Genomic DNA, 144,179 nt, shown 5'->3' on the forward strand with positions numbered 1-144,179 from the left:
TGGATACTAGTTCTTGCCCTACCAGAAGCTGCAGACATGACTAATTAGAGCCAGTGAGATAAGAATAAACTGTCCCAGAAAGAAAAGAACAGAGAACCTAAAGGTCAAGGCCTAAACACTTGGCTCACACATATTTGCCAATACCTGTGTTAAGTCAGGCTGCTTGGTGCAGGCTAGTAATTCAATTGCTTCTAATCCCCAGTCCAGTACAATGGGGCCTATTTACTTTTTCCCAGGTGCTTTTAGCACCCTGACCAATGGGTTGTCCCAGGAGCCCTTAATCAATGTTTGTAGATGAACTGTCCCTAAAGATGCATTTAATAAAGTCCTGAAAGCAGAGGTTTTGTGGTAGAGAGCATTCATTTGCCAGGGCTAGGACCTAATGAAGTTCACATGATATTGAATATACTTAATTAACCACCAAGTACTTGTTGGACAGAACTAGCTGTACAGGCCTCAGAAAGCCAGATAATAAAGAAGAATACAGCCTCCAAGTTGCTTGTTCCTTCCTGGTCATGAGATGTATAGGTAAGAATTAAAGCAAAAACACACTTCGGAAAGAATCAAATGGGAAGGGGTGGTGGGAAACCTGAGATCCAACTGACATGTTAATAGAAAGCGGCAGTGGGGCTCCCTTCCTCTCCCCACTCAGCTACTCCTAAGTATATTGGAAGGTATCTTTGGAGGACTGCTGGGAGGTAGTTTGGGGAAATCAGGCCCCAGAGGGAAGGTCACCTTGGCTCAGAAATTTTCCGTAAGGTTCCAATAGGGCAAATTCCAGCCTGGTTCCCTGCCGGAGGTGGAGAGTTATAGCACTTCAAATAAAGGGTGAGGCCCAGGAGATCCACAGGGAAATTATTTGCCCTGCCCTATGCTGCAACACAGGACCATCACTCTTCAAACATGCATAAGATCTTCCAGCTAACCCAGGGAGTGTGGTGAGTCTAGAGGGACCTGGAAGAAGGGAGGGGAAACCTTGTAGGCCATAGGAGGTAAGAGCTATAGGGGAGAGTAAAGCCAAAAAACCCCCCAAGAAACAAAAAACAAAGAAACCCTCTCCATCCTGGATGTGGATGAAGTCATGTGCTATTTTTCAGTGGAAGACTACACTGCTGCCTCCGTAGCACTTCGACTATGGGGCCAGCTGTTTTTTTCTGGTGGTGGAGATGAATTGCCTTATTCAATCTCCTGTTTCTTCCCTATGTTCCTTAATGATATTTTAAGGGTTATTTAGGCAGTGTCTAGTGGATAGAAATAACTAGTGCCCTCCAACACCTCTGCCTGTCCTTCTGCCATAGCCAAGAGCAGTTTCTGCTCTAACTGCCCTTCCCTGGCTCTATTCTCAGCCATGGAATCCACACTTCAGTCTGGGGGTGGGAGTGTGGAGCAGGCTGCCTTTCCAAAATATGAATTGCTTTGGGTAAGTTACTACTTCTCTCTAGGACTCAGGTTCCTCATCTTTAAATTAGGCATGTATGAATGAACTTTTTTAGACTGTAAAACACTAAAGTGTTATAATTGACAGACTTGCTCAAATATCTGCAATCTACCTGGGAGAGTCTTTTAAAGATGGGATATTTGCCCCCCTCCCACCTCTAAAGTTAAAGTCTCAAGTCATTGTCCAAACTAAGATCAGAGACTCTTAAATTGAATAGAGGAATATAGGAGGGAGGACAAGTAGGATGGATACTCCTACTGGCTCCAACCTTCATACCTTCTTTCTTACCCCCAGTGGCAAAAGGAGGTAAGATAGACAGATAGAAAGAGTTTTGTCTGACCTTGCAGCTCTTCTCACTTTTTGATCTCTTGAGAGACAGTGCTGAATGGAAAGTCTCTTACCTTTCCACTGGGGTCAGATCTGGCAGAGAATATACATCCAGGCTGGCTACAGGGTGGGAGTAGGGGAGCTGATGGGAGGGGGAGAGAATAGGTTTGGTATTGTAGGCAAGGATATTACCTCATTCACATTCAGGCATAAGGGCCTTATTTGTCCCTCCACCCCTTTTGCTTCCAAAAAGAGTTGTTTTCTGGAACAGATATGCCAGAAAAGCTACTACTTTAAAACACTGTCTTCTAGAAAATGAAGATTTCAAGATATTGGAGAGGACCCTAGCCTTGATAATTACCCCATACATTACTGAGTGCAGTCACCTTCCATTTCTGAGCCTCAGCTTTATCATCTGCAACCTGGGGATGGTAATCCTTGCCCTGCCCACCTCAGGGTGTGTATAAAGATCCAAAGAGATGATTGCTGTGAATGCACACTGCAAACTGTAAAGTGCAGCACATATACGTAGTAAATTCCAGCATTCCCACCCTAAGATACAGTCTTGGTTTTCACAAATTAAGTCACATCCAACATTCTGGAGTATATATGTTGCTCCCAAACAAAGGAGATAGTTGCTCTACTCATCTGGGCAAGTTTTCTTTCAAAATCTGACCCACAGTGAGGGAGTGGGTATCAGCCCTAGTAGCCCATTATGGACATAAGGGAGACTTAAAAACAATCCATGGTGCCCACATCTGAGCCTTGATGTTCTCATCTGCCCTGTGGCATCAGCCATGGAGAGAGAAGTTCCACTTTATTCTGAGAAGCATGTGAAACTGTTGGTGAGGGCTCAGCAATTGATTGGTTTTTCTCTAAACCAAGAAAGCACCAATAGTCCCTGAGCAGCCCTAGGGCAGGCTTCATTGAAAACCTAAGCTCCTAAGTGTCCCCCCCCTAGATCTCAGGGATTTCATGGCCACCCCAAAGATGAAAGCTCTGAGCTCTGAGTTTGGCCCTGGGGATCTAGAGGCTCAGCCTTGGGCTTAAGAAGACAAGGCACCAGGAAGGGACAAAAGAGGCAAGAAAAGAAGAGAAATAAGATAAAAGGAACTTTAGGAAGTATCATTTTAAAAGTCAAAAAGACACTGAGTTGGATCCCCACTAAAAAAGGTAAGAAACCTATAAGTGGAGAGGAAGACCCCAGGGGGCAAAGGGGTTAGCTCCGTGATTGTCACAGCCACAGAAGTCTAAGAGATGTGTGGGGAATCAAGGTTTCAGGCCTCTCCTAAGATGTGTGTAGGTGTGTGTGTGTGTGTGTGTACTGGGGAGGGGGTCAGTGCGGAGGAGAGAAAGGGGGAAGAGTTTGATTTTGTCCCTAAAGTGCTAGGTAGATGTATCAATAGGGTACTGAGAGGCTCCTCCTTCAGGTTCACCTGACCAAAGATGCAGGCAGTAAAACTCTACCCCATTCATTGCCATCCCCTCCCCTCCTCTCTATAATCAAGCTGAGCTAGGAACATGTCTGGTAGTCCCATGACTGGGGAATCTGGCTCTCCAGGCTATCTAGGATAGGAAAGCAAAAAATGCTGCTGGTCAGTCTTGGGAAAATGATGAAGAATCAATTCTTTGGTGGGATGGGATAGGATGTGCCCCGTCTGTAGAGTACAGGCTGTTGTGGATACCACATCCCATGCCCCTGCTGCTGTTGTGGTATAGGAACAAGGCAGGAGAGTCCAGGGAGAACAACTGGGCTGCCAGGAGCCCAAGAGACCTAGGGAGGGAGCAGAGCAAGTTAGAAACCTATGGGGCAATCTCACTAGCTCCTTTCTCTTCCCATGCCTCAAAAAAAAAAATGGTTTAGGCCAGTGGTTAGGGTACAATAGCAGAAAAACATCACTTGTGTGGGGTGGACATGATGACAGTTCTACCCTACTCTGTGTTGGTGAGACAATTCCTCATGAAACGGGGTTCAGTTTTAAGCCCCCCATACTTTAAAGGAACCCAAAGTGGTACTTTCCAGAGAGGAGATGCTATCTTTAGACTTCTTCAGGGCTATCACAAGACACAGGAAGCAGATGAGGTCTGTGTGGCCCAAGGAGCAGAGCAGGACCCAAGGGTGGTTATTATAAGAAGACAGAAAGTTTTTCTTTACACTGAGCTCAAATCCACCAGTCATAGCTGCAATACATGTTGGGCAGTAGTGAGCTCTCTGATACTGTAAGTATGTGAGCAAGGATGACATAAACACTTCGTGGGGATATTATAAAAGGGACTCAAGCATGGATTGGAGGAGTTGGAAGGGAGGTTGGCCTAGATGACCTTGAAGGTATCTAGGCTGACCGGTTTAATAGGAGTCTTGGCTTTCGTCTACATATTATTTATATTTTCTTAGGTAAGATATAGGGAGGGGGAGTCATTGGGGGACCTGGACAATATCATAGCTGGAGAAATATGGAAATGGGGGTGAAAGTAATTGGTTAGTTGAAAAATAGGAATCCACCCCCATGCTTCATACTGCCCCTTGTTACTTACTTGGAGCTCCAAAACCTGGGCTCTAACCCAGTTCTGCCACTGACATGCTCTGTGACTTTAAGCAAATCACTTTCCCTCTCTGCATCTCAGTTCCTGCCTCTATAAAGTGAAGCTAACAAACCCTGACCTGCTTACCACAAAGGTATGTTATGAAGACCAGACGAGTGTAGTGTATATGTAAGGATGTATTGGGTTGGCCAAAAAGTTCATTTGGGTTTTTCCATAAGACATTATGGAAAAACCCGAACAAACTTCTTGGCCAACCCAATATAAATTGCGACTGGGGGCAAGGGAGGGAAAGACAAACTAATATGATTTAAACACCTCTAATGCATTAGACACTGTAAAAGGCACTTGCACATGCATTTCTCATTCAACTCTCACAATATAAGGTGAATAGTATTTTCTACTTTTCACAGATTAAGGACCTGAGACTCAGAGAGGTGAAGGGATTTACACAAGCTTCACACAGATATTTATTAAGGAATGGAGGTAGATTTGAAATATAAGGCTTCTAGGTGCCAAGGTTTGTATATTTTCCCACTGTACCTTGGTGCTTGAATACATGATGGGAGATAACTGAATATAACTATTAGACAGTGGGGCCCTGAGAGAGATTGCAAAAGGCCAGGACAGAAAAACTGGTGTCATGTCAACCTGGCCAGTTCCTTGACAACTGTAGGCTCAGATATATGATGTATGACTGACTGGCTCAAAAGATTAACATTATCACAGTTGTCCCTCCATCCACCAATGTTCCTAGCTTGCTGTTCCTCTGACACTAGCCCTACTGAACAACAGTACTCCAATGGATAATTCCTTTTGGGGGTGGTCCCCAATTTCTGGTCTTTCTACCCTACCTTTCCAGCTCACCTCAGTAGAGTTAAAGGCTGGGTACTTCAAAGGGTACAGTGAGCTCCAGTCTGTCTCCAGAGCTTTCAGCTGTGTTCCCCCTCAAGGTCTCAGCTCCAGTATAGGAAGCAGAGCTGGAAAACTTTCGCAGGTCCAGCTCTGTGCATTCGATGGGAGTGTGGACCCAGTGGAAGTGACTCTCTGAGGCACAGGAGGCCAAGGTAAAAGACTCCTGTGTGGGGAAGCCACGAGTCGAGCTGCAGTCGTCATCCAGGATGGGGTTAAGTGCCTGGGTCTCAAAGATGCTTTCACTCAGTGGGGACTCAGGACTGGTCTCCTGGCCAGGTGGCATGGGGAAGAGAGATTCCTCCTCCGCCGCCTCGTCAGCCTCATACTGCAGCGAACCTCCTGAAACTTGAAGCAGAAAGCCACTGGGTCACCCAAAGGTAGGGGCTCCTCTCAGCGGGGCACCTGGTCCTGAGCACAAAATCAGGAAAGATCTGGGAACTAGTGCTCCCCCTCCCATCCCTGGGGACCAGAGCACCTAGCACCAGGCTGAGGTGACACAGCTGAGAAACATATTTACATTGAGGTATCAGATTGAGGCTACCTGGTGGTGGATCAGGGAAAATTGTCAGTTTATCCAGAGAAAGAGAAACCTTTGTGGGAAGCAGGATTTTAACAACCCCCACACCAGACATGATCTTTATTCCCTGATGTTATGCTTGTGTATATGTTGTGTTATATGGCAAAAGGCACTTTGCAGGTGGAATTAAGATTATGGACCTTAAAATGGTAGGTTATCCCGGATTACCCAGGTGGGCCCAATGTAATCACATGTGTCCTTAAAAGGGGAAGAGGGAGGCAGAAGAGTCAGAGAGAGTATCAGATATGTGAAAGGAAAAGGACTTGACCACCACTGCTAGTTTTGAAAATGGAAATGGGTCATAAGTCAAAGAGTGGGTGGTGTCTAGAAACTGGGAATGGTCCTCAGCAGACAGTCAGCAAGGAAATGGAACCTCAACCTTATAACTGCAAGGAACTGAATTCTTCCACCTTTCTGAATGATCAAGGAAATGGATTCACCTCTTGAGCTTCCAGAAAGGAATGCAGCCTTGGCAACACCTTGATTTCAGCCTAGTGAGACTCTGAGTCGAGATCCAGCCAAGCTTACAAAGCTTCTGATCTATGGCAATGGTGAGATAATAAATGGGTGTTGTTTTAAGCCATTAAATTTGTCGTTATTTGTTCTGGCAGTGATAGAAAATTAAAACACCTTTCATGCATAAGTCTGATTCAGCATCAGGTTACAAACTGAGAACCTATGGGATGTGTGTTGGTTTTGCCCTGGCATTGTGGTTGTGGTAGTTTTTAATTATAACTCAATGCCATAACTTAAAACTATTTCATATAAAAATCCAGAGTTTTGGCTTCTCTTGAAAATTCAGAAGATCTTGAAACATTGAATATTCCTACATGGTAACAAACAGCTGAAGCTGAGTAGTAGATTCCTCTTTAGACAGGGGATGAACTATTCATTTTGCCACAGTCTCTACTCCTCTCTAATGAACCTTATATTGGATCCAATTCACATATTAATCTCCCTTATACAACCCTAGTATGCATGTAAGTTAGTGACTCCTGATAAACACCTCCTGATAAATGAGAAAATGTCTAATCTTATTTCCTCTGTGGAGACCCTGAGGGAGCTGCCTGCCCTCGTATCCCCAGAAAAGGGTACTGCATTATTATCTTGAGGACAGAGGAGGAGCAGAGAAGCGTTACCCATTTCTCTTCTCCTGAGGCAGGAGGAGGGAGACAGGCAGCTCTCAGATGTTGCCTCATCTTCTTCTTTCCGGGCCCTGGGGCCCAAATGCTTCATTGCCCATGTTTCATGCCCATGCCCAGGGACTGGGCAACAGCTCTTATCTGAGAAACTGGCCTCCAAAGTCAGAGACAGGATGATCCACCCTGAGCCACAATGTTCCAGGAGACACCAGAGAGTAGAGGAGAGAGAATTAGAGTTTGAGAAGGGTCATAAAGGGATAACAGTGTTGCCCTTGTGCCCTGCATCCCCTGAAATTCTAGATTCATCTCCACTTCAGTGAGAGGTAGAGCCAAACATATCTTCTAGGCTTTTTGAAGATCATCTGGCAGACCCTAGATCCAAAGTGACCAAGGTAGGCCTATATAAGCAGGATATTTCCACACAAACAGAGAGGTTGCAAAAAGTTCTGTTGCTTTGGGCCCAGTATCCCGTGGGCTGAGGAGGAGTCCTTAGCACCTGTGTATCTAGTAGAATGTATCCTCCTCTTTCCTTACTAAATCAACTCCACTTACTAGCCTGGGTTCCTATTTTGGTGTTTCTGCCTAGCTCTCAGCTCCCTTGATGGCACTGAAGCTGCACTGAACCTCAGTACTCTTGACTAAAGATCTAAACCCTTCTCTGGTCTTGGCCAGCCACCATCCCACCTCCCCTATATCTGCCCTCAGTGACCTGGAATTCCTGTCTCACATTCTTGGCTAATGGCTGCACTTGTGCTGAAAATAGATCATGATGTTACTCCTGATTTTAAATATGACCTTCCATCTAAAATTTCATATGGCCATCTCCTATGGGCTGGGCCAGACCTCTGGTTATAATTATTATCTGAGGAAAAATGTCTAAGTTTGCCAATTCCTCTGGACATTGGGCTCTCAGTTACCCACATTTGGTATATTACTATACCGATAACCATTGCCTGAGACCTCACCCACTTTTATTATAGTCATGTCTCATTCCAGCCAGCCTTCCTCCTTTCCTGACATGCTCCAGAATCTATACCTATTAGTAGATATAACTAATTGGAAAAGAACTTAGAAATCAACTCCATCTCTCATTTTAAAGATTAAGGAGAAAGAGGCCCAAAGAAGCTAGATGACTTGTCTAAAGTTACACAGTGATTTAGAGTTAGATTGGACTAAGACTTCAGGTGCCTTTCCCAAGGGTTTTCCCATAATGTTGTAGCCCTTTATGAATCACCACTCCTTAATGAACCAGGTCCTATAAACTCACAGGGTCAGCCTCAATCATCTCTGAAGTCCTGTGCATTCTATTGCCACCCCCAGATATTTCAGCACTGTAGGGAAGGTCCATTAACTCTCAACCCCAGGAAATTCCTCTCTTCTGCTAGTTAGAAACTTGTTCCTGATTCATGTAATACGTGAAGCAGCTACCCTTACCACGCTGGCAATTTCTGTTGAAGAACTGCTTGCAGTAGAGGAAGAAGAGCCCCAGGAAGGCCAGGGTAAACACCATGAGCAGACTGCTCACCAGTGCAACAAGTGTGACCTCCTGAGGGGATACTGTGGGTACATCTGCCTTCACTAAGCTCAACTGGAAGGCACCTGTGAGACAAGAAAGTGGGGGAGGTCAGTCACTGTAGGTAGTCAATAGTCACCCTGACACTGGGCCTGGACTTCCTCAGGCCAGCACCCTCTCCCCAGGGCCTCCCTCAACTAGGGCTGCTAAACTGGTTCTACTTCTTTGTAGAACAGGGAAAAGTATAAAGAACAAAGTGGAGGAACTAGCATATACTGCTGGTATGGTATAAATTAGTATAGTTATTTGAAGATGCACATATCCTGTGGTCTTTCCGTGTCACATTCAGTTATATAACCTTGGCAAATAGAAACAAACTAAAATGTTCATCAGTAGGGCACAGGATAAATAAATCATGATATAATTCTATGATGTAATATTATTATATAGCATTTAAAATAAAAGACCTGTATGGATCAATATAAATAATCCAGAGAGGAAAAGCAAATTGGAGAAAGAGAGTATATAACTTGATATCATTTATATAAAACATTATAAAATATAAAAAATAGAATATAGAATATATTGCTTATGAATATATATATATATATATCAAAAAAGAATACAAGTAACAAAACATGGGTGGAGAGTATGGCAGAGTCATAGTGCTCACCAGTTATCCACATGCTTCTCTGCATTTCCCATACACCCTTGTAGTAAGGCCATAAGAGTACTTCTGGCCAATGGACTGTGAGTGGAAGTAATGTGTGTCACTTGCAGACTGAAGTAGTTAAAAGCCAGTATGTCTCCTCTATCTCATACCCTGTCCCATCAACCTGGAAGCCACATGGTTTGATGGTATAGTTACAAGGCAGAGTAAGATCTTTGCATATGAAAAATAAACTTTTATTGCATGAAATCACTGAGATTTGGGGGTTTGTTACTGTAGCATAGCCTACCAACAAGATACACACAATTTCATGATAGTGGTTGCCTTTGGGGAGGTAAGGAGAGAATGGAACTCAGAAAGGATCAAAACACAAATTCCACTAAACCTGTGGAATCTTCATTTAAAAAACAAATCTGAAGCAAATATGCAAAATTTTAAGATTTATTAATTATTGATGCTCTGTAACTGAGCATTTTTATTTTTATATTTTTCTGCATTTAAAATATTTCTACATATTTGAAATACTTAATGTTTTAAAAAGATATCAATAAATTAAAAAAATAAGTGAGTAGACATATAGTTGGTAGATAGACAAAAATGATAGACAGATAAATGGATAGTGATATGGGCACAGACTAGATCCTAGTACTTCATTCAGCCTTTTACTAGTCCTAAGCATTAGGGACTCCTATAAACTTCAAATAAATAATCCACAAGTGTACAAATGTTATATCTACAAAATGCTTTCTAACCTTATTTCACTAGAACTAGGCAGCATCCCATAAGGTATGAAGAACAATGATTTTCATGACTTACATTTTTTTTCAGATGAGGGAAATGAGGTTCAATGAGATTCAATGATTTATAGAAGGTTACACAGACAATATATTGCAAAACTATTACTAAAATCTAACCAATTCCCTTGCCAATCTACCCTATAGGAAGTAGTATGAGGAGGTAGAGGAAGTCTTTACTATGCTGTCTTGCTGTCACCCAATGGATTGGGGAAGAAAGGGGAGAAGAGAACTGGATACACACACTGAACCTCAGAGGTGGGGGTCTGCTTCGTGCACGGGATACACTCTTGATCCTGCAGGCCTCCAATACGTGTCTTTTGGTAGAACCTGTAGTCAGAGCAATAAGAAATGGCAAGGTGATCAAACAAGCAATGTACTTGGATTGGTCCTTCTTGAACCATAGGCAGCTTCTAAGAGTCTTGTCCTCCAGGAAGCCATCACTCACTCAGACCCCTCGTGAGTTCTCTGCCTCTATGTCTGATTCTGACTCAGAGTCCCAGACGCTCCACCTCTTCCCCCATTCACCAAACCCTATAACCAAAAGGGGAACTAGTCTCACAAGAGAAGGAAATACTGCTTTGACACCAACTGCTTCCTAATCTCTTTTAGGTCTACAGTGAGATTTACCTTGAAACTTGGCCCTGAGCTAAGCATGCCAGCATGATAAACCAGCTGTTTAGTACTCATCTGTAATTGACTGTGTGCTAAGTACTTTATAGGGGGATCTTGAAAAAATACTGCATCTTCCTCATGGGAGCTTAAACTCATCGTGATATGGACAGTTAGAATACTTCAACTAGGCCCTGAGAGGTAAGGATGAGGGAGACCTCCAAGGGCTAGAGAATGCCCAGAAGAGCTTGGCCTTATATAGCAGGCTCACCTGGGCAGACAGTCCCCACAGACGGCATTAGAGGTAGCTGTACAGTTCTCCTTCTGGATACGATTGATGACAGCACAGGTGATGCAAGTCTGACATCTATGGTGGCCCCAGCTGCTTTTGTATCTGCGGGGAGGGCAGGCTGTGCAGTATGCATCTCCACCTTCTCCATAACCACAATCCTTCAGTAAAATGGGAGTCACTAACATTACTCTACAGAAACTTGGAGAGAGGATTAGCTATGGGACAAGTGGACATTGTATGGAGTAGCATTTTACAAACTGCAAGTTGCAACCCATTACTGAGTCATGACATCAATTTACAGTCAGCATAGGTTAGGTTATGCTATTGTAAAAAAGTAAACTCCAAACCTCAGTGTCTTAAAAGAACAAAAATTTATTTCTCACTCACACTATTTTGCTTACCAGAGATTTCCTGGGGGCTCTGTTTTACATTATACTTACTGGGTTACCCAGAGTGACGGAGGCTTCATCTTTGTGCTACCATGATTGGAGCATCAGAGAAAAGAGAATATTGTGATCTGTGCACTGGCTCTTAAAATCTTCCCCCAGAAATAACTCATTTCATTTTGCTCACGTCCTTCACCACACACATCACCTGATCATTAGTAACTACAAAAGTAAAAGAAAGTATAATTCTATAATGTGCCAGAGCTGGGGAGCTGGAAATATTTGACAATGAATGCTAATCACTACCTATCTTAGTATTGTTTTGTAGAACTTTTACAGATGAAATATGTAAGTATGTGTTGGGTTGTGATGAAAAATTTATTTCTTACATTTTACTGAACTATAGTTGACTCACAACATTATATTAGTTTCAGGAGTACAACACAGTGATTCAATATTTTTATAGATTACACATCATACAAAGTTATTATACTATTGACTGTAATCCCTGTGATGTACATTACATCTCTGTGATGTTTTCATTTTATAACTGGTAGTTTGTACCTCTTAATTCCCTTCACCTATTGGGCTGTCCAAAAAGTTCGTTCGGGTTTTTCTGCAGGATTTTAGGAAAAACCTGAACGAACGTTTTGGCCAATCCAATATTTTGCCCCTACCCCTACCCTCCTCACCTCTGCCAACCACTAGTTTGTTCTCTGTATCTGTGAGCCTGTTTCTGTTTGGTTATATTTGTTTGTTTTTCAGATTCCACATATAAGTGAAAACATACAGTATTTTTTTTTTCCCTGTCTGATTTCACCTATTACTCCACCCCTCTCCTCTCTGGTAACTACTAGTTTGGTCTCTACATCTGTGATTGTCTCTGTTTTGTTACATTTATTTGTTTGTTTTGTATTTTTAGATTCCACATATAAGTGAAGACATACTGTATTTGTCTTTCTCTCTGACTTATTTCACTTAGCATAATACCATCTAGATCCATCCACGTTGTTGTAAATGACAAGATTTCATTATTGTTTATGGCTGAGTAATATTTCATTGTGTATATATATATATATATATACATATATATATGTGTGTGTATATATATATATATATACCACATCTTCTTTATCCATTCATCTGTTGATGGACACTTAGGTTGCTTCTACATCTTGGCTATTATAAATAATGCTTCAATGAACACTGGGATGCATATATCTTTTTGAATTAGTGTTTTCATTTTCTTCAGATAAATACCCAAGAGTGGAATTGCTGGATCAAATGGTAGTTATATTTTTAATTTTTTTAGGAACCTTTATATTGTTTTCCATAATGGTTGTACCAATTTATATTCCTACCAACAGTGCATGAGGGTTCCCTTTTCTCCACATCCTCTCCAACATTTGTTATTTCTTGTCTTTTTGATGATAGCCATTCTGACAGGTGTGAGGTGATACCTCATTGTGATTTTGATTTGCATTTCCCTGATGATTAGTGATGTTGAACATCTTTTCATGTGTCTGTTGGCCATCTATATGTCTTCTTTGGAAAAATGTCTATTCTGGTCCTCTGCCCATTTTTAATTGGGTTGTTTGTGTTTTTTTGATGTTGACTGTTATGAGTTATTTGTATATTTTGGATATTAACCCCTTAGTGGACATTTCATTTGCAAATATATTCTCCTATTCAGTAAGTTGCTTTTTTGTTTTGTCGATGTGCTTTGCTGTGCAAGTTACAGACAATATCACAGAAATACAAATAATCATGAGAATACTATGAACAATTATATGCCAACAAATTGGACAACCTAGAAAAAATGGATACATTTCTAGAAATATACAATCTTTTAAGATTGAATCTTACTCTTGGAAATGCTCAAACATGTTTGAATGAAGATGGTATAGAGGAAAGATGAGTGATCCAGCTGGATATTGTCTCAGGTCTGGTATTGACTCAGTGTGATCTGGCTAGCCCCTCTCCATTTCCAAGCATCAGAGTCCCAAACATCTGAGGATATTAAAATAAATGGTCTCTAAATATTCTTCCAGCTCTGGAATTCTAACCTAGGAACAAGGCTCCTGCCTGTTATATCATAGCTCTTTGTCAAAGACACAACTCTACTTAACAAGGGATATTAGTTATTTGTTTGTTGTGGAAGAAGTTGGCTGGTTGTTCACTAAACTCATTGACCTTTCTTCCTGGGAATACCACTTGTCAACATTTTCTAACCCCACACAAGTCTGTAGGGCCATGTGCCTAATTTCTAGCCAATGGAATATGGATAAAATGATGTATGCGTCTCTCAGGCCTAGCTCAACAAAATACTGTCTTTTTTCTTTATACTTATTTTATAATTAAAATATCCTTAATTTTCTTTATGCTTTGATCTTCTGGCACACAGGGACACCCAGAGAGATGTTGGAATCAATATATTAAAATCAACAGAGGACATCAGGGATATGGAGGAGGCAGCAGCTCTGAGCTTTCATTCCCTCACAGAAGTGTAGCAACACAAACAGAGACTGTCAGAATCAATGTTGTCAGAACTCTGGGAAACAGTCAAACATTTACAACAATGAAGCAAATGCTGAACCAAGAAAAAAGCATGTTGAAAATTATAGGAAAGCTTTGTGCCATTTTTACTTGCCCTTACTGCACCCCTCTCCCCAGCAACAGTCCTAAAGTGAAGGCAGTCTTAAATTAGCAGCAGCCTGTGTACCTAGTGTGAAACCCTCACCCCTAGTTCCAGAGTAAGCTAAGCAAAACGTATTCAAAAATTATTGTGTATGTCTATTTTAACCTGTTACCTGAAGGACAGATACAAGGTGCTCATCTCTGTTTCACTCAATTCAGAATGCAGGCTGGAAAATGGGTGGGCATTTGTTAAAAAATTTTGCAAAGCAAACTAATAAACCAGAGGTGCCTGGGACAAGAAATTATGGGTGGAGACATATAATAGACTGCTTAAGTCTGGAGCAAAAGCTGGAGAAGATTCTTTGGGAAATTAGGACATTCAAAAGCACCAATATATATGGGGGCAGTTTAGAAAGGCCCATGTATGTCCAGGGCAAGACACATGACTAGAAAAATATGGAGAAGACCCAAAGTTTACACACCGACTGATACATAGGCTAAGTGCCAGTTTGGCTAAGTGTTGAAGTAGTGCTTCAGCACAGAGCCAATGTTGAAAGACTGGGAGAGATATGTGGGTTTTTTGGTTGCTACTGCTGTTGTTTACTTTTAACTGCTGGCACTCAAGGAAATTCCTGTCAAAATATTAGCTGAACAAGATCCATACAGACTTCAGTGATCACATATGACAAAGAATACAGTCTTTGCACAAATAGTTTGGTTAAAACACCTAAACAAATGGACTACTACAGCCATCATCAAATAAAGTAACAACAACAGAAAACAGCTAAATATGGGGAAGGGGGAGAATCTGATTTCCAGTTACCACATTATAATTAAAACAGTTTTCAACAACAACAACAACAAAAACACAAGGCATAAAAAGAAACAGGAATGTATGGCCCACTTAAAGTAACAAATAAAATTGACAAACTGTTCCTGAGGAAGTCCAGACATCAGACTTACTAGACAAAGACTAAAAAGTACTGTCTTAAATATGTTCAAAGAAAAACATAGACAAAGAACTAAAGAATATAAAGAATATAAGAAAATAAATGTATGGAAAAAATGGGAATATCAAAAAAGAAAAATTGTAAAAAGGAACCAAACAGAAATACTAGAATTGAAAAGTAAAATAACTGAAATTAAAAATTCACTAGAAGAGTTCAACAGCAGATCTGAACAGGTAGAAGAACAAATGATGAAACTTGAAACATGACAGTTGAAATTATTAAGGCTGAGGAGCAGAAACTTAAAAAGAATGAAGTAAGTAAACAAAACCTAAGAGACACCATTAAGTGGACCAATATACACATTATGGGAGTCCCAGAAGTAAGAGAGAGAGAAAGATAAAGAAGCAGAAAGAATATTTGAATAAATAATGGCTGAAATTTCTCAAAATTGACAAAAGACATGAATAACACATCCACGATGCTCAACAAACTTTGAGTTGGAAAAACTCAAAAAGACCCATATGAGACATAAACAAGATGTGGATAACCAAAGACAAAAAGAAAATCTTGAAGCAGAAGGAGAGAAACAATCTGTCAAGTACAAGCGATCCTCAATAAGATTCAAAGTTGATTTCTCTTCAGAACCTGGAAGCTGGAAGGCAATAAGATAACATATTTAAGTGTCAAAAGGAATAAACTATTAACCAAGAATTTTATACCCAGCAAAAAATCCTTCAAAAATGAGGGAGAGATTAAAATATTCCTAGATAAATAAAAGAAGCTAAAGGAGTTTGATACTACTAGACTTGTACTTCAATAAATGCTAAAGGGAGTTCTTCAGGTTAAAATGAAAGGACCCTAGATAGTAACTCAAAGCCATAAAAAGAAGTCAATATCTCTGGTAAAGGTAAATACATGGGCAAATACAGAAGGCAGCATTATTGAATATTTGGTTTGGAACTCTGTCTTTTATTTCCTATATTATTTAAAAGAAAAAATAATAAAATAGTAACAACAATAATAATAAATCTATGTTATTGAACTTACAATGATTAAGATAAAAACAAAAGTGACAAAAATAACATAAAGAAAGGTGATATCAAACTGTGTAAGTGTAGAGTTTTTGTATGTTATTGAAATTAACTTGGTATTAATTCAAAATATATTGTTAAAATTTAGTATGTAATATATAAAATAGATAATTGATAAGGACTTACTGTATAGCACAGGGAACTCTACTCAGTACTCTGTAATGCCCTATGTGGGAAAAGAATCTAAAAAAGAGTGGATATATGTATATGTATAACTGATTCATCTTGATGTACACCTGAAACTAACACAACATTGTAAATCAACTATACTCCAATAAATTATTTTTAAAATAAATAAAATTTAGTATGTTAAAGGGAATCCACATGGTAATCACAAAGAAAATATATTTTAAAAAACCCACACACAAAAGAAATGATAAGGGAATTAAAACTTTTCACTGCAAAAAAATCAACTAGCACAAAAATGGCAATGAGGAAGAAAATGATAAACAAAAATGGCATAAGAAATACATAAAACAAATAATTAAATGTCAGAAGTACTCTCTTATCAGTACTAATCTTTATGTATATGGATTAAACTCTCCAAAGGTACAGATTGATGGATTGGATAAAAAGAACATAATCCACTTATATACTATATGAAGAGATTAATTTAGATCCAAAGACACAAATGGGTTGAAAGTAAAAGAAAGGAAACATATTCCATGCAAACAGTACTGAGAAGAGAATTGGGATGTCTATACTGATATCAGACAAAATAGACTTTAAGTTAAAACTTTTACAAGAGAAAGGGAAGGACATTATATATTTATAAATGGTCAATACATCAAGAAGATATAACAACTTTGAACATACATACACCAAATAACAAATCCCCCCAAATCTATGCAGCATTGACAAAATTTAAGTGAGTAATAGTGGTTCTACAAAAATAGTTGGAGACTTGAATACCAACTTCAATAACAGATTGGGTATCGAGACAGAATATCAATAACAATGTAGAGGGCTTTAACAACACTACAAAACAACTAGACATAACTGACATTTATAGAACACTACACCTAACAAAAGAAGAATATACATTCTTCTCCATTGCACATGAAACATTCTGTAAGTTAGACCACATATGTTAGGTTATGAAACAAGTTTCAATGAATTTTAAAAGACTGAAATCATACAAAGTGTCTTTTCTGATCACAAGACAATGATGATATAAATCAATAACAGAAAGAAAATTGGAAAATACACAAACATGTGGAATTAAATACCACATTCTTAAAAAACTACTGGGTCAAAGAAAAAATCTTAAGTGAAACTGTAAATTACTTAAAGCTGAATGAAAATAAAAACACCACATACCAAAATGTATGAGATACAGCAAGGCAGTAGTAGTCTGAGGAAAATTTATACCTGTAAATGCCTATATTAAAAAAGAAAAGAGATTTCAAATAAATAATCTAAATTTATACCACGAGAAACTAGAAAAAAATAACAAAGTAAGCCCAAAGCTAGCTGAAGGAAGTAAATAATAGATTAGAGTGGAGATAAACAGAGTAGAAAAACAATAGAATCAATGAAAAGTAGATTCTTTGAAAAGATGAACAAAATTGGCAATTCTTCAGCTATACTGACAAAGAAAAAAGAGAGAAGATGAAGATGACTAAAATCAGAAATGAAAGTGTGGGATTCCTGACAGAATGGCAGAGTAGGAGAACCTGAGCCCACCTCTTCTCACAAAAACACCAAAATCACGACTACCTGCTGAACAACCATTGACAAAAAAGGACTGGAAACTACCAAAAAACATATTTTACATACAAAGACAAAGAAGAAGTCACAATGAGATGATAGGATCCTGTACCTGCCAGGTGGGCAACCAACAAACTTTAAAATAATTATATTGCAGAGGTTCTCCCACAGGAGTGAGAGTTCTGAGCCCCACATCAGGCTCCTTAGTCTGCTGGTCTGGTATCAGGAGGAGGAGCCCCCAGAGCATTTGTCTTTGAAGGCCAGTGGGGCTTGATGGCAGGAACTCCACAAGACTTGGGTAAATTGAAGGAATATTCTTAGAGGACATACACAAGGTTCGTACAAACTGGGACCTAGGGGGAAAAGCAGTGACTTCATAGCAGACTGGGTCAGACCTACCTGCTGGTCCTGGAGGGAGGGTCTCCTGGGGAGGGGGGCGGCTGTGGCTCACTTCAGGGACAAGGACACTGGCGGCAGAGGTACTAGGGAGTACTCATTGGTTTGAGCTGTCTGAGGCTGCCATTTTGACACCAAGACTTGGTCCCACACAATAGCCCTTAGGCTCCAGTGCTAGGATGCCTAAGGCCAAACAACAAACAGGATGGGAACACAGCACCAACCATCAGAAGACAGACTGCTTAAAGTTTTCCTGAGAACACAGCCGCCTTTAAACATACCCCTTGACACAGCCCTGTCAACCAGAGGGACATGACCCAGCTCTACCCACCAGTGGGCAGGCACCAGTCCCTCTCACAAGGAAGCCTGCACAAGCCTCTTAGACCAGCCTCACCCAACAGGGGGCAGACACCAGAAACAAGAGGAACTACAATCCTGCAGCCTGTGGGATCACAAACACCAAAAGTTAGGCAAAATGAGATAGCAGAGGAATATGTTCCAGATGAAGAAACAAGATAAAACCCCAGAACAACTAAGTGAAGTGGAGATAGGCAATCTACCCAATAAAGAGTTCAGAGTAATGACTGTAAAGATGATCCAAGAAGGTATGAAAAGAATGGATGCACAGAGAGAGAAATTACAAGAAGTTTTTAACAAAAAATTAGAAAATACAAAGAATAACCAAACAGAGTTGAAGAATAAAATAGCGAAAATGAAAAATACACTAGAAGGAACCAATAGCAGAATAAATGAGGCAGAAGAATGGATAAGTGAGCTGAAGAAAGAATGGTGGAAATTACTGCTGAAGAACAGAATAAAGAAAAAAGAATGAAAAGAAGTGAGGACAATCTCAGAGACCTCTGAGACACACCAACATTCACATTATAGGGGTCCCAGAAAGAGAAGAGAGAGATAAAAGGCATGAGAAAATATTTGAAGACATAATAACTGAAAAATTCCCTAACAGGGGAAAGGAAACAATCACCCAAGTCCAGGAATCACAGAGAGTCTCATACATGATAAACCCAAGGAGGAACACACTGAAACACACAATAATAAAATTGACAAAAATCACAGACAAAGAGAAAATATTAAAAGCAACAAAGGAGAAGCAAAAAATAACATACAAGTAAATCCAGATAAGGTTATCAGTTGATTTTTCACCAGAAACTCTGCAGGCCAGAAAGGAGTAGCACTATACTGTATATTTAAAGTGATGAAAGGGTAAAACCTACAACCAAGAATACTCTACACACCAAGGCTCTCATTCAGATTTGAGGGAGAAATCAAAAACTTTACAGACAAGCGAAGGCTAAGAGAATTCAACACCACCAAACGAGCTTTACAACGAATGCTGAAGGAGCTTCTATAGGCAGAAAATAAAAGGCCACAATTAGAAACAAGAAAATTATGAAATGGGAAAGCTCAATGGTAAATGTAAACATACAGCAAAGGTAGTAAATCATCCACACACAAACATATTGTCAAAACCAGCAATGATGAGAAGAGGAGAATACAAATGTAGGATATTGGAAATGCATTTGAAATTAATAGACCAGCAACTTACAACAATCTGGTATATATATAGGGTGCATGCCAACACTTCATGGGAACCACAAAATAAAAATCTGCAATAGATATACAAAAAAAGAGAAAAAGGAATCCAAAGGGAACTCTAAAGATACACATCAAATACCTAGAGGACAGAACAAAAGTGGAAGGAAAGAAAAAAGACCTAAAAAACAAATCCAAAAAATTAACAAAATAGCATTAATACATAAATATCAGTGAGTATGTTAAATGTAAAAGGATTAAATGCTACAAGCAAAAGACATAGACTGGCTGAATGGATTCAAAAACAAGACCTATATATATGCTGTCTACAAGAGACCCAGTTCAAATCTAGGGACACATACAGAAAGTGAGGGGATAGAAAAAGGTATTCCATGCCAATGGAAATCAAAAGAAAGTTGGAGTAGCAATACTTACATTAGAAAAAATATATTAAAAAATAAAGACTGTTACAAGAGACAAAGAAGGACACTACATAATGATCAAGGTATCAATCCATTTCTAATTCTATTGATTTGAGTCTTCTCCATTTTTTTCTTGATGAGTCTGGCTAATGGTTTATCAATTTTGTTTATCTTCTCAAAGAACCAGCTTTTAGTTTTATTGATCATTGCTGTTGTTTCCTTCATTTCTTTTTCATTTATTTCTGATCTGATCTTTATGATTTCTTTCCTTCTGCTAACTTTGGGTTTTTTTTGTTCTTCTTTCTCTAATTGCTTTAGGTGTAAGGTTAGGTGGTTTATTTGAGATGTTTCTTGTTTCTTGAGGTAGGATTATATTGCTATAAACTTCCCACTTAGAACTGCTGGAGAGGGTGTGGACAAAAGGGAACCCTCTTGCACTGTTGGTGGGAATGTAAATTGATACAGCCACTATGGAGAACAGTATGGAGGTTCCTTAAAAAACTAAAAATAGAACTACCATATGACCCAGCAATCTCATTACTGGGCATATACCCTGAGAAAACCATAATTCAAAAAGAGTCATGTACCACAATGTTCACTGCAGCTCTATTTACAATAGCCAGGACATGGAAGCAACCTAAGTGTCCATTGACAGATGAATGGATAAAGAAGATGTGGCACATATATACAATGGAATATTACTCAGCCATAAAAAGAAACGAAATGGAGTTATTTGTAGTGAGGTGGATGGACCTAGGGTCTGTCATACAGAGAGAAGTAAGTCAGAAAGAGAAAAACAAATACCGTATGCTAACACATATATATGGAATCTAAAAAAAAAAAAAATGTTATGATGATGCAAGAGGGAAGAGATATGGGAACATATTGTATGTGTATAACTGATTCACTTTGTTATAAAGCAGAGGCTAACACACCATTGTAAGGCAATTATACTTCAATAAAGATGTTTAAAAAAATAATAAATAAATAAAAAAAAAGGTTATGATGAACCTCAGGGAAGGACAGGAATAAAGATGCAGATGTAGAGAATGGACTTGAGGACACAGGGAGGGGGAAGGGTAAGTTGGGACGAAGTGAGAGAGTGACATGGACTTATATATACTACCAAATGTAAAATAGATAGCTAGTGGGAAGCAGCCGCATAGCACAGGGAGATCAGCACGGTGCTTTGTGACCACCTAGATGGGTGGGATAGGGAAGGTGGGAGGAAGATGCAAGAGGGAGGAGATATGGTGATACATGTATATGTATAGCTGATTCACTATGTTATAAAGCAGAAACTAACACACCATTGTAAAGCAATTATACTCCAATAAAGATGTTAAAAATAAAATAAAATTATTAAAAAAAGGTATCAATCCAAGAAGAAGATATAACAATTGTAAATATATATGCACCCAACATTGGAGCACCCGTATATATAAAGTGTATGCTAACAGCCATTAAAGGAGAAATAGTAACACAATAATAGTAGGGGACTTTAACACCCCAATTACATCAATGAGCATCCAGACAGAAAATCAATAAGGAAACACAGGCTTTAAACGACACATTAGACTAGATGGACTTAACTGATATTTATAGGGCATTCCAACAAAAAGTAGCAGAACACACATTCTTTTCAAGTGCACATGGAATATTTTCCAGGATAGATAGCACGCTGGGCCATAAAGGAAGCCTCAATATAAATTTCAGAAAACTGAAATCATATCAAGCATATTTTCCAACCACAATGCTGTGAAATTAGAAATCAACTACAAGAAAAAAAATTAAAAAAAAAAAAGGAGGCTAAACAACATAGTACTAAACAATGTTTCACTGAAGAAATCAACAAGCAAAACATAAAGTACCTAGAGTCAAATGAAAATGATAACATGACGATCCAAAAATTATGGGATGCAGCATATGCAGTGCTAAGAGGGAAGTTTACAGCAATGCAATCGTACCTCAGGAAACAATTAAAATCACAAATAAACAACCTAAACTTACACCTAAAGCAACTAGAGAAAGAAGAACAAACAAACCCCAAAGATAGCAGAAGGACAGAAATAATGATCAGAGCAGTAATAAATGCAAAAGACTAAAAAAAAATAGAAAAAGGTCAATGAAGATAAAAGCTGGTTCTTTGAAAGATAAGCAAAATTGATAAACCTTTAACCAGACACATCAAGATAAAAAGGGAGAGGGCCCAAGTCAATGAAATTAGAAATGAAAAAGAAGTTAAAACTGATGCCACAGAAATACAAAAGATCATAAGAGGCTACTATAAGCAACTATATGCAAAAAAATGGACAACCAAGAAGAAATGGACAAATTCTTAGAAAGGTACAATCTCCCAAGACTGAACCAGGAAGAAAAACAAAATATGGACAAATCAATCATGAGTACTGAAATTGAAAGTGTGATCAAAGAAACACCCAGCAAACAAAAGTCCAGGACCAGATGACTTCACAGGTGAATTCTATCAAACATTTAGAGAAGAGTTAACAACTATCCTTCTAACACCTATCCTTCTGAAACTCTTCCAAAAAATTGCAGAGGCAGGAACACTTCAGAATTCATTCTATGAGGTCACCATCACCCTGATACCAAAACCAGACAAAGATATCACAAAAAAAGAAAATTACAGGCCAATGTCCCTGATGAATATAGAGACAAAAATCCTCAACAAAATACTAGCAACCAAATCAAAGAATGTATTAAAAAAATCATACATACATGATCAAGTGGGATTTATCCCAGGGATGTAAGGAGTTTTCAATATCCACAAATCAATCAGTGTGATACATCACATTAACAAATTGAGGAATAAAACCCTATGATCATCTCAATAGATGCAGAAAAAGCTTTTGATAAAATTCAACATGTACTTATGATAAAAGCTCTCCAGAAGGTGGGCATAGAGGGAACCTAGCTTGACATAATGAAGGCCATATATGACAATCCCACAGCTAACATCATACTCAACAGTGAAAAGCTGAAATAATTTTCTCTAAGATCAGGAACAAGACTAGGATGTCCACTCTCAATACTTTTACTCAACATAGTTTTGGAAATCCTAGCTATGGAAATCAGAGAAGAAAAAGAAATAAAAGGAATCCAAAATGGAAAAGAAGAAGTAAAACTGTCAATGTCTGAAGATGACATGACACTATACATAGAAAGTCCTAAAGATGCCACCAGAAAACTATTACAGGTCACCAATGAATTTGGTAAAGTTACAGGATACAAAATTAATATGCAGAAATTTGTTGCATCCCTATATGCTAACAAAGAAAGATCAGAAAGAGAAATAAAGGAAACGATAACATTTACCATTGCATCAAAAAGAATAAAATACCTAACAATAAATCTACCTAAGGAGACAAAAGACCTGTTCTTTGAAAATTATAAGACGGTGATGAAAGAAATCAAAGATGACACAAACAAATGGAAAGATATACCATGTTCTTGGATTGGAAGAATAAATACTGTCAAAATGACTATACTACCCAAGGTGATCTACAGATTCAATGCAATCCCTATCAAATTGCCAATGGCATTTTTTTTTCAGATCTAGAACCAAAATCTTAAAATTTGTATGGAAACACAAAAGTCCCTGAATAGTCAAAGCAATCTTGAGAAAGAAAAACGGAGCTGGAGGAGTCAAGTTCTCTGACTTCAGACTATGCTATAAAGCTACAGTAATCAAAAACATATGGTACTGGCACAAAGACAGACTTATAGATTAATGGAACAGGATAGAAAGCTTAGAAATAAACCCATGCACGTGTGGTCAATTAATCTATGACAAATGAGGCAAAAATATACAATGGAGAAAAGACAGTCTCTTCAATAAATGGTGCTGGGAAAACTGGCCTACTACATGTAAAAAAATAGAATTAGAACCTTCTCTTACACCATACACAAAAATAAACTCAAAATGGATTAAGGACCTAAATGTAAGATCAGATACTATAAAACTTAGAGGAAAACATAAGCAGAACACAGTTTGACATAAATTGTAGCAATATCTTTTTAGATCCACATCCTAGAGTAATAAAATAGAAACAAATATAAACAAATGGGACCCAATTAAACGTAAAAGCTTTTGCACAGCAATGGAAACTATAAACAAAAAGAAAAGGCAACCCACAGAATGGGAGAAAATATTTGCAAATGATGCAGTGGACAAGGGATTATCTCCAAAATATACAAATAGCTCAGTATCAAAAAAAAAACAAGCAACCCAATCAAAATAGACATTTCTCCAAAGAAGACATACAGATGGCCATAAAGCACATTAGCTCAATATCACTATTTATTACAGAATTGCAAGTCAAAACTACAATGAGGTATCACCTCACACCAGTCAGAATGTCAAAACTGCAATGAGGTATCACCTCACACCAGTCAGAATGTCAAAACTACAATGAGGTATCACCTCACACCAGTCAGAATGGCCATCATCAAAAAATTTACAAACAATAAATGCTGGAGAGGATGTGGAGAAAAGGGAACCTTCCTACACTATTGGTGGATATGTAAATTGGTACAGAACACTATGGAGAGTAGTATGGAGGTTCTTTAAAAAAACTGAAAATACAGCTAACATATGATCCAGCAATCCCAATACCGGGCATATATCTGGAGAAAACCATACTTTGGAAAGATACTTTCACCCCAGTATTCACTGCAGCACTATTTACAATTGCCAAGACATGGAAGCAGCCTAAATGTCCACTGACAGATGAAAGTATAAAGAAGATATGGTACATATATATAATGAAATATTACTCAGCCATAAAAAGATTGAAATAATGCCATTTGCAGCAACATGGATGGACCTAGAGATTATCATACTAAGTGAAGTAAATCAGACAGAGAAAGACAAATATCATATGATATCATTTATAAGTGGAATCTAAAAAATGATATAAATGAACTTATTCACAAAACAGAAAGAGACTCACAGACTTAGAAAACATACTTATGGTTACCAAAGGGGAATGGTGGGTGGAGGGATAAATTAGGAGGTTGGGATTAACAGATACACACTAGTATTTATAAAATAGATAATCAACAAGGACCTACTGTATAGCACGGGAAACTCTACTCAGTAATCTGTAATAACCTATTTGGGAAAATTATCTAAAAAAAGAATAGATATATGTATATGTATATGTATAACTGAACCACTTTGCTGTACACATGAAACTAACACAACATTGTAAATCAACTATACTCCAATATAAAATAAATATTAATAAAAAAGAAATGAATGTGGGGATATTACTAACAACCTCACAGAAATTAAACAAAATTATAAAAGAATGTTTGAACAATTATATAGCAACAAATTAGATAATCTAGATGAAATGGATAAATTCCTATAAATCCACAAAATACCTAAGCTGAGTCAAGAAGAAATAGACAATATCAACAGACTTATACCAAGTAAAGAGATTGAATCAGTAATCATAAATCTCTCAATGAAGAAAAATCCAGGAACAGATGGCTCCTCTGGTGAATTCTAACAAACCTTAAAATAATTACTCCTAATCTTTTCAAAATTTACCAAAAAAAAAAATTAATTTAATACCTAACTCATGTTATGAGGCCAGCAATAACCTGATTAAAAATACATCACAAGAAAAGAAAATTACACACCAGTATCCCTCATGTATATTCATGTAAAAGTCTTCAACAAAATACGAGCATAATGAATCCTATAGCATATTAAAATGATTTTACACCAAGAGGAGTTTATCATAAGAATGAAAGGATGATTTAACATGAGAAAATCAATGTTAATATAGCTCACTAATAGAATAAAGGGGAAAAAAACACATGCTCATCTCAATTGTCAAAGAAAACTAGGAATAAAAGTGAACTTCTTCGACATGGTAAAAAATATATATGAAAAATCCACAGCTAACATCATACTCAATGGTAAAAGACTGACACCTTTCCCCCTATGATCAGAAACAAAAAAAGCATAGTCACTTTTACCACTGCAATTCAACATCTTACTGGAAATCCTAGCCAGAGCTATTACAGAAGGCAAAGAAATAAAACGGATACAAATTGGAAATAAAGAAGTAAAACTAGGGACTTCCCTGGCAGATCAGTAGTTAGGACTCTGCACTTCCAATACAGCGGGTGCAGGTTTGATCCCTGGTTGGGGAACTAAGATCGTACATGCTGCGAAGCATGGCCAAAAAAATAAATAAGTAAAACTATATTCATAGATAACATATTCCTATGTAGAAAATATCCTAATTACTCCACATGAAAGCTAGTAGAGGAAATAAATTTTTATGGGCTGAATTATCTCCCACCCCTAAATCATATGTTGAAGCCATAACTCTTGGTACCTCAGAAAGTGGCTGTATTTCAGAGATGGGACCTTTACAAAGATAATTAAATTAAAATGGGATAGTTAGGGTGGGTCCTAATCCAATATGACTAGTATCCTTACAAGAAGAAGAGATTAGGACATAGAGAAAGGGGAAGACCAGACACATGCTTATACATGCATAGAGAGACAACCATGTGAACACACAGCAAGAAGGCAGACGTATGCAAGCCAGAGAGGGCCTCAGAAGAAAGAAAAGTCAGTCTACACCTTGATCTCAGTATTCTAACCTCAAGAACTTTTAGAAAGTAAAATTTCACTGCATATATATATATATATATATATATATATATATATATATATATATATATATATATAGTTATAGCTGTAGTTACAGTTATAGCAGCCCTAGCAAAGTAATACATATACAGCAGCCCTAGCAAAGTAATACATATACAAAGTCAGAAAAGTTGCAGGATACAAGGTAAACACACAAAAGTCTGGTGTGTTTCCATATACCAGCAAGAAACAATCCAAAAAGATTAAAAAGCAATTATATTTCATAATACCTAAATGCATAAAATATCTGGAAATAAATTTAACTGAAGAGGGGAGTGTCCAAAATGGTAGAATAGGAAGAATCTGAGCTTATCTTCTGCCATGGGCACATCAATATTACAATTATTTACAGAGCAACTATAGATGAGAAAGGCTGGAAGATTAGAAGAAAAGATCTTCAACAGCTAAAGATAAAGAAGGAACCACAACAAACAGGTAGGAGGGGCTGAAATGGGTATCGTCAAGACCCATACCCCAAAGTGGGTGACCCACAAGCAGGAGGATGATTACAATTGCAGAGGTTCTCCCCAAGGAGCGAGGGGACAGAGCCTCACGTTGGGGTCTCCAGCCTGGGGGTCCTAAACTGGGAACATGTGTCCCCAGAACGTTTGGCTTTGAAGGCCAGCAGGGCTTAATTTCAGGAGAGCCAGAGGGTTGTGAAGAATAAAGACACCACTCTTAAAGGGTGCACACAAAATCTTACACACTCCAGGACCCAGGGCAGAAGCAGTAATTTGATAGGAGCCTGGGTCAGACCCACATGCTGGTCTTGGATAGTCTCCTGGAGAGACCAGAGGCAACTGGAGCTCACCCTGGGGATATAAACACTAGTTGCAGTAATTTTTTGTGAGCTGCTTCTACCATGAAGATGCTGGTGCTGGTAAGTGCCATTTTGGAATCCTTCTTCTAGCTTATTAGTGCAGGGAGCCAGCCCTGCCTGTCAGGCTGTCAGCTCCAGTATTGGGACACCTACAGCCAAGCAACTAGCCACCAGGGAGAGACACAGACCCACTGATGAGCAGGATGGCTGCCTTAAGATCCCTTGAGCCCACAGACAACCTGAAACCCAACTCAGTCCACCAGAGGGCCTAGGACTCTGGCCTGCACACCAGTGCACCAGCATTAGACCTGGGAACCCAAGGGCCTTGCAGCCAGAGATGCTGGAATCTGGCTATGTCCACCACTGGACCGGCATTAGCTCTGAGATCAGCTTCACCCACCAGTTGACAGAACCAGTCCCAGGACCCATTGAGTCCCAGTCCTGCCCACCAGCAATCTGAAACACCAACACTAGGATCCCTAGTGTCCTACAGCCAGAGAACCTGGTGCCCAGCTCCATCACCATTGAGCTGGCACTAGCCCTGAGAACTCCTGCGCCTCAGCCCTGCCCACCAGAAGGCCAACAACAGCTCTGGGATGGCTGGGTCCTGTAGCCAGAGTCCTCAGGACACAGTTCTGTCCACCAGTGGGCCAGCACTAGCCCCAGGACATGAGTTCACCCACCAGTGGGTGGGCAACTGCCCAGAGATACCTTGGACACTTAGCCAGGTGACCCATGATGTAGATCCACTCACCAGTGGGCCAGCACCAGCTTTCGGACATCCCAGATGCAACACCCAGTTATGTCAGGATCTGGCCTGGCCTGGAAGCAGAACAACAATAGATCTTGAACACTGGCCCTGCAGTCCACCCAATGCAGAACCTGACTCCACCCACCAGGGGGCCAGCACTAGCCCTGGGAAAACAGGGGGCTCTGCAGCCAGCTACCTGGTGACCTGGCTCTACCCATCAGTGGCAGGCAGCCTCTTCACAAGGAAGGGTCTAGCCACCAACTGGAATGGGGGTGAGACACACCCACCAGACCACCCACAGTAGTCATCTTGCCACTACAGAAGGACCCACACGACCCACATGGGGGACAACCCTAGCTCTGATAACCAGAAAGGAGTGCAATGCTAGGGTGCATAGGACATTTCCCACAAAAGGTCACTTCTCCAACATAACCAACCTACCAAATACATAGAAATGAAAAGAGAAAATTAGGCAAAATGAATATGTTCCAAATGAAGGAACAAGATAAAACTACAGAAGAACTAAGTGAAGTGGACATAGACAATCTACCCAATAAAGAGTTTGAGGTAATGTTCATAAAGATGCTCAAAGAACTCAGGAGAAGATGGTATAAACAGAGTGAGAAGTTAAAAAGTTTTTAACAGAGAGTTAGAAAATATAAAGAACAACAAAGGAGATGAAAAATGAAACAACCGAAGTGAAAAATACAATAGAAGGGGTGAACAGTAGATTACATGACACAGAAGAACAGATCAGTGACCTGGAAGACAAAGTAGTGGAAATCACTGAAGCTGAACAGAAAAAAGAAAAAAAAAGAATTAAAAAAAAAAAAAAAGGAGACAAGCTTGAGCTCGAGATGGTGGAGTAGAAGGACGTGGGCTCACCCCTTCTTAAAGAAAAAACAAAATCACAACTAAATGCTGAACAACCAATGACAGAAAAACACTGAAACCTATCAAAAAAGATTCCCTACAGCCAAAGACAAAGATGAAGCCAAAATGAGACAGTATGAGGGGTGCAATCGTGATAAGATCAAACCCCATACCTGCCAGGAGGGCAACCCATGGACTGGAGAGCAATTGTACCACAGAGGCCCTCCCAAAGGAGTGAAGGTCATGAGCCCCATGTCAGGCTTCCCAGCCAGGGGTCCAGCATTGGGAGGAGAAGACCCCAGATAATCTGACTTAAAAGCCAGCAGTGTTTGATCACAGGAAATCCATGGGACTGGGGGAAACAGAGACCCACTCTTGGAGGGTGCACACAAGGTTCCATGTGCATCAGAACCCAGGGGAAAAAAGCAGTGACCTCATAAGAAACTGGGCCAGACCTACCTGCTAGCATTAGAGGGTCTCCTGCAGAGGTGGGGGGTGGCTGTGGCTCACTGTGGGGACAAAGGAAATGGCAGCAGCAGTTCTAGGAAGTACTCATTGGTGTGAGCCCTCCCAGAGGCTGCCATTAGTCCCGCCCAACAGCCTGTTGGCTCCAGTCCTGGGACGCCTCAGGCCAAACAACCAACAAGGTGGGAAGACAGCTGCACCCATCAGCATAAGCTGCTTAAAGTTTTCCTGAGCATGGCCCTGCCCACAAGAGGGAGAAAACCCAGCTGCACCCACTAGTGGAGTCCCTCCACTGCCTTATCCATCAGAGAGCAAACAGCAGAAGCAAGAAGAATTACAATCCTGCAGCCTATGGAACAGAAACCACAATCACAGAAAGTTAGGCAAAATGAGATTGCAGACGAACATGTCCCAGATGAAGGAGCTAGATAAAACCCCAGAAGAACCACTAAGTGAAGTGGAGATAGACAACCTGCCAGAAAAACAGTTCAGAATAATGGTAGTGAAGATGAGCAAAGACCTCAGAAAAAGAATGGAGGGAAGGATTGAGAAGATGCAAGAAGTGTTTAAGAAAGACCTAGAAGAACTAAAGAACAAACAAACAGAGATAAACAATACAATAACTGAAATAAAAAATACACTAGAAGGAATCAATTGTAGAGTAACTGAGGCAGAAGAACAGAATGGATAAGTGACCTGGAAGACAGATGGTGGAAATCACTGCCATGGAAAAGAATAAAGAAAGAGGAATGAAAAGAAATGAGGACAGTCTAAGAGACCTCTGGGATGATATTAAACGCACTAACATTCTCATTATACGGGTCCCAGAAGGAAAAGAGAGAGAGAGAGAAAGGACCTGAGAAAATATGGAGAGGTAATAGATAACAGACATCTAGGTCCATGAAGCACAGAAAGTTCCCAAGAAGTTCAATCCAAAGAGGACCACACCAAGTCACTCTGCAATTAAAGTAGCAAAAATTCAATGTACAGAGAGAATATTAAAAGCAGAGATGGAAATCAACAAGTTGTGTACAAGGGAAATCCCACAAGGCTATCAGCTGCCTTTTAAGCAGAAACTGCAGGCCAGAAGGGAGTGGCACAATATATTTAAAATGATGAAAGGAAAAAAACTATAACTAAGAATGTTATACCTGGTAAGGATTTAATTCAAATTTAATAGGGTTACCAAAAGTTTTACAGACAAGCAAAAGCTAAAAGTTCATCCACAGCAAGCCAGCTTTACAAGAAGTGTTAAAGGGTATTCTCTAATTTTAAACAAAAAAGGCCACAACTAGAAATATGAAAATCAGGAACAGAAAAATCTCATTGGTAAAGGCAAATATACTGTAAATGTAGTAGTAAATCAACAACACATAAAGCTACTAGAAAGATTAAAGAGTAAAATCAACTATATTCACAATGAGTAATTAAGAGACACAAACAAAAAGAAGATGTAAAATATGTGAAAAACAGTTGATGCGGGAGGAGGGTAGTAAAAATGCAGTGCTGTTTAAAAACATTTGAAATTAAGAGATCAGTAGCTTAAAATAATCATGTATATATAGCAAATTCTATCTGTTAACCTCATGGTAACCACAAACCAAAATTCTATAATAGAACACAGACAGAAAAAGAGAGAAAGGAATCCAAACATAACACTAAAGATAGTAATCAAATCACAAGGGAAGAGTGCAAAAGAAGAAGAAAGAAAGAAAAAAAGAAATACAAAAAGAACACCAAATCAATTAACAAAATGAAAATAATTACACACTTGTCAGTAGTTACTTCACATTTAAATGGACTAAATGCTCTAATCGAAAGACATAGAGTGGCTGAATGAATACAAAAAGACCCATATATATGCTGCTTTCACAAGACTCACTTCAGATCTAAAGACACAGAGAGACTGAAAGTGAGGGGATGGAAAAAAGTATTCCATGAAAAGGGAAATGAAAAGAAAGCCAGGGTAGAGATACTTATATCACACAGAATAGACTTTAGAACAAAGACTATACCAAAGATGAAGAAGGACATTACAAAATGATTAAGGGATCAATCCAAGAGATATAACAAAAATATATATGAACCTAACATACGAGCCCCTAAATACATAATGGAAATATTAACAGAAGTACAGAGAAAAATTGACAGTAACAAAGTAAGAGTAGGGCACTTTAACACCCAACATACATATATAGACATATCATCCAGACAGAAAATCAATAAGGAAACACTGGCCCTAAACAACACATTACACCAAATGAATGTAATAAATCTATATAGAACATTCCATCCAAAAGCAACAGAGTGCACATCCTTTTCAAGTGCACATGGAACATTCTCCAGGACTGATCACATGCTAGGCTACTAAACAAGCCTTGGTAAATTTAAGAAAATTAAAATCATATCAAGCATCTCTTCCAACCACAACACTATGAGACTAGAAAACAACTACAAGATAAAAACTGCAAAAAACACAAACACGTGGAGGCTAAAAAATATGCTAGTAAACAACAAATGTGTCACTGAAGAAATCAGAGGAAATCAAGAAATACCTGGAGACAAATAAAAACAGAAACACAACGATCCAAAATCTACAGGATGTGGCAAAATCAGTTCTCAGGAGGAAGTTTATAGTGATACAAGCTTACCTCAGGGAACAAGAAAAATCTCAAGTAAGCAACTTAACCTTACACCTAAAGGAACTAGAAAAAGAAGAACAAGCAAAACCCAATGCTGGGACTTCCCTGGTGGCGCAGTGGTTAAGAATCCGCCTGCCAATGCAGGGGACACGGGTTTAAGCCCTGGTCTGGGAAGATCCCACATGCTGAGGAGCAACTAAGTTCGTGCACCACAACTACTGAGCCTTTGCTCTAGAGCCTGTGAGCCACAACTACTGAAGTCCATGTGCCTAGAGCCTGTGCTCCGCAACAAAGAGAAGCCACCACAATGATAAGCTTCTGCACCACAATGAAGAGTAGCCCCTGCTCGCCGCAACTAGAGAAAGCCCGTGCACAGCAACGAAGACCCAATGCAGCCAAAAATATAATTAATTAATTAATTAATTTTAAAAAACCCAGTGTTAGTAGAAGGAAAGAAATCATAAAGATCAGAGCAGAAATAAGTGAAATAGAGACTAAAATATTAGACAAGATCAATGAAACTAAGAAATGGTTGTTTGAAAAGATAAACAAAATTGATAAACCAGACTCATCAAGAAAAAAGGGAAAGGGCCTAAATCAATAAAATCAGAAATGCAGTAGCAGAAGGTACAACCCACACTATAGAAATATAAAGAATCATAAGAGATGACTATGAAAAACTATACCCCAATAAAATGGACAACATAGTAGAAATGGACAAATTCTTAGAAATTTACAATCCCCCAAGACTGAACCAGGAAGAAATAGAAAATATGAGCAGACCAAATACCAGTAATGAAATTTAATCGGTAATAAAAAAAAAAAAACAAAAAAAACCTCAACAAACAAAAGTACAGAACCAGAAGTCTTCACAGGTGAATTCTACCAAACATTTAGAGTTAACACGTATCATCCTTAAACTATAAAAAAAACTGCAGAAGAAGGAACGCTGCCAAACTCACCCTGATACAAAAACTTGACAAAGATATCACACAAAATAAGAAAATAACAGGCTAATATCACTGATTAACGTAGATGCAAAAATCATCAACAAAATATTAATAAGCTGAATCCAATAATACATTCAAAGGATCATACTCCATGATAGAGTGGGATTTATTCCAGGATGCAAGGATTATTCAGTATCCACAAATGAATCACTGTGACACAGCACTGTAACAAACTGAAGAATAAAAATCATATGATCATCTCAATAGATTCAGAAGAACATTTTGACAAATTAAACATCTATTTATGAAAAAAAAATCAACAAGATGGGTAGAGAGGGAACATACCTCAACACAGTTAAGGTGATATATGATAAGCCCACAGCTAATATCATACTCAGTGGTGAAAACTGAAAACTTTTCCTCTAAGATCAGGAACAACACAAGGATGCTCACTCTCACTCCTTTTATTCAACATAGTATTGGAAGTCCTATACACAGCAATCAGAAAAGAAAAAGAAATAAAACTGGAAAAGAAGAAGTAAAACTGTCACTGTATACGAATGACATGATAACATATATATATATCAAAAATCTTAAATATGCCACCAAAAAACTATTAGAGTTCATCAACAAATTCATTAAAGTTGCAGGATACAAAATTAATATACAGAAATATTTGTTGAAAGCTTTGATTTTTCTGTTAAAGGCTTTGGCCTTTCTGTTAGCACTTGTTTGGCACTTTGGACTGACTCTTTGAAATCAGGCTGTCCCTACTGGAACTGTGCTAGCTTTTGCTCTAATTCCTTTTGGAAGCAGTCTGTTCCTATTGGAGCTGTGCTGCTAAGCCTTTGTTCCAGTTCCTTTGGAACTGGGCTGTTTTTCCTATTGGAACTGTGCTGTTTAGGATTTTTTCCCCTTTGCTCTAGAGAAAAAAAATCTCTACGAAATGGGATCCCAGTCATATAATGCGTTGAGTATGACCCTACTTCAGGGATCCTAGCCAGTTTAATGTTTAAAAACTGCAGTTCCTCCCCATGTGCATTTCTAACTAAATGGATCAACTTAATTTAGAACATTGATGGCCATTATGGGGGACTTTTGAACTCCCCAAATATACTTTTCTTAAAACGGAATTGAAAGCCATGGCTCTAAAATTGTCAAAAGTGAATAGCACACCTATTTTAATTGGTAATTTGAAGCTTCCAAAAGTGATCATAGGAATCTAAAATTGCCTCACTGCAAAATAAAAATTTTTAAAATAACTGAGGCAAACAAACTATTGAAGAAAGACAAAATGGCTTCTAAGGCCTCTCTTTCCGCTCCTCCATCTTCCATCCCTGGATGTGCAGCAGCCATCTTATGCTCAAACCCTACCTCTGGTGCCATCTTCCTCCTTCCCTTATGGACTGCCTCCATTTCCTCTATATCCTCTATACCCTCTATTCCTCTTTCTAATTCTCTTGCTGAACTTCCCGTTTTTCTTAAATCTCTCCCTGCTCCTTCCTCCTCTGAACCTATTAGAACCTGCCCCTTTAAAGTTAAGTCTTCTGATCCAAACAAACCCCCCAGGTTTGCTGATGAATTTAACATAGTTATTCAAACTTACTAACCTGGTTTTTCAGATCTGTATCAGTTAGTCCACATGTTTGTTGGTGAGGGTCAAGCCAAACACTGGATAAACTTGCCGGATGGTAAAGTCTTGAAAGAGATTTAGAAAAGTAAACCCCTAACTTTTGGCAAGAGGCTAAAACATTTGCTGGAGAACTCCAGTGAGCAATTACAGTAGCTTTCCCTAAGCCTATTGATTGAAACAAAATTCAGGGTTGCAGACAAAAATCTAGTGAACCTGTTCACGACTATTATAATTTACTTAAGACTATTTTCAAAAGAAATTCTGGGCTTCCTTCAGGTATTAAATATAATTGGGTAGGCTTTAATTGTGTGTTTACTAATGGGCTGAAACAGGATCTTTCTCTTTTAGTTAAAAGGAGCAGGGTGGAATGGGAAACTATGTCTACCTTAGATTAGGTTAATCTGGCTTAAGCTTGCTTGCACCCTAGATGTGTCACTAAATGAAAAACTGCTAAAATTCTTAATTTTCAACTCTGACAAATGAAGGACCCTAAACAAAACAAACAAACAAAAAAACCTCTTAGTTTCAGCTATTACTGCAAAGAGCCAGGACATTGGCAAAAAGATTATCACAAACTTAAGCACTTTAGGTGCCTTCAGCCCTCTAACCAGAATTTCCACTGCCCTCCCATTTCTGAAAAATTGGGGCTCCAAGGATCTACAGGGGCTCCTCCCAATCCTTCCTCTTAATTGGCAGATAAACAACTCTCCACATTGGGAATGAATCTCTTACTGTCCTTATTGACACTGGAGTCACGCTGTCAGTGTTCAACCCCACTGCTATAAAGCAGCTCCTGCCTCGGAATACTAAAATAGTTCAAATAAGGAAGATTTCTAGTGAACCGCAAAAGGTTCCTGTCTCTGAACCCAGTCCATCTTGATTAGGCCCCTTGAGAGATAACCACTGTTTTCTCCTTAGTCCCTCCACCCATATCCATTTATCAGGTGAGACTTCTTAGAAAAGTATCATGCTGGAATTTCTTTCTATCAGAAGGGGGAAATAATTCTAGAATTTGACAGTAGCAATGAAGATAGCCAACCAGATAAATTAAATGACCCTTCAACATCTTTCATTTTCTCTGTCTCTGATGGTACTTGAGCTGGTTCTGGAGACACTGATAATTTGTCCTTATTGAGCCAATTCCAACCCTTCTTATGGGCAAAATATCCAACTGATATTGCCAAAATACACAGTGCACCTCCCATCAAAACTCATATAGATCCCTCAAAACCTCTCCCTAGAATTAATTAATACCCTATAAGTAAAGAAGCACTTCAAGGTATAAAGCCCATAAAAGAAGATTTCAAGGCTCAGGGCCTCATTATACCTTGCACTAGTTTCTGTAATACTCCTATTTTACCTTTGAGAAAACCCAAGGAGGTATGTCCAGGACCTCTGAACAATAAACAACATTATCGCTCAACACCCTGTTGTTCCTACCCCCATACATTACTAACATCCATTCTAACAGAAGGAAAAATTTTCACCATAATTGATCTATGCAGTACATTTTTCAGTATTCCAGTTGATAAGGCTAGCCAATATGTTTCTGCCTTCACCTGGGAAGGATGACAATACATCTGGACAGTAAAGCTCCAGGGTTTCCTTTTTTTTTTCTTTCTTTTTTTGGCCACACCATGTGGCTTGTGGAATCTTATTTCCTGGACCAGTGATTGAACGCATGTCCTCAGCAGTGAAAGCATGGAGTCCTAACCACTGGACAACCAGGGAATTCCCAGTAAGTGCCTCTTAATTTTCACAAATCTTGAAAGCTGATGTGGATGATACAAAGTTTTCTACAGGTTCGAAGTTGTTACAATATATAGATGATTTGCTTCTATGCTCTCCTGCTCAAACCTCTTCACACGAAGACAGCATCCATCTGTTAAAACTATCGGCCTTAAAGGGACCATAAACTCTCCAAAGAAAAATTGCAGTTTGATCAAACTCAGGTTGGATATTTAGGGCACCTGATCTCTGAACAATGACTACATTTGGATCTATGTAGGCTTCATGGAATCCTGATGTTCCCAAAACCTAAAACTAAGTGTCAATTATGAGGTTTTATTGGGTTAGCTGGCTACTGTCAATATTGAATTCCAAAATTTTTTTCTTATCACCCAGCACTTATATGCTTTATTAAAAAAGATAAAACCTGAAAAGGGGCACAGATACCAGGAACAGGGAATGCCTCCCTGCAGTATACAAACTCGGAATGTGCAGAGAGGCTGTGTTTGGATTTGAAGAAGGAGCCTTCAAGATGGCAGAGGAGTAAGACGTGGAGGTCACCTTCCTCCCCACAAATACATAAAAATTACAACTACATGTGGAACAACTCTTACAGAACACCTAATGAAGGCTGGCAGAAGACCTCAGACTTCCCAAAAGCTTTTCTTTTGCCATTTGTACTAGGGTTCTGACTGTCCGTTATTTTTATTTTGTTTTTTCTTTTTAGTATAGTTTCTAGCACTTGTTATCATTGGAGGATTTGTTTTTTTGGTGTGGTTGCTCTCTTCTTTCTTTCTCTTTCTTTTTTATTATTTTTTATTTTTAATAATTATTTTCTATTTTAATAACTTTATTTTATTTTATTTTATTTATTTTCTTTCTTTCTTTCTTTTTTTCTCCCTTTTCTTCTGACCCGTGTGGCTGACAGGATCTTGGTGCTCTGGTAGGGGGTCAGGCCTGAGCCTCTGAGGTGGGAGAGGTGAGTTCAGGACACTGGTCCACCAGAGACCTCCCGGCCCCACATAATATAAAATGGTGAAAGCTCTCCCAGAGATCTCCCTCTCAATGCTAAGACCCAGCTCCACTCAATGAACAGCAAGCTACAGTGCAGGACACCCTATTCCAAACAACTAGCAAGACAGGAACACAAACCCACCCATTAAAAGAGAGGCTGCCTAAAATCATAAAAACCTCACAAACACCCCAAAACACACCACAGGACGTGTTCCTGCCCACCAGAAAGAAAAGATCCAGACTCATCCACCAGAACACAGGCACCACTCCCCTCCACCAGAAAGCCTACAAAACCCACTGAACCAAATTTACCCACTGGGAGTAGACACCAAAAACAATGGGAAGTAATGAACCTGCAGCCTGTGAAACAGAGACCCCAAATGCAGTAGGTTATGCAAAATGAGAAGACAGAGAAATTCACAGCAGATGAAGGAGCAAGGTAAAAACACACTAGACTAAACAAATAAAGAGGAAATAGGCAGTCTACCTGAAAAAGAATTCAGAATAATGGTAGAAAAGATGATCCAAAATCTTGGAAATAGAATGGAGAAAATACAGAAATATTTAACAAGGACAGAGAAGAACTAAAGAGCAAACAAAAAAAGATGAACAACAAAATAAATGAAATTAAAAATTCTCTAGAAGGAATCAATAGCAGAATAACTGGGGTAAAAGAACGGATAAGTGACTTGGAAGATAAAATAGTGGAAATAACTACTGCAGAGCAGAATAAAGAAAAAAGAATGAAAAGAACTGAGGACAAGCTCAGAGACCTTTGTGACAACATTAAATATGCCAATATTCGAATTATAGGGGTCCCAGAAGAAGAAGAGAGAAAAAAAAAAGGGACTGAGAAAATATTTGAGGAGATTATATTTGAAAAATTCCACAATATAGGTAAGTAAATACTCAGTCAAGTCCAGGAAGGGGAGAGAGTCCATACAGGATAAATCCAAGGACAAACACACCAGACACATATTAATCAAACTATCAAAAATTAAATACAAAGAAAAAACATTAATAGCAGCAAGGGAAAAGCAACAATTAACATACAAGGGAATTCCCATAAGGTAAACAGTGAAACTTTCAGCAAAAACTATGCAAGCTAGAAAGGAGTGATAGGACATAACTAAAGTGATGAAAGAGAACAACCTACAGCCAAGATTTCTCAACAGAGCAAGGAAATCATTCAGATTTGAAGGAGAAATTAAAAACTTTAGAAACAAGCAAAAGCTAAGAGAATTCAGCAACACCAAATGAGCCCTACAACAAATGCTAAAGGAACTTCTCTAAGCAGGAAACACAAGACAAGGAAAAGAATTACAATAACAAACACAAAACAATTAAGAAAATGGTAATAGGAACATATATATCGATAACTACCTTAAATATAAATGGATTAAATCCTCCCACCAAAAGACATAGACTGTCTGAATGGATACAAAAACAAGACCTGTACGTATGCTGTCTACAAGAGACCCACTTTAGTCCTAGGGACACATACAGACTGAAAGTGAAGGGATGGAAAAAGATATTCCATGAAAATGGAAATCAAAAGACAGCTGGAGTAGCAATTCTCATATCAGACAAAATAGACTTTAAAATAAAGACCATTACAAGAGGTAAAGAAGGAAACTATATAATGATCAAGGGATAAATCCAAGAAAAAGATATAACAATTGTAAATATTTATGCACCCAACATAGGAGCACCTCAATACATAAGGCAAATGCTAACAGCCATAAAAGGGGAAAATGACAGTAACACAATAATAGTAGGGGATATTAACACCCCAATTTCACCAATGGACAGATCATCCAAAAGGAAAATAAATAAGGAAACACAAGCCTTAAATGATACATTAAACAAAATGGACTTAATTGATATTTATAGGACATTCCAAACAAAAACAGCAGATTACACTTTCTTGTCAAGGGCTCATGGAACATTCTCCAAGACAGATCATATCCTGGGTCACAAAAGAAGCCTTGGTAATTTTAGGAAAATTGAAATCGTATCAAGTATCTTTTCTGACCACAACGCTATGAGCCTAGATATCAATTACAGGAAAAAATATGTAAAAAATACAAATACATGGAGGCTAAACAATACATTACTAAATAACCAAGAGATCACTGAAGAAATCAAAGAGGAAATCAGAAAATACCTAGCAACAAATGACAATGAAAACACGATGATCCAAAACCTATGTGATGCAGCAAAAGCAGTTCTAAGAGGGAAGGTTATACAATACAATCCTACCTCCAGAAACAAGAAACATCTCAAATAAACAACCTAACCATACACATAAAGGAATTAGAGAAAGAAGAACAAAAAAACCCCAAAGTTAACAGAAGGAAAGAAATCATAAAGATCAGAACAGAAATAAATGAAAAAGAAATGAAGGAAAGGATAGCAAAGACCAATAAAACTAAAATCTGGTTCTTTGAGAAGATAAACAAAATTGATAAACCATTAGCCAGACTCATTACAAATAAAAGTGAGAAGACTCAAATCAATAGAAGTAGAAATGAAAAAGGAGAGGTAACAACTGTCATTGCAGAAATACAAAGGATCATGAGAGATTATTACCAGCAACTATACGCCAATAAAATAGACGACCTGGAAAAAATGAACTAATTTTTAAAAAAGCACAACCTTCCAAGACTGAACCAGGAAGAAATAGAAAATATAAACAGACCAATCACAAACACTGAAATTGAAACTGATTAAAAATATTCCAACAAACAAAAGCCCAGCACCAGGTGACTTGACAGGCGAATTCTATCAAACACTTAGAGAAGAGCTAACACCTATAATTCTCAAACTCTTCTAAAATATAGCAGAGGGAGGAACACTCCCACACTCATTCTATGAGGCCACCATCACCCTGATACCAAAACCAGACAAAGATGACCCAAAAAAGAAAACTACAGGCCAATATCACTGATGAACATAGATGCAAAAATCCTCAACTAAATACTAGGAAACAGAATCCAACAACACAGCAAAAGGATAATATACCATGATCAAGTGGGGTTTATCCCAGGAATGCAAGGATTCTGCAATATACCAAATCAATCAATGTGATAAACCATATTAACAAATTGAAGGAGAAAAACCATATGATCATTTCAGTAGATGCAGAAAAAGCTTTCCACAAAATTCAACACCCAATTTTTATAAAAACACTCCAGGAAGTAGGCATAGAGGGAACTTAACTCACCATAATAAAGGCCATATATGACAAACCCACAGCCAACATCGATATCAATGGTGAAAAATTGAAACCATTTCCACTGAGATCAGGAACAACACAAGGTTGTCCACTCTCACCACTATTATTCAACATAGTTTTGGAAGTTTTAGTCACAGCAATCAGAGAAGAAAAAGAAATAAAAGGAATCCAATTCCGAAAAGAAGAAGGAAAACTCAATGTTTGCAGATGACAAGACACTATACATAGAGAATCCGAAAGACGCTACCAGAAAACTACTAGAGATAGTCAGTGAGTTTGGTAGAGTAGCAGGATACAAAATTAATGCACATAAATCTCTTGCATTCATATACACTAAAGTGATGAAAAATTTGGAAGAGAAATTAAGGAAATGCTCCCATTTACCATTGCAACAAAAAAGATTAAAACACGTAGGAATAAACCTACCCAAGGAGACAAAAGACCTGTATGCAGAAAACTATAAGACACTGATGAAAGAAATAAGATGATACAAACAGATGGGGAGACATACCATGTTCTTTGATTGGAAGAATCAACATTGTGAAAATGACTATACTACCCAAAGAAATCTACAGATTCAATGTAATGCCTATCAAACTGCCAATGCCATTTTTCACAGAACTAGAACAAAAAAGTTCACAATTTGTATGGAAACACAAAAGACCTCGAATAGCCAAAGCAAAGTTGAGAAAGGTAAACAGAGCTGGAGAAATCAGGCTCCTGGACTTCAGACTGTACTACAAAGCTACAGTAATCAAGACAGTTTGGTACTGGCAGAAAAACAAAAATGGAACAGGAAAGAAATCCCAGAGGTAAATGCACACACATATGGTCACTTTATCTTTGATAAAAGAGGCAAGAATATTCAATGGAGAAAAGACTGCTTCTTCAATAAGCGGTGCTCAGAAAACTAGACAGCTACATGTAAAAGAACGGAATTAGAACACTCCCTAACACCATACACAAAAATAAACTCAAAATGGATCAAAGACCTAAATGTAAGGACAGACACTATAAAACTCTTAGAGGAAAACACAGGCAGAACACTCTATGACATAAATCACAGCAAGATACTTTTTGACCCACCTCCTAGAGAAATGGAAATAACAAAAATAAATAAATGGGACATAAGGAAACTTAAAAGTTTTTGCACAGCATAGGATACCATAAACAAGACAAAAAGACAACCCTCAGAATGGGAGCATTAGTGGCAAGGGTTTCAGTTTTTCACCATTGAGAACAATGGTGGCTGTGGGTTTGCCATATATGGCCTTTACTATGTTGAGGTAAGTTCCCTCTATGCCTACTTTCTGGAAGGTCTCTATCATACATAGCTGTTGAATTTTGTCAAAAGCTTTTTCTGCATCTATTGAGAGGATAATAGGGTTTTTCTTCTTCAATTTGTTAATATGGTTTATCATATTGACTGATTTGTGTATATTGAAGAATCCTTGCATTCCTGGGATAAACCCCACTTGATCATGGTGTATGATCCATTAATATGCTGTTGGATTCTGTTTGCTAGCATTTTGTTGAGGATTTTTGCATCTATGTTCATCAGTGATATTGGCCTGTAGTTCTCTTTCTTTGTGACATCTCTGTCTGGTTTTGGTATTAGGGTGATGGTGGCCTCACAGAATGAGTTTGGGAGTGTTCCTCCCTCTTCTATATTTTGGAAGAGTTTGAGAAGGATAGTTGTTAGCTCTTCTCTTAATGTTTGATAGAATTCGCCTGTGAAGCCATCTGATACTGGGCTTTTGTTTGTTGGAAGATTTTTAGTCACAGTCTCAATTTCAGTGCTTCTGAATGGTCTGTTTATATTTTCTATTTCTTCCTGGTTCAGTCTCGGAAGGTTGTGCTTTTCTAAGCATTTGTCCATTTCTTCCAGGTTGTCCATTTTATTGGCATAGAGTTGCTTGTAGTAATCTCTCATGATCCTTTGTATTTCTGCAGTGTCAGTTGTTACTTCTCCTTTTTCTTTTCTAATTCTATTGATTTGAGTCTTCTCCCTTTTTTTCTTGATGAGTCTGGGTAAGGGTTTATCAATTTTGTTTATCTTCTCAAAGAACCAGCTTTTAGTTTTATTGATCTTTGCTATCGTTTCCTTCATTTCTTTATCATTTATTTCTGATCTGATATTTATGATTTCTTTCCTTCTGTTAACATTGGGTTTTTTTTGTTCTTCTTTCTCTAATTGTTTTAGGTGTAAAGTCACCTTGTTTATTTGAGATGTTTCTTGTTTCTTGAGGTAGGTTTTTAATGCTGTAAACTTCCCTCTTAGAACTGCTTTTGGTGCATCCTATAGGTTTTGGGTCTTTGTGTTTTCATTGTTATTTGTTTCTAGTTATTTTTTTGATTTCCTCAGTGATCTCTTGGTTATTAAGTAGTGTATTGTTTAGCCTCCACGTGTTTGTATCTTTTACAGTGTTTTTCCTGTAATTGAAATCTAGTCTCATAACGTTGTGGTCAGAAAAGATACTTGATACGATTTCAATTTTCTTAAATTTACCAAGGTTTGATTTGTGAACCACGATATGATCTATCCTGGAGAATGTTCCATGAGCACTTGAGAAGAAAGTGTAATCTCCTGTTTTTGGATGGAATGTCCTATAATCATCAATTAAGTCCATCTTGTTTAATGTATCATTTAAAGCTTGTGTTTCCCTATTTATTTTCATTTTGGATGATCTGTTTATTGGTGAAAGTGGGGACTTAAAGTCCCCTACTATCATTGTGTTACTTTTGATTACCCTTTTTATGGCTGTTAGCATTTGCCTTATGTATTGAAGTGCTCCTATGTTGGGTGCATAAATGTTTACAATTGTTATATCTTCTTCTTGCATTGATCCCTTGATCATTATGCAGTGTCCTTCTTTGTCTCTTGTAATAGTCTTTATTTTAAAACTATTTCGTCTGATATGAGAATTGTTCTTCCACCTGTCTTTTGATTTCCATTTTCATGGAATATCTTTTTCCGTCCTCTCACTTTCAGTCTGTATGTGTCCCTAGGACAAAAGTGGGTCTCTTGTAGACAGCATACGTACAGGTCTTGTTTTTGTATCCATTCAGCCAGTCTAGGTCTTTTGGTTGGAGCATTTAATCCATTTACATTTAAGGTAAGTATCTATATATGTTCTTATTACCATTTTCTTTTTTTTTAACATCTTTATTGAAGTATAATTGCTTTACAATGGTGTGTTAATTTCTGCTTTATAACAAAGTGAATCTTTTGGTTGGAGCATTTAATCCATTTACATTTGGTCTTTTGGTTGGAGCATTTAATCCATTTACATTTAAGGTCTTTTGGTTGGAGCATTTAATCCATTTACATTTAAGGTAAGTATCTATATATGTTCTTATTACCATTTTCTTTTTTTTTAACATCTTTATTGAAGTATAATTGCTTTACAATGGTGTGTTAATTTCTGCTTTATAACAAAGTGAATCATACATACATATACATATACATATGCTATTACCATTTTCTTAATTGTTTTAGGTTTGTTATTGTAAGTCTTTTCCTTGTCTTGTGTTTCCTGTCTAGAGAAGTTTCTTTAGCATTTGATGTAAGGCTGGTTTGGTGATGATGTATTCTCTTAGCTTTGGCTTGTCTGTAAAGCTTTTAATTTCTCCATCGAATCTGAGTGAGATCCTTGCTGGTTAGCGTAATCTTGGTTGTAGGCATTTCCCTTTCATCACTTTAAATATGTCCTGCCACTCCCTTCTGGCTTGCAGAATTTCTGGTGAAAGATCAGCTGTTAACCTTATGGGGATTCCCTTGTATGTTAATTGTTGCTTTTTCCTTGCTGCTTTAAATATTTTTCCTTTATATTTAATTTTTGATAGTTTGATTAATATATGTCTTGGCGTGTTTCTCCTTGGATTTATCCTGTATGGGACTCTCTGCACTTCCTGGACTTGACTATTTCCTTTCCCATATTAGGGAAGGTTTCAACTATAATCTCTTCAAATATTTTCTCAGTCCCGTTTTTTTCCTCTTTTTCTTCTGGGACCCCTATAATTCAAATTTTTGCATGTTTAATGTTGTCCCAGATGCCTCTGAGACTTTCCTCAATTATTTTCATTCTTTTTCCTTTATTCTGCCCTGCAGTAGTTATTTCCACTATTTTATCTTCCAGATCACTTATCTGTTCTTCTGCCTCATTTATTCTTCTATTGATTCCTTCTGGAGAATTTTAAATTTCATTTATTGTGTTATTCTTTATTGTTTGTTTGCTCTTTAGTTCTTCTAGGTCCTTGTTAAATGTTTCTTGTATTTTCTCCATTCTATTTCCAAGATTTTGGATCATCTTTACTATCATTACTCTGAATTCTGTTTCAGGTAGCCTGCTTATTTCCTATTCATTTGTTTGTTCTGGTGGGTTTTTACCTTGCTCCTTCATCTGCTGCATATTTATCTTCTCCTTTTATTTAACTTACTGTGTTTGGGGTCTCCTTTTCGCAGGCTGCGTGTTCGTAGTTCCTGTTGGTCTTGGTGTCTGTCCCCAGTGGCTAATTTTGGTTCAGTGTGTTGTGTAGCCTTTCTGGTGGAGGGGACTGGTGCCTGTGTTCTGGTGGATGAGGCTGGATCTTGTCTTTCTGGTGGGCATGACCACGTCTGGTGGTGTGTTTTGGGGTGTCTGTGCACTGTGATTTTAGGCATCCTCTCTGCTATTGGGTGGTGTTGTGTTCTTGTCTTGCTAGTTGTTTGGCATAGGGTGTCCATCACTGTAGTTTGCTTGTCATCGACTGGAGCTGGATTTTAGCGTTGAGATGGAGGTCTCTGGGAAAGCTTTCGCCATTTGATATTACATGGGGCCAAGAGGTTGCTGGTGGACCAGCATCCTGAACTCAGCTCTCCAACCTCTGAAGCTCAGCCCTGACACCCAGTTGGACCACCAAGACCCTGTCAGCCACACGGCTCAGAAGAAAACGGAGAAGAAAAAAGAAAGAAGGAAAGAAAGAAAAGAAAAGAAACAAAATTATTAAAATTAAAATATTATTAAAAGCAAAAAATAAAAAAAAAACTAATTAAAAAAAAAGAACCAGAGCAACCAAACCAAAAAAGAAATCCACCAGTGATAACAAGCACTAAAGACTCTATGAAAAAAAAAAAACCAAACAAAAAAAAGGAAAGAGAGAACCCTAGGAGAAGTGGCAAAAGTAAAGCTGTACAGACAAAATCATACAAAGAAGCATGCATATACACACTCACCAAAAGAGAAAAGGAAAAAATATATATATATATAAAGATAGAGAGCAAAGAAATCAATAAACAAATCTACAAGTAATAATAATCTCTAAGTATTAAACTAAGATAAACATAAAACCAGAAACAAATTAGATGCAGAATGCAAACCCCCAGTCTACATTTGCCCCCAAAGTCCACCCCCTGAATTTTGGGATGCTTCATTGTCTATTCAGGTATTCCAGAGATACAGGGTACATGAAGTTGATTGTGGAGATTTATTCTGGTGTTCCTGAGGCTGCTGGGAGTAATTTCCCTTTCTCATCTTTGTTTGCACATATCCTGGGTTTCAGCTTTGGATTTCGCCCCACCTCTGTGTGAAGGTCACCTGAGGGTGTTTATTTTCCGCCCAGACAGGACGGGGTTAAAGTAGCAGCTGATTAGGTGGCTCTGGCTCACTTGGGCAGGGTGGAGGGAGGGGTATGGAATGCGGGGCGAGCCTGGGGCAGCAGAGGCCAGTATGATGTTGCAACAGCCTGAGGCACGCCATGTGTTCTCCCAGGGAAGTTGTCCCTGGATCACGGGACCCTGGCATGTAGGGCTGCACAGGCTCCCGAGAATGGAGGTGTGGCTAGTGACCTGTGCTTGCATACAGGCTACTTGGTGGCTCCAACAGCAGCCTTAGCATTTCATGCCCTTCTTTGGTGTTTGTGCTGATAGCCACGACTTACGCCTGTCTCTGGAGCTCTTTTAGGATGTGCTCTGAATCCCCTCTCCTTGCACACCCCAAAACAATGGTCTCTTGCCTCTTAGGCAGGTCCAGACTTTTTCCTGGACTCCCTCCCAGCTAGCTGTGGTGCACTAGCCCCCTTCAGGCTGTGTTCATGCAGCCAACCCCAGTCCGCTCCCTGGGGTCTGAACTCCGAACCCTGTGCCTCAGCTCCCAGCCCCCACCAGCCCCACTGGGTGAGCAGACAAGCCTTTCAGGCTGGTGAGTGCTGGTCAGTTCCAATCCTCTGTGTGGGAATCTCTCCGCTTTGCCCTCTGCACCCCTGTTGCTGTGCTCTCCTCCATGCCTCGATGCTCATCCCCCCTCCACCCCTCGTCTCCACCAGTGAAGGGGCTTCCTTGTGTGTGGAAACTTTTCCTCCTTCACAACTCCCTCCCAGAAGTGCAGGTCCCGTCCCTATTCTTTTGTCTCTGTTTTTCCTTTTTTCTTTGGCCCTACCCAGGTACGTGGGGAGTTTCTTGCCTTTTGGGAAGTCTGAGGACTTCTGCCAGTGTCCAGTAGGTGTTCTGTAGGAGTTTTTCCACATGTAGATGTATTTTTGATGTATTTCTTGGGAGGAAGGTGATCTCCACTTCTTACTCCTCTGCCATCTTGAAGGTCCCCCTCAACACCCATTTATATAAAAACTCCCCAGAAAGTTGGCAAAGAGGGAACCTAATTCAACATAATAAAGGCTATATACAAAAAACCCACAGCAAACATCATTTTCAGTGGTGAAAAACTGTAACATTTCCTCCAGGATCAGGAACAAGACAGGGATGTCCTCTTATGCCACTATTATTCAACATAGTTTGGGAAGTCCTAACCACGGCAATCAGAGAAGAAAGAAGTAAAAGGAATCCAAATTGGAAAAGAAGAATTAAAACTGTCCCTGTTTGCTGATGACATGATACTATGCATTGAAACTCATAAATATGCTACAGGAAAACTACTAGAGCTCATCACTGAATTTGGTAAAGTTGCAGGATACAAAATTAATACACAGAAATCTCTTGCTTTCCTATACACTAACAATAAAAATCAGCAAGAGGAATTAAGGAACAATCTCATTTACCGTCACAGCGAAGATAATAAAATAACTAGGAATAAACATACCTAAGGAGGCAAAAGACCTGTACTCAGAAATCTATAAGATACTGATGAAAGTAATCCAAGACAACACAAACAGATGGAGAGATATACCACGTTCCTGGATTGGAAGAATCAATACTGTGAAAATAACTATACTACACAAAGCAATCTACACATTCAGCACAATTCCTATCAAATAACCAATGGCATTTTTTACTGAATTAGCTCAAAAATTTTACAATTTGTATGGAAACACAAAAGACCCTGAAGAGCCAAATCAATCCTGAGAAGGAAAAATGAAGTTGGAGGAAACAGGTTCCCTGACTTCAGACTATGCTATAAAGCTATGGTCATCAAGACAGTATGGTTCTGGCACAAAAACAAAACTATAGATGAGTGGAGCAGGATAGACAGCCCAGAGTTAAACCCACGCACCTACGGTCACCTAATAGATGACAAAGCAGCAAGAATATACAATGGAGAGAAAAGAGTCTCTTCAAAGAGTGGTGCTGAGAAAACTGAATAGCTACATGTAAAAGAATAAAATTAGAACACTCCCTAACACCATACACAAAAATAAACTCAAAATGGATTAAAGACCTGAATGTAAGGCCACACCCTGTAAAACTCTTAGAGGAAAACATAGGCAGAACACTGCTTGTTGTAAATCACAGCAAGATCTTTTTTGACCTATCACGTAGAGTAATGATAATAAGAAGAAAAACAAATGGGACCTAGTTAAACTTAAAAGTTTTTGCAATGCAAAGGTATCCATAAACAAAATGAAAAGACAACCCTCAGAATGGGACAAAATATATTGGGTTGGCCAAAATGTCAGTTCGGGGATTTCCATAAGATGGTACAGAAAAACACGAATGAACTTTTTTGTCAACCAAATATTTGCAAATGAAAGAATTGACAGTGGATTAATTGCCAAAGTATACAAACAGGTCATGCAGCTCAATATCATAAAAACAAAGAACCCAATCCAAAAATGGGCAGAATGCCTAAAATTACATTTTTCCCAAGGAGACATACAGATGGCCAACAAACACAGGAGAAGCTGCTCAACATCACTAATTATTAGATAAATGTGAATCAAAACTACAATGAAGTATCACCTCACACCGGTCAGAATGTAGATCATCAGAAAATCTATAAACAGTAAATGCTGAAGAGGATGTAAAAAAAGGGGACACTCCTACACTGTTGGTAGGAATATAAATTGGTACAGTCACTATGGAGAACAGTATGGAGGTTCATTAAAAACTAAAAATAGAACTACCATACAACCCAGCAATCCCACTGCTGGGCATATACCCTGAGAAAGCCATAATTCAAAAAGAGTCATGTACCACAATGTTCACTGCAGCACTATTTACAATAGCCAGGACATGGAAGCAACCTAAACATCCATCAACAGAGGAATGGATAAAGAAGATGTGGCACATATATACAATGGGATATTACTCAGCCATAAAAAGGAATGAAATTGGGTCATTTGTAGAGACGTGGATGCATCTAAAGACTGTCATACAGAGTGAAATAAGTCAGAAAGAGAAAAACAAATATCGTATATTAAAGCATATATGTGGAACCTAGAAAATGGTACAGATGAACCGGCTTGCAGAGCAGAAATTGAGACATAGAAGTAGAGAACAAACGTATGGACACCAAGGGGGGAAAGTGGCGGGGGCTGGGGGTTGTGGTGTGATGAATTGGGAGATTGGGATTGACATGTATGCACTGATGTGTATAAAATGGATGACTAATAAGAAATAAATAAATAAACATTTAAAAAAAGAAAAGAAAAAAAAAAAGAAGGAAGTGTAACAATATAGTCCCTGACACATAGTAGGGCCTCAAATAGTAATAATAATTATTTATATTGTAATTCTTTCATATGTCTACTTACTAGTAATAATTACAGCAAATCCTCACACAGCACTTTAGTGAGGTAGTGCTACGGGTTAAATTGTGTCCCTCCCAAAATTCAAAAGTTAAAATTCTAAACCCCAGTAACTAAGAATGTGACTTTATTTGGAAATAGGTCACTGCAGATGTATTAGTTAAGATGAGGTTATATTGGAGTAGGATGGGCCCCTACTCCAATCATAAAAAAAGAAAAAGAGCATTGGAGTAAAAAGACATGAGCCTCACTCCTCCCTTGTTCACTTGCTAGAGAAGAGAATGATGAGAGCTAGCTAACTAGCATTTATTGAGAATAACCATGTGTTAGCCATGCCTCTTTATTTTATTCATCAATTCATTAATTTGGAAAATACTTAATGAGCAACTACTATGTGTCAGGATGCTATTCTGGATGTTGTGACTAAATTGAATCAACCAGACAAATTCCTGCTCTCATGGTCTTATATTCTTGTTTATTCTCCACAAAACTCTGTAAGTTGTGCATTATCATCTATGTTTCACAAATAAGCAGGCTTGAGGCATAATGATGTATCACAACAAGTGACCCATCCTGGGAAACTTCTTCCATAACAGAGACACCAGGCTGCAGTGGGTGCAAGGGGGATTTCAAAACAACACATAACCAGTCCAAGAGACCTCTTTGTCCTGTCGTCTGAGACTTCTCCCTCACCTAGAGATGTGTGGCCATGGTGCATTTCAGTGGTATCCTATCACAGGAAGTGGTCTGGCCTGAGAAATATCCTTTCTCCCACAACTCAGAGACTTCCTTCCCCTAATCTAGATGCACCAGTGACCTGGCCCAATTCCTTACACCCCTTAGGCAGCACCAGCAGAGAGTAGTGAGAGCCGTAGCAGCACCAGATAAACCACACAGACCAAAATCACAACCACAAAGACCCTGAAAATTAAATTGTTGTTAGAACCAGACTCACAAAAGTAGGCTAGGACCTGTGTGATAAACCTAAACAGGTAACTGCCTGCTAAAATAAAAGATTTAACTGGAACCCTGAGTCTCCTAATATAATTGACAAAAATGTCCAAAATATGAAAGAAAAATCTCCTGTCATAACAAGAATCAGGGAACTACAACATGAATAAGAAGAAGCAATCAACTGACACCAACACTTAGATGAAACAGATGTTGGAATGATCTGACAAGGATTTTAAGGCAGGCATCATAAAATGTTTCAACAAGCAATCACAAATTATCTTGAAACAAAAGGAGAAATTAAAAATCTCGAAAAATAAATAGGAATTATAAAAATATGTAATTTTAGATAGAAATTATAAAAATAAAAAATAAATCTCACTGTATGAACTCAATAGTAGGGAGGAGATGACAGATAATAGAATCACTGAACTTGAGGACACAAAAATAGAATGTATGCTATCATGGACCTGTGGGACAACAATGAAAGATCAAACAATTATATTATCAGAGTCTCATGAAAAGAGAAGGAAAATATGTGTCTGAAAATATTTTCAAGGAAATAAAAGTTGAATACTTCACAAATTTGGCAAAAGATCTACAGATTCAAGAAGATGAGAAATTCCCAAATAGAAGAAATTCAAAGAAATGAACACCAATACACATTGTAATGAAAGTTCTAAAAACTAAAGACAAAGAAAAAATCTTGGAAGTAGCTGCAAAATAAATGACATTAACTAAAGACCATACCAATAGGAATGACAGCAGGTTTCTATCTGAAGCCATGGAGGCCAGAATGAAGTGGTCAATGTTTTTCAAGTGCTGAAAGAAAAGAACTGTCACAAGTTCAAATTCTATATCCATTGAAACCATCCTTCAGGAATTAACATGAAATAAAGACATTCTAAGGCAAAGGAAAACTAAAAGAATTTGTTGCTAGTAGATGTACCCTTAAAGAATGGCTAAAAGGAGTTCTTCAAACAGAAAGAAAATTTCAAACAGAAAGGAAATGATAAAATGACAGAAGAAGGAATTTTGGAGCATCAGGAAGGAAAAAAAGAACATTGGAAGAACAAAAATATGGCTATATACAATAAACTGTACTTCTCATGAGTTTTATATATTGTTTAATGATTAAAAGAAAAAACATAAAATTATCTGATACTCAAAACAATGATATTTGAAAGTAAGGAAAGTAAAGGAACCTAAGTAGAAGTAATGTTTCCATACAGTACTAAAAATGGTAAAATGTTGATAACAGTGGAGAGTGTTAAGTCACATGTGTATATTGTAATACAGTAAGTCCCCTACATACGAACGAGTTCCATTCCAAGACCATGTTCATTAAGTCCAATTTGTTCGTAAGTCCAACAAAGTTAGCCTAGGTACCCAACTAATACAATCGACTATATAGTACTGTGTGTAATAGGTTTATAATACTTTTCACACAAATAATACATAACAAACAAAACAAACACAAAAATAAAGAAAACATTTGAATCTTACAGTATAGTACCTTGAAAAGTATAGTAGTACAGTACAACAGCTGGCACACAGGGGCTGGCATTGAGTGAACAGGCAAGAAGAATTACTGACTGGAGGAGGGAGAGGAGGTGGGAGATGGTAGAGCTGAAGGATCGTCAGCAATAGGAGACGGAAAGCAAGCTTCAATTTCACTCACGCCTGATGTTGATGGAATGTATTTTCACATCTTTGAAAATTCGCAACTTGGACTTTGTAGGTGACTTACTGTACCCAGAATGATTTCAAGGAAACTGTACAAAAACACTACAAATAAATCAAGATGGAATCCTAAAAAAAAAAGTTCAAGTAACCCACAGGGGGGCAAGAAAAGACAAACGGAAGAACAAGAAACAGAAAAAAATAAAATGATCAAATGGTCTAACATATCAACAATTACCTTAAATATAAATGGTTTAAGTACACCAATTAAGAGCAGAGATTGGCATAGTGGATAAACACTATCAAATTGTCCTCAACAAGAATTCCTTGAATAAACAGATGTTTCATTCTTAAGAAATTAAAAAGGAAGAAATCATCATGAAAAATTTATATTGAAAATTTTCTTTCCTAATGAGGAAGCAAAGAAAATTTGTTCAAATGATCAAGTCCCACAAAACTCTTTTGCTACTAACCAGTTTTATAACCAGAGAAACATTGATTTTCTTAACTAATTTTACCAAGCTAGCACAGTTCTTATATAAGTTTTGAATCTGATAGCACTGAGTACTTATTTATTATAAATAAAATATTAACTTATAAAACATAAGAGGGCATTTAATCCAAAATCACAATAAAATTATCCTCGGGATGCAAGATACTTTAATTTTGGAATTTATTAATATATGTCATCAAATTAATATATCAAAGGGACATACATGAAATAGTCAAGAGATAATGAATGATAAAATGAAATAAAATTCAAAACCATTTCTGATTTTTAAAAGTATTACACATTATATAAATGATTTTTAAAATACCCCATATTCTGCTATCTGTTTTTCTACTCAGGTGCCTTACCTGAGTGAAGAATGAACAATAAACAATGAATAGAACAGAAAAAACAAGCAAACAGAAACGGTTCACAAAACTGCAAATAAACAAACACCAAAAGGTGATATTTTCCCCTATCAAATAGAAAACAGTAAAAAAAAAAATTAACATAAAGTCCTCATATGTTAGTAATTTAATGTTACAAAGGAAGACATAAAATTAATAGATGATAGAAACACACATTATTTATGTGTGGTTAGGCTTCTAGGATATAAGAATTCCATGAACTGTTGAAAATAAATGTAATTATAGTGGAAATTAGTAAAAAAAAATCACAAGTGTTATCTGCTAATATATTACAGGAATCTTAAAACTGTATGCATTATTTAGCTTGAAAATTATACTTCTAAAAATGTGTCCTGAGGAAAGAGTGTTGATTTTCTCTAAAGATTTACTTACAGTGATGTTTATGGTTCATATGAGTGAACTTTGAAACTAAATAAAAGAAATTATAAAAACAAGACTGTGTCAGATGCTGTTAGCTCCTTATCCAAAAGTCATTGCCCATTTTCTTCCTTACTAACAGAACACTGATTTCATTCTGGGTGGCAAAGTGACCAGCCTCAAGAACTGACTCTCCCTTCCTTCCTTCCTTCCTCCCTCCCTCCTTCCCTCCCTTCCTTCCTTTCTGGCTGCATTGGGTTTTTGTTGCTTCGCGAGGGCTTTCTCTAGTTGCCTCGAGGCGGGGCTCCTCTTCATTGTGGTGTGTGGGCTTCTCATTGCGGTGGCTTCTGTTGTTGCAGAGCATGAGCTCTAGGCACACGGGCTTCAGTAGTTGTGGCACACGGGCTCAGTAGTTGTGGCTTGTGGGCTCTAGAGCTCAGGCTCAGTAGTTGTGGCACACGGGCTTGGTTGCTCTGTGACATGTGGGATCTTCCCGGAACAGGGCTCGAACCTCTGTCCTCTGCATTGGCAGGTGGATTCGTAACCACTGCGCCACCAGGGAAGTCCAAGAAGTGATTCTTGATTGGTCTTAGTCCATTATGGAAATCCCATTTTTGTTTGCCAGGCATTCATGTCCTAGCACTCCCAGCAGTTTTGAGATACTTATAATGCCCAACTCTGGCCCATAACATACAAAGGGAAATCTGTTGGGGAGCTTCTAGGAAAATACTTCTTCACTAACAACGTCATGCTACTTTGTCTCTGCTCCTTCTTCCTGAATTTGACTCTGATGTGAAGATGTAATGTTTTGAGTTATGGTAACCAAGAGGCCACAAGCATGAGGAAAAAATAACAAGGTGCCCATGATGTAGGATAAAAAGAGCCTGGGTCCTTGACAATATTGTTGATCTGCCCACCCAACCACAAGGATCCCTGCTTCCAAATTTCATTACATAAATAAATGTGTTTATGGTTCAAGTCACTGGTAAGTTTTATGTTACTTTTAACTTAGTACATCCTAATTTAATCAAAGATTAACTAATTTGCCCACAGCAAACCTGGGACTCAAACCCATGTGTATCCAATTTTTACTGAACCACTGTGACTTTGACCAAGTCACATATGCTCTCTGAGTCTCAGTTTCAACATCTAAAATGGGGCTAATAATACCTTTTTGGTGAGACTCGAGAGCCAAATGAGATAATGCACATGAAAGCTCTTTACAAAATACAGACTGCTATACAAGTACAAGCTGTTTTTACATAAAGCAGTTGCAGGAACACAATACTGCAGTTCGTTCATTTTTTCTGAGCTTTCTAGTGGTGCTGAAATAAATGACAACCAAAGAGGTGCTTAGACAAGTGCACATTTCATCATGGGCCACTTTTTGAGAATTCGGTAACAGCAGTTTAACAGAAAGACCTATTTTTCTCCCTTGGAGAAGTTCAGGTTTGTAAATATGGATGGTTTTAAAGGTAATGACCATGTACATGACAGGAACACTTCTCAGAGCTTGTTTTTATAGGAGTGCCAAGACTTTTGATCATGAAGATGAATGTGATATTTAAAATTGTCAAGCTAAGTAGCTTATTCCATTGGGTCCATCCTAATGTCTAGCATGACCTAACTTCTGAAGACTTTTCCTTGGTCTCGGGATCCCTTGTTAACCATGTGGGCACCCCACTGTGGTATAGAATGCTATGTGTAAGGAGTTAAAATTAGAGTTAGTGCTTGTCTGTTAATATCCCTGGACCTTAGTCTCTTCATTTGTGAAATAGGGAGGTAGGAAGGAGGCGGGCTAAATAATTGATACATTTTGTTTCAGTCAGAGTATCATGTCACTCTCCTACCTAAAACCATCCAAAGGGTTCCTGGTGTGCTTTTTAAAAAATTAAAATTTCTCATCATAAACTTAAAGATTCCCATGGTTTGGCCGATACCTCCCTCTGTGACCTCATTATGTACTACTCTACCTCTCACTCACCAATCATCAGCTGCACTTACCTTCTTCCTCTTTCTTGAACATGCCTAGCTCATTCTCACCTTGGAACTCTGCACTAGCTGTATCCTCTCCCCAGAAGGCACCTCCTTAGAGAGGCCTTCCCTTGCTACCTGATCTAAGCAGCCACCCAGTCACTCTGTATCAGGTCACTGTAAATAATTCTTGTCATACTTCCATATCTATGTATGTATCTTGTTCATTGTTTGCTCCACTAATTAAAAGGTAAGGTTCATGAAGGCAAATAAGTTTGTCTGTTTTACCATACCCACAGTGGCTACAACCATGCCTGCCACTTTGTAGGTGTTCAATAAGTAATTGCTGAATTAATGAACGACTGCATAAAATATATGAGTGTGAAAAAAAAAATCTGCTGGCTGTCTGTTCCCAGGCTTTGTGCTCCCAGCTGCAGCCTAAATTTAATACCATCCCCAGGTTCTGGGACCAACAGGGACCTGAAGCAGGAACAATTAAGCAGCTCCAGCTCTGCAAGCCAGGGCTGTGTATAAAATCCCTGCTTTGTGGGTGGTTTTGTTCTGACCCTTACCACTAATTGGGATTCTAGACCCTCACTAGTTCCCCATCAACGAAGCCTCTCTTGCAGTTTCCTCAGTGGCCCAGTCCCTCTAGACAGAGACCACATTTCAGGCTACTCAGTTCTTCTCTCTTTCCCATTCCCAAGACCTGATATCTGGCTCCTGAGCCCCAAACAAGTGGGCCCTGCTTTAGTTGACATATGTTCCTAATACCAAACAGCCTTCCTAGGCCTTTGCATTACACATTTACTCTTGAAATACCCCACTATCTCATGGAATCCTCCCCTGCCCCTGATGCTGCCAGGTTGACTTCTTAATGGAGCTGTGACTGCTATTGTTATAATTTTTGTTTTCTGTTTTTTTTTTTTTTGATGTGGACCATTTTTTTTTAAAGTCTACTGAATTTGTTACAATATTGCTTCTGATTTATGTTTTGGTTTTTTTGGCCCTGAGGCATGTGGGATCTTAGCTCCCCGACCAGGGGTCGAACCCGCACCCCCTGCATTGGAAGGTGAAGTCTTAACCACTGGACCACAAGAGAAGTCCCCTGTCATAATCTTTGGTTTGTTTTATCTACTAAACTGATTAGACACAGATGGGGCTGACTCTCCTAATCTTGGACTCTCTTGGTTGCCAGTCTGGTTCCTAAGATGTGACAGAAATAAGTATCCTGACCAGGGGGACTTACCTTGGAGAGCTCTTGTCCAGGCCCACAGAGTTGGCAAGTGACACACCGTCCCCATTGGTCCCAGTACTCATTTTCTTGGCAATCCATGGTGGGAATGCTATGGGTACAGAACATAACAATTAGGGAACTAGTGGAAAGGGATTTCAAAGTAAGTAGTGGCTTCCATGTCAATTGGTTTATGGGCCTCTTAATCTAGTCTCTGATCCTGGGTTATAAGGGTTGAGAAAGCCAACCCAAAACAGCTAATGCATATATAGCACTGACCATGTGCCAAGAACTCTTAAATGGTTTACAAGTAATAATTCAACCTTTAAAACAACCATATTAAGAATTATTATCAGCCTAATTTTGCATATGAGGAAAATGAAGCACAGAGACCAAGGGATTCACCAAAGTTCACACAGTTAGTGGTTATAACACTTGCTGAACTGGAAAGAGAATAAGACAAGGAGCTGGTTTCTGCCTAGGGAGTAGAGAATAACCACAATCTCTCACATGTTTCCAGCTATTAACAGTTTAGAAAGCACTTTAATACCCATTATATTTGATCCATACAACATCCATGTGAGGTAAGAAATATAGAGATTATCATCCTTCTTTTGTGGATGAGAAAGCTGAAACATGGTTCCCTTTTGCCAAAACTGTCTTTAACTTTGAGGAGAACTAGCTGTCATTGCTTCTGTCCTTGGCTGGGTAGGAGGGGAGAATGACCCAGCATGAAGAAATGTGCTGGTACACTATGGTGTACAGAAAAGGAAACACTAGTCAGATAACAGTTCTCATAATACAAATGGCATAGGGCAGTGGCACTAGCATTGGTCAGAGTGTTGGGAGATATGGGTTCTATCCTGGATATAGGGTAACCAATCATCCAGGTTCGCTTAGGACTAAGAAGCTTCCTCAGGACATGGGACTTTCAGTGTTAAAACTGGGACAGTCTCAGGTAAATTGGGATGGTTGGTCAACTTACTTGGCTCTTCTTTCAACCTATGATCCTGTATGATTCACTTTATTTTTTCTGGCCTTAGTTACTTAATTTGAAGAAAGGGGGAAATATATTCCTCACCTACCTTATATAGCTCTTGGGATGATTAAAGGAGCTAAGGTCCATCAAAGCATTCTGAAGGATTTGAAAAGTTATACAAAATAAGACAGAGTTAAGTATGTAGAGAGTGAGTTTTCTACAAAGATGAATTTTAATGTAAGTGACTGATACATGGGGCTTGCACTGCTCAAAGAGAAAGGTGGGGTGAGATTCTTTTGTTCACTCCTTAACCTCATGCCAAGGTGAACTTCAGGTGGCTTCTCAAAGTACTGAGAGTCCTAAGTATGTACTTCCAGTCAGAAGAGAGGAGAGTGTGAATGTGCACCTTGAGGGACCATCACTCCTTCCTTCAAAAGTCCCCAATAGCGATGGGGTAAGTCATCCTGTCTGGCATTTTTGCTTGAATGCACCTTTTCCCACCATCAACTGGGCCATTCTTTCCCATGCATTCATTCAGAAGAAAGTGGGCTACAAAATCCATTTTTGCACAAGCTGAAGATGCTCCCTCCTATGTTGTTTTGATTACTGGCCCATAGTGTCACCCTCAGTAGGTACGCTCCCCTCTCTACCCCATCTTCTCATTAAGAACAAAAACCATCAGTGGTCTCAGAGCCCTCATGACAAGGGAATTAAGTGTCATGGGCACAGGACCAGCATACTGGTCTGGACAACTCCCCTGTATCCTTCTCTTGCCCACAAAAACAGAAAAACATCGTCAGGAGCCAAAGAGCAGTCCTGCCCTTGAGATAAGCTCCTGATATAGGCATCTGAAATCTCCATAGCAGCTGTTTCTGGCCTTTGGGTGTCTGAGACACCCTATTCTGTTTAGTATCCAGAGCCCCTCCCATGTAATAAACATCATATAGCATGAATTTTAACATGTTCCTCTAACTTTGGCTTTGAGACCTGTGTCTAGGCAAGTCAGGCATATTGCCAAATCCCCATATCAGGTCCCAGGGGATGAACAAAGGACTTTTTCCCCTTCTTTTGTCAAACTGTTTATCCAAAGCATACAAGTTAAACTGTCTTTCATTATAAGTTTAACAAATTGCCTTTTCAAAAGAGAAGAAAGCCACATAGACTCTGATCTGTTCTGAAGAAGTCAGGGCATATGGGTAAAATTGTCTAATAATGGTTAAATTATTACCCAGGGACAAACTCAGACCTTATGTAAAGTTCTTCCCTGTGGTCAGCAGTGTCCTGTGGTAGATGTACTGCCTTTTTATTTTAAGAGAAGGTGAGAGAGAATAATTAGGTTTTGAGAAAATCAGAGCTACTCTGAAGCATCCTATAACTGCAGCTAACACTTTTCTAAAATGTCACAGAAGATATGTCTGAATCTTCCAAACTGCTGTATAAGTCAGCAATATAGACAGACCTATAAGATTTTGACATATGTATATACTCATAAAAACACTATCCAGATAAAGATACAAAACCTTTCCATTACCTCAGTAGACCCTTTCATGCCCCTTCCCAGTCAATGCCATCCCCTTCTCCCAGGCAATTTCTATTCTGGCTTCTATCACAATTATTAGTTTAACCTGTCCTTGAGCTTCATATAAATTGGATTCATATAAGAGCACTCTTGGGATTTCCCTCGTGGTCCACTGGCTAAGACTGTGTGCTCCCAATGCAGGAGGCCCGGTTTTGATCCCTGGTCAGGGAACTAGATCCCACACGCTGCAACTAAATATCCCACATGCCACAACTAAAAGATCCCGCATGTGGCAAAAGAAGATCCCACGTGCCACAACTAAGACCCTGTGCAGCCAAATAAATAACTAAATAAATATTTCAAAAAAAGAGCACTTTTTTTGTCTCTGGCTTTCTTTGCTCAATGTAATGTCTGTGAGATTTATCCATTACACTGTATGTAGCAATATTCATTCCTTACCATTGCTGTGTAGTACCCCATTGTATGGATATGACACAATTTATTTATGCATTTTTTTTGGTTGATGGACATTGAGCTGTTTCTGATTTGTGGCCATTTATAATAAAGTTGCTATACTATGGTCAATTGATTTTCAAAAAGAGTGCCAAGACAATTCAATGGGAAAGGAACAGGCTTTTCAAAAAAAGGCATTGTGACAACTGGGTATCCACATAAAAAAGAATCAAATTGGACCCTTACCTCACACCATGTATAAAATTAACTCAAAATGGAACAAAGCTCTAAATGAAAGATATAAACCTATAAAACTCTTAAAAGAGCTTTATAAGAAAACATAAAAATGTTTATAATTAAATATTTCTTTCTTATAAGAAAATATAGGTATAAATATTTGTGATCTTTGATTAGGTTATGGTTTCTTAGATACAACACCAAAAGGAAAGCAACAAGACAGAAAAAATGATAAATTTTACTTAATCAAAATTTAAAACTTTTGTGCTTCAAGGACAATATCAAGAAAATAAAAAGACAACCCACATAATGGGAGAAAAAAACCCTATAAATTATAGAGAACTGATAAGATATATATATATATATAATAATAGAGAAATCTTATAACTCAACAATAAAAATGCAAATAACCTAATTAAATATGGGCAAAATAATTGAATATACATTGCTCCAAGAAGATATAAAAATGGCCAATAAGGATATTAAAAGATGCTCAACGTCATTAGCAATTAGGGTAATGCAAATCAAAATCACCATGAAATCCCACTTCATACCCACTAAGGTGGCTATAATAAAAAAGGGGATGATTAAGGATCAAGGCAAGGATGTGGATAAATTGCAACCCTCATATATTGCTGGTGAGAATGTAAAGTGGTGCAGTCCTTTTGGAAAATGGTTTTGCAGTTCCTCAAAATATTAAACATAAAGTTACCACATGATCCAGCAATTCCAATATTTGGTATATAGCCAAAAGTACTGAAAATATATATCCACACAAAAATTTGTACATGAATGTTCCTAGCAGCATTATACATAATAGCCAAAAATGTAGAAACAACTCAAATGTAAATCAACTACGTGGATAAACAAAATGTGTTCTATCAATGCAATTAAATATTATTCAGCCAGAAAAAGGAATGAAGTACTTGATGAGGACTACAACATGGATGAAACTTGAAAATATTATGCTAAGTGAAAGAAGCCACACAAAAGGAAAACTATATGATTCCATTTATATGAAATGTTCAGAATAGGCAATTCATAGAGACAGAAAGTAGGCTAGTAGTTGCCAGGGGCTGGGGAAAGGAGAGAATGGGAAATAGCTACTTAATGGATATGAGTTTCATTTCGGGGTGATGAAATGGTTTGGAACTAGATAGTAGTGATGGTTGTACAACTTGGTGAATATGTTAAAAAACAGTGAATTATTCACTTTAAAAAGTGAATTTTATGGTATGTGAATTATGTTTCAATTTTTTTAAAAACCTAGTTCTTCAGCTTTTTCTTTAATACTGTGAACTACCCTGTATCATTCTAATAGACATTGCTTAAGTTATTCCCCAAATTAAAATTTTAAAAAGCTACTATGAATATTCTTATATATGCCTCCAAATGATTTTTTTTACCCAAATTTATCTAATAAGTGCTATTTGGGTATATTGATTGGGTTTAACCAGAGGGGCTGACAAGTGGCAAGATGACTAGAATATCTCCTTATTTTGTCTGTCTCTGTCATGTGTCTGCTCACTCTGTCCATCCCCCTGTCATGATCCCCTCCCTCCCAAAAAAAAATAACCTAGGAAAATAAGAATGCAACCTGACAGGGAAAAGGAGAAGTAATGAGGCTGACATTAATAATAATTCCCACATGAGCTCATTGTGCCCTAAAAAATTGATGTTGGTTAAGTTTCTCCTGGATGTTAGGTACTCAGACTACTGCCAGTGCAGCTGCCTCTGGCCACAGCTTACGATTGCTGCTCTTCTCAACTTGCACATGCCTGTGGGATGAAACATTCTGTCTCTAGGACGGGTGGGCAGAACAAGATGACAGGTCTAAATTAAGAACTCAGGACTTCATGGAAGATATTTGCTTTTCCTGGGCAGTGCAGGAGGTGTGGGATTAAAAAGGATGAGGAAGACAGCAGTTGGTCCATGCCCTGCCCATTCCTCTCCTTGTGAGCCTACCCAGTCACCCACGTGCAGAGGACTGGCAAAAATCAAAGTAGTTGCTCAGTCTGGCCGTGAGAACAGTGCTTTCTTTGAAAATCAAGCTTCTAATCTGTGCAGTGCCCTCATCATTTCCAGGTGCTTGGCCTATAATTCAGATGTTGCTTTATCATTTGGTGCTGGCTCTCAGCCTTCTCCTTCCTGGCCTGGCCCAGGGTTACTCCTATCCCAGCTTTCTCTTGCCCATTATCTGCTTCCAAACTATCAAACACCTTATCTTCCTCCTGCCCAAGTATTTGTGAATTCTGCGTTCCTCAGAATGGTGAGTGGTCCCAGGTCCAGCTCTGCCATCAGAAGCATGATCCTCCCCACTGCCAAACTCAAGGTCCCAATCATACCATGAGGATTTGGTCAATCTCTTTGACTAGTGGTTCTCAGTATAGGCTGCACCTTGGGAGCTTCAAAAAAAACACTTATACCTGGGTCACATTCCTGAGATTCTGATGTATTTGGAATTTTAAAAATTCACCAGGTGATTCTCATGTGCAGCCAACTTTGAAAATCATTGTTTTAAGGGCTCTTTTTGGCTCTTGTATGTTTCATCTGAATATAAGGTGCAGTCAGAAAAAAGTCTTTCTGTTCCCCCATATTCAGAGGGAACTTGGTGAGGGAGTAACCTGGGGCCTACCCATTTTTTTTTCTGGAAAGAATGGGTGATAGAGTTATAAGGGCTAAGGGTGGAATGGTTCTTTTAAAACATGTTAGATCATGTCATTTCCAACCTCAAAATCCATCGATGTCTCTCCACCTCACTCAATAAACTAAAGTCCTTATAATGGTCAATGAGGTTTTAGATGATCTGCCTACCGCCCCATCACCTCTTTGACTCCATGATCTACTATTCTTCCTATTATTCCCTTAACTCCAGCCATGCCAACCTCCTTGCTCTTCCTCAAACTAACCAGGAAATGCTTCTACCTTAAGGCCTTAACACTCGCTGTTCCCTTATTCAGGCATGTTTTCCCCCAGATATCCACATGACTACCTTCCTCATCTTCTTCAGTTCTTTGATCACAAACTATCTTCTTAGTGAGGCTTCTTGACCACTATTTCAAAACTGCAAGTTCCCTCCATATTCCCTATCCCTTCTCCTGTTTCATTCTTCTCAGTAGCACTTGTGACCATCTGACACACACTACATCTTACTTATTTACTTCTTTATTGCCTGTTTCTACCCCAACTAGAATGTGAGCACCATGAGATCATAGCCCTGTTGTGGTCACTACTTCATCCCCCCTGCTTAGAACAGTGCCTGGCATACAGTAGGCACTAAATAAATATTTGTTGGATGAGTGAATGGTAAAAATTTACAAAATAATGGTAACAATCTTCTGTCTGAGCGAAAGGTTTCACAGTTTGAAAGGGTTTCATATCAGTTAGCTCAATATTTCCTTCCAGTAACCCTGAGAATAAGCCATGGATTATTATCACCAATTCATAGATTTTAAAAACTGTGGCTTAAAGAAAATAAAATGCCTCTAAATTTATTTAACTAGCATTAAATAAAGCCAGAACTCACAGGTGATTTAAGACTCATGAGTTTGGCATGCTTTCCAAGGCAGTATTGAACTCTAAAATAGGGAATGAAGGTCCTCCCAGACTGTCACTTAAATTTACTATTTCATCAGCAATCTTTTAGGTTGGGACAAAGGTATTTTCTGAATACTAATCTGTGCTTTAAAGAATGGCTAGACAGGGTTTCTGCTCAAGCCCTAGGAGACAAGGGCCAGGACAAAGATGGTAGCAATAAGAACAGGAAGGAAGTGATGGTGGGAGATACAGATCTTACAAAGTAAGTCCATAGGACCTTACAATTACATGGATGTGAGAGCCAAGAGAAAGACATAAGTCAGAGAAGATTCTGAGGGTTTCTGCCTGGGAAACCAGGAGAACCTCAGGGCACAAAAAGTGTGAAAGGGGCGTTGCTTGTTAGGAAAAAAAGAGACAATGCACTCAGTTTTTCAAATTGTTTTAAGTATGGAAAGTTTGAGGGGACAAAGGAACATGTCAGTTGTGGTGCCTAGCAGGCAATTAAAATATGTGGAACGTAGGTTGGGGCTAGAGATAAGTCAAATGCATAAAAATACCAGCTCGTGGATGCACATCAGAATCGTCTGGGGTACTTTAAAACATACCTATTCCCTAGACCAATTAAATAAAATCTTCAGAAGGTAGAGCACCATTGGCCTAGGTAAATCATGGCAGAGGCTTAGATGAGCAAAGAAAAATGCCAAGGACAAAACACTAAGGAACATCCATATGTGAAGCTGGAAGAGGAAGATTAGTCAGCAGCAACCAAGAAGGGGAATCCAGGGAAGAAAGAATAGAACTCAGATGGGACAGTACAGGACAAAGTTTTAAGAAGTAAAAGGTGAGCAACAGTGTCAGCTGTTGGTACAGGGAGGTGAAGGAGCATCAAGACTGGAAATACATTATTTTGTTGGTATGTGACAAAAGTAAATTGTCTTAATATTCAAGCATATCACAATATGTGCATGGGATAGAAATAATTCAGAGACCACAGGTGGTTGTTACAGTTTTTAACAAGCTTCTCTTTCCATTTCCAAAGTGGCTGAAGAATTTCAACTGTTAGTGATAGCAACATTTGGTCCAGTAATGTCAGGATTAGTATATCAACAGAGGAGAATGAAGGAAGCTGTGCAAAATTAAAGAAGTCACATCTATTTACCTTGTTCTTTACTCTGGTGTACAGAGCAACAGATAATGGCTCAGCAAGAATAAAGATGCTGGAGTAGAAAAATAAAGAAAATTTTATTAAAAACAATTGTTACTGTACAGATAGAATTAATATCCAGTTGGATCATTTCAATTCAGCCAAAAGCAAATGTTAACCATGTGAGTTAAAATCTTTCTCCTTCAAAACATGTGGAAGCACACACATCCACAACAAAAAAATCACAAATCTAAAAAAGGCAAACATAACTGAAAAGACTGTAAATTGAGGGAGAGAAAAAGCTAAAAAATATATAAATATTTAGTTAGTGTCTGGAACTGCTGAAAAAAAATGTTAAAGGGAGGGGGGAAAATAACTGTGTAGCCAAGAATATGGTGATATAATTAAGACCATCAATCTTTGGGCTGATTATGGGAGGAAAATATCACTTTAATGATTGCTGAAACAGTCTTCCCAAGTGGGAGCAAAGGTACGGAAACTACCGTGGATGATGTTCAAGGGAAAAATGAGATAATGTATGTGAGAGTGCTCCGGAAACTCCAAATTGTGCTACTCGTGTGAGGGGTTGCTATGACTGTTGTTTCTATTCCACCCAGAGTTTGGGAACAAAGGACATTGGAGAGAGGCTACAGGCCAGGCAAACAACCAATACCCAAAACCCCTGCTTTTGTTCCACAGTGTCCCTAGCCAAAGTGAGTCACATTCATGTACCGACCACCACAAGATACAACGAAATTAGTGGTATCATCAAAAATTAGTTACATCGCCAGCAGTACTAGGTGACTTTCCAGAGAGGATATGCTTTTGACTGAGTTCTCCCAGCTGAAAACTGGATTCATGGTATGATTTCTTTACAGGGCTAGGAACTGGATAAAACTCAGTCAAGTGCTCTCATTTCTGATTTTTATTAATGTTCTTTGGTCTTGCCCCACATTCTCTCCACCCTGTCCAGTTTACCAACTATCTAGAATAGTTGTATCTCTCTGAAGATGTCAATAAGAACAGTGCCCTTTCTCCCACAGCAATGTAAATTCTATCATGTACACTATCCCTTCCTCATAGGCCAGAAATATCCTAAAGAAACAGATATACAAACTGATGAGCATTTGCAAGCACAGCTAAGGGCTACTTATCCTTCCAATCTGAATGGGAGAATCAGTCCATAGAATGAAGCCTGTCTGTACAGGATGAGATATTGATGCCAAAACATTTCTTACCTTTTACTTTTTAGGCTGCCTAAGAAAAAGAAAGGTGGCGGGGTAGTGGGGAAAAGATGAAACTGATACAACAAGAAGCCTATGATTACATATGTAAATGCACATTCTATAAAACAATTTTCAGAATCGTAGATGGGAGCTTAAAACTCATCTTAGTCCCAGCTGCCTGTTACCCAATAAAGAAATACCATCCATATCTACTTGAACTCACCTCAAATAGAGTAACAGACACCTCAGTACTCATACGACAGCACATTTCATTATGGTTTATTTTTTTTCTCCTCTTTGGTAACTGGCTAAAACTTCAAACCATCAGATAATTGAAAACATATTCTCATGGAATCCCAAAAGGATTCTTCAAGACAACCTAACCTCATTCCCTTGATGATCCATATGGGGAGACTGAGGCCCCTCTAGAAGGAATAAAATTTCCCCCAATTCACATAGTTGGTCACCACAGAGCCAGGACTAGAATCCAAAGTCTCCAAATTTAGGGCCCAGTGCCAAAATTAGAAAACAAAACAAAACAAAACAATACTGACCTTGGAGTAACAAAAATCTGGTTTCTAGTTTTGTTCAGACACTTACTAACTAAATGATCTCTAGCAAGTTTCATTTTCTTTGAGCCTATTTGGCTACCTGTACAATTAAGACAAGAGGACCTGGACCGTCCCTAGTTGGGATGAGGAGTCAGTGGGATTATGGATTTGAAAGTACCTGGCACACAGTGGGAACTTAAGAAATAATTTACAAAGGAACTTGTCACATTCACCCATCCTGTTCCTTTTACAGTGTTTCTGATCACTTTGAAGGTACCACCATCACCCCAGCTTATATAGCTCAAAGCCTCAGAGTCTTATTTGACTTGACAGCATGCTATAAGAGAAATGATGGAAGAGCTGGGCTGTTTGACCTGGGAATGAAAGATGAATGGGGATCTGTTTCTTGGTTTTCAGATCTCTGAGGAGCTATCATGGCAGAGAATGAGCAGACTGAACAGACTTCTCTGAGTGGCCCCAGGGAGAATGACTACAACCTCTGGAAGCCACAGGGAGACTGAATTCAGTTTAACAAAAGGAAGAACTTTTTCAGAGTCAAGGCTTTCTATGAAGGGAATTGACTCTCTCAGAGATCTGTAAGTACACTCGCTTTGAAAGTATTCAGGCAGAGACTAGCAAAGATGTTATAAGGTGAAGTCAATTGGGGTGAAAGAAAATTATGATTCATGAACTTCCTACTATGAATTTTCTACCTACTATGCATCAGATATTGTGCTAGATACTTCACAGGGATTATTTCTTTTAATCCTTCCAACAAAACTATGACATGTCTACTATTCTCCCTTCAGGCTGAGTTTTGGAGACGTTCAGTATTTCTCACTGGGGTTACTACTGGTATTATAAGCGGGTGGTGCTCAACATCAGTAATCATTAGAGAAATGCAAATCAAAACTACAATGAAGTATCACCTCACACCAGTCAGAATGACCATCATCAAAAATCTACAAACAATAAATGCTGGAAAGGGTGTGGAGAAAAGGGAACCCTCTGGCACTGTTGGTGGGAATGTAAATTGACACAGCCACTACGGAGAACAGTATGGAGGTTCCTTAAAAAACTAAAAATAGAATTACCATACGACCCAGCAATCCCACTACTGGGCATATACCCTGAGAAAACCATAGGTCAAAAAGAGTCATGTACCAAAATGTTTATTGCAGGTCTATTTACAATAGCCAAGACATGGAAGCAACCTAAGTGTCCATCGACAGATGAATGGATAAAGAAGATATGGCACATATATACAATGGAATATTACTCAGCCATAAAAAAAAAAACAAAATTGAGTTATTTGTAGTGAGGTGGATGGACCTAGGGTCTGTCATACAGAGTGAAGTAAGTCAGAAAGAGAAAAACAAATACCATATTCTAACACATATATATGGAATCTAAAAAAAAGGTTATGAAGAACCTAGGGACAGGACAGGGATAAAGACGCCGACATAGAGAATGGACTTGAGGACATGGGGAGGGGGAAGGGTAAGCTGGGACGAAGTAAGTGAGTGGCATGGACATATAGACACTACCAAATGTAAAATAGATAGCTAGTGGGAAGCAGCTGCATAGCACAGGGAGATCAGCTCGGTGCTTTGTGACCACCTAGAGGGGTGGGATAGGGAGGGTGGGAGGGAGACGCAAGAAGGAGGAGATATGGGGATATACGTAAATGTATAGCTGATTCACTCTGTTGTAAAGCAGAAACTAACACACCATTGCAAAGCAATTATACTCCAATAAAGATGCTAAAAAAATAAAAAAAAATAAGTGGGTGAGAAGAACAATACTTTGCTGTCTCAAACTGCTTGGTACTAAATTCAGTAGTACTTCATTCTTTGTGCAAAAAAATCACACTCTCAACACATATTTCTAAATGCCCTATGGATATCGTATTGATCCTGTTTGGGAATGATGGATAAATAATATGCTTAGGATCACAAACAGCAGGTAAGTAGCAGACCCAGGACTTGAATAAGCTGTGTCTAACTCAGAAAGTAGATATCCTTTCTATTTGTACCATCCACAGAAATGGATGGAATTGGGATTGGAATACACAACCTTTTAAAGTCTAAACCAATTCCAAGAGATAGTGATTCTCTCATTCTTCTCTTTTCAATCTCATATAATTTATCAACTTCTAAATTCTGCAGATTCAACTTCTGTGATGTATTGTTAAATTCATTGCCTCCTTTCTATTCCCATAATCACCACCTCAGTTCAGGGTCTCATTCCCTCTCTGCATCTGGTTTATCCACATCTCATGTTTTCCTATTCCAATTCAGTTGACGCATGTTTACCAGATTATTCTTCCTGAAACACAGATTTACCTTTTTCTTTAGCTCAGAGACTTTCAATGATTTTCCACAGTGTGACAAATTGAACAGAAAATCTAGCATCCAAAAGTCTTCCACAGTTTGTCATCAGTCTACCATGGCAACTTTAACTTTCACTTTCCACGTAACTGTACTCTAAAATCCAGTTCAGCTGGTGTTCTTTTCACATGCCCTGAGCTTCCCTGCCTCCAAACAGTTGTTCCTGTTTTTCTTCTGGCTTGGACTGCCTTCTCTCCTGCCTCCACCTGTTGAAATCCTATCTGTGTTTCATGGCCAATCTTAAATAATAATAATAGTTAACATTTATTGAGTGCTTATTTTGGTCCAGCCACTGTGCTAAGTGTGTGCAAGTATTTCACATGGATTATCTAATTTAAGCCTCACAAAAACTTGATAAAGTAAGCTCTATCATTATCTCCATTCTAGACTAGATTAAAACAGAATTCAGACAGGGGAAAGTAATTATGCTTGTCCAATGTCACACAAGTTAATAAATGGTAGGGATGGGATTTGAACTCAAGTAGTCTGGCTCTGGAGCCCTGAAAGGTGATACAATGTCAAAAACCAAACAATCAAAAAACACTTTCTGATTTACTCTGGCTCAACTAGATGTGATCCTTACCTGACAATACCAAAGCATACTTTAACTGGACCTTTAAAGCTATCTTGTGTTATATTTATTTGTTCTTATACCCATGATGAGGTCCCAGTGGGCATAGACTATGTCTTAGGCATTTGTCTGTCTCACACAGTGGTGGCACAGAGTAGGTGCTCAGTGAGTCTGTTATGTTGAATTGAAGGTATGTTGGGGTGAAAGAGGGGACAGGAGAGTTATGTAGGGGAAGATGCCCATACTCTCCTGCCTTAGCCACCCTGCAATGGCGTGATACTGGTCAGCATTGCCAACACCTGTCCAAACAAGACCTTGCAGTCTCTGCTTCCCCAGCCTAGTTTCTGGCGGGTCTCTACTTGCCCCCCAGTTCTCACAGCTGCCTCGGCCTTTTGGCCAATGTTTGATGTAAAGCAGGATCAAAATATCACTGCCCTGGGCTCAGTTTCCAGGAGTGAGGGATCAAGTGAAACCCAGCCGGGTGGGTGAGACTGAAAGCCCCCAAATAGAGCTTGCAAACTCTTTACACAAGCCTCGACTTGCCCAGGGGCCAAGTGGGTAGGCCAGCAGCTCAACGTCCCTCGGGATGCTTCACAAATCTGATCCAACTCCTCCCTCTCTCCCCTAAGCTCCTAGCCTCCTTCTCTTTTCTCTTCCTTATCTCCTAACTGGAGATACTCAGGGTGGTTGGGCAGGTCCAGGCATGTTCCCAGAGGCCATAAGGGTCCAGTACAAGCCTACCCCAGGGGAACTGGCTCACCAAAGCCATCAGGGTATTAGCTCAGGTCCATGGCACCTTACACAGCACTCTCTGGATACAGATGGATGGGCAGACAGACAGCCACAGGACACCTTCCCAGCCATTCTGACTTTGTAGCACCTTAGCAGGGTCATCCTAACCTGATCCTGAACTCTCATCTCTATGCCTCACAGGTCCAAGCCACCTTGCCATGCCAGAGGGTGTTCCCACACTTACCCTGTAAATGAATGGATGGATGGATCTTGCTCCAGTAACGGAATTCCTGGACAAACGTACCTCAGCACAGGCCAGACATCCCACCAAGCCCCCACCTCTACACTCACAGTAGATGAAATTCGTTACAATCAAAGCTCTGCTCTGACTCATTTCACGTCCACGTGTAGCAACAACAGCAAGAACCTATTCTCTTTTCTTTTCATGCTATGCCTACTTCTCCGCCCCCGTGAAGCAGCTATTGGACCACTTGAGTGTCTAGGCGTGGCTACACAAAAAAGTTTCACCCCTGACAGTGAGAGTGGGGGAGGAGTTGGGGAAGAGCGGGTGAATAGTGACCAAGCCACGCCTTTGGCAGGAACTGAAAAGCTTCAGGGACTGAAGCAGGGAGAGAGGGAATGGAAGCAGGAGAGATTGTGGAGCTGAAGTTAAGATCTGTGGTGTCAAGGGAGGATTTGTGTCTTCATGGCAGAGTGTCACATCCTCATATAAGCCTCACTCATCCAAGTCCTGCCCTGTCCACTGCACTCTATTTATTTCCTTACTGGCACTGAATTGTAATCTGTAATAATTTAATTGATTAATTTCCTTGATTGTTTAATGTCTGTCCTTTCCCTTCCACTAATTGGTAAGCATCATGAGCTAATACTTAATAACTAACACTTATGCAACACTTGCTATCTGCCAGGCACTCTTCTCAATATTTTACATATATTAGCTCATTTAATCCTTATAACTAGGATTAAATTGTAATTAATAATTACAATTATATTATTGTATAAGTAATAATTAAGTATAAGTACTTAAATAATAAGTATAAGTAACAATTACTTATAATTGTGAATAAAACCCTAGTTTTATTCACAATTTAGAGATAAGAAAACTAAGGCATAGACTGATTGCCCAATTGTCAAACAGCTAGTAAGTGACAGGTCTGGGAAGAAGTCTGGTACACAGCAGAGGAATAAATAAATTAACTAGAGAACCAGGTGTAAAGGACAAAATGGGAGAGGTCAGAAAGACTTTGAATATGTTGAACTTAGCCAAAGAGCCCTACAGATGAAGAAATGTGAGCTGGCAGCAAGAGGACCCTTTAGCCTGGGGGTACTCTCCCACCTGACACAACCCTGCTGCCTTTTATTTTTTATTTATTTATTTATTTTGCCTTTTAGTTTTTAAACACAAGTCCTTTCCAGCTAAGTTGGGAACATTCTTCAAGGTCAGGATTAGGGGCCTTTCAGCAACCCTAGCCTCAAGAGCTCAAGAGCTCCCCCTCCCCTGCTCCCTATGAACCATGTCTCTCTTTTTTTTTAACTTTATTTTTTATTTTCAAAAAATGTTTATTGGAGTATAGTGGATTTACAATGTTGTATTAGTTACTGCTATACAGCAAAGTGAATCAGTTATACATATACATATATCCACTCTTTTTTAGATTATTTTCCCATATAAGCCATTAGAAAGTGTTGAGTACAGTTCCCTGTGCTATACAGTAGGTCCTTATTAGTTATCTGTTTTATATATAGTAGTGTATATATGTCAATCCGTATCTCCCAGTTTATCCCTCCCCCCTTTCCCCCAGGTAACCATAAATTTGTTTTCTACATCTGTAACTCTGTTTCCGTTTTGTAGATAAGTTCATTTGTATGCTTTTTTTTTAGGTTCCACATATAAGTGATATCATATGATATTTCTCTTTCTCTTTTCGACTTACTTCACTCAGTAGAACCATGCCTCATTTTAAAAGTCCTCTCTCACTGGTATCTTTATTATTTACCTTCCACCTTATGTCCAAACCTTCTACCCCACAAACATATTCGAATTCTTCCCACTGCAAAATAAAATCTCCCCCACTGTCTCCTCCTAAAATAACAGCCTCATCTCTCTTCCTTCTTCAGCCAAATTTCTGGCCAGAGTAGTCTCCACTCACTGTTTCCATGTCTTTACTTTCCATTAGCTTCCCAATTTATTGCAACCTGGCTTCCAGCCCAATGTTCTTTCCCTGAGATCACAAGTGACCTTTTTTACTGCCACATTTTAGGGAACATTTTCACTCATTTTCTTATTTATCTGCAGTTTTTATCCAGTGCTAGCCACTCTTTTCTTTGGGAAACATTCTTTCTTGTGTTGGAAAACACTACTCGGCTCCTGGTTTCCCTCTATTTCTCTAACCCCGCTTTCTCAGATTGTGTCACTGGATATTCTCCAGTATCTCATTCCATAATGTTGGTGATGCTGGGGCCTTCACAACACTTTATACATACAATCTCATTTATACCACAGAACAACTCTTAGAAGTATTATTTTCCTTATTTTATACATGTGGCAACTCTGGATCAGACAAGTTAACTGAATTGCCCAAAGGCACACAGCAAGTACAAGCTTAATCCAGAACTATAACTAGTACCTGATTCTAGGCATGCTACATCATGCTGTCTTGCTCCAGTGAGTAAGGACATGGCATAGCAATAGAGTGGCTTTGGAGTCTAAATTGGCATCCCAGATCTGTCACTTAAAATTTGCATGCTGGGGGCTTCCCTGGTGGCGCAGTGGCTGGGAGTCTGCCTGCCGAAGCAGGGGACATGGGTTCGAGCTCTGGTCTGGGAGGATCCCACATGCCGCGGAGCAACTGGGCCCGTGAGCCACAACTGCTGAGCCTGCGCGTCTGGAGCCTGTGCTCCGCAACAAGAGAGGCCACGATAGTAAGAGGTCCGCGCATCGCGATGAGGAGTGGCCCCCGCTTGCCGCAAGTAGAGAAAGCCCTCGCACAGAAACGAAGACCCAACACAGCCAAAAATAAAATAAAATCAATTAATTAATTAAAAAAAATTTGCATGCTGTGTGATCTTAGACAAGTACTTTAACCTCTCAGAGATTCAGTTTCCCTATCTATAAAATGTGGAAAGAAACAAGCTTGCTGGGAAGATTTGAGAGGAATATTTATAGACTTCTGAACCCAGTTCCAGACACAATAACTGAGATCTATTAGAATGACAGTGGTAATGAGGACTATAATTATCAACCTTTTCCCCCTACCTAATTTTCTTACCTTTTATTGTTAGTCTAACCTTATTAGTCTACATTCTTGTCACTAGTTCCTAATTTTATTTGTTTTTGCCTGACTCAGTCCTCCTCTGAGAGAATGCAATTTCGACTGAGGCAATTAGCCAAACTCCTGTGTTTTCTCTACACACTACCTTCTCAGGCCTAGGATTGGAAATTCAGCACACACCGACCAGAAGGCTGTGCAACTCTGACTCTTCTACACATGTATTTGCTAATAATATTACTTTAAAACAATAGGTAGCATAGTCCTCTAGAGTTCTTTACACAGGTATCTCATTCAATCCTTATAACCACGGGAAGGTGCCATTACTATTACCATGCCAATTTACTAATTGGAAAGGGCAAAAATACCATCTCTTGGATGTGTACTATATGCAGGCACTGAGATAGGCAATTTATATGTTATCTCACTAACCCTGCAAGAGCACTTCCATGATCTGGTGATTATTACGCCCATTTTAAAAATAAAAAAAAAATAAGTTGGATATATAAAACATTATGTGACATCCAAATGAGCACAGAATTGCTAAGCAGAGGTGTTGAGATTTGAACTCGAATTTTCTAACGCCAACCCTGAAGCTCTTTTTAGTATACCATGCTATTTCTCACCTACAGACAGCCTTGTGGGGACAGGAAACTATCACTGGGGTTGCAAAAAAAGATTTAGATACTTCATTCTAAAACTCTACTTACGGGATGAGGGCCATAGGGCTTTGAAGCAGCATTTCTGCAAAATATTAGGATTGTTTAGGTCAGTTCAATTTCAAAAGGAATTCACAGCATGATATGCCTGGCACAAAAAATAAATAAACAATAAATAAATTAATAAATACATAATAGGAGAAAGAATGGCAACACTAAGGGATACACAATCATATAAAAGATTCATAATCATATAAGAGATATATCTAGTGTCCAGAGGGCAGGTTCTAAAATTCTTATTCTCCTTAGCATTGGTGAGACATCCAGACACTCATTGCACTGCCATCACCCACCACTATGTTTGGTCTGAGAAGACTCAAGAGGACTTGGTCACTTTCTGCCAACATCTGAAGGGCTGTCACAGGGTAGAAGGAACTGATGAGATTTGTATCTTAAGGGGGCAAAATGAGGCCATATGTGTAGAATGTACAGGCAGACAGATTTATACTCAGTATAAGGAATTGTTTTCTAATAATCACAGTGAAGGGTCAGGTCAGTCTCCAGGGCTCCAGATAACAGTCTTTCCCATTTATCTTCACTTATATAATGTTGCCAGCCTGGAGTTGGCAGCTAAGGTCATTTTCCTCAGTGTGTGCCTCCAGCCTGTATGGATTCAGAGTGATTCCTCTAGGGGAGAGTTTAGACCTAAGATTCTTTCCAGCCATCTCTCAAGACCTCTCCCTAGCAGGGCTTTGTGGGCTTTGGCTGTGCTTCCACTCAGAGTGAGGTGCAAGTTGGCCTCTTATGGGAAAGGTCAGAAAGCTCAAGGCAAACCAGGCAGGCTAGAGGAGGTAATGAATGTAGGCTTAGGTGTAGAATCTACAGGCAGAGTTACTACTGAGGTTCAGGGAGCAGGTCTCTCCAGATATATCCCTAGAAACCAGTCAGCACCTAGGAGTGAGGTGAAGGCAATTTTAGGGCCTGGACTTAGAGATAGGGGTAGGACAAAGAGAAGAAGTTGCCAGAAAAAATAACTGCCCAGTCTTCTTGGATTTCCAACTATCCTTGAGTACTCCATATTTCTCCCAAGTTACTATCAGGCCCTGTTCTAAGTGCTTCATGTGTCTTAACTAATTTAATTTTCATAACAGCTTTATGAGATAGGTACTATGATTATCATCCTTAACTTTCAGATGAGAAATCAAGATAGAGTGGCCAAGGAGTTTGTTCATGGTAATACAGCCAGAAAACTCAATGGATTCAAGAACTCTCACTCAGGTCTCTGGCAGCAGAATCATCATTACCTGGAAACTTATTTTTTCAATGCAAATTCTCTAGTCCCAACCCATATCTAATGAATCAGAAATTTCCAGTGTTAGGCCCAGAAATCTGTGTTTTAACAAGCTCTCTAGGGTGATTCTAACTCAAGTTTGAATACCACTGTTCTAAAGCACTAAGTGAAGTAATTTCTCTCCTTCCCAATTAGAGGGTCCTCCCATCTTCCCTGCACAGCTATTCTAAACTTCTACATTTTCCCTAAAGTCCCTACATTGGCACCTAGTTATCAGTCCAGAAAAATGAACCCCTAACCTTATCATCAAGAAAACAGATGCTATTAGGTATGAAGTCCTTCCACCACTTTCCCTTATGCCAGTAAATTTCTCTCTCCATCCATCCTGGTCTTTCCTCTTGGTGGAGAGGAGGAGAGCATGAGCCTCTTCCCCCTCCCCTGTCCCCTATGGACCATGCTTTATTTTTAACCCCTCTCTCACAGGTACCTTTATTATTCACCTTTCCTCTGTATCCAGCCACTCTACCCACAAACATATTTGAATTCCTCCCACTGGTGGAAGAGAGACCCTTCCCTCTTGACTCCTTCATGAATTACTATGCCTCTCTTTATTTCAAAAGACTTCAAGATTCTCCAGCCATAACCCCATGCATACCTGTATCCAACCACTTCCTTCTAACAACCTCATCTACCTCATCCCAGCCTTCCACCTATGGAAAACTAGCCTCATTAAGCTCAGTGGTCCCCCCCACCTGATCCACCTAGAAACCAATCTTCAACACCAAAACACCATTTGTTGTCAGGTCACCCCTGCTGGGGAGCCTCTACACTTAAGAATTGAGAAGAAGCATCCACCCACTTCCTCTATCACTACTATTCCCAAGAACCCGCACGAGAGCTTCCCACTGTGTATGGCATAAACTTTGAAGTCTTTTAATGCATTATTCTGATAATAACAGTAATAGCTATAATTTTGAGCATTGAGTGCCTAGAACTATGTTAAGTACTTTGTCTGAATTATCTAAGCCTCAAAGGAATCTTGAGGTACACCTATCTCCAGGCTCTGAGAGGTTAAATGACTTACCTAAGGATATGCAGTTAGGCAATAGCAACATCAAGATATAAACATAGCCTCTGTTCTGACAACAAACTCCTTAATAACATTAACTACCATTAAATCACTGTATAATATATACTATTTATTATGCCAGGTACATTTTGAAAATAGTAGTAAGACTAGTAGTAGTCCATTTATCAAGGACCTAATATGTGCCCTGTGCTACGTTAAACCCTTTCATTTCATACATTATTTCATTTAATACAATGGTACCATGAGACAGAGCTGATATTCTTACCTCTTGGATGATGCAACTAAGACTTAAAAAGTGATAGGTCTAAGGTCATTAAGATAGAAGGAATAAAAAACTGGGTTTGGAACAAGGTGTTTTTGACTGAAAATTCTTTGCTCTTTCAACTAAAGCATCTTGGCTCTTATCAATCAATAATGAAATGGGATTAGAATACAGTAGAAAGGGCATGAGCTTTAGTGAGGACGGTTCTGAGTTCAAACCCTGAGTTGTGACTTTTATCAAGTTTCTTCATGTGAAATATGTTAGAAATACAGTAAGTCCCCTACATATGAACCTTCAAGTTATGAACTTTCAAAGATGCTAACGTGCGTTCCATCAATGTCAGGCATGAGTGAAATTGTATCTTGCCCTTCATCTCCTAGTGCTGATGATCCTTCAGCTCTGCCATCTCCCACCTCTCCTCCCTCCTCCAGTCAGTAACTCTTTTTGCCTGTTCACTCGATGCCAGCCTCTGTATGCCAGCTGTTGTACTGTACTACAGTATTTTTCAAGGTACTGTACCGTAAGATTAAAAATGTTTCCTTTATTTTTTTGTTTGTTTGTTATGTATTATTTGTGTGGAAAGTATGATAAACCTATTATAGTACAGTATATTACTATATAGCCGATTGTGTTAGTTGGGTACCTAGGCTAACTTTGTTGGACTTAAAAACAAATTGGACTTACAAATGCACTCTCAGACTGGAACTCGTTCGTATGTAGGGGACTTACTGTATCTTTAGTTCTGGTGTCCCACCCTTTCTATAATCTCCTTCCCTTGTTTTTGTTTTGCAAATTCTAGTACCTCAGGCTTTGGTTGGTTGATAATAAAAATTTTCTGCCTTGTGCCTACCATAAAAGAAAAGGAGTGGGCTCTGGTCCTTTGTGTGAGTGGTGGGTGTTCTGATTCCAATTCATACACACCACCAGTGAAAGCCATGGATAATTTCATCATTAGTTACCTAAGAAGTAAGCACACCTTACCAAACAGAGCATTAATTTTTCCCAGGACAGAGTTTAGTCTCACATGAGGGAAGTATGTATTCCTTGTTGACATTATTTTGTCCCTGATAGTTTTGGGAAATAATAGTCTTGTAATTGTTATGCTTTCTGAGCTTAGCTTACATTACAAGAGGTATGGGAATCTATATTTCAGACACCTTCATGTGTGGCATTGGCTTTAAGTAGATTTTTTTCTGGTCTCCATATCTTTTCCTTAATAGAAGAGAAGAGAGTGGGCCCTAATCTCATCTTGAGATCTGTCATATACCTATGACAGAGGAGAGAGTGAACAAGGGATACATATCATTATTGTGAATAGAGGCAAAAATAAACAAATGACAAACATACAATATAATTTTAAGTATTGATAAACACTAGGAAGAAAAATAAAATATGGAAAGGGAGTGTATGATGGGGAGTAGCTATTTCGGATAGGATTGTCAGGGAAGGCCTCTCTGAGTCAGTGCTATCTGAGCAGTGACCTGAATGATGTGAGGAATCAAACCATGAAAAGGTCTGGGGAAAGAGTGTTCCAAGCTGAGTGAAAAGCAAGGGCAAAGTCTTACAGATGGGATGCTCAAAGAATAACAAAAATACCAGTCTTAGAGGTCAGAAATTGGCAAATAATGAAGGGCCTTGTAGACCATGGTAAGGAGTTTGGATTTTATTTTAAGTGTGTTGAGATGCCACTGGAGGGTTTTGGTCTGAGAAATATTATTTGAATTCTATTTCAAAAGGATGACTGTGGTTTAACTGTGGACAATGGACCTTATGGGGCAAGAGTGGATATGAGGAGATATGCTAAGTGACTGCAGAAGTAGCCAAGGCAACAAATAATGTTGGTTTGGACTTGGATGAAAGTGTTAAGAAACAGTTGGATTCTGTATTTGCTTTGGCGTTAAGATTTAGATGATTTTCTACATAATTGGGCAGTGTGAAAAAATTGGAATCAATGATGATTCCTAGGTTTAGGCCCGAGCAAGTGGATGAATGGTGATGACATTTATTCAGATGAGAAGACTGGGGGAGAAGCAAGTTTTATGGGGGTAGGGAATCAAGTGTGTGGTTTTGGACATATTAACTTTTTTTTTTTCAAAATAGTGATGATTGCAACTGATATTTTTTCTTTTTTTTCAATTAATTTTTATTGGAGTATAGTTGATTTACAGTGTTGTGTTAGTTTCTGCTGTACAGCAAAGTGAATCAGTTATACATATACATATAACCACTCTTTTTTAGATTCTTTCCACATGTAGGATATTACAGACCATTGAGTAGAGTTCCCTGTGCTATACAGTAGGTTCTTATTAGTTACCTATGTTTTATATACTGCAAACGTGTATATGTCACATTTATATATGACGTGTATATGACATAATGTGTATATGTCAATCCCAATCTCCTAATTTATTTCTCCCCCCGCTTCCCCCTTGGTAGCCATAAGTTTGATTTCTACACCTGTGACTCTATTTCTGTTTTGTAAATAGGTTCATTTGTACCATTTTTTAAGATTCCACATATAAACAATATCAGTTTGTATTTCTCTGACTTACTTCACTCAGTATGACAATCTCTAGGTTCATCCATGTCACAGTAAATGGCATTATTTTGTTATTTTCTTTGGCTGAATAATATTCCATTGTATATATGTACTACATCTTCTTTACCCATTCCTCCATCAAAGGACACTTAGGTTGTTTCCATGTCCTGGCTATTATAAATAGTGCTGCAATGAACATTGGGGTGCATGTATGTTTTCGAATTATGGTTTTCTCTGGATATATGCCCAGGAGTGGGATTGCTGGATCATATGGTAGTTCTATTTTTAGTTTTTTAAGGTACCTCCATACTGTTCTCCATACTGGCTGTACCAGTTTACATTCCCACCAACAAAGTAGGAGGGTTCCCTTTTCTCCACACCCTTTCCAGCATTAGTTGTTTGTAGATTTTTTGATGATGGCTATTCTGACTGGTGTGAGGTGATACCTCATTGTAGTTTTGATTTGCATTTCTCTAATAATTAGTGATATTGAGCATCTTTTCAGGTGCTTTTTAGCCATCTGTATGTCTTCTTTGGAGAAACGTCTATTTACATCTTCCACCCATTTTTTGACTGGATTGTTTGATTTTGATATTGAGCTTCATGATCTGTTTTTATATTTTGGAGATTAATCCTTGTTGGTTGTTTTCTTTGCAGTATTTTATCTCATTCTGAGGGTTGTCTTTTTGTTTTATGCTTTCCTTTGTTGTGCAAAAGCTTTTAAGTTTAATTAGGTCCAATTTGTTTATTTTTGTTTTTATTTTCATTACTTTAGGAAACGGATGAAAAAAGATCTTGTTGTGCTTTATGTCAAAGGGTGTTCTGCCTACAATTTCCTCTAAGAGTTTTATAGTGTATGGCCTTACATTTAGGTGTTTAACCCATTTTAAGTTTATTTTTGTGTATGGTGTTAGGGAGTGTTCTAATTTCATTCTTTTACATGTAGCTGTCCAGTTTTCCCAGCACCACTTATTGAAGAGGCTGTCTTTCTCTATTGTATATTCTTGCCTCCTTTGTCATAGATAAGGTGACCATAGGTGCGTGGGTTTATATCTGTGCTTTCTATCCTGTTCCATTGATCTATATTTCTGTTTTTGTGCCAGTACCATACCATTTTGATGACTGTAGCTTTGTAGTATAGTATGAAACCAGGGAGCCTGATTCCTCCAGGTCCGTTTTTCTTTCATAAGATTGCTTTGGCTATTCAGGGTCTTTTGTGTTTCCATACAAATTGTAAATTTTTTTGTTCTAATTCTGTGAAAAATGCCATTGGTAATTTGATAGGGATTGCATTGAATCTGTAGACTGCTTTGGGTATATAGTCATTTTGACAATATTGATTCTTCCAATCCAAGAACATGGTATATCTCTACATCTGTTTGTGTCATCTTTGATTTCGTTCATCAGTATCTTATGATTTTCTGAGTACAGGTCTTTTGCCTCCTTAGGTAGGTTTATTCCTAGGTATTTTATTCTATTTGATGCAATGGTAAATGGGGTTGTTTTCTGAATTTCTCTTTTGTTGTTGGTGTATCAGAATGCAAGAGGTTTCTGTGTATTAATTTTGTATCCTGAAACTACCAAATTCATTGATAAGCTCTAATCATTTTCTGCTAGGAATTGTAGGGTTTTCTATGTATAGTATCATGTCATCTGCAAACAGTGACAGTTTTACTTCTTTTCTTTTCCTTTCTTTAAGATATTTATTTATTTATTTGGCTGCATTGGGTCTTAGGTTTGGCAAGTGGGATCTTTTGTTGCAGTGTGCAGGCTCTTCTTTGTGGCGCACGGGCTTCTCTCTAGTTGTGGCATGCTAGAGTTGTGGCCCTAGAGCACGTGGGCTCAGTAGTTTCAGCATGTGTGCTCTCTAGTTGTGGCACATTGGCTCATTAGTTGCAGTGCATGTGTTTAGTTGCCCTGTGGCATGTGGGATCTTAGTTCCCCGACCAGGGATCAAACCCACGTACCCTGCATTGGAAGGTGGATTCTTAACCAATAGACTACCAGGGAAGTTCCTTACTTCTTTCCCACTTGGATTCCTTTTACTTCTTTTTCTTCTCTGGTGATCGTGGCTAGATCTTCCAAAACTATGTTGAATAATAGTGGCGAGAGTGGATATCCTTGTCTTATTCCTGATCTTAGAGGAAATGCTTTCACTTTTTTACCATTCAGAATGTTTTCTGTGGGTTTGATATATATGGCTTTTATTATGTTGAAGTGTGTTTCCTCTATGCCCACTTTCTGGAGAGTTTTTATGATAAATGGGTACTGAAGTTTGTCAAAAGTTTTTCTGCATCTATTGAGATGATCATATGGTTTTTATTCTTCAATTTGTTGATGTAGTGTATCACACTGATTGATTTACATATATTGAAGAATCCTTGTGTCCCTGGGATAAATCACACTTGATCATGGTGTATGATCCTTTTAATGTGTTGTTGGGTTCAGTTTGCTAGTATTTTGTTGAGGATATTTGCATCGATGTTCATCAGTGATATTTGCCTGTAATTTTCTTTTTCTTTTTTTTTTGTGATATCTTTGGTTTGGTATTAGAGTGAGGGCGGCCTCATAGAATGAGCTTGGGAGTGTCCCTCCCTCTGTAAATTTTGGAAAATTTTCAGAAGGGTAGATGTTAACTCTTCACTAAATGTTTAATATAATTGAGCTGTGAAGCCATCTGATCCTGGACTTTGGTTTGTTGGAAGTTTTTAAATCACAGTTTCAAATTTAGTACTTGGGATTTGTCTGTTCATATTTTCTATTTCTTCCTGGTTCATTCTTGGGAGATTGCATTTTCTAAGAATTTGTCCATTTCTCCTAGGTTTTCCATTTTATTAGTGTATAGTTGCTTGTAGTAGTCTTTTAAGATCCTTTGTATATTTGTGGTGTCCATTGTAACTTCTCCTTTTCATTTCTAATTTTATTGAATTGAGTCCTCTCTCTTTCTTTATGAGTCTGGCTAATGATTTATCAATTTTGTTTATCATTTCAAAGAACCAGCCTTTAGTGTCATTGATCTTTGCTATTGCCTTCTTTATCTCTATTTCATTTATTTCTGCTCTGATCTTTCTGTTATTTGTTGCTTTTCCCTTGTTGCAATTAATATTTTCTCTTTGGCTTTAATTTTTGTCAGTTTGATTAATATGTGTCTCGGTGTGTTCCTCCTTGGGTTATCCTGTATGGGACTTTCTGTGCTTCCTGGATTTGAGTGAGTGTTTCCTTTCCCATGTTAGGAAAGTTTTTGTCTGTAATATCTTCAAATATTTTCTCAGGCCCTTTCTCTTTCTCTTCTCCTTCTGGGACCGTTATAATGAGAATGTTGGAGCGTTAAATGTTGTCTCAGAGTTCTCTGAGGCTGCCCTCATTTTTTTTTTTTTTAAACATCTTTATTGAAGTATAATTGCCTTACAATGGTGTGTTAGCTTCTGCTTTATAAATAAGTGAATCAGTTATACATATACAATATGTTCCCATTTCTCTTCTCTCTTGCATCTCCCTCCCTCCCACCCTCCCCATCCCACCCCTCTAGGTGGTCACAAAGCACCGAGCTGATCTCCCTGTGCTATGCGGCTGCTTCCCACTAGCTATCTATTTTACATTTGGTAGTGTATATATGTCCATGACACTCTCTTACCCTGTCACATCTCACCCCACCCACTCCCAATATCCTCAAGTCCATTCTCTAGTAGGTCTGTGTCTTTATTCCCGTCTTGCCACTAGGTTCTTCATGGCCTTTTTTTTTTTTTTCTTAGATCCCGTATATATGTGTTAGCATACTGTATTTGTTTTTCTCTTTCTGACTTACTTCACTCTGTATGACAGACTCTAACTCCACCCACCTCATTACAAATACCTCCATTTCATTTCTTTTATGGCTGAGTAATATTCCATTGTATATATGTGCCACATCTTCTTTATCCATTCATCTGTCGATGGACATTTAGGTTGCTTCCATGTCCTGGCTATTGTAAATAGAGCTGCAATGAACATTTTGGTACATGACTCTTTTTGACCTATGGTTTTCTCAGGGTATATGCCCAGTAGTGGGATTGCTGGGTCGTATGGTAGTTCTATTTGTAGTTTTTTCAGGAACCTCCATACTGTTCTCCATAGTGGCTGTATCAATTTACATTCCCACCAAAAGTGCAAGAGTGTTCCCTTTCCTCCACACCCTCTCCAGCATTTATTGTTTCTAGATATTTTGATGATGGCCATTCTGACCGGTGTGAGATGATATCTCATTGTAGTTTTGATTTGCATTTCTCTAATGATTAATGATGTTGAGCATTCTTTCATGTGTCTGTAGGCCATCTGTATATCTTCTGTGGAGAAATGTCTATTTAGGTCTTCTGCCCATTTTTGGATTGGGTTGTTCGTTTTTTTGTTATTGAGCTGCATGAGCTGCTTGCAAATCTTGGAGATTAATCTTTTATCAGTTGCTTCATTTTTTTGTTTGTTTTGTTTTGTTTGTTTTTTTATACTGCAGGTTCTTATTAGGCATCAATTTTATACACATCAGTGTATACATGTCAATCCCAATCGCCCAATTCAGCACACCACCATCCCCACCCCACCGCAGTTTTCCCCCCTTGGTGTCCATATGTCCATTCTCTACATCTGTGTCTCAACTTCTGCCCTGCAAACTAGCTCATCTGTACCATTTTTCTAGGTTACACATACATGCATTAATATATGATATTTGTTTTTCTCTTTCTGACTTACTTCACTCTGTATGACAGTCTCTAGATCCATCCACGTCTCAACAAAAAACTCAATTTCGTTCCTTTTTATGGCTGAGTAATATTCCATTGTATATATGTACCACAACTTCTTTATCCATTCATCTGTCGATGGACATTTAGGTTGCTTCCATGACCTGGTTATTGTAAATAGTGCTGCAATGAACATTCGGGTGCATGTGTGTTTTTGAATTACGGTTTTCTCTGGGTATATGCCCAGTAGTGGGATTGCTGGGTCTTATGGTAATTCTATTTTTAGTTTTTGAAGGAACCTCCATACTGTTCTCCATAGTGGCTGTATCAATTTACATTCCCACCAACAGTGCAAGAGTGTTCCCTTTCCTCCACACCCTCTCCAGCATTTATTGTTTCTAGATTTTTTGATGATGGCCATTCTGACCGGTGTGAGATGATATCTCATTGTAGTTTTGATTTGCATTTCTCTAATGATTAATGATGTTGAGCATTCTTTCATGTGTCTGTAGGCCATCTGTATATCTTTGGAGAAATGTCTATTTAGGTCTTCTGCCCATTTTTGGATTGAGTTGTTGGTTTTTTAGTTATTGAGCCGCATGAGCTGCTTGTAAATCTTGGAGATTAATCCTTTGTCAGTTGCTTCATTTGCAAATATTTTCTCCCATTCTGAGGGTTGTCTTTTGGTCTTGTTTATGGTTTCCTTTGCTGTGCAAAAGCTTTTAAGTTTCATTAGGTCCCATTTGTTTATTTGTGTTCTTATTTCCATTTCTCTGGGAGCTGGGTCAAAAAGAATCTTGCTGTGATGTATGTCATAGAGTGTTCTGCCTATGTTTTCCTCTAAGAGTTTGATAGTGTCTGCCCTTACACTTAGGTCTTTAATCCATTTTGAGTTTATTTTTGTGCATGGTGTCAGGGAGTGTTCTAATTTCATACTTTTACATGTACCTGTCCAATTTTCCCAGCACCACTTATTGAAGAGGCTGTGTTTTCTCCACTGTATATGCTTGCCTCCTTTATCAAAGAGAAGGTGACCATATGTGTGTGGGTTTATCTCTGGGCTTTCTATCCTGTTCCATTGATCTATATTTCTGTTTTTGTGCCAGTACCAAACTGTCTTGATTACTGAAGTTTTCTAATATAGTCTGAAGTCAGGGAGCCTGATTCCCCCAGCTCCATTTTTCGTTCTCAAGATTGCTTTGGCTATTCGGGGTCTTTTGTGTCTCCATACAAATTGTGAAATTTTTTGTTCTAGTTCTGTGAAAAATGCCAGTGGTAGTTTGATAGGGATTGCATTGAATCTGTAGATTGCTTTGGGTAGTAGAGTCATTTTCACAATGTTGATTCTTCCAATCCAGGAACATGGTATATCTCTCCATCTATTTGTATCATCTTTAATTTCTTTCATCAGTGTCTTATAATTTTCTGCATACAGGTCTTTTGTCTCCTTAGGTAGGTTTATTCCTAGATATTTTATTCTTTTTGTTGCAATGGTAAATGGGAGTGTTTTCTTAATTTCACTTTCAGATTTTTCGTCATTAGTGTATAGAAATGCAAGAGATTTCTGTGCATTAATTTTGTATCCTGCTACTTTACCAAATTCATTGGTTAGCTCTAGGAGTTTTCTGGTAGCATCTTTAGGATTCTCTATGTATAGTATCATGTCATCTGCAAATAGTGACAGCTTTACTTCTTCTTTTCCGATTTGGATTCCTTTTATTTCTTTGTCTTCTCTGATTGCTGTGGCTAACACTTCCAAAACTATGTTGAATAATAGTGGTGAGAGTGGTCAACCTTGTCTTGTTCCTGATCTTAGTGGAAATGGTTTCAGTTTTTCACCATTGAGGACAATGTTGGCTGTTGGTTTGTCATATATGGCCTTTATTATGTTGAGGAAAGTTCCCTCTATGCCTACTTTCTGCAGGGCTTTTATCATAAATGGGTGTTGAATTTTGTCGAAAGCTTTCTCTGCATCTATTGAGATGATCATATGGTTTTTCTCCTTCAATTTGTTAATATGGTGTATCACATTGATTGATTTGCGTATGTTGAAGAATCCTTGAATTCCTGGGAGAAACCCCACTTGATCATGGTGTATGATCCTTTTAATGTGCTGTTGGATTCTGTTTGCTAGTATTTTGTTGAGGATTTTTGCATCTATGTTCATCAGTAATATTGGCCTGTAGTTTTCTTTCTTTGTGAGATCTTTGTCTGGTTTTGGCATCAGGGTGATGGTGGCCTCGTAGAATGAGTTGGGGAGTGTTCCTCCCTCTGCAATATTTTGGAAGAGTTTGAGAAGGATAGGTGTTAGCTCTTCTCTAAATGTTTGATAGAATTCGCCTGTGAAGCCATCTGGTCCTGGGCTTTTGTTTGTTGGAAGGTTTTTAATCACAGTTTCAATTTCAGTGCTTGTGATTGGTCTGTTCATATTTTCTATTTCTTCCTGGTTCAGTCTCGGCAGTTTGTGCATTTCTAAGAATCTGTCCATTTCTTCCAGGTTGTCCATTTTATTGGCATAGAGTTGCTTGTAGTAATTTCTCATGATCTTTTGTATTTCTGCAGTGTCAGTGGTTACTTCTCCTTTTTCATTTCTAATTCTATTGATTTGAGTCTTCTCCCTTTTTCTCTTGATGAGTCTGGCTAATGGTTTATCAATTTCTTTTTTATCTTCTCAAAGAAGCAGCTTTTAGTTTCATTGATTTTTGCTCTTGTTTCCTTCATTTCTTTTTCATTTATTTCTGACCTAATTTTTATGAATTCTTTCCTTCTGCTGGCTTTGGGGTATTTTTGTTCTTCTTTCTCTAATTGCTTTAGGTGCAAAGTTAGGTTGTTTATTCGAGATGTTTCCTGTTCCTTCAGGTAGGCTTGTATTGCTATAAACTTCCCTCTTAGCACTGCTTTTGCTGCGTCCCATAGGTTTTGGGTTGTCCTGTCTCCATTGTCATTTGTTTCTAGGTATTTTTTGATTTCCCCTTTGATTTTTTCAGTGATCACTTCGTTATTAAGTAGTGTATTGTGTAGCCTCCATGTGTTTGTATTTTGTACAGATCTTTTCCTGTAATTGATATCTAGTCTCATAGCGTTGTGGTCGGAAAAGATACTTGATACGATTGCAAATTTCTTAAATTTACCAAGGCTTGATTTGTGACCCAAGATATGATCTATCCTGGAGAATGTTCCATGAGCACTTGAGAAAAATGTGTATTCTGTTGTTTTTGGGTGGAATGTCCTATAAATTTCAATTAAGTCCATCTTGTTTAATGTATCATTTAAAGCTTGTGTTTCCTTATTTATTTTCATTTTGGATGATCTGTCCATTGGTGAAAGTGGGGTGTTAAAGTCCCCTACTATGATTGTGTTGCTGTTGATTTCCCCTTTTACGGCTGTTAGTATTTGCCTTATATATTGAGGTGCTCCTATGTTGGGTGCATAAATATTTAAAATTGTTTTACCTTCCTCTTGGATCGATCCCTTGATCATTATATAGTGTCCTTCTTTGTCTCTTGTAATAGTCTTTATTTTAAAGTCTATTTTGTCTGATATGAGAATTGCTACTCCAGCTTTATTTTGATTTCCATTTGCATGGAATATCTTTTTCCATCCCCTCACTTTCAGTCTGTATGTGTCTCTAGGTCTGAAGTGGGTCTCTTGTAGACAGCATATATATGGGTCTTGTTTTTGTATCCATTTAGCCAGCCTGTGTCTTTTGGTGGTAGCATTTAATCCATTTACATTCAAGGTAATTATCGATATGTATGTTCCTATTCCCATTTTCTTAAATGTATTGGGTTTGTTATTGTAGGTGTTTTCCTTCTCTTGTGTTTCTTGCCTAGAGAAGTTCTTTTAGCATTTGTTGTAAAGCTGGTTTGGTGGTGCTGAACTCTCTCAGCTTTTGCTTGTCTGTAACGTTTTTAATTTCTCCATCAAATCTGAGTGAGATCCTTGCTGGGTAGAGTAATCTTGGTTGTAGGTTTTTCTCCTTCATGACTTTAAGTATATCCTGCCACTCCCTTCTGGCTTGCAGAGTTTCTGCTGAAAGATCAGATGTTAACCTTATGGGGATTCCCTTGTGTGTTATTTGTTGTTTTTCCCTTGCTGCTTTTAATATGTTTTCTTTATATTTAATTTTTGACAGTTTGATTAATATGTGTCTTGGCGTGTTTCTCCTTGGGTTTATCCTGTATGGGACTCTCTGTGCTTCCAGGACTTTATTAACTATTTCCTTTCCCATATTAGGGAAGTTTTCAACTATAATCCCTTCAAATATTTTCTCAGTCCCTTTCTTTTTCTCTTCTTCTTCTGGGACCCCTATAATTCGAAAGTTGGTGCGTTGAATGTTGTCCCAGAGGTCTCTGAGACTGTCCTCAGTTCTTTTCATTCTTTTTTCTTTATCGTGCTCTGCAGTAGTTATTTCCACCATTTTATCTTCCAGGTCACTTATCCGTTCTTCTGCCTCAGTTATTCTGCAGTTGATTCCTTCTAGAGAAGTCTTAATTTCATCTATTGTGTTGTTCATCACTGTTTGTTTGCTCTTTAGTTATTCTATGTCCTTGTTAAACGTTTCTTGTATTTTGTCTATTCTATTTCACAGATTTTGGATCATCCTTACTATCATTATTCTGAATTCTTTTTCAGGTAGACTACCTATTTCCTCTTCATTTGTTAAGTCTGGTGTGTTTTGACCCTGCTCCTTCATCTGCTGTGTGTTTTTCTGTCATCTCATTTTGCTTACCTTACTGTGTTTGGGGTCTCCTTTTCACAGGCTGCAGGTTCGTAGTTCCCGTTGTTTTTGGTATCTGTCCCCAGTGGCTAAGGTTGGCTCAGTGGGTTGTGTAGGCTTCCTGGTGGAGGGAACTAGTGCCTGAGTTCTGGTGGATGAGGCTGGATCTTGTCTTTCTGGAGGGCACGTCCACGTCTGGTGGTGTATTTTGGGGTGTCTGTGGCCTTATTGTGATTTTAGGCAGCCTCTCTGCTAATGGATGGGGCTGTGTTCCTGTCTTGCTAGTTGTTTGGCATAGGGTGTTCAGCACTGTAGCTTGCTGGTCATTGAGTGATGCTGGGTCTTGATGTTGAGATGGAGGTCTCTGAGAGATTTTTGCCATTTGGTATTATGTGGAGCTGGGAGGTCTCTTGTGGACCAGTGTCCTGAAGTTGGCTCTCCCACCTCAGAGTTACGGCCCTGATGCCTGGCTGGAGCACCAAGAGCCTTTCCTCCACACGGCTCAGAGTAAAAGGGAGAAAAAATAGAAAGAAAGAAAGAAAGAAAGAGGCTATAATATAGTGAAGTAAAATAAAGCTATTGTAAAGCAAAGCTATACAGACAAAATCTCACCCAGAAGCATATACATATACACTCACAAAAAAAACGGAACAGGGGAAAAATTAATATATCCTGCTCCCAAAGTTCACCTCCTGAATTTGGGATGATTTGTTGTCTATTCAGGTATTCAACAGATGCAGGCACATCAAGTTGTTTGTGGAGTTTTAATCCGCTGCTTCTGAGGCTGCTGGGAGAGATTTCCCCTTCTCTTCCCTGTTCACACAGCTCCCGGGGTTCAGCTTTGGATTTGGACCCGCCTCTGCATGTAGGTCACCTGAGGGTGTCTGTTTCCTGCCCAGACAGGACGGGGTTAAAGGAGCAGCTGCTTCGGGGGCTCTGGCTCACCCAGGCCGCGGGGAGGGAGGGGTACAGAGGAGGTGGGGCGAGCCTGCGGTAGCAGAGGCCGGCATGACGTTGCACCAGCCTGAGGCGCGCAGTGCATTCTCCCGGGGAAGTTGTCCCTGAATCACTGGACCCTGGCAGTGGCGGGCTGCACAGGCTCCCGGGAGGGGTGGTGTGGAGAGTGACCTGCGCTCGCACACAGGATTTTTGGAGGTGGCAGCAGCAGCCCCAGCGTCTCACGCCCGTCTCTGGGGTCCGTGCTGATAGCCGTGGCTCGCGCCAGTCTCTGGGGTTCGTTTAGGCGGCGCTCTGAATCCCCTCTCCTTGCGCGCCGCAAAACAAAGAGGCAAGAAGAAGTCTCTTGCCTCTTCGACAGCTGCAGACTTTTTCTCGGACTCCCTCCCAGCCACCTGTGGTGCGCTAACCCCTTCAGGCTGTGTTCTCGCCGCCAACCCCAGTCCTCTCCCTGCGATCTGACCGAAGCTGAGCCTCAGCTCCCAGCCCTGCCCACCCCGGTGGCTGAGCAGACAAGCCTCTTGGGCTGGTGAGTGCTGCTCGGCGCCGAGCCTCTGTGCGGGAATCACTCCACTTTTTCCTCTGCGCCCCTGTTGCTGTGGGGTCCGCGCTGATAGCCGCGGCTCGCGCCCGTCTCTGAAGTTCATTTAGGCGGCGCTCTGAATCCCCTCTCCTCGTGCACCAGGAAACAAAGAGGGAAGAAAAAGTCTCTTGCCTCTTCGGCAGCTGCAGACTTTTTCCCGGACTCCCTCCCGGCTAGCTGTGGTGCACTAACCCGTTCAGGCTGTGTTCACGCCGCCAACCCCAGTCCTCTCCCTGCGATCCGACCGAAGCCTGAGCCTCAGCTCCCAGCCCCGCCCGCCCCGGCGGCTGATCAGACAAGCCTCTCGGGTTGGTGAGTGCTGGTCGGCACTGATCCTCCGTGCGGGAATCTCTCCGCTTTGCCCTCCACACCCCTTTGGCTGCGCTCTCCTCCATGGCTCCGAATCTCCCCCCTCTGCCACCCGCAGTCTCTGCCCATGAAGGGGCTTCCTAGTGCGTGGAAATTTTTCCTCCTTCACAGCTCCCTCCCACTGGTGCAGGTGCCGTCCCTATTCTTTTGTCTCTGTTATTTCTTTTTTCTTTTGCCCTACCCAAGTATGGGGGGAGTTTCTTGCCTTTTGGGAGGTCTGACCTTTTCTGCCAGCGTTCAGTGGGTGTTCTGTAGGAGCAGTTCCACGTGTAGATGTATTTCTACTGTATCTGTGGGAAGGAAGGTGATCTCCTCATCTTACTCTTCCGCCATCTTCTCTCCTCCCCTCCTTGATATCTGCCCTCATTTTTATAGATTCTTTTTTTTTTATTCTATTCTGCAGCAGTGATTTCCAACACTCTGTCTTCCAGCTCACTTATTTGTTTTTTTCTGCTTAATTTATTTTGCTATTTATTCCTTCCAGTGTATTTTTCATTTCAGTTATTTTATTGTTCATCTCTGTTTGTCCTTTAAGTAATGAACTAATGATACACAAACAACTTTGATAAAATTATGCTGAGTGAAAAAAAAAAGCCCGATGTGTGTTTAATGGAGAAACAACCTGAAATATTCAAGTGATTAATGTGCCACCTCCTGATTCAGGATGCTCATTCCATTATCTTAGTGAAGTTATATGAAGCACAGTTAGAGATGATGTGCATGAAATTGGTGGACCTTGCTAAATGACATAGAACTGAAGTCATAAACTTGGGAGTTTTCCCTAGTTATGAACTGTTGGCAAGTCTGGTCAGTTTTACTATCCCTCTGGCCACTTTATTAATATAGGCCATTGACAGCTCTTGCCTGGGCTACCGCACCAGCCTCTTTCCTTTTTTCCCTGCCTCTGCTGCCAGCTCCCTCCAACCCAATCTCTACACACCGTCCAGAGCGATGTCTTTAGCATATTAATCACTCAAAACTCTTCAGTGACTCCCCATCACTATAAAGATAAAATACAAAATCCTTAGTGTAATGCATGAGGCACTTAAGCCTTTGTCCCTTTCTACTTCTTCAACTTCATATCCCACCACTCTCCTCTAGGAACCTAATTGTTGAGAATACCCTCCCCTGTAAATTTTCCTTTGCATATACTGATCTATCAGCCTGAAGCGTCTTTCCTCCCAAGTCCATTTCTTTACTTCATCCTTCATATCTTAGCTCTTATATTTCCTTCATTGACCACTGTCATCAAGCAAGGAGTCTTGCAGGACTACCCCCATCTGGAGGGAGAATCCCATACAAGGCAAACCAGAGTTACAAACTTACCAAAGTGTTCATTCTTTTCTAGACACTGACAGTGTTAAAATGGATTCAACTGGTATTTTTTAATTAATTAATTAATTTAATTTATTTTATTTTTGGCTGCATTGGGTCTTTGTTGTTGTAAGCGGGCTTTCTCTAGTTTTGGTGAGTGGGGGCTACTCTTCATTGTGGTGTGCGGGCTTCTCATTGCAGTGGCTTCTCTTGTTGTAGAGCATGGGATCTAGGCGTGAGGGCTTCAGTAGTTGTGGCATGCAGGCTCAGTAGTTGTGGCTCACGGGCTCTATAGTGCAGGCTCAGTAGTAGTGGTGCATGGGCTTAGTTGCTGTGCGGCATGTTTGATCTTCCCAGACCATGGCTCGAACCTGTGACCCCTGCATTGGCCAGTGGATTTTTAACCACTGTGCCACCAGGGAAGCCGTCAACTGGTATTTTTTAGTTACTTGTATTACAGAGATAACTTTACAAAATTGCCCATTCTTGCTAATTAAAAGATTAATATTAATTAGTAAAGGAAGGATACTGTGGACACCAGGTGGTACAGTGGTTCCATCTTAGTGTTATCTTTCCTTGTAGACACTTGTTAGTTTTGCATTCTGTTTTGAATTCTTGTAGTTCTATGTCAAAGTTATTTAATGTGAAGTTAGACCAGAGGATATTTCTGAACTGATAAAAGGTTATTATATTGGAGTGAAGTAGACAGGCAAAAGGCCCCAGACTTTCATTAAAACAGGGGGCTTGGGGAACATTTCAGCTCTGTTTGCAGACATATCCTTTTATTTTTTTTTTTTTACGAAGATGAATTTGGAGACCAGAAGACCCAAACATACACCAGCACAGTTTCTTGAGGTGGTGAGGGATACTGCTCCTTCACATTTCATCAGTCAACTTAATGCAGGTGTGAGTGAAGTGTAGCTTTAATGATGACAATGAGACAGGTATGCTGTCTTGTGTTACTGATACTAAAATAGCAGATAACATCAGGAATACTTCCTGAAAGGGCACTAATGATACCTTACTATAATACTATTTCTAACTTGTAAAGCACTTTGCATTTATCAAAGCACTTTCATTAATTCCCCTACTCTTATGGGGTAGGCATTTTAAACTTCATTTTACAGATGAGGAAACTGACATTCAGAGAGGAGCATGGGACTAATCAAGAATTACATAGCCAAGCAGTTGAGCTGTGATAAAAATGGAACACTTTTGACTTCCAATTTAGTGTTTTCTTCATTATACTACTTTGCACCTGATATTGGTGTGGATTTTTGTTTGTTTTTTGCTTGTTAGAATTTTGCCATTTTATTAATCTTTCATCATCAATTTTTTTTTCTTTTACATGCTGTCCAGTGGCACCTGAAATTTTTTAGTTACAATTAAGATGCCTGTAAAACATCTCCACTAGCCGTCATCATTTTTTTTTTGAATTTTATTTTACTTATTATTATTATTTTTTTAATTTGTAGGCAACTGGCTTGGCTTTTGATTTACTCATTATGTTTCAAAAAAAGCAATCATGTTACCTTGTCCTGGAGTGCACTTAACCACACCTTTGTCATTCCACTTTTAGAGAAGAAAGCAAAATATAAAAAAGGAAACAAGCTATATACTTCAGACTCATTATCTTGATAGGTGCTGTGACACATACACAATTATATATACATCTTTGGCTCTGTCTCGGGCAATTCACAATACTGGGTGTTCTTAGAGATGGCCCCCAGTTTTTAAAGAAAAATCAAATTACATCATATATTTCAATACACTAAAGCAAGGAAGTTTGCAATGGTTCTCATTAAAAAGATTAAAATAAAGTTTAGCACTTAAATGCTTAAATCTTTCATATAACTTATTAGAACATTTCCCTTTCTGGCCATACAGGATAAATTTATTACAACTTGATTAAGACTCCTGTAAGCCTATCAGCAAACTCTAACTACTAATTCAACAAATATTTGCAGAGTCCTTATCACAAGTTAGGCACTGAGCTAGGTGGTGAGATATGCCATGATTTTCTAAGAAATAGATACTGCTCTGAATATGTTCACTTTTTAAACACCTCTTATTGTGAAGCACATTTTAACAGGTTGTTGGGTGGGGCCGGGTGTCAGTGTCAAAATGTGGACCTCTGGGAGAGCTCACTCTGATCAATATTCCCTGGCGCTTCCACTACCAGTGTCCTTGCCTCCACAGAGAGCTATAATAGACCTTCGCCTCCCCAGGATACCCTCCAAGACACCTAGGTAGGTGTAGGCCAGGTTCCTTTGGAGGTACCGCTTTCTGTTGGGTCCCAGTGCATGTGAAAACTTGTGTGCATCTTCCAGGAGTGGAGTGTCTGTTTACCCCAGCCCTGTGGAACTCCTGCACTCAAGCCCCACTGACCTTCAAGGTTAAATGCTTTGAGGGTGCTTCCTCCCGATGCCAGACCCTCAGACTCTCTTGGAGGGCTATTTTTTTAATTTATGTTTTATAGGAGTATACTTGATTTACAATGTAATATTGGTTTCTGCTGCACAGCAAAGTGAATCAGTTATACATATACATATATACAACCTTTTTTAGATTCTATTCCCATATGTCATTACAAACTATTGAATAGAGTCCCCTGTGCTGTACAGTAGGATTTTTATTAGTTATCTATCTTATATATAGTAATGTGTATATGTCAATCCCAATCTCCCAGTTTCTCTCTCCCTTCCTTCCCCATTGGTAACAATAAATTCGTTTTCTACACCTGTGACTGTATTTCTGTTTTGTAAATAAGTTCATTTGTAAAATTATTTAAGATTCCACATATAAGCGATATCAAATGACATTTGTCTTTCTCTGTCTGACTTACTTCACTCAGTATGACAATCTCTAGGTCCATCTATGTCACTGTAAATGGCATTATTTTGTTCTTTTATATGGCTGATTAATATTCTACTGTATATATGAAGCACATATTCTCTTTTTTTAACATCTTTATTGGAGTATAATTGCTTTAAAATGATGTATTAGTTTCTGCTTTATGACAAAGTGAATCAGCTATACATATACATATATCCCCATATCTCCTCCCTCTTGCAACTCTCTCTCTCACTCCCTATCCCACCCCTCTGGTGGACACAAGCACCGAGCTGATCTCCCAATGCTATGTGGCTGCTTCCCAATAGCTATCTATTTTACATTTAGCAGTGTACATATGTCCATGCCACTGGCGCACTTTGTCCCAGCTTACCCTTCCCCCTCCCCATGTCCTCAATTCCATTCTTTACGTCTGCGTCTTTATTCCTGTTCTGCCCATAGGTTCTTCAGAGCCTTTTTTTTTTTTTTTCATTCCATATATATGTGTTAGTTTACGGTATTTGTTTCTTCTTTGTGACTTACTTCACTCTGTATGACAGACTCTAGGTCAATTAACCTCACTACAAACAACTCAGTTTAGTTTCTTTTATGGCTGAGTAATATTCCATTGTATATATGCGCCATATCTTCTTTATCCATTCATCTGTTGATGGACACTTATTTGCTTCCATGTCCTGGCTATTGTAAATAGAGTTGCAATGAACATTGTGGTACATGACTCTTTTTGAACTATGGTTTCCTCAGGATATATGCCCAGTAGTGGGATCGGTGGGTCTTTAAGGAACTTCCATAATGTTCTCCATAGTGGCTGTATCAATTTACAATCCCACCAACACTGCAAGAGGGTTTCCTTTTCTCCACACCCTCTCCAGCATTTACGGTTTGTAGATATTTTGAGGATGGCCATTCTGACTGGTGTGAGGGGATACCATATTGTAGTTTTGATTTGCATTTCTCTAATGACTAGTGATGTTCAACATTCTTTCATCTGTTTGTTGGCAATCTGTATATCTTCTTTGGAGAAGTATCTATTTAGGTCATCTGCCCATTTTTGGATTGGGTTATTTGTTTTTTATGATATTGAGCTGCATGAGCTACTTACAAATTTTGGAGATTAATCCTTTGTCACTTGCTTCATTTGCAAATATTTTCTCCCATTCTGAGGATTGTCTTTTCATCTTGCTTATGGTTTCCTTTGCTATGCAAAAGCTTTTAAGTTTCATTAAATCCTATTTGTTTGCTTTTGTTTACATTTCCATTTCTCTAGAAGGTGGGTCAAAAAGTATCTTGCTGTGATTTATGTCATAGAGTGATCTGGCTGTGTTTTCCTCTAAGAGTTTTATAGTGTCTGGCCCTACATTAAGATCTTTAATCCATTTTGAGTTTATTTTTGTGTATGGTGTTAGGGAGTGTTCTAATTTCATTCTTTTACATGTAGCTGTCCAGTTTTCCCTGCACCACTTATTGAAGAGGCTGTCTTTTCTCCATTGTATATTCTTGCCTCCTTTATCAAAAATAAGGTGACCATATGTGCGTGGGTTTATCTCTGGGCTTTCTATCCTGTTCCATTGATCTATATTTATGTTTTTGTGCCAGTACCATACTGTCTTGATAACTGTAGCTTTGTAGTATAGTCTGAAGTCTGGTACCCTGATTCCTCAAGCTCTGTGTTTCTTTCTCAAGATTGCTTTGGCAATCTGGGGTCTTTTGTGTTTCCATACAAATTGTGATATTTTTGTGTTCTATTTCTCTGAAAAATGCCTTTGGGAGTTTGATAGGGATTGAATTGAATCTGTAGATTGCTTTGGGTAGTATAGTCATTTTCACAATGTTGAATCTTCCAATCCAAGAACATGTATATCTCTCCATCTCTTTGTGTCATCTTTAATTTCTTTCATCAGTGATTTATAGTTTTCTGCATACAGGCCTTTTGTCTCCTTGGGTACGTTTATTACCAGGTATTTTATTCTTTTTGTTGCAATGGTAAATGGAAGCGTTTCTTTAATTTCTCTTTCAGATTTTTCATCACATTAGTGTATATGAATGCAAGAGATTTATGCGCATTAATTTTGTATCCTGCCACTCTACCCAAATTCATTGATTATCTCTAGTAGTTTTCTGGTAGCGTCTTTTGGATTCTCTATGTATAATGTCATGTCATCTGCAAACAGTGAGTTTTCCTACTTCTTTTCCGAATTGGCTTCCCTTTATTTCTTTTTCTTCTCTGATTGCTGTGGCTAAAACTTCCAAAACTATGTTGGATAATAGTGGTGAGAGTGGACCACCTTGTTTTGTTCCTGATCTTAGAGGAAATGGTTTCAGATTTTCACCTTTGAGAACAATGTTGGCTGTAGGTTTGTCATATATGGCCTTTATTATGTTGAGGTAAGTTCCCTCTCTGTCTACTTTCTGGAGGGTTTTTTAACATAAAAGGGTGTTGAATTTTGTGGAAAGCTTTTTCTGCATCTATTGAGATAATCATATGGTTTTTATCCTTCAATTTGTTAATATGGTGTATCACATTGTTTGATTTGCATATATTGAAGAATCCTTGCATTCCTGGGATAAAAACCAATTGATCATGGTGTATGATCCCTTTAATGTGCTGTTGGATTCTGTTTGCCAGTATTTGTTGAGTAATTTTACATCTATGTTCATCAGTGATACTGGCTTCTAGTTTTCTCTCTTTGTGTCATCGTTTTCTGGTTTAGGTTGGAGGGTGATGGTAGCTTCCTAGAATGAGTTTGGGAGTGTTCCTCCCTCTTCTATATTTTGGAAACGTTTGAGTAGGATAGGTGTTAACTCTTCTCTAAATGTTTGATAGAACTTGTCTTTGAAGCCACCTTGTCCTGGGCTTTTGTTTGTTGGAAGATTTTTAATCACAGTTTCAATTTCAGTGCTTGTGATTGGTCTGTTCATATTTTCTATTTCTTCCTGGTTCAGTCTCGGAACGTTGTGCTTTTCTAAGAATGTGTCCATTTCTTCCAGGTTGTCCATTTTATTGGAATATAGTTGCTTGTAGTAATCTCTCATGATCCCTTGTATTTCTCCAGTGTCAGTTGTTACTTCTTTTTCTTTTCTAATTCTATGGATTTGAGTCTTCTCCCTTTTTTTCTTGATGAGTCTGGCTAATGGTTTATCAATTTTGTTTACCTTCTCAAAGAACCAGCCTTTAGTTTTATTGATCTTTGCTATTGTTTCCTTCGTTTCTTTTTCATTTATTTCTGATCTGATCTTTCTGATTTCTTTCCTTCTGCTATCTTTGGGGATTTTTTGTTCTTCTTTCTCTAATTGCTTTAGGTGTAAGGTTAAGTTGTTTCTTTGAGATGTTTCTTGTTTCTTGAGGTACGATTGTATTACTATAAACTTCCCTCTTAGAACTGCTTTTCTGCATGTCACAGGTTTTGGGTCGTCGTGTTTTCATTGTCATTTGTTCTAAGTATTTTTTTATTTCCTCTTTGATTTCTTCAGTGATCTGTTGGTTACTGAGTAGTGTAATGTTTAGCCTCTATGTGTTTGTGTTTTTTACATATTTTTTCCTGCAATTGATATCTAGTCTCATAGTGTTGTGGTCAGAAAAGGTACTTGATACGAGTTCAAATTTCTTAAATTTACCAAGGATTGTTTTGTGTCCCAAGATATGATCTATCCTGGAGAATGTTCCATGAGCAATTGAGAAAAATGTGTAATCTGCTGTTTTTGGATGGAGTGTCCTATAAATATCAATTAAGTCCATCTTGTTTAATCTATCATTTAAAGCTTGTGTTTCCTTATTTATTTTCATTTTGGATGATCTGTCCATTGGTGAAAGTGGTGTGTTAAAGTACCCTACTATGATTGTGTTACTGTCGATTTTCCCTTTTATGGCTGTTAGCATTTGCCTTATGTATTTTGGTGCATAAATATGTATGTTGGGTGCATAAATATTTACAATGCACCCAACATGTTATGTTTACAATGCACCCAACATGTTATGTTGGGTGCATAAATATTTACAATCGTTCTATCTTCTTCTTGGATTGATCCCTTGATCATTATGTAGTGTCCTTCTTTGTCTCTCATAAGAGTCTTTATTTTAAAGTCTAATTTGTCTGTTAGGAGAATTGCTACTACAGCTTTCTTTTGATTTCCATTTGCATGGAATATCTTTTTCCATCCCGTCCCTTTCAGTCTGTATGTGTCCCTAGGTCTGAAGTGGGTCTCTTGTAGACAGCATATATATGGGTCTTGTTTTTGTATCCATTCAGCCAGTCTATGTCTTTTGGTGGGAGCATTTAATCCATTTACATTTAAGGTAGTTATCGATATGTATGTTCCTATTACCATTTTCTTAATTGTTTTGGGTTTACTATTGTTGGTCTTTTCCTCCTCTTGTGTTTCCTGCCTATAGAAGTTCCTTTAGAATTTGTTGTAAAGCTGGTTTAATGGTGCTGAATTCTCTTAGCTTTTGTCTTGTCTGTAAAATTTTTAATTTCTCCATCAAATCTGAATGAGATCCTTGCTGCGTAGAGTAGTCTTGGTTGTAGGTTTTTCCCTTTCATCACTTTAAATGTGTCCTGCCACTCCCTTCTGCCTTGCAGAGTTTCTGCTAAAATATCTGCTAACCTTATGGGGATTCCCTTGTATGTTGTCTGTTTTTTATTCCCTTGCTGTTTTTAATATTTTTTCTTTGTATGTAATTTTTGATAGTTTGATTAATATGTGTCTTAGCGTGTTTCTCCTTGGATTTATCCTCTATGTGACTCTCTGTGCTTCCTGGACTTGATTGACTATTTCCTTTTCCATATCAGGGAATTTTTCAACTATAATGTCTTCAAATATTTTCTCAGTCCCTTTCTTTTTCTCTTCCTCTTCTGGGACCCTTATCATTTGAATGTTGCTGTGTTTAATGTTGTCCCAGAGGTCTCTGAGACTGTCCTCATTTCTTTTCATTCTTTTTTGTTTATTCTGCTGTGCAGTTGTTAGTTTCACTATTTTATCTTGCAGGTCACTTATCTATTCTTCCGCCTCAGTTATTCTACAGTTAATTCCTTCTAGAGAAGTCTTAATTTCATCTATTGTGTTGTTCATCACTGTTTGTTTGCTCTTTAGTTATTCTATGTCCTTGTTAAACGTTTCTTGTATTTTCTTCTTTCTATATCCAAGATTTTGTATCATCTTTACTATCCTTACTCTGAATCATATTTCAGGTAGACTGCATATTTCCTCTTCATTTGTTTGGTCTCGTGGGTTTTTACCTTGCTCCTTCATCTGCTGTTTGTTTCTCTGTCTAATCGTTTTGCTGAACTTACTGTGTTTGGGGTCTCCTTTTCACAGGTTGCAAGTTCATAGTTCCCATTGTTTTCTGTGTCTGCCCCAAGTGGCTAAAGTTGGTTCAGTGGGTTGTATAGGCTTCCTGGTGGAGGGGACTGGTGCCTGTGTTCTGGTGGATAAGGCTGGATCTTTTATTTCTGGTGGGTAGGACCACATCTGGTGGTGTGTATTGGGGTGTCTGTGACCTTATTATGATTTTAGGCAGCCTCTCTGCTAATGGGTGGGTTTGTGTTCCTGTCTTGCTGGTTGTTTGGCGTAAGTGTCCAGCCCTGTAGCTTGCTGGTCTTTGAGTGGAGCTGGGTCTTAGCGTTGAGATGGCGATCTCTGGGAGAGCTTTCACTGTTTGATATTACGTGGAGCCGGGAGGTCTCTGGTGGACCAATGTCCTGAACTTGGACCTCCCACCTCAGAGATACAGGCCTGACACCTGGCTGGAGCACCAAGACCCTGTCAGCCACACAGCTCAGAAGAAAAGGGAGAAAAAAAGAAAGAAAGAAAGAAAGAAAACAATAAAATAAAATAAATATATTAAAAAATAGTCAAAAATTAAAAAATTAAAAAGTAATTTAAAAAAAAGAAGGAAAGACAGAAGAGAGCAAACAAAGCAAAAAACAGAAATCCACCAATGATAACAAGCGCTAAAAACTATACAAAAAACAAAGAAACCGACAGACAGCACCCTAGGACAAATGGTAAAAGCAAAGCTACACAGACAAAGTCACACAGAGCCAGCCGCCTAAATTTTGGGATGATTCATTGTCTATTCATGTATTCCAGAGATGCTGTGTACCTAAAGTTGATTGGGAGATTTAGTCCGCTGATCCTGAGGCTGCTGGGAGAAATTTCCCTTTCTCTTCTCTGTTCGCACAGCTCCTGGGGTTCAGCCTTAGGTTTTGCCCCGTCTCTGCGTGTAGGTCGCCTGAGGGCGTCTGTTTTCGCTCAGACAGGACAGGGTTAAAGTAGCAGCTGATTAGGCGGCTCTGGCTCACTCAGGCTGGGGGGAAAGAGGGGTACAGAATGCGATGTGAGGCTACTGCGGTAGAGGTTGGCATGATGTTTCAACAGCCTGAGGCGTGGCATGTGTCCTCCCAGGGAATTTGTCCATGGATCATGGGACCCTGGCAGTGGTGGGCTGTACTGGCTCCATGGAGGAGAGGTGGGATAGTGACCTGCTTGCACACAGGCTTCTTGGTGGCTACAGCAGCAGCGTTAGCGTTTCATGCCCGTCTCTGGTGTGCACGCTGATAGCCGCAGCTCGCGCCCATCTCTGGAGCTCGTTTAGACGGTGCTCTGAATCCCCTCTCCTCGCACACCCCCCAAAATATTCTCTTTCTTCTTAGGCAGTTCCAGGCTTTATCCTGGACTCCCTCCCAGCTAGCTGTGGTGCACTAGCCCCCTTCAGGCTGTGTTCACACAGCCAACTCCAGTCCTCTCCCTTGGATCTGAACTCCGAAGTCAGAACTTCAGCTCCCAGCCCCCACACATACTGGTGGGTGAGCAGACAAGCCTCTCAGGCTGTTGAGTGCTGGTCGGCACCAATCCTCTGTGGGGGAATCTCTGCAGTTTACCCTCTGCACCCCTTTTGCTGATCTCTCCTCTGTGGCTCCAAAGCTTCCCCACCCCCACCCCCAGTCTCCACCAGTGAAGGGGTTTCCTAGTGTGTGGAGACTTTTCCTCCTTCACTGCTCCTTCCCAGAGGTGCAGGTCCTGTCCCTATTCTTTTGTCTTTGTTTTTTCTTTTTTCTTTTGTCCTACCCAGGTACGTGGGCAGTTTCTTGCCTTTTGGGAAATCTGAGGTCTTCTGCCAGTGTTCAGTAGGTGTTATGTAGGAGTTGTTCCACATGTAGATGTATTTCTGATGTATTTGTGGGGAGGAAGGTGATCTCCAAGTCTTATTCCTCCGCCATCTTGAAGGTCTCCATACTACATATTCTTTATCCATTCCTCTTTCAATGGACATTTAGGTTGTTTCCATGTCTTGGCTATTGTAAATAGTGCTGCTATGAACATTGTGGTGCATGTATCCTTTCAAATTATGGTATTCTCTAGATATATGCCCAGCAGTGGGATGGCTGGATCATACTGTAGCTCTATTTTTAGTGTTTTAAGGAATCTCCATATTGTTCTCCATAGTGGCTATACCAATTTACATTCCCACCAACAGTGTAGGCGGGTTCCCTTTTCTCCACGCCCTTGGAGGGCTATTTTTATGTGGAATGTCCTGGGTAGCTTGTGTGGGTTTAATGTTTTCTGGTGCAAAGGCTGTTTTTAGTATAGATGTCTGTCATCTCTTTCCTCAGTGTGTGCTGCCTGTTATCCCCTTGAAAGTAGTTGTGACTGGTGTTGTGGTCACCAGAGCCTGTACTGGATATTGAGCAGGACCTCCCCTTTGCTCTGTGGCTGTCATCTCTCTGTGAGAGTTGTGATCTGCTCCCTAGTTGTTGGAGTAGAAGCCCCCAGATCTGTTTTTCAGCTGTGTTTCTTATCTGTGGTGTGAGATAGGCAAGATTGGAGCACTCCCACTGGGAGGGAAGTCACTGAGTATTCCTCCTTTAGAGCTGTTCACCTATGGTTGTGCTCTGTTGTGTCACCTTTCATCAATTGTGCGAGTTCTCAGATTACACTGTTTTTGGCACTGCTCTTGGCCCCACCTTAACAGTGTGTATGCCAGCAATTGGACCTGGTGCCTCTTAGACATTGTTTTTACCAGGCCACCAGCATATATCCACTGACATCAGGTCCCAGGATTGCAGTAATCATGGATCTGGACCCACTATGGGTGCTCTGGGGGCAGCTCAGACTCTGTCATTTCCAAACCTGTGCATATATGTGCCCACAAAGTCTACGGCTGATAAAGCTAGACCCATCTTGGCTGCAGGAGCACTCGTTATCCATTCAGATATTCTGTAGGTGCTGAGTTTACACAGCTGGTGGCAGTGGTATCAATTCCCCATTTGGGCAGCTGTGAGGAGAGATTTCAGCTTTTTTTTCCTTATTCACATGGCCCCTGGAGCTAAGCTGTTGTTTCAACCCCACCTCTGCATGTGGGCCACACACAGGGGTCTGTTCCTGTGGCTGCCCCAGAGCATGTGAGTCTTCCCCGTGAGGAGGAGGGGCAGAGGGAGTGGTGGCCAGGGTCATGAGAGTGCACACTGCAGCAGGGACAGGATGCAGAGGAGAAGGCAGTGGGCACCAAGGTCATGGGAGTCCTGGTGGGGATGGGTCGTGCAGGGGAGCCAGCATCCACGTGTGCAAGAGAACTGGCCCTGGTGGGGACTGGGTGCACAGGGGAGCTGGTGGCCATAGGAATGAGAGCCAGCCGCAGTGGGAGCCCTTTCTAGTGCCCAGGGAGGCAGGGGCCATTGTGTGCAATGGCAGCCCCACCCCTCCCCTTTTGTGTCACTCAACAATGGTGCTTCACTTCCATGGCAGTCCGGGTTTCCTCCACAGACATTCCTGGTTGTGGATTTCCTCACTCCCATCCCATCAGGCTGTCTCCTCACAGCCAACAGCAGTCCTCTCCCTGGGTTTGCTCTCCAAACCCCACATTCCCCGTCTGCACCAGCGGACACACGTCTCAGGCTGGGGAACACAGGGCTCTGGCACAGACCATCTCTGTAGGTCTCACTCTGTTCTGCCTGCCACAGACCAGTTGCTGCGCTCTCCTCCAATAGACCCCAAAGCTCCCTTTTTGTCCCAACTGATCTCTCTGCTGGTGAGGGGTCTTTCCCAGATGCGGGAACCTCTCCTCTCTTTCAGCTCCCCCACCCAGGGGTGCAGGTCCTGTCCTGCTTCCTCTCCTCTTCCTTTTCCCTTCTTCTTTCTTTCATCCTACCCGGTTACATGAAGATCTTTCTTGTCCTTTTAGGTGTCCGAGGTCTTCTGCTAGTGTTCAGCTGGTGCTCTGTGAAAATTTTTCCATTTGTAGATGTATTCTTGATGCATTTGTGGAGAGATATGAACTCCACGTCCTCCTTGACCCCTCCTGGAAAAATTAAATTTTAATGTGCTTATCAGATTTCCCAGAGGCTCAGCACACACTGATTTAGAAGCTGTGCCCACTGACTGAGTAACTGGGGTTAGGCAGTAGCAGGAGTCAAAGAAATGAGAACACCCAGATAATCAGAAGTTGACTGATATGGTTCTTCTTACAATGGGAGTTAGTAGAAAAAAAAGAAGGGGAACTAGAATGGCAAATGATAGAACCATGAAGTCAGAACGTTAAAGCTGGAAGAAAACTTTAAGTCCATCTAATACCACTTGGCATCTGATGCTGGAATCCCATCTACATCATCCCACCAAACTAATCCAGCCTATTCTTAATCACCTCCAGTGATGAGGATAAATTCATCCCAGGCTTTGAAGCTACCCATTTTCATCACCTGAAAAATAACTTGACTGCATTCAGATAGTAGCCCCTCACTACTCTGTTCCCATTAGATGTGTTTCCCTGCTGCCTGCATCATTCCCTTCTATCAGCCCTGTGCTTACTCCAACCTAGAGCTCTCGGATAACAGTAATACCCACCTGTCTTAATTAACATGTTAGAAAGAGAAATCAATATCAATGCTTAGTAATAATATATCCAAAGCATCCCCAATTTCCCTTATCTTCCTAATTAGGGTATTGCATCAGATATGGAATGCCATACCTTCATATTTCTATTGAAAAATTAAAGTATATTACAAGATGAAAGTCCCAATTGGGGAAGGGACCTGAATTCATGGCCTAATAGGAGTCACTATAGTAAATGGTAATATTCAGTCTGTAGAAGTGAAGAATTGAGAGGCAAATGGTATAGGAAACAAAGTGATTGCTAGCTTCAGGTACTTGAGGAACTGTCATGAGCACTGAGGAGGATCAGTTTTGTTTAGTGTTGCCTTTGGCAAAGGAATGAAGACTCATGTTTAAAACTTATAGTGGGGAAAGAGACAAGATGGCAGAGTAGAAGGACCCTGTGCTCACCTCCTCTCATGAGCACACCAAAACCATAACTAAGTGCTGAACAACCATTGATTAAAAAGACTGGAACCTACCAAAAAAGATATTCTACATCCAAAGACAAAGAAGAAACCACAACGAGATGGTAGGAGGGGTGCACTTGTGATGTAATCAAATCCTGTGACACCTGGGTGGGCAACCCATAAACTGGAGAATAATTATGTTGCAGAAGGCCTCCCACAGGAGTGAAAATTCTGAGTCCCATGGCAGGCTCCCCAGCCTGGGGGTCTGGCATCAGAAAGAGGAGTCACCAGAGCATTTTGCTTTGAAGGACAGTGGGGCTTAATGGCAGGTGCTCCACAGGACTGGGGAAAAAAGAGATTCCACTCTTAAAGAGTGCACACAAAATCTCATATGCAGCAGGACCCAGGGCAAAAGCAGTAACTTCATAGGAGTCTGGGCCAGACCTACCTGCTGGTCTTGGAGTATATCCTGGAGTGAGGCAGGGGGCAGCTGTGTCTCACCCTGGGGACATAGACACTGGTGGCATACATAATTGGGAATGCATGAACATTGTTGTTGCTGCTGCTGGCGGCTGACATTGTGGATCATTAGTGCCAAGACCTGGCCCCACCCAACAGCCTGTAGGTTCCAGTGCTGGGACACCTTGGGCCAAATGACTAACTGGATGGGGACACAGCCCCAGCCATCAGCTGCCTAAAGACTTCCTGACACACAGAGGGCTCTAGATATGCCCCTAGACATGACCCTGCCCACCAGAGGACCAAGACACAGCTCCATCCACCAGTGGGAAAGCAGCAGCCTCTCCCACCAGGAAGCCTGCACAAGCCTCTAGACCAGCATCACCCTCCATAAGGCAGACAACAGAAGCAAGAAAACTACAATCCCAAAACTTGAGGAACTGAGTCTGCAAACACAGAAATTTAGACAAAATGAGATGGCAGAGGAATATGTTCTACATCAAGGAACAAGGTAAAGCTCCAGAAGAACAACTAAGTGAAGTGGAGATAGACAATCTATCTGAGAAAGAGTTCAGAGTAATGATCATAAAGATGATCCAAGAACTCAGGAAAAGAATGGATGCATAGAGTGAGAACTTACAAGAAGTTTTTAACAAAAAGTTAGAAAATATAAACAACCACCAAACAGAATTGAAGAATAAAATAACTGAAATGAAAATATACTAGAAGTAATCAATAGCAGAAGAAAGAATATATGAGCTGCAAGACAGAGTAGTGGAAATCACTGCTGCAGAACAGAATAATAAGAAAAGGAAAGAAAAGAAGTGAGGGCAGTTTAAAAGACCTCTGGGGCAACATCCAACACACTAATATTTGCATTATAGCGGTCCCAGAAAGAGAAAAGAGAGAGAAACGGCCTGAGAAAATATCTGAAGAGATAATAGCTGAAAAGTTACCTAACATGGAAAAGGAAACAGTCACCCAAGTACAGGAAGTGCAGAGACTTACATAGAGGATTAACACAAGGAGGAACATGCCAAGATACATAATAATCAAATTGACAAAAGTTAAAGATAAAGAGAAAATGTTAAAAGCAACAAGGGAAAAGCAACAAATAACATACAAGGGAACTCCCATAAGGCTGTCAGCTGATTTTTTAGCAGAAACTCTGCAGGTCAAAAGAGCATGGCATGACATATTTAAAGTGATGAAAGGGATAAACCTAAAACCAAGAATACACTACCCAGCAAGGCTCTTATTCAGATTCAATGGACAAGTCAAAAGCTTTACAGACAAGCAAAAGCTAAAAGAATTCAGCATCACCAAATCACCTTTACAACAAATGCTAAAGGATCTTCTCTAGGTGGAAAAGAAAAGGCCACAATTGGAAACAAGAAGATTACAAAATGGGAAAGCTCACCGGTAAAGGCAAACATACACTAAAGGTAGGAAATCATCCACACACAAAGTGATTAGGGAGGTTAAAAGACAAAAGTAGTAAAATCAGTTGTATCCACAATCGGCAGTTAAGAGACACACAAAACAATCAGATGTAAAATATAATATCAAAACCAGTAATCTTGTGAGGAGGAGAGTACAAATGCAGCATATTTAAAATGCATTTGAAATTAAGAAATCAGAAATTTAAAACAATCATATATATATATATGACTGCTAAACCAAAACGTCATGAAAACCACAAAAATATCTATAATAGATACAAACACACACACACACAAAATGAACCTAAACACAACACTAAAGATAGTCAGCGAATCACAAGAGATGGGAACAAAAAAGGAAAGGAAACAAAAGACCTATAGAAAAAATCCAAAAGAATTAACAAGTAACAACATACATATTTATAATTACCTTAAATGTAAACAGAATAAATGCTCCAACCAAAAGACATAGACCGGCTGAATGGATACAAAAACAAGATCCATATATATGGTGTCTACTAGGGACCTAATGCAGATCTAGAGACATGTACAGACTGAAAGTGAGGGGATGGAAAAAGGTACTCCATGCAAATGAAAATCAACAGAAAGCTAGAGTAGCAATACTCATATCAGAAAAAAATAGACTTTAAAATAAAGACTGTTACAAGAGACAAAAAGGATACTACATAGTGATCAAGAAATCAATCAAAGAAATATATATATAACAATTATAAATTTATATGCACCCAACATAGGAGCACATCAATATAAAAACAAATGTTAACAGACATAAAAAGAGAAATTGACAGTAATACAATAATAGTGGTGGACTTGAACACCCCACTTACATCAAAGGACTGATCATCCAGTCAGAGAATCAATAAGCAAACACAGGTCTTAAATGACACATTATACCAGATGGACCTAATTGATATTTATAGAGCATTCCATGAAAAAGCATCACAATACACATTCTTTTCACATGCACATTGAACATTCTGCAGGATAGATCACATGCCGTCTACAAAGCAAGCCTTGGTAAATTTAAGAAAAATGAAATCATATCAAGCCTGTTTTCCAACCACGTTAGAAGATGAGAAATCAACTACAAGGAAAAAACTACAAAAAAAACCATAAACATATGGAGACTAAACAAATGCTACTAAAAAAACCAATGGATCACTGCAGAAATCAAAGAGGAAATAAAAAAATACCTAGAGACAAATGAAAATGAAACATATTGATCCAAAACCTATGGGATGTAGCAAAAGCAGTTCTAAAAGGGAAGTTTATAGCAATAAAAGCCTACCTCAGGAAGCAAGAAAAATCCCAATAAACAACCCAACCTTACACCTAGAGCAACAAGAGAAAGCAGAACAAACAAAACCCAAAGCTAGTAGAAGGAAATAAACTGTAAAGATCAGAGCAGAAATAAATGAAAGAGACTAAAAATAAACAATAGAAAAGGTCAATGAAGCTAAATTCTGGTTCTTTGAAAGGATAAGCAAAATTGATAAACCTTTAGCCAGACTCATCCAGAAAAAAAGGAGAGGGTCCCAATCAATAAAATTGGAAATGAAAAAGGAGAAGTTACAACCAACACTACAGAAATATAAAATATCGTAAGAGACTACTATGAAAAAATTATCCCAATAAAATGGACAACCTAGAAGAAATGGACAAATTCTTAGAAAGGTAAAATCGCCCAAAACTGAACCAGGAAGAAATAGAAAATATGAAAAGACCAAACATTTGGAGAGGAATTAACACCTATGCTTCTGTAACTATTCCAAAAAATGACAAAGGCAGGGACACTTCAGAATTCTTTCTCTGAGGCTAACATCACCCTGATACCAAAACCAGAAAAACACAGAAAAAGAAAACCACAGGCCAGTATCACTGATGAACAGAAATAGAAAAATTCTCAACAAAATACTAGCTAACCAAATCCAACAATACATTAAAAAGATTATACTCCATGATCAAGTGGGATTTATCCCAGGGATGCAAGGATTTTTCAATATCCACAAATCAATCAGTGCAATCCACCACATTAACAAACTGAAGAATAAAAACCATATGATCATCTCAATAGATGCAGAAAAAACTTTTGATAAAATTCAACATCCATTTTTGATAAAAACTTTCCAGAGAGTGGGCACAGAGGAAACCTGCCTCAACATAATAAAGGCCATATATGACAAATAGCTAACATCATACTCAATGGTGAAAAGCTGAAAACATTTCCTTGAAGATCAGGAACAAGACAGGGATGCCTACACTCACCACTTTTATTCAACATAGTTTTGGTAGTATTAACCACAGCAGTCACAGAAGAAAAATAAATAAAAGGAATCCATGTTGGAAAAGAAGAAGTAAAACTGTCACTATTTGCAGATGACATGACACTATACATAGAAAATCCCAAAGATGCAACCAGAAAACAACTAGAGCTCATCAATGAATTGGGTAAAGTTGCAGGAAACAAAATTAATACACAGAAACAACGAAAGATCACAAAGAGAAGTTAAGGAAACCATCCCATTTACCATTACTTCAAAAAGAATAAATTACCTAGGAGTAAACCTACCTAAGGAGACAAAATACCTATACTAAAAAAAACTATGACACTGAGGAAAGAAATCAAAGATGACCCAAACAGATGGAAAGATATATTGTGTTCTTGTATTGGAAGAATCAATATTGTCATAATGACAATCTACCCAAGGCAACCTACAGATTCAATGCAATTCCTATCAAATTTCCAATGGCATTTTTTGCAGAACTGGAACAAAACCTTTTAAAATTGTACGGAAACAGAAAAGACTGCAAATAGCCAAAGTGATCTTGAGAAAGAAGAATGGAGCTGGAGGAATCATGTTCCCTGACTTCAGACTATACTACAAAGCTACAGTAATCAAGACAGTATGGTACTGTACAAAAACAGATATACAGATCAATGGAACATGGTAGAAAGCCCAGAAATAAACCCATGCACAAATAATCAATTAATCTACGACAAAGGAGGCAAGAATATATAATGGAGAAAAGACTGTCTCTTCAATAAATGGTGCTGGGAAAACTGTACAGCTACATGTAAAAGAATGAGATTAGAACATTCTATAAGACCATACACAACAACTCAAAATGGATTAAAGAACTAAATGTAAGACCAGATACTATAAAATTCCTAGAGGAGAATATAGGCAGAATCCTCTTTGACATAAATCACAGCAATATCTTTTTGAATCCATCACCTAGAATGATGGAAATAAAAACAAAAATAAACAAATGGGACCTAATTAAATTTAAAAGATTTTGCATTGCAAAGGAAACCATACACAAAACAAAAAGACAACCTACAGAATGCGAGAAAGTATTTGCAAACAATGAGCCCAACAAGGGATTAACTTCCAAAATATATAAACAGCTCATACAGCTCAATAGTAAAAAAAAAAAAACAAACAATCCAATCAAAAGAAGATCTTAATAGACATTTCCCTAAATAAGATATACAGATTGCCAATGGGCACATGAATAAATGCTCAACAGTGTTAATTATTAGTGAAGTGTAAATCAAAACTACAATGCAGTATCACTTCACATCAGTCAGAATGGCCATGATCAAAAAGTGTACCAATAATAAATGTGGGAGAGGATGTGGAGAATAGGGAACCCTCCTACACCGTTGGTGGGAATGTAAATTGATACAGCCCCTATGTAGAACAATATAGATGTTCCTTTAAAAACTAAAAAATAGAGTTACCATATGATCCTGCAATCCCACTCCTGGGCATACATCTGGAGAAAACTATAATTCAAAAAGATACATGCACCCCAATGTTCATAGCAGCACTATTTACAATAGCCAAGACATGGAAACAACCTAAGTGTCCATCGACAAATGAATGGATAAAGAAGATGAGGTATACACACACAATGGAATACTACTCAGCCATAAAAAAAGAATGAAATAATGCCATTTGAAGCAACATGAATAGACCTAGAGATTATCATATTAAGTGAAGTAAGCCAGACAGAGAAAGACAAATATAATATGATACCACTTATATGTGGAATCTAAAAAAATGATACAAATGAACATATGTAGGAAACAGAAATAGACCCACAGACAGAAAAGGAACATGGCTACCAAGGGGGAAATGCATGGGATGAGGGATGAATTAGGAGTTTTGGATTAACATATACACACTACTATATATAAAATAGATAACTGACAAGGACTTACTGTATCACACGGAAGTATACTCAATATTTGTAGTAAACTATAAGGGAAACATTCTGGAAATGTAAAATAAATAGCTAGTGGGAAGCAGCCACATAGCACAGGGAGATCCGCTCGCTGCTTTGTGACCACCTAGAGGGGTGGGGTAGGGAGGGTGGGAGGGAGATGCAAGAGGGAGGAGATATGGGGATATATGTATGTGTATAGCTGATTCACTTTGTTATAAAGCAGAAACTAACACACCATTGTAAAGCAATTATACTCCAATAAAGATGTTTAAAAAAACAAAAGGGAAAGATTCTGGAAAAGAATATATATATATATATATATATATATATATGAATCACTTTGCTTTACACCCGAAACTAACCCAACATTATAAATCAATTATACTTCAATTTAAAAATAAATAAATAAAAATAAGGAAAAACAAAACAAAACAGTCACAAGAGCTATAGAGAACAAACTAGTGGTTACCAGTGTAGAGAGGGAAGAGGGAGGGCCATGTTAGTGGGAGGGGAGTAAGAGACACAAAATACTGTGTATAAAATAAATAAGCTACAAGGATATATTGTACTGCTCAGTGAATATATTGCTCAGCAATATTTTATAATAGCTATAGATGGAGGATAACATTTAAAAACTTGTGAACAACTCTTGTACACCTGAAACATATAATATTGTAAATCAACTATACCTCAATTTTTAAAAAGTAAAAAAAAAAAGAATATGACAAAAAATTTAAAAATAAATAAATAAAACTCATAGAATCAGGGTACCCACACGGTCTCCACTGGCAATGCAGTGCAGGAAGCACAGGGGTGTGCATTATCACCTTATAGTGGTGAAAGTCCAGGCTCCCCATCTGGTCTTACTAAAGCATACCCACAGTGGGGAGGGGGGTTGGGGGTGCTTCATCATAGCCTGGCAAGGATGGAAGTCTAGGCTCCCCATTCACCCTTTGCTGGCATAGGTGAGTACAGGCTCACTGTTCGTTTGCTTGTTTTGTGGTGTTTGGTTGCGGTAGAGCTGTTATTGTTTAAAATCTCTCTGTCTTGCTCAGCTGCTCTTTTCCTGATCCTTTGGTAGAAGAGAATAGGCTTTTCTTGGGTTTTTTTCTGTGTTTTTTGGCATTTCTAGATTGCCAGCTTATCCAGTATCCAGTCTGGGATATGTGAAGCTAAAAGAAAACTCAGGGAACTCATCACCATATGATTTTTTGGCTCCTGAAGGCCCTAGTCAGTCTTCTGATGCTTGTTTTCTAAACTATGTCCAGTGGTTTTAGTAGTACTTAGCAGGAGCAACAGGGAAAAGAACATCTATTCTATCTAACAATTTCACAGAGCTGTCCACATGTGAAATGGACAGTCCAGAGGTGTAACAAATTCCCTTTTCTTGGATGTGTCCAAGCAAAGTTGGGAATAATCAACTTGGCTAGTAATATTATAGACATAGAGTAAGCAATGGATGGGGAGTTGAACTGAAATATCTCAGTTTCTTTCGAATCTATAGTTTTTATACTATGGTTTTATAGGTATTTCACCTTTTTAATCAGCAAGTAGTTATTGAGTGACTTCAATATGCCAACCACTGTGCTGGGTACTGAGGATGCAGCAGTGAATAAGACAAAAAGGTTCCCAATTGTCATGGAACGTACAGAGAAGGGAGGCAAACAAGCAAATAAATATTATTAAGATAATTTTAATATAAGTGAGGAGGGAAGTGCAAAGAGGCCATATTAGATAGGATGATCCACAAAAGCCTCTCCCAGGAAGTCATGTTTGAGCTGATGTTTGAAAAACAAGAACCAGTCCTGTGAGACCTACGAGAAGACTGTATACAAAGGAAGCAGCAATTTGGAAAAGTGGGGAAAATTGAGTTGGGTTAAATGAACATAAGATAGCCAATATGAATATAATATAGTGCATAAAGCATAGAGAGATCATGTTGGGCGTTGTCTGACAACAAATTCCTTAGAATTTGGTTTTATTCTGAGTGAGATGGGAAGCATTTGGAGAGTTTTAAGAAAGTGAGATGATCTGATTTATGCATAACAGATTTGTTGAACAGGGACACTCAGCAGAGCACTAATATGAAATATTGATAGTTTTGCTTTTTTTTTAATAACTTTTTGTGCTATTTCAAATTCTCTTTTTCTGATAAGTAGCAAATCTCTTAAGGACAACTGGGGCAGATTCCATAAACACCTTGTCATGTTTCTTTTGTTTTTTCTTTAACAACTTTATTAGAGCATAATTGCTTTACAATGGTGTGACAGTTTCTGCTTTATAACAAAGTGAATCAGTTAAACATATACATATGTCACCATATCTCTTCCCTCTTGCATCTCCCTCCCTCCGACCCTCCCTATCCCACCCCTCTAGGTGGTCACAAAGCACCGAGCTGATCTCCCTGTGCTATGCGGCTGCCTACCACTAGCTATCTATTTTACGTTTGGTAGTGTATATATGTCCATGCCACTCTCTCACGTTGTCCCAGATTACCCGTCCCCTCCCCGTATCCTCAAGTCCATTCTCTAGTAGGTCTGTGTCTTTATTCCCGTCTTGCCACTAGGTTCTTCATGGCCTTTTTTTTTTCCTTAGATTCCGTATATATGTGTTAGCATACTGTATTTGTTTTTGTCTTTCTGACTTACTTCACTCTATATGACAGACTCTAACTCCATCCACCTCACTACAAATACCTCCATTTCATTTCTTTTTATAGCTGAGTAATATTCCATTGTATATATGTGCCATATCTTCTTTATCCATTCATCTGATGATGGACACTTAGGTTGCTTCCATGTCCTGGCTATTGTAAATAGAGCTGAAATGAACATTTTGGTACATGACTTTTTTTGAATTATGGTTTTCTCAGGGTATATGCCCAGTAGTGGGATTGCTGGGTCATATGGTAGTTCTATTTTTAGTATTTTAAGGAAACTCCATACTGTTCTCCATAGTGTCTGTATCAATTTACATTCTGACCAACAGTGCAAGAGTGTGCCCTTTTCTCCACACCCTCTCCAGCATTTATTGTTTCTAGATTTTTTGATGATGGCCATTCTGACTGGTGTGAGATGATATCTCATTGTAGTTTTGATTTGCATTTCCCTAATGATTAATGATGTTGAGCATTCTTTCATGTGTTTGTTGGCAATCTGTATATCTTCTTTGGAGAAATGTCTGTTTAGGTCTTCTGACCATTTTTGGATTGGGTTGTTTGTTTTTTTGATATTGAGCTGCATGAGTTGCTTGTATGTTTTGGAGATTAAACCTTTGTCACTTGTTTCATTTGTAAATATTTTCTCCCATTCTGAGCATTGTCTTTTTGTCTTGTTTATGGTTTCCTTTACTGTGCAAAAGCTTTTAAGTTTCATTCAGTCCAAATTCTTTATTTTTGTTTTTATTTCCATTTCTCTGGGAGGTGGGTCAAAAAGGATCTTGCTGTGACTTATGTCATAGAGTGTTCTGTCTATGTTTTCCTCTAAGAGTGTGATGGTGTCTGGCCTTAAATTTAGGTCTTTAATCCATTTTGATTTTATTTTTGTGTATGATGTTAGGGAGTGTTCTAATTTCATTATTTTACATGTAGCTGTCCAATTTTCCCAGCCCAACTTATTGAAGAGGCTATCTTTTCTCCACTGTATATGCTTGCCCCTTTTATCAAAGATAAGGTGACAATATGTGTGTGGGTTTATCTCTGGGCTTTCTATCCGGTTCTATTGATCTATATTTCTGTTTCTGTGCAGTACCATACTGTCTGGATAATTGTAGCTTTGTAGTATATTCTGAAGTCAAGGTGCCTGATTCCCCCAGCTCCGTTTTTCTTTCTCAAGATTGCTTTGGTTATTTGGGGTCTTTTGTGTTTCCATACATATTGTGAAATTTTTTGTTCTAGTTCTGTGAAAAATGCCAGTGGTAGTTTGACAGGGATTGCATTGAATTTGTACATTACTTTGGGTAGAATAGTCATTTTCACAATGTTGATTCTTCCAATACAAGAACATGGTATATCTCTCCATCTATTTGTGTCATCTTTAATTTCTTTCATCAGTGTCTTATAATTTTCTGTATACAGGTCTTTTGTCTCCTTAGGTAGGTTTATTCCTATATATTTTATTCTTTTTGTTGCAATGGTAAATGGGAGTGTTTTCTTAATTTCACTTTCAGATTTTTCATCATTAGTGTATAGGAATGCAAGAGATTTCTGTGCATTACTTTTGCATCCTGCTACTTTACCAAATTCATTGATTAGTTCTAGTAGTTTTCTGGTGGCATCTTTTGGATTCTCTGTGGATAGTATCATGTCATCAGCAAACAGTGACAGCTTTATTTCTTTTTTTTTGGATTTGGATTCCTTTTATTTCTTTTTCTTCTCTGATTGCTGTGGCTAAAACTTCCAAAACTATGTTGAATAATAGTAGTGAGAGTGGGCAACCTTGTCTTGTTCCTGATCTTAGTGGAAATGGTTTCAGTTTTTCACCATTGAGGACGATGCTGGCTGTGGGTTTTTCATATATGGCCTTTATTATGTTGAGGAAAGTTCCCTCTATGCCTACTTTCTGGAAGGTTTTTATCATAAAGAGGTGTTGAATTTTGTCGAAAGCTTTCCCTGCATCTATTGAGATGTTCATATGCTTTTTCTCCTTCCATTTTTTAATACGGTATGTCACGTTGATTGATTTGCGTATATTGAAGACTCCTTGCATTCCAGGGATAAACCCCACTTGATCATGGTGTATGATCCTTTTAATGTGCTGTTGGATTCTGTTTGCTAGTATTTTGTTGAGGATTTTTGCATCTATATTCATCAGTGATATTGGTCTGTAATATTCTTTTTCTGTAGTGTCTTTGTCTGGTTTTGGTATCAGGGTGATGGTGGCCTCATAGAATGAGTTTGGGAGTGTTCCTTCCTCTGCAATTTTTTGGAAGAGTTTGAGAAGGATAGGTGTTAGCTCTTCTCTAAATGTTTGATAGAATTCGCCTGTGAAGCCATCTGGTCCTGGGCTTTTGTTTCTTGGAAGATTTTTAATCACAGTTTTGATTTCAGTGCTTGTGATTGGTCTGTTCATATTTTCTATTTCTTCTTGGTTCAGTCTCAGAAGGTTGTGCATTTCTAAGAATTTGTCCATTTCTTCCAGGTTGTCCATTTTATTAGCATATAGTTGCTTGTAGTAATCTCTCATGATCCTTTGTATTACTGCAGTGTCAGTTGTTACTTCTCCTTTTTCTTTCCTAATTCTATTGCTTTGAGTCTTCTCCCTTTTTTTCTTGAAAAGCCTGGCTAATGGTTTATCAATATTGTTTATCTTCTCAAAGAACCAACTTTTAGTTTTACTGATCTTTGTTATCGTTTCCTTCATTTCTTTTCCATTAGTTCTGATATCATCTTTATGATTTCTTTCCTTCTGTTAACTTTGGGGTTTTTTAATTCTTCATTCTCTAATTGCTTTAGGTATAAGGTTAGGTTGTTTATTTGAGACGTTTCTTGTTTCTTAAGGTAGGCTTGTATAGCTATAAACTTCCCTCTTAGAACTGCTTTTGCTGCATCCCATAGGTTTTGGGTCGATGTGTTTTCATTGTCATTTGTTTCTAGGGGTTTTTTGATTTCCTTTTTGATTTCTTCAGTGATCTCTTGGTTATTAAGTAGTATGTTGTTTAGTCTCCATGTGCTTATGTTTCTTACAGATTTTTTCTTGTAATTGATATCTAGTCTCACAGCGTTGTGGTCAGAAAAGATACTTGATATGATTTCAATTTTCTTAAATTTACCAAGGCTTGATTTTTGACACAAGATATGATCTATCCTGGAGAATGTTCCATGAGCACTGGAGAAGAATGTGTATTCTGTTGTTTTTGTATGGAATGTCCTATAAATTTCAATTAAGTCCATCTTGTTTAATGTATCATTTAAAGCTTGTGTTTTCTTATTTATTTTCATTTTTGATGATCTGTCCATTGGTGAAAGTGGGGTGTTAAAGTCCCCTTCTGTGATTGTGTTGCTGTCGATTTCCCTGTTTATGGCTGTTAGTATTTGCCTTATGTATTGATGTGCTCCTATGTTGGGTGCATAAATATTTACAATTATTCTATCTTCTTCGTGGATTGATCCCTTGATCATTATGTAGTGTCCTTCTTTGTCTCTTGTAATAGTCTTTGTTTTAAAGTCTATTTTGTCTGATATGAGAATTGCTACTCCAGCTTTCTTTTGATTTCCGTTTGCATGGAATATCTTTTTCCATCCCCTCACTGTCAGTCTGTATGTGTCCCTAGGTCTAAAGTGGGTCTCTTGTAGACAGCATATATATAGTTCTTGTTTTTGTATCCATTCAGCCAATCTATGTCTTTTGCTTGGAGCATTTAATCCATTTACATTTAAGGTAATTATCGATATGTATGTTCTTATTACCATTTTCTTAATTGTTTTGGGTTTACTATTGTTGGTCTTTTTCTTCTCTTGTGTTCCCTGCCTATAGAAGTTCCTTTAGCATTTGTTGTAAAGCTGGTTTGGTGGTGCTGAATTCTCTTAGCTTTTGCTTGTCTGTAAAGCTTTTAATTTATCTGTCAAATCTGAATGATATCCTTGCTGGGTAGAGTAATCTTGGTTGTAGGTTTTTTCTCTTTCATCACTTTAAATATGTCCTGCCACTCCCTTCTGGCTTGCAGAGTTTCTGCTGAAAGATAGCTGTTAACCTTATGGGGATTCCCTTATGTGTTACTTGTTGTTTTTCCCTTGCTCCTTTTAATATTTGTTCTTTGTATTTAATTTTTGATAGTTCGATTACTTTGTGTCTTGGCATGTTTCTCCTTAGATTTATCCTGTATGGGACTTTCTGTGCTTCCTGGACTTGATTAACTATCTCCTTTCCCATATTAGAGAAGTTTTCTACTATAATGTCTTCGAATATTTTCTCAGTCCCTTTCTTTTTCTCTTCTTGTTCTGGGATCCCTATAATTCGAATGTTCGTGTGTTTAATGTTGTCCCAGAAGTCTCTGAGACTGTCCTCAATTCTTTTCATTGTTTTTTCTTTATTCCGCTCTGCAGTAGTTATTTCCACTATTTTATCTTCCAGATTACTTATCTGTTCTTCTGCCTCAGTTATTCTGCTATCGATACCTTCTAGAGAATTTTTAATTTCATTTATTGTGTTGTTCATCACTGTTTGTATGCTCTTTAGTTCTTCTATGTCCTTGTTAAACGTTTCTTGTACTTTCTCCATTCTATTTCCCAGATATTAGATCATCTTTACTATCATTATCCTGAATTCTTTTTCAAGTAGACTGCCTGTTTCCTCTTCATTTGTTAGGTCTGTTGTGTTTTTACCTTGCTCCTTCATCTTCTGTGTGTTTCTATTTCTTCTCATTTTGCTGAACTTACTCTGTTTGGAGTCTCCTTTTCACAGGCTGCAAGTTCACAATTCCTGTTGTTTTTGACGTCTGCCCCCAGTGGCTAAGGTTGGTTCAGTGGCTTGTTTAGGCTTCCTGGTGGAGGCGACTAGTGCCTGTGCTCTGGTGGATGAGGCTGGATTTTGTCTTTCTGGTGGGCAGGTCCATGTCTCGTGGTGTGTTTTGGGGTGTTTTTGGCCTTATTATGATTTTAGGCAGCCTGTCTGCTAATGAGTGGGGTTGTGTTCCTGTCTTGCTATTTTTTTGGCATATGGTGTCCAGCACTGTAGCTTGCTCGTCGTTGAGTGGAGCTGGGTCTTGGCGTTGAGATGGAGATCTCTGGGAGATTTTTGCCGTTTGATTTTATGTGGAGCTGGGAGTTCTCTTGTGGACCAATGTCCTGTACTTGGCTCTTCCACCTCAGAGGCACAGCCCTGACACATGGCTGTAGCATCTAGAGCCTGTCACCCACACAGAAAAAGAGATAAAGGGGGAAAAATATATATATATATCATTGCTCCCAAAGTCCACCTCCTCAATTTGGTATGATTTGTTGTCTATTCAGGTATTCCACAGATGCAGAGTACATCAAGTTGATTGTGGAGATTTAATCCACAGCTCCTGAGACTGCTGGGAGAAATTTCCCTTTCTCCTCTTTGTTCGCACAGCTCCTGGGATTCAGCTTTGGATTTGACCCTGCCTCTGACTGTAGGTCACCTGTTCTCGCCAGACAGGATGGGGTTAAAGGAGCAGCTGATTCGGGGCCTCTGGCTCTCTCAGGCCGGATGGAGGGAGGGGTACGGTGTGTGGGGCGAGCCTGCGGTGGCAGAGGCTGGTGTAACGTTGCACCAGCCTGAGGCGCGCCGTGTGTTCTCCCGGGGAAGTTGCCCCTGGATCACGGGACCCTGGCAGTGGCAGGCTGCACAGGCTCCCAGGAGGTGAGGTGTGGATAGTGACCTGTGCTTGCACACACGTTTCTTGGTGGCTGTAGCAGCAGTCTTAGCATCTCATGCCCGTCTCTGGGGTCTGTGCTGATAGTCGTGGCTCACACCCGTCTCTGGAGCTCGTTTAATTGGTGCTCTTAATCCCCTCTCCTTGCACACCAGGAAACAAAAAAAAGTCTCTTGTCTCTTCAGCAGGTTCAGACTTTTTCCTGGACTCCTTCCCAGCTAGCTGTGGCACACTAGTCCCCTTCAGGCTGTGTTCACAAAGCCAACCCCAGTTCTCTCCCTGGGGTCTGACCTCCGAAGCCCAAGCCTCAGCTCACAGCCCCCGCCTGCCCCCCGGGTGAGCAGACAAGCCCCTCAGGCTGGTGAGTGCTCGTTGGCACTGATCCTCTGTGCGGGAATCTCTCCACTTTGCCCTCCGCACCCCTGTTGCTGCGCTCTCCTCCGAGGCTCTGAAGCTTTCCCCCTCTGCCTCCCACAGTCTCCACCTGCAAAGGGCCATCCTAATGTGTAGAAACCTTTCCTCCTTCACAGCTCCCTCCCACTGGTGCAGGTCCCGTCCCTATTCTTTTGTCTCTGCTTTTTCTTTTTTCTTTTGCCCTACCGAGGTACATGGGGAGTTTTTTGCCTTTCAGGAGGTCTGAGGTCTTCTGCCAGTGTTCAGTAGGTGTTCTGTAGGAGTTGTTCCACATTTAGATGTATTTCTGATGTATTTGTCAGGAGGAAGGTGATCTCCACGTCTTACTCTTCTGCCATCTTGAGGCTCCTCTCCAGAATATTTTTTTGATGAAGGTAGATAGCCAGGTAGACCTCCTCTCTCTGTTTATCTGTTCTCCCATACAACAGAGACCTTGAAGCAGTTGGAAGATTGATGTTTGGTGTTCAGGAGTGTCTTCTCCTTTTGACAATGACAAATTTGTAGGTTTTGAAGTACATCCTTCTAAAAATAAACTAGAACATATCCTCTCAAGTCATCTGGCACTGAGTTTTCTGCTTTACCTCCTGAGGACTGGCTGGGGCCACAAAATAAAGGAAATGTAAGGAATGTTTATTTATTGTGCACCTACTAATTTCCAGACTCTTTCCTAAAACAACTCTGTAAGTTATATAGTATTAGTACCGAATTTAAATTTTATTGGTTTGTATATATGTGCTACGCTCATCATTATTTATGAGGAAACTGAGACTCAAAGAGAGGAAGTGACTTACTCAATGTAACACATCTTGGCCAGAGCCAAGATATAACCTAAGTCAGTCTGACACCCAAACTCTGTTCTTTTTCTACTATACCATGCTAACCAGCCATTATTCTCTGGTCCCTACAACTTCTGGATTAGAGGAAGGAATAAAGGTTTATATCAATATTTAGGAAGTTTTAACATTAGCATTTTAGCCTCTTTAGAGTTCCTGGAGTTTTTCATTCTGGGGGTTTGGAGTACAGTGAGCTATGAGGCTTTTGTTTTTGCCATGTGACATACCCTTTTCGAAGACCCACTTGTTCCCTGTGAGCTCACTGTTCTACCCACTACAGGGTCATGTATGGTAACTGTCCCCAGCCCATCTCTCTACCATATTTTGGCGCTCTGACAATTGTCATGCTTAGACTTAGGATGTGGTGTATCCCAAGATGGAGCCTGTAAAATTCCCCTCAGGAAAGTCTCAGGCCCTTCTCTATGACATAGAAGAGTAACAATTTTATTTTAAGATATATAACACATTAAGAAAAGTGACAGGAGTGAGGGAGAGAGAAAGGAAGGTATGGAGGGAGTGATGAAATGAGGAGAGGAATATAAATGACAATATACAATAATAAATAATAGTTTCCTTTCTTCTCTCTGTCTATAAACACTGTAGTTTTGTCTGTTTTTAAATTTCATATGAATGGAATCATATACTATGTTCTCTTTTGTGTCTTGCTTCTTTCACTCAATATTATGAATGTGAGATTCATTCAGTATATTGGGTATTACAGTTATTCATTCATTCTTGTTGTCAGTCATCATTTTATTGAACAAATATACAAAATGTAGTGTAACCTATGAATTTATATGTCCCCTTTATATAGGGCCATGCAAATCATGTACCTATTGCTCCTATTTTAGTTTATGTTCTGTGGAAGTGAGTATGAGCCTTAATTTCTTCATCAGTAAAGTGAAGATAACAGAACTAGCTAACTCATTAGTTTGTTGTGAGAATTAAGACTCAAGACAGATACAAGTTTAGCATGCATAACGCCTGGATGGTGCTCCTTTACTTCCACAATGAGAAGTTTCAATTCACAGAACATGTGGCTTTGGAACCAGATACTTGGCATTGATTTCTAGTTCCATTGCCTCTGGTGTCTTTTTCAAGCCTCAGTTTGCTCATCTGTAGGATGGAGATTAATAACATTCTCCACAATGGAGAAAAGACAGCTTCTGCAATATGTGGTGATGGGAAAACCGGACAGGTACATGTAAAAGAATGAAATTAGAACACTTCCTAACACCATACACAAAAATAAACTCAAAATGGATTAAAGACATAAATGTAAGGCCAGACACTATAAAATTCTTAGAGGAAAAACATAGGCAGAACACTCTACAACATAAATCACAGCAGGATCCTTTTTGACCCACCTCCTAGAGAAAAGAAAATTAAAAACAAAAATAAACAAATGGGACCTAATGAAACTTAAACACTTTTGAATAGCAAAGGTAACCATAAACAAGATGAAAAGACAACCCTCAGAACTAGAGAAATATTTGCATACGAAGCAACTGACAAAGGATTAATCTTCAAAATATATAAGGAGCTCCTGCAGCTCAATATCAAGAAAAAAAACAAGCCAATCCAAAAATGGGCAGAATATCTAAATAGACATTTCTCCAAAGAAGATATACAGATTGCCAACAAACACATGAAAAGATTCCTAACATCACTAATCATTAGAGAAATGCAAATCAAAACTCCAATGAGGTATCACCTCACACCAGTCAGAATGGCCATCATAAAAAAATCTACAAACAATAAATGCTGGAGAGGGTGTGGAGAAAAGGGAATCCTCTTGCACTGTTAGTGGGAATGTGAATTGGTAGAGCCACAATGGAGAACAGTATGGAGGTTCCTTAAAAAACTAAAAATAGAACTACCATATGACCCAGCAATCCCACTACGGGGCATATACCCTGAGAAAACCAGAATTCAAAAAGAGACATGTACCACAATGTTCATTGCAGCTCTATTTACAATACCCAGGACATGGAAGCAACCTAAGTGTCCATCGACAGATGAATGGATAAAGAACATGTGGCACATATATACAATGGAATATTACTCAGCCATAAAAAGAAACGAAATTGAGTTGTTTGTAGTGAGGTGGATGGACCTAGAGACTGTTATAGAGAGTGAAGTAAGTCAGAAAGAGAGAAACAAATACCATATGCTAATACATATATGTGGAATCTAAAAAAAAAATGGTTCTGATGAAACTAGGGGCAGGACAAGAATAAAGACACAGATGTAGAGAATGGACTTGAGGACACAGGGAGGGGGAAGGGTAAGCTAGGACGAAGTAAGAGAGTAGCACTGGCATATATACACTACCAAATGTAAAACAGGTAGTGGGAAGTAGCTGCATGGCCCAGGGAGATCAGCTTGGTGCTTTGCAATGACCTAGGGGGGTGTGATAAGGAGGGTAGGAGGGAGATGCAAGACGGAGGGGATATGGAGATATACATATGCGTATAGCTGATTCACGTTGTTATACAGCAGAAACTAACACAACACTGTAAAGCAATTATACTCCAATAAAAATGTTAAAAAAATAATATTCCCCAATCATCACAATATATACAAATATTGAATCATTATGATATACATGTGAACCTAATATAATGTCATATGTCAAATATATCTCAATAAAAAGTCCCCAACCAATTTTTGTTAAAGGGTTCCTATTTAAAAAAGTATGAGGCACAGTGGTTGAGAATCTGCCTGTCAATGCAGGGGACACGGGTTCGAGCCCTGGTCTGCGAAGATCCCACATGCCGTGGAGCAACTAGGCCCGTGAGCCACAACTACTGAGCCTGAGCATCTGGAGCTTGTGCTCCGCAACAAGAGAGGCCGCGACAGTGAGAGGCCCATGCACCACGATGAAGAGTGGCCCCCGCTCGCCGCAACTAGAGAAAGCCCATGCACAGAAACGAAGACCCAACACAGTCAAAAATAAATAAATAAATAAATAAATAAATAAATAAAATTAAGAAAAAAAAAAGTATGATACCTGGCAATATGGTAGGCAGTTGGCAGAGTTGATTTTTTAGACACTGTAGGCTGTGGTGTTTAGAAACTACACCATACATATGGTAAGAGAGTATCAATCTCACAGCTTAGCACAGAGAGGCAGCAGTTAACTGTGAGAATGAAGCACATTGAAATGGTAAGGCTATTTACCTGTGGTCTGACCTAACCTTGCTTAGAAAGAGGGAGGGAGGACCCTTTAGAACAGGATCCTGAAAAAAAAAAAAAAAAAAAGGCTAACCCAAGATGTGTTTTTTCTCTGAGTGGGGGATTCTAATGAGTGAGTGATCTAAAGAAATTGTTATTTTTACATTTGTCTTACTGTGATAACCAGACATGAACTGCACAACACTGAATCCTAGAGAGTTATATTTTGGCCAATCAGAAAGAGTTTTGCCAGGTGTTATTAATTATTGTACAAAAGTTCTTCCTTCCTCCTCGGGAAATTGACTCAACCCTGTCAACACTTTCCATTTGCCTTTATGAGTGATAAGGAGTGTGAGGCCTGGACTACTTTTATACCCTCCCCAGCAAATGATTTCTATCACAGTGGGGTGAGTTATCTGTTTTACCTCTTCCATGTCCTAGAAGCCAGAGCCTGGACCTTTTCCACTGAACCAGGTCATCCTTAACAAACATCAAATCCTAAAGGTCATTATGGCTTTTTCTCAACACTCTTCCTACATATTCTCCCACCTTGCTGTACTCCACCCTGCTCTATCACCTAGACATGCATAAAATAGCTGTTCAGAAGCTGTGATGTAGCAGAGTATGAAAGATCAACTGATGGTCAGAGGGAGGCCTCAAGAAAAGCTCTGGTCTGCCAGAGATTCAAGAAGCTTGACTCTTCCATTAGCTCACCCTTGATAAGTCACTCCTGTATTCTAGGCCTCAGCTTCTCCATCTGTCAAATGGACATAATAATCTTTTCCCTGCTCTAAGAGCATTGCTGAGGATAGCTGTAAAAAACTTCTTCAAAATAGAAGCCCTCAGTATATATAAGGTATAATAGCAACAACCATCAATTATTAAGTGATTTATTAAGTGCTTACTATAAACTAGTCACTCTGCTACGTTCTTTATACACAATATCTTATTTATCCCTCAAAACATGAGGCAAACAAGATTACCATCTTAAATGTATGAAAGTAGTTGAGGCTCAGAGAGATGCAGTTACTTGTCCGAAATCATATGGCCAGTAAGTGGGAGAGCTAGGTTTAAAGCCAGAAAGTTGGACTGTAGGGCCCATCCTCCTAACCACTTGCTACACTGCCTCTTTACTGTTATTACTACATTACTCATGCCTTCTTATCTGCTAAAGTCCAGCTCAAGTCCATCCCTTCCAGGAAGCCTTGTCTAACCAATCCAGCCATTAGTATATACTCCATCCTCTGAGCTGTTATTTATGGTATATGGCTAGTTTGATGTCTAGCCCTATTGCCTTATCACCTTTATCATATTGTTATTTAGGTTTTTCATAGATGTTAGACTGATCTTCTCACATATACTTTAAGGTCACTGGAACACATATCTTACACTTCAGTATCCCCCATAGTATCAAGGACAAGGTAGCATCACAAACTCTTGGAAGTGGAAGGGATCTGAAAGATCTTTTAACTGGGGCTCTTTTTTATTTTGTCTAACTTTGGTGAAATTTTTTTTAAAAAGTAATAAAATCAGGAAGATTATCTTCCATCCTCCTAAAGATGCACATTTTTATTAGTACATTCATGAGTTGTTCATTTGTTCATGCATTCATTCATTTGACCAACAATGCTGTGGTATCAAGTGTTATGGCAAGCAGTAAATTAAAACAGGATCAAAACAAAACCCCTGCCCTAAAGGAGCTTACAACTTAATAGAGGAAGGTAGATGTGTATTTTAATACGTGATACAAAGTATTTAAGAAAATACTTAAATATTTAAGGAAATATTCCAACTGGAGTGGGATAAATAGTTTGAGGAGTGGGTGAAAATTATGGAATACCTGATGTGGGGAACGGGAAGGCAGGCTGACCTAGGACACATTAAAATGATTGTCAAGTGTAGCAATTAAAGCCCAGCTAAGGATGGAGCGCATAGATTTTGTAGGGCCCTAATATGTTGAGAAGGGAGCACACAGCAAGGGTTCTCAAACTTTTCCCACTGAAATACTCCTGAAGTGTGTGCGACAGGAACAATAATTAACAATTTCTGAGCACTTACCATCCTCCAGACACTGTTATAAATGCTTTACATATGCTCATTCATTTAATCATTACAACAATTCTAGGGTTTAAGAGTCTATTCTATTCTCATTTTACAGACAAAGAAACCAAAATGCAGAGGTTATCTACACTGCTAGCAAACCGAAGAATCAGGATTCAAACACAGGTGGTCTCAATCTGAGTCCACACTTGTAACTACAACACTACAACTGTGGCTTATTACAGGGCAGTGAATATCAACCAAGGCTGGAGTGGGTGTGGAACAGAATCTCTGGGAAGGAGTTATATTGACTTTGAATATTCCTTCCTCACTTCACCCTACCCCTCTGGATCCACCATCCTGGATATTCTGAGATAACCCTTGGCTGACAATCTTTTATCAGTGTAAGTGTATGTAAAATACAAGGGGATTATGTCATTAAAGTTATGGCTAATATGATGTGTTGTGGGGTCTAAGCTCCATAGGGAAAGAGGTAGAGCCATACAGGATTAATTGACTAGGAAGAAGTACCAGGGTAATCAGACTGGTGTTAAAGAGGAAGAAAATACACTGAGTAGGAACCAAGGAGAAAGCTAGAAGGATAAAGGATTGTGGTCCAAGGAAGAAAATGTTATTTAAGATTCTGTAAGTGGATCAATTCCAGGTGATGACAAGATCCAAAGGGTACCCTGAAATCCATATGATATTCATTTTTCTTTTTTAATAGCCATATCACACTGCTTATTCTTTTTTTTTTTTGGAAAAAAATCAGAGAACATTTTATTAAGAACAATCCTCAACCATGTTTGTCTGAGACTGTTTTGCTTAGTGGACTTCATATTTGACACCTTTCATGATGGAGAATATGCCAATCTCAGTTAGTCTGGCCAAGAAGGAAGCAGTTAAAAAAATTTAGTTGGCAAGTGTAAATAGTAGTATCACATAAGGACAGTGTGTTCCAAGCCAAGCACTTTGTTGTGTGCAAAAGTATGGACTACATAGGTTAAAAAATAATTTTTGTAGCCATGAGTATTTTTCTTTTTTTTTAATATCTTTATTGGAGTATAATTGCTTTACAATGGTGTGTTAGTTTCTGCTTTATAACAAAGTGAATCAGTTATACATATACATATGTTCCCATATCTCTTCCCTCTTGCATCTCCCTCCCTCCCGCCCTCCCTATCCCACACTTCTAGGTGGTCACAAAGCATAGAGCTGATCTCCATGTGCTATGCAGTTGCTTCCCACTAGCTATCTATTTTACGCTTTGCAGTGTATATATGTCCATGCCACTCTTTCTCTTTGTCACATCTTACCCTTCCCCCTCCCCATATCCTCAAGTACATTCTCTAGTAGGTCTGTGTCTTTATTCCCGTCTTGCCACTAGGTTCTTCATGACCTTTTTTTTTTTTTTCCTTAGATTCCATATATACGTGTTAGCATACTGTATTTGTTTTTCTCTTTCTGACTTACCTCACTCTGTATGACAGACTCTAGGTCCATCCACCTCACAACAAATAACTCCATTTCGTTTCTTTTTATGGCTGACTAATATTCCATTGTATATATGTGCCACATCTTCTTTATCCATTCATCCGAAGATGGACACTTAGGTCGCTTCCACGTCCTGGCTATTGTAAATAGAGCTGCAATGAACATTTTGGTACATGACTCTTTGAATTATGGTTTTCTAAGGGTATAGGTCCAGTAGTGGGATTGCTGGGTCATATGGTAGTTCTATTTTTAGTTTTTTAAGGAACCTCCATACTGTTCTCCATAGTGGCTGTATCAATTTACATTCCCATCAACAGTGCAAGAGTGTTCCCTTTTCTCCACACCCTCTCCAGCATTTATTGTTTCTCGATTTTTTGATGATGGCCATTCTGACCAGTGTGAGATGATATCTCATTGTAGTTTTGATTTGCATTTCTCTAATGGTTAATGATGTTGAGCATTCTTTCATGTGTTTGTTGGCAATCTGTATATCTTCTTTGGAGAAATGTCTATTTAGGTCTTCTGCCCATTTTTGGATTGGGTTGTTTGTTTTTTTGTTATTGAGCTGCATGAGCTGCTTGTAAATCTTGGAGATTAATCCTTTGTCAATTGCTTCATTTGCAAATATTTTCTCCTATTCTGAGGGTTGTCTTTTGGTCTTGTTTATGGTTTCCTTTGCTGTGCAAAAGCTTTTCCGTTTCATTAGGTCCCATTTGTTTATTTGTGTTTTTATTTCCATTTCTCTAGGAGCTGGGTCAAAAAGGATCTTGCTGTGATTTATGTCATAGAGTGTTCTGCTTATGTTTTCCTCTAAGAGTTTGATAGTGTCTGGCCTTACATTTAGGTCTTTAATCCATTTTGAGTTTATTTTTATGCATGGTGTCAGGGAGTGTTCTAAGTTCATTCTTTTACATGTAGCTGTCCAGTTTTCCCTGAACCACTTATTGAAGAGGCTGTCTTCTCCTTGGTTTATACTGTATGGGACTCTCTGTGCTTCCAGGACTTGATTAACTATTTCCTTTCCCATATTAGGGAAGTTTTCAACTATAATCTCTTCAAATATTTTCTCAGTCCCTTTCTTTTTCTCTTCTTCTTCTGGGACCCCTATCATTCGAATGTTGGTGCGTTTAATATTGTCCCAGAGGTCTCTGAGACTGTCCTCAGTTCTTTTCATTCTTTTTTCTTTATTCCGCTCTGCAGTAGTTATTTCCACTATTTTATCTTCCAGGTCACTTACCCGTTCTTCTGCCTCAGTTATTCTGCTATTGATCCCTTCTAGAGTGTTTTTAATTTCATTTATTGTGTTTTTCATCATTGCTTCGTTCCTCTTTAGTTCTTCTAGGTCCTTGTTAAATGTTTCTTGCATTTTGTCTATTCTATTTCCAAGATTTTGGATCATCTTTACTATCATTATTCTGATTTATTTTTTAGGTAGACTGCCTATTTCCTCTTCATTTGTTAGGTCTGGTGGGTTTTTACCTTCCTCCTTCATCTGCTGTGTGTTTTCTGTCTTCTCATTTTGCTTATCTTACTGTGCTTGGGGTCTCCTTCTTGCAGGCTGCAGGTTCATAGTTCCCGATGTTTTTGGTGTCTGTCCCCAGGGGCTAAGGTTGGTTCAGTGGCTTGTGTAGGCTTCCTGGTGGAGGGTACTAGTGTCTATGTTCTGGTGGATGAGGCTGGATCTTGTCTTTCTGGTGGGCACGTCCACATCTGGTGGTGTGTTTTGGGGTGTCTGTGGCCTTATTATGATTTTAGGCAGCCTCTCTGCTAATGGATAGGGCTGTGTTCCTGTCTTGCTAGTTGTTTGGCATAGGGTGTCCAGCACTGTAGCTTGCTGGTCGTTGAGTGAAGCTGGGTCTTGGTGTTGAGATGGAGATCTCTGAGAGATTTTTGCCGTTTGGTATTACTGGTCTCTTGTGGGCCAGTGTTCTGAAGTTGGATCTCCCACCTCAGAGGCACAGCCCTGATGCCTGGCTGGAGCACCACGAGCCTTTCATCCACACGGAAAAAGAGGAAAAGGGGAAAAAATAATATATCCTGCTACCAAAGTCCACCTCCTCAATTTGGGATGATTCGTTGTCTATTCAGATATTCAACAGATGCAGGTACATCAAGTTATTTGTGGAGCTTTAATCCACTGCTTCTGAGGTTGCTGGGAGAAATTTCCCTTTCTCTTCTTTGTTCATACAGCTCCCGGGGTTCAGCTTTGGATTTGGACCCGCCTCTGCGTGTGGGTCGCCTGAGGGCGTCTGTTTTTCGCTCACACAGTACGGGGTTAAAGGAGCAGCTGCTTCGGGGGCTCTGGCTCACTCAGTCCGGGGGGAGGGAGGGGTATGGATTTGGGGCGAGCCTGCAGCAGCAGAGGCCGGCGTGACGTTGCAGCAGCCTGAGGCGTGCCGTGCGTTCTCCCGGGGAACTTTTCCCTGGATCACGGGACCCTGCCAGTGGCGGGCTGTACAGGCTCCCAGGAAGGGTGGTGTGGAGAGTGACCTGTGCTCACACACAGGCTTCTTGATGGCGGCAGCAGCAGCCTTAGCGTCTCATGCCCGTCTCTGGGGTCCACGCTGATAGCCGTGGCTCGTACCCGTCTCTGGAGCTCCTTTAAGCGGCGCTCTGAATCCCCTCTCCTCGCGCACCAGGAAACATAGAGGCAAGAAACAGTCTCTTGCCTCTTCGGCAGCTGCAGACCTTTTCCCAGACTCCCTCCTGGCTAGCTGTGGTGCACTAACCCCTTCAGGCTGTTTTCACACCGCCAACCTCAGTCCTCTCCCTGGGGTCTGACTTCCAAAGCCCGAGCCTCAGCTCCCAGCCCCCACCCTCCCCGGCGGGTGAGCAGACAAGCTTCTTGGGCTGGTGAGTGCTGATTGGCACCGATCCTCTGTGCGGGAATCTGTCCACTTTGTCCTCCGCACCCCTGTGGCTGCGCTCTCCTCCGTGGCCCCGAAGCTTCCCCCATCTGCCACCCGCAGGCTCTGCCCGCGAAGGGGCTTCCTAGTGTGTGGAAACCTTTCCTCCTGCACAGGTCCCTCCCACTTGTGCAGGTCCCATCCCTATTCTTTTGTCTCTGTTATTTCTTTTTTCTTTTGTCCTACCCAGGTACGTGGGGAGTTTCTTGCCTTTTGGGAGGTCTGACCTCTTCTGCCAGCGTTCAGTGGGTGTTCTATAGGAGCAGTTCCATGTGTAGATGTATTTCTGATGTATCTGTGGGGAGGAAGTTGATCTCCGCGTTTTACTTTTCCACCATCTTCTCCTCCTCTCACACTGCTTATTCTTACTGAACTTTCTGACAACAAAGACTCCTAAGTTAAACTTTTCACACATACTGGGCTATACCATACCACTTTCAACCTGAACTTAGACAATTGTATTTTTGGATTCAGATGAAGAACTTTACTTTATAATCATTACTGTATTTGTCTTAATTAGATCAGTTTGTGGACATATTTTATTGACCCTCTTTTGTCATCAAGCTTATTTTCTCTTCCTTCCAGCTTCATAGTATTCCCACATTGGACATGCATACCTTCCAGACCTGCCTCCAAGTAGGAAGTAAATGAATATTAATCAAGCAAGTTAATTAAAGAAAAAAAATCTGTCAGTACCATCCATGTGCAAACCCCTATATTAGATGCTACTGAAGGGTACGAAATAAATATTCAATCCACTAATTAACAAATGTCATGATAAGTTTCACTCTGGGAGAAGTGTCAAGAGATGAGGCACTGACATTTATTAAGTGCCTACAATGTGCTAGCCAGTAAACTAGGCAAGTTACCTATGATAGCTCATTTATTTGTCACAATAACTATATGTGACATATATGGAAACTAAGGCTCACAAGGGAATAAACATTTTAAAGTCACGAAGAGAACTAAGGCAGCCCAGGGACTTGAAACTAGTTCTTTCTGGCCCTAATGTTCACCTTTCTTCCATTACAGCACAGGAGGGAAGATAAAATGCCTGCATTTGGGCATCTCACATCCTAATTTTAAAAATAATTGTTCTCTAATTATTTCATATAAAAGTTTTAAGGGATAAATTGTCTCTGCCCCAAGAGAAGTGACTACCCATTTTTGACAAACTAGAAGTCAAGTGTAGTAATTAAAAACACTGATTATGGAGTCAGATAGCACTAGATTCATCTATCAGACATAAGTTAAGTGCTTACTATGCATTGGGGACAATACATAGATATAAACAAACATATGAAATCCCTGGTTTTATGGAGCTTATAGTCTGGTAGGGGAGAAAGGCAATAAATAAGTCAACAAATTAGGAGACATTTAGAATGATATCAACTACAAGAATGAAAGAATGAAAGAAAGGGAGGAAGGGAGGGAGGTGGGAGAGAGAGAGGAAGGAAGGAGGAAGGAAGGAAGGAAGGAAGGAAGGAAGAAAGAAAGAAAGAAAGAAAGAAAGAAAGAAAGAAAGGGAGAAAGAAAGGAAGAAAGAAAGAGGGAGGGAAAAGAAAGAAGGAGAGAAAGAAGAGAATAAAAAAAAAGCAGGGAAAGCAGGGTCAGGGAAAAAACAGTGATAGGGGTATGTGTATATGTATGCTATTTTAGAGGCAAAGAAAGCCTAAAGTGACATCTGAATTGAGATTCAAATACGTGAAGGAGTCAGCCATGAGGATAAATCTGGGGGAATAGAGTTCCTTACAGAGGGAATAGCAAGTGTAAAGACTGTGAAGTGGGAACACATTTGAACTATCTGAGGAACAACAAGAAATATTATATTGAGCAAGTTAAACCTGGTTCTCATCATCATGTGTTTGTTAAATTCATGGCTCTCTACTCTGACTCTAGCCCACTGGCTCAGCAAGAAAGCCAATGGGCTGGGGCAGGATGCAGGGAGAGGGGGAGTTGTACTAGATGATATTTATGATGTAGGCAATAATTTATTTTTCCTCTTCTGTAAAGTGGGGATAATAATAGTACTTGCAAGGGATAGAGCAAGGAATAAATAAGATAATGCATGTTAAGAGCTTGATCCAAATCTGGCGCATGGTAAGTGCTCAAAAAATGATACATGCCATTATTGTTATTATTATCAGGCTGACCATGCCTAGTTTTGCCACACAAGTGGCAAGGTTTGAATTAGAGGCATGACTCGGTGAAGGAGACTCTTGTGAAGCAGGCAGAGACCAGAGCATTAGCAGAGATGAGGCAGTCAGAAATAGGAAGTAAGATCTGCATCTTTCACTGGCACAAACACAATGGAGTGATGTCATATAGAATGACCCATATTTGGGATGGGGAAGAAAGACTGGAACATTGGCAACAGGGCTGAAGACCACTACATCATGATGGTTCACAGGAGGAAGGGCTCTTGCCTGAGAATTAGGACGCTTTATCTTCTCATCTGTAAAATAGGAATAATAACTACCTCACTGACTTGATAAGATTAATGAAAGCACCTTGTGCACACTTGACATGTAAGAGGGGCAGAAAACTTTTTTTTTTGTATTCTTCCTGCTTCCTCCCATCCTCGGGATGGAAAACAAAGGCCAGTTGTCTATTGTCAAGAACTGGTGTGCATGAAGGAGCATCTTGGGGCTACAGAACTCTCTTGTTTATACGACATATGCCCCACAGATGCAAATCACAATTACTAGATGACATTTAAGACAATCGTTTCATACTTCCTCTGTTCTCATCCTCATTTGTTTATTAAATTTATGTCTTTCTACTCTGACTCCAGCCCATAGCTCTGACCCTACCAGAATTAAGAAATCTCCCATACCTTCTCCTTTCTGCATTTGGGCCCCTGACTTCCCTACATTTTGATTTTCCATGCCTCTCTGTGCCTCCTTATTGTTTAGGGGGAGGATGATAATTTCCTGGCCCTAAAGAATCCACCTTCACTATTCCTTCCATACTGAGGCAAGGAAGTAAGAGAATGGAATGTGTGCATCTCTCTATACATGGTCCCCACCATCAGAACAGGGCCACATTGTCATTGCCTAAAGGTTCATTGTCTGTGAATCCATCTAACAGGGAAGGTGACTTAATACTAAGCCTTCCCATCTCACAGCCTCCAAACACAAAAATAGATTTATTTATTTATTTATTTGTTTGTTTACTTACTTACTTACTTATACTTAGGTAAGTAGGGAGGTGTATGGGAAAAGACTTCTTTGGTAATTCTTGCCTGAAGCCAAAATTAGTCTGCACTGCAAGCAAGAGATGAGCTTAAATGTGGAGAGATTAGTAGGGCTGGCTTCCACCAAAGTCAAGAGAACAGAGCCAGGAGGAATGATGCAAGAGGATACACATCATTTTAGCTACTTCCTGGAGCTATATAAGGTATAAACAATAAGTAAGTAGAAAGCACTTTGGATTAGGGCATTCAGTTTGTGTCTAACTACTGGCTGAACCTCCTCTCTGCCCTCCAGACTACAGGTAATTGACCTTAGCTTGAAATCTCTGGAGAAAGAAATTAACCAGCGGTGTCACTGGTACCTGGGAATGTATGTTAACACAAACCAGAATATTAAAGAAAAAAGTGCATTAAATACATTATTATGGGTTGACTGAAGTTTGTGGTTTGATAGCTTTACTCTGGGCTCCAACAAACAGATCCCCACTCCATCAAACAACATTGAGGAAATTATAGCATTTTGAGTCTGAATAAGGAAAAGGTTTTCCATAAATGCATTTGTTTTATTTTCCTGTACCTCAGGCTTTTTATGTAGTGTTGATATTTGCTTGCTAAGATTGTTGAAAGTGTTTATAAGCAATGTTCACTTTGATATGGAACTCATATCAGTATGATGACACAGTGTCTGCTGTATATCATCTTTTGAGGAGATGCAGGAAAGGAAGTTCAGGAAAAGATGAAATGAACTGGATCCTTAGAAAAGAGGGAAAATGGTATGTAAAACACAAATTTTACAATTCCAGTAAGAAGTGAGAACTGGCTGAAGATCAGGTTATATTGGAAATTAACCAACAAGTTTTGGGGGATTACATATAACCTAAGCTGTCTGCCAACTTCAAAGGACAACTTTTCTGGTATAACCCTATTAGCTGACACTCAGGGCAATGTAAAATATCTCCTTGCCCTTGCACTCTTCTTGCCAGAACAGATCCAGGGCCCTTTTAAGGGAAGGTAGTCACTTTCCCAGGTCTGAGAAAAGACTGTGTTTCAGGTGTCTCACTGTTGTTACAAGGCAATGGTGCTGGTATCCATTTTTGGGAAGGCAATTTTGCAATATGTAGTAAAAAATGTTAGAAACATTCATGGGCTTTGATCTAGTAATCCCACTTCTGAGAATCCATTCTAAGGAACCATAGAAAAGGTATAGACATACTTTATGCATAAAGATGTTCATTACAGTGGTGAGGTTTATAATAGTAACACATTGCAAACAATTTCAATGTCCAATAAACCTGTTCAGGTTTAAATGAATCATAGCTTGATGGGGTATTATGTAGCTATTAAAATGATGTTTACATGGAACTTTAAAAGCAAGATTAGAGTATATTTCTCATATAAAGTCATAAAATCACACAATTATACATATAGTATGAATGCAACTATGTAAACAGTAATGTATACAAAACAGATTAGAAGGAAACATATCTAAACATTAATGATGATTATCATTATTTAGTAGCACAATGAATGATTTTTATTTCTTTCTTTAAGTTTTGTATTTTTCAAATTGTCTGTGGTGAGCATATACTGATCTTAAAATCAGGTAAAAAAAGGCTGTCTATATATATCAGTTTTAAGGAAAACAATGGAGCAGAGACCTTCAAGATGGCAGAGGAGTAAGACATGCAGATCACCTTCCTCCCCACAAATACATCAGAAATACATCTACATGTGGAACAACTCTTATAGAACACCTACTGAATGCTGGCAGAAGACCTCAGACTTCCCAAAATGAAAGAAACTCCCCACGTACCTGTGTAGGGGAAAAGAAAAAAGAAAAAAAACACAGACAAAAGAATACGGTCGGGACCTGCACCACTGAGAGGGAGCTGTGAAGGAGGAAAGGTTTCCACATGCTAGGAAGCCCCTTCACTGGCGGAGACCAGGGCTGGCGGTGGGGAAACTTCAGAGCCACAGAGGAGAGCACAGCAACAGGGGTGCAGACAGCAAAGCGAGAGATTCCCACACAGGGGTCAGTGCCGACCAGCACTCAACAGCCTTAGAGGCTTGTCTGCTAACCCACCAGGGTGGTTGGGGGTTGGGAGCTGAGGCTCAGGCTTCGTAGGTCAGACCCCAGGGAGAAGACTGGGGTGGGCTGCATGAACACAGCCTGAATGGGGTTAGTGTGCCACAACTAGCTGTGAGGGAGTCCGGGAAAAAGTCTGGAACTGCCTAAGATGCAAGAGACCATTGTTTCAGAGTGCGCGAGGAGAAGGGATTCAAAGCACCGCCTAAACAAGGTTCAGAGATACTTGCGAGCTGCGGTCATCAGCGTGGACACCAGAGATGGGCATGAAATGCTAAGGCTGCTGCTGCAGCCACCAAGAAGCTGGTGTGCAGGCACAGGTCACTATGCACACCTCTGCTCCCGGAAGCCTGTGCAGCCTGCCACTGCCAGGGCCCCGTGACCCAGAGACAGCTTCCCTGGGAGAACACATGGCACAACTCAGGCTGTTGCAACGTCATGATGGGCTCTACCGCCACAGGCTTGCCCCGCCTTCTGTAACCCTCTCTCCCACCCACCCCGTCCTGAGTGAGCCAGAGCCCCTAATCAGCTACTACTTTAACACTGTCATGTCTGAGGTAAGAACAGATGCCCTCAGGCGACCTACACTCAGAGGCGGGGCCAAATCCAAAGCTGAACCCAAAGAGCTGTGCGAACGTACAAAGAAGAGAAAGGGAAATTTCTCCTAGAAGCTTCAGGAGCAGCAGATTAAAACTCCACAATCACCTTGATGTACCCTGAATCTCTGGAATCCGTGAATAGACAATGCAGCATCACAAAATTGAGGCAGTGGACTTTGTGTGATTTTGTATGCATAGCTTTGCTTTTACCATTTGTCCTAGGGTTCTGTCTCTTCGTTTTTTCGTTTCTTTTTGTATAGCTTTTTAGCACTTGTTACCATTGGTGGATTTGGTTTTGTTTTTTTTTTAAACATCTTTATTGAAGTATAATTGCCTTACAATGGTGTGTTAGCTTCTGCTTTATAACAAAGTGAATCAGTTATACATATACAATATGTTCCCATTTCTCTTCCCTCTTGCATCTCCCTCCCTCCCCATCGCACCCCTCTAGGTGGTCACAAAGCACCGAGCTGATCTCCCTGTGCTATGCGGCTGCTTCCCACTAGCTATCTATTTTACATTTGGTAGTGTATATATGTCCATGAAACTCTCTTACCCTGTCACATCTCACCCCACCCCCTCCCCATATCCTCAAGTCCATTCTCTAGTAGGTCTGTGTCTTTATTTCCGTCTTGCCACTAGGTTCTTCATGGCCTTTTTTTTCCCCTTAGATTCCGTATATATGTGTTAGCATACTGTATTTGTTTGTCTCTTTCTGACTTACTTCACTCTGTATGACAGACTCTAACTCCATCCACCTCATTACAAATACCACCATTTCATTTCTTTTTATGGCTGAGTAATATTCCATTGTATATATGTGCCACATCTTCTTTATCCATTCATCTGTCGATGGACACTTAGGTTGCTTCCATGTCCTGGCTATTGTAAATAGAGCTGCAATGAACATTTTGGTACATGACTATTTTTGACCTATGGTTTTCTCAGGGTATATGCCCAGTAGTGGGATTGCTGGGTCGTATGGTACTACTATTTGTAGTTTTTTCAGGAACCTCCATACTGTTCTCCATAGTGGCTGTATCAATTTACATTCCCACCAACAGTGCAAGAGTGTTCCCTTTCCTCCACACCCTCTCCAGCATTTATTGTTTCTAGATTTTTTGATGATGGCCATTCTGACCGGTGTGAGATGATATCTCATTGTAGTTTTGATTTGCATTTCTCTAATGATTAATGATGTTGAGCATTCTTTCATGTGTCTGTAGGCCATCTGTATATCTTCTTTGGAGAAATGTCTATTTAGGTCTTCTGCCCATTTTTGGATTGAGTTGTTGGTTTTTTAGTTATTGAGCCGCATGAGCTGCTTGTAAATCTTGGAGATTAATCCTTTGTCAGTTGCTTCATTTGCAAATATTTTCTCCCATTCTGAGGGTTGTCTTTTGGTCTTGTTTATGGTTTCCTTTGCTGTGCAAAAGCTTTTAAGTTTCATTAGGTCCCATTTGTTTATTTGTGTTCTTATTTCCATTTCTCTGGGAGCTGGGTCAAAAAGAATCTTGCTGTGATGTATGTCATAGTGTTCTGCCTATGTTTTCCTCTAAGAGTTTGATAGTGTCTGCCCTTACACTTAGGTCTTTAATCCATTTTGAGTTTATTTTTGTGCATGGTGTCAGGGAGTGTTCTAATTTCATACTTTTACATGTACCTGTCCAATTTTCCCAGCACCACTTATTGAATAGGCTGTCTTTTCTCCACTGTATATGCTTGCCTCGTTTATCAAAGAGAAGGTGACCATATGTGCGTGGGTTTATCTCTGGGCTTTCTATCCTGTTCCATTGATCTATATTTCTGTTTTTGTGCCAGTACCAAACTGTCTTGATTACTGAAGCTTTCTAATATAGTCTGAAGTCAGGGAGCCTGATTCCCCCAGCTCCATTTTTCGTTCTCAAGATTGCTTTGGCTATTCGGGGTCTTTTGTCTTTCCATACAAATTGTGAAATTTTTTGTTCTAGTTCTGTGAAAAATGCCAGTGGTAGTTTGATAGGGATTGCATTGAATCTGTAGATTGCTTTGGGTAGTAGAGTCATTTTCACAATGTTGATTCTTCCAATCCAGGAACATGGTATATCTCTCCATCTATTTGTATCATCTTTAATTTCTTTCATCAGTGTCTTATAATTTTCTGCATACAGGTCTTTTGTCTCCTTAGGTAGGTTTATTCCTAGATATTTTATTCTTTTTGTTGCAATGGTAAATGAGAGTGTTTTCTTAATTTCACTTTCAGATTTTTCATCATTAGTGTATAGAAATGCAAGAGATTTCTGTGCATTAATTTTGTATCCTGCTACTTTACCAAATTCATTGATTAGATCTAGGAGTTTTCTGGTAGCATCTTTAGGATTCTCTATGTATAGTACCATGTCATCTGCAAATAGTGACAGCTTTACTTCTTCTTTTCCGATTTGGATTCCTTTTATTTCTTTGTCTTCTCTGATTGCTGTGGCTAACACTTCCAAAACTATGTTGAATAATAGTGGTGAGAGTGGTCAACCTTGTCTTGTTCCTGATCTTAGTGGAAATGGTTTCAGTTTTTCACCATTGAGGACAATGTTGGCTGTGGGTTTGTCATATATGGCCTTTATTATGTTGAGGAAAGTTCCCTCTATGCCTACTTTCTGCAGGGCTTTTATCATAAATGGGTGTTGAATTTTGTCAAAAGCTTTCTCTGCATCTATTGAGATGATCATATGGTTTTTCTCCTTCAATTTGTTAATATGGTGTATCACATTGATTGATTTGCATATGTTGAAAAATCCTTGCATTCCTGGGATAAACCCCACTTGATCATGGTGTATGATCCTTTTAATGTGCTGTTGGATTCTGTTTGCTAGTATTTTGTTGAGGATTTTTGCATCTATGTTCATCAGTGATATTGGCCTGTAGTTTCATTGCTCTCTTCTTTCTTTCTTTCTTTCTTTCTTTCTTTTTTTAAATTACTTTTCAATTGTTTTTAATTTCAATAAATTTTTGATTTTTTATTTTAATAACTTTAATTTAATTTAATTTTGTACTTCCTTTCTTTCCTTTTTTCTCCTTTTTCTTCTGAGCTGTGTGGCTGATAGGGTCTTGGTGTTCCAGCTGGGTGTCAGGCCTGTGCTTCTGGGGTGGGAGAGCCGAGTTCAGGACACTGGTCGACCAGAGACCTCCCAGCCCCATGTAATATCAAACAGTGAAAGCTCTCCCAGAGATCTCCATCTCAACACTAAGACCCAGCTCAACTCAACGACCAGCAAGCTACAGTGCTAGACACCATACGCCAAACAACTAGAAAGGCAGGAACACAAACCCACCCATTAGCAGAGAGGGTTCCTAAAATCATAACAAGGTCATAGATAACCCAAAACACACCACCAGATGTGGTCCTGCCCACCAGAAAGACAAGATCCAGCCTCATCCACCAGAACACAGGCACAAGTCCCCTCCACCAGGAAGCCTACACAACCCACTGAACCAACATTAGCCACTGGGGGCAGACACCAAAAACAACGGGAACTACGAACCTGCAGTCTGCAAAAAGGAGACCCCAAACACAGTAAGTAAAGCAAAATGAGAAGACAGAGAAACACACAGAAGAAGAAGGAGCAAGGTAAAAACCCACAAGAACAAACAAATGAAGAGAAAATAGGAAATCTAGCTGAAAAATAATTCAGATTAATGATAGTAAAGATGATCCAAAATCTTGGAAATAGAATGGAGAAAACAGAAGAAACATTTAACAAGGAGGATCTAGAAGAAATAAAGAGGAAACAAATAATAATGAACAACACAAAAAATGAAATTAAAGGGGGAGGAGAGAAGATGGCGGAAGAGTAAGATGCGGAGATCACCTTCCTTCCCACAGATACAGTAGAAACACATCTACACGTGGAACTGCTCCTACAGAACACCCACTGAACGCTGGCAGAAAACGTCCGACCTCCAAAAAGGCAAGAAACTCCCCCCGTACTTGGGTAGGGCAAAAGAAAAAAGAAATAACAGAGACAAAAGAATAGGGACGGCACCTGCACCAGTGGGAGGGAGCTGTGAAGGAGGAAAGATTTCCACGCACTAGGAAGCCCCTTCGCGGGCAGAGACTGCGGGTGGCAGAGGGGGGAAGCTTCGGAGCCACGGAGGAGAGCGCAGCCACAGGGGTGCGGAGGGCAAAGCGGAGAGGTTCCCGCACGGAGGAGCAGTGCCGACCAGCACTCTCCAGCCCGAGAGGCTTCTCTGCTCCCCCGCCAGAGCGGGCGGGGCTGGGAGCTGAGGCTCGGGCTTCGGTCGGATCGCAGGGAGAGGACTGGAGTTGGCGGCGTGAACACAGCCTGAAGGGGTTAGCGCACTACAGCTAGCCGGGAGGGAGCCCGGGAAAAAGTCTGCAGCTGCCGTAGAGGCAAGACACTTTTTCTTCCTTCTTTGTTTCCTGGTGCGTGAGGAGAGGGGATTCAGAGCGCCGCCTAAAAGAACTTCAGAGACGGGCGCGAGCCGCAGTTAACAGCGCGGATCCCACAGCAACAGGGGCGCAGAGGAAAAAGCGGAGAGACTCCCGCACAAAGGCTCGGCGCCGAGCAGCGCTCACCAGCCCGAGAGGCTTGTCTGCTCCCGCGCCGGGGCAGGCGGGGCTGGGAGCTGAGGCTCGGGCTTCGGTCAGATCGCAGCGAGAGGACTGGGGCTGGCGGCGTGAACACAGCCTGAAGGGGTTAGCGCACCACAGGTGGCTGGGAGGGAGTCCGGGAAAAAGTCTGCAGCTGCCGAAGAGGCAAGAGACTTTTTCTTGCCTCTTTGTTTCGCTGCGCGCAAGGAGAGGGGATTCAGAGCGCCGCCTAAACGAACTCCAGAGAAGGGCGCGAGCCGCGGCGATCAGCGCAGACCACAGAGACGGGCGTGAGACGCTGGGGCTGCTGCTGCTGCCTCCAAAAAGCCTGTGTGTGAGCACAGGTCACTCTCCACACCGCCCCTCCCGGGAGCCGGTGCAGCCCGCCACTGCCAGGGTCCCATGATCCAGGGACAACTTCCCCGGGAAAACGCACTGCGCGCCTCAGGCTGGTGCAACGTCATGCTGGCCTCTGCCACCGCAGGCTCGCCCTGCCTCCTCTGTACCCCTCCCTCCCCGCGGCCTGAGTGAGCCAGCGCCCCCGAAGCAGCGGCTCCTTTAACCCCGTTCTGTCTGGGCGGGGAATAGACGCCCTCAGGCGACCTACACGCAGAGGTGGGTCCAAATCCAAAGCTGAACCCCAGGAGCTGTGTGAACAGGGAAGAGAAGGGTAAATCTCTCCCAGCAGCCTCAGAAGCAGCGGATTAAAACTCCACAAACAACTTGATGTGCCTGCATCTGTTGAATACCTGAATAGACAACGAATCATCCCAAATTCAGGAGGTGGACTTTCGGATCAGGATATATTAATTTTTCCCCTTTTCCTTTTTTTTTGTGAGTGTATATGTATATGCTTCTGGGTGAGATTTTGTCTGTATAGCTTTGCTTTACAATAGCTTTATTTCAATTCACTATATTATAGCCTCTTTCTTTCTTTCTTTCTTTGTTTCTTTCTTTCTTTCTTTCTTTCTTTCTATTTTTTCTCCCTTTTACTCTGAGCCATGTGGACGAAAGGCTCTTGGTGCTCCAGCCAGGCATCAGGGCCATGCCTCTGAGGTGGGAGAGCCAACTTCAGGACACTGGTCCACAAGAGACCTCCCAGCTCCACGTAATACCAAACGGCAAAAATCTCTCAGAGATCTCCATCTCAACATCAAGACCCAGCATCACTCAATGACCAGCAAGCTACAGTGCTGAACACCCTATGCCAAACAACTAGCAAGACAGGAACACAGCCCCATCCATTAGCAGAGAGGCTGCCTAAAATCATAATAAGGCCACAGACACCCCAAAATACACCACCAGACGTGGATGTGCCCACCAGAAAGACAAGATCCAGCCTCATCCACCAGAGCTCACGCACTAGTTCCCTACACCAGGAAGCCTACACAACCCATTGAACCAACCTTAGCCACTGGGGACAGATACCAAAAACAACAGGAACTACAAACCTGCAGTCTGTGAAAAGGAGACCCCAAACACAGTAAGATACGTAAAATGAGATGACAGAAAAACACACAGCAGATGAAGGAGCAGGGTCAAAGCAAACCAGACTTAACAAATGAAGAGGAAATAGGTAGTCTACCTGAAAAAGAATTCAGAATAATGATAGTAAGGATGATCCAAAATCTTGGAAATAGAATAGACAAAATGCAAGAAACATTTAACAAGGACGTAGAAGAACTAAAGAGGAACCAAGCAATGATGAAAAACACAATAAATGAAATTAAAAATACTCTAGATGGGATCAATAGCAGAATAACTGAGGCAGAAGAAAGGATAAGTGACCTGGAAGATAAAATGGTGGAAATAACTACTACAGAGCAGGATAAAGAAAAAAGAATGAAAAGAACTGAGGACAGTCTCAGAGACCTCTGGGACAACATTAAACACACCAACATTCGAATTATAGGGGTCCCAGAAGAAGAAGAGAAAAAGAAAGGGACTGAGAAAATATTTCAAGAGATTATAGTTGAGAACTTCCCTAATATGGGAAAGGAAATAGTTAATCAAGTCCTGGAAGCACAGAGAGTCCCATACAGGATAAACCCAAGGAGAAACACGCCAAGACACATATTAATCAAACTTTCAAAAATTAAATATAAGGAAAACATATTAAAGGCAGCAAGGGAAAAAAAAAAAACAAATAACACACAAGGGAATCCCCATAAGGTTAACATCTGATCTTTCAGCAGAAACTCTGCAAGCCAGGAGGGAGTGGCAGGATATACTTAAAGTGATGAAGGAGAAAAACCTACAACCAAGATTACTCTACCCAGCAAGGATCTCATTCAGAATCGATGGAGAAATTAAAACCTTTACAGACAAGCAAAAGCTGAGAGAGTTCAGCACCACCAAACCAGCTTTACAACAAATGCTAAAGGAACTTCTCTAGGCAAGAAACACAAGAGAAGGAAAACACCTACAATAACAAACCCAAAACATTTAAGAAAATGGGAATAGGAACATACATATCGATAATTACCTTGAATGTAAATGCTCCCACCAAAAGACATAGACTGGCTGAATGGATACAAAAACAAGACCCATATATATGCTGTCTAAAAGAGACCCACTTCAGACCTAGAGACACATACAGACTGGAAGTGAGGGGATGGAAAAAGATATTCCATGCAAATGGAAATCAAAATAAAGCTGGAGTAGCAATTCTCATATCAGACAAAATAGACTTTAAAATAAAGACTATTAGAAGAGACAAAGAAGGACACTATATAATGATCAAGGGATCGATCCAAGAGGAAGCTATAACAATTATAAATATTTATGCACCCAACATAGGAGCACCTCAATACATAAGGCAAATACTAACAGCCATAAAAGGGGAAATCGACAGCAACACAATCATAGTAGGGGACTTTAACACCCCACTTTCACCAATGGACAGATCATCCAAAATGAAAATAAATAAGGAAAAACAAGCTTTAAATGATACATTAAACAACATGGACTTAATTGATATTTATAGGACATTCTACACAAAACAACAGAATACACATTTTTCTCAAGTGCTCATGGAACATTCTCCAGGATAGATCATATCTTGGGCCACAAATCAAGCCTTGGTAAATTTAAGAAAATTGAAATCGTATCAAGTATCTTTTCCGACCACAACGCTATGAGACTAGATATCAATTACAGGAAAAGATCGGTAAAAAATACAAACACATGGAGGCTACACAATACATTACTTAATAATGAAGTGATTACTGAAAAAATCAAAGGGGAAATCAA

The 144,179-nt window shown here is 39.5% G+C and overlaps 1 protein-coding gene across 1 annotated transcript; it reads right to left on the minus strand.

Annotated features, from left to right (window-relative positions):
* Positions 1 to 5,183: 5,183 nt before the first annotated feature.
* Positions 5,184 to 70,527, minus strand: EDA2R (ectodysplasin A2 receptor). Its single transcript, XM_068533557.1, has 6 exons — positions 70,437 to 70,527; positions 56,869 to 56,965; positions 10,801 to 10,979; positions 10,162 to 10,247; positions 8,375 to 8,539; positions 5,184 to 5,566 (listed from the first exon to the last, which is right to left on the minus strand). Exons 2-6 carry the CDS (start codon positions 56,953 to 56,955, stop codon positions 5,184 to 5,186), a joined length of 900 nt encoding a protein of 299 aa, XP_068389658.1. The 5' UTR covers positions 56,956 to 56,965; positions 70,437 to 70,527.
* Positions 70,528 to 144,179: the final 73,652 nt, after the last annotated feature.

The sequence above is a fragment of the Eschrichtius robustus genome, chromosome X, assembly GCF_028021215.1.
Source record: "Eschrichtius robustus isolate mEscRob2 chromosome X, mEscRob2.pri, whole genome shotgun sequence".
Lineage (NCBI taxonomy): Eukaryota > Metazoa > Chordata > Mammalia > Artiodactyla > Eschrichtiidae > Eschrichtius > Eschrichtius robustus.

What these genes read in the sequence shown, in the direction of transcription:
- EDA2R (XM_068533557.1), bottom strand. Translation starts at nt 56,955, where the DNA reads ATGGATTGCCAAGAAAATGAGTACTGGGACCAATGGGGACGGTGTGTC. An exon ending in TGTGGGGACTGTCTGCCCAG is followed by an intron (nt 10,248 to 10,800) that starts GTGAGCCTGCTA and finishes CTCTGACTACAG; the next exon opens with GTTCTACCAAAAGACACGTA. An exon ending in CAACAGAAATTGCCAGCGTG is followed by an intron (nt 5,567 to 8,374) that starts GTAAGGGTAGCT and finishes TTCTGCTTCAAG; the next exon opens with TTTCAGGAGGTTCGCTGCAG.